The following is a 144,179-nucleotide window of genomic DNA, read 5'->3' on the forward strand; positions in this document are numbered from 1 at the left end:
GTAATGTAGTGGTGGGTATAGAGGGGTCAGTAATGTAGTGTTGGGTATAGAGGAGTCAGTAATGTAGTGGTGGGTATAGAGGGGTCAGTAATGTAGTGGTGGGTATAGAAGGATCAGTAATGTAGTGTAGGGTATAGAGGGGTTAGTAATGTAGTGTAGGGTATAGAGGGGTCAGTAATGTAGTGTTGGGTATAGAGGGGTCAGTAATGTAATGGCCGGTATAGAGGGATCAGTAATGTAGTGGCGGGTATAGAGGAGTCAGTAATGTAGTGTAGGGTATAGAGGGGTCAGTAATGTAGTGGCGGGTATAGAGGGGTCAGTAATATATTGTAGGGTATAGAGGGGTCAGTAATGTAGTGGCGGGTATAGAGGGGTCAGTAATGTAGTGGTGGATATAGAGGGGTCAGTGATGTAGTGTAGGGTATAGAGGGGTCAGTAATGTAGTGTAGGGTATAGAGGGGTCAGTAATGTAGTGGCGGGTATAGAGGAGTCAGTAATGTAGTGGTGGGTATAGAGGGGTCAGTAATGTAGTGGTGGGTATAGAAGGATCAGTAATGTAGTGGTGGGTATAGAGGGGTTAGTAATGTAGTGGTGGGTATAGATTGGTTAGTAGTGTAGTGGTGGGTATAGAAGGATCAGTGGTGTAGTGGTGGGTATAGAGGGGTCAGTAATATAGTGTAGGGTATAGAGGGGTCAGTAATGTAATGGTGGGTATAGAGGGGTCAGTAATGTAGTGGCGGGTATAGAGGGGTCAGTAATGTAGTGGTGAGTATAGAGGGGTCAGTAATGTAGTGGTGAGTATAGAGGGGTCAGTAATGTAGTGGCAGGCATAGCAGAGTCAGTGATATAGGGCCTTATTCTAGTTCACTCTTTCTGACAAAATCCTTCTTAGATGGACAAAACCATGTGCACTGCAGGTGGGGCAGATGTAAAATGTGCAGGAAGAATTAGATTTGGGTGAGTTATTTTGTTTCTGTGCAGGGTAAATATTGGCTGCTTTATTTTTACACTGCACTATAGATCTCACTTTGAACTAAAACCCCACCCAAATCTAATTTTCTCTGCACAAGTAACATCTGCCCCACCTGCAGTGCACATGGTTTTGTCCATCTAAGAAAGAATTTGTCAGAAAGAGTGAACCAAAATAACCCCAATATTGTCGGGTATAGAGGAGTCAGTGATATAGTGTAGGTATAGAGGGGTCAGTAGTATAGTGTAGGGTATAGAGGGGTCAGTGATGTAGTGTAGGGTATAGAGGGGTCAGTGATGTAGGGTATAGAGGGGACAGCGCTGTAGTGTAGGGTATAGAGGGGTCAGTGATGTAGTGTAGGGTATAGAGGGATCAGGGATGTAGTGTAGGCTATAGAGGGGTCAGTGCTGTAGTGTAGGGTATAGAGGGGTCAGTGATGTAGTGTAGGGTATAGAGGGGTCAGTGGTGTAGTGTAGGGTATAGAGGGATCAGTGATGTATTGTAGGGTATAGAGGGGTCAGGGATGTAGTGTAGGGTATAGAGGGGTCAGTGATGTAGTGTAGGCTATAGAGGGATCAGGGATGTAGTGTAGGGTATAGAGGGATCAGGGATGTAGTGTAGGGTATAGAGGGGTCAGTGATGTACTGTAGGCTATAGAGGGATCAGGGATGTAGTGTAGGGTATAGAGGGGTCAGTGATGTAGTGTAGGATAGAGAGTGGTCAGTGATGTAGTGTAGGGTATAGAGGGGTCAGTGATGTAGTGTAGGGTATAGAGGGGTCAGTGATGTAGTGTAGGGTATAGAGGGGTCATGGATGTAGTGTAAGGTATAGAGGGGTCAGTGATGTATTGTAGGGTATAGAGTGGTCAGTGTTGTAGTGTAGGGTGTAGAGGGGTCAGGGATATAGTGTAGGGTATAGAGGAGTCAGTGATTTAGTGTAGGGTATAGAGGGATCAGTGATGTAGTGTAAGGTATAGAGGGATCAGTGGTGTAGTGTAGGGTATAGAGGGGTCAGTGATGTAGTGTAAGGTATAGAGGGTTCAGTGATGTAGTGTGTGGTATAGATGGGTCAGTGATGTAGTGTAGGGTATAGAGGGGTCAGTGATGTAGTGTAAGGTATAGAGGGATCAGTGGTGTAGTGTAGGGTATAGAGGGGTCAGTGATGTAGTGTAGGGTATAGAGGGTTCAGTGATGTAGTGTGTGGTATAGATGGGTCAGTGATGTAGTGTAGGGTATAGAGGGGTCAGTGTTGTAGTGTAGGGTGTAGAGGGGTCAGGGATATATTGTAGGGTATAGAGGAGTCAGTGATTTAGTGTGTGGTATAGAGGGGTCAGTGATGTAGTGTGTGGTATAGAGGGGTCAAGGATGTAGTGTAGGGTATAGAGGGGTCAGTGGTGTAGTGTAGGATATAGAAGGGTCAGTGATGTAGTGTAGGGTTTAGAGGGGTCAGTGATGTAGTGTGTGGTATAGAGAGGTCAATGATGTAGTGTAGGATATAGAGGGGTCAGTGATGTAGTGTACAGTAAAGAGGGGTCAGTGATGTAGAATAGGTATAGAGGGGTCAGTAGTGTAGTTGTGGGTATAGAGGGGTCAGTAGTATAGTGTAGGGTATAGAGGGGTCAGTAATGTAGTGTAGGGTATAGAGGGGTCAGTAATGTAGTGTAGTGTATAGAAGGGTCATGGATGTAGTGTAGGGTATAGATTGGTCAGGGATGTAGTGTAGAGTATAGAGGGGTCAGTGATGTAACATAGGGTATTAAGGGGTCAGTAGTATAGTGGTGGGTATAGAGGGGTCAGTAATGTAATGGTGGGTATAGAGGGGTCAGTAATGTAGTGTGTGGTACACTGCAATATAGATCTCACTTTGAAGTAAAACCCCACCCAAATCTAATTCTCTCTGCACAAGTAACATCTGCCCCACCTGCAGTGCACATGGTTTTGTCCATCTAAGAAGGAATTTGGAAGAAAGAGCGAACCAAAATAACCCCAATAGTGTAGGGTATATAGAAGTCAGTGATATAGGGTATAGAGGGGTCAGTGATGTAGTGTAGGGTATAGAGGGGTCAGTGATGTAGGGTATAGAGGGGTCAGTGATGTAGTGTAGGGTATAGAGGGGTCAGTGATGTAGTGTAGGATATAGAGGGGTCAGTGATGTAGTGTAGGGTATAGAGGGATCAGGGATGTTATGTAGGGCATAGAGGGGTCAGTGATGTAGTGTAGGGTATATAGGGATCAGTAGTGTAGTGTAGGGTATAGAGGAGTCAGTGATATAGTGTAGGGCAGTGGTGGCCAATCTTTATAGAGAGAGAGATCTATAGAGCTCTGCACTCACCACAAAAAGTCACGGTACCTGTGTGCTATAAGTAACTGTAATATAGTTGGTGGGTGCATCACAGCAGTGAACGCTACAGACTTTGTAATGTGTAAAGACATTTATTCTCAATATTTCCAAGATCGTGGCCCCATCATCAGCAGTGTATGAAACAGACAGAGAATACAGTTTACTTTAAAAACCTTTAGACGAGTCTGATTGGAGACACTCTTCTAAGGCTTTTTAAGTTAAGATGTATTCTTTGTCTATTTCATACACCCCTGACGATGGGGCCACGATCCTGGAAATATTGAGATGATGGGGGCATGGGGCCATGGGCCCCGGAACATTGAGAATACATTTCTTTTGATATTACTTAACCTGTAAAGTCGATTTGTGCGTTCACGTGCTGTGTCGGCTGCCTAATTCCCCCTTTGCTTTACAGTTGTTAGACTCTCCCCTACATCTAGAGCGTCAGTGTCTGTTGCCCACTCTACCCTTTGTTTTTTTTATTTTTCCCAATGATTTACTTATGTAGCGCACATAGGCAGTACAGTAAAGTTTACAGTGTAGTATAACTTATAAAGGGGTCAGTAATACAGGTTGAGTATCCCTTACACGAAATGCTCGGGACCACAAGTATTTTGGACTGTCCCCCGGCATCCACATTGTCACCCGGCGTCCACAGTGACCTTTAGGATCGTTTTCAGGGGTCCAAGGGGTGCATTGCGCGAGTTTACAGATGCGCCCATGCACTCCCCTGGGACCAGAGATGCCGCTGAAGAAGGTCCTGAAGCCTGCCGTGGATGCTGGGGGACGTGGTAAGTATGAAAAAAGGGGGAAGACGGTTTTTGGAATATTTTGGGTTTTGGATATACAGATACAGGATACTCAGCCTGTATAACGGTGTGTGTATGTAGAGGGGCGGTAATGTAGAGTAGGGTATAGTGGGTCAGTAGTGCATGGTATAGCATGATCAGTAATGTAGTGTAGTGCATAGAGGAGTCAGCAATGTAGAGGGGTCAGTAATATATTAGGGAGTTTAGAGGGGTCAGTAATATAAAGTAGTGTAGGGTGTAGCAGGAACAGTAATGTAGAGGCGAGTATAGCGGAATCAATGTTGTAGTGGTGGGTACAGTTGGGTCAGTAATGTAATGGTGAGTATAGAGGGGTCAGTGATGTAGTGTAGGGTATAGAGGGGTCAGTGATGTAGTGTAGGGTATAGAGGGGTCAGTGATGTAGTGTAGGGTATAGAGGGGTCAATAATACAGTGTAGGGCAGGGGTGTCCAAACTTTTTGCGATGAGGGCCAGATTTGGTGAAGTGTAAATGTGTGGGGGCCGAACATTCAGCCTGACATTCTTTGAATCATTAATCAAATCATAATGGTCCCCCACTCTGCCCCCATTCACTCTATGTCCCCCAGCATGCCCCCATTCACTGTATGTCCCCCAGCATGTCCCTCCTTCAATGTATGTCCCCCATTCACTTTATTTTCCCCACTCTACACCCATTCACTCAGTCCCCCAGCCTGCCCCCCATTTCTTAATGTTCATCAATGTCTCCATTCATTGTATGTCCCCAAGCCTGACCCTCCTTCACTGTATGACTCCCATTCACTGTATGACCCCCATTCACTATGTACCTTATTCTCCCCCCATTCACTGTATGTCCCCCAGCCTGCCCCTGGTCCCCCTTCTAAGAATGGCCAACACTGCATCTATTCACTGTATGCAAGGTAAAGGCACACTCGCTGGGGCCCCACCTGTAGTGTCCTGTGCTGTGCTTCCCATATCTGATGCTCTGCCCGCTTCCAGCGGGAGGCTGCGGGCCGCTTGAAATGACAGCAAAGAGCCGCAATTGGCCCCCAGGCCTAACGTTGGACATGCCTGGTGTAGGACATAGAGGGGTAAGTGATGTAGTGTAGGGTATAGAGGGGTCAGTGATGTAGTGTAGGGTATAGATGGGTCAGTAATGTAGTGTAGGGTTTAAAAGAGGGGTCAGTAATACAGTGTAGGGTATAGAGGGGTCAGTAATGTGGTGGGTATAGAGGGGTCAGTAGTATAGTGTAGGGTATAGAGGGGTCAGTAATGTAGTGTAGGGTATAGAGGGGTCAGTAATGTAGTGTAGGGTATAGAGGGGTCAGTAATGTAGAGGCGGGTATAGAGGGGTCAGTAATGTGATGGTGGGTATAGAGGGGTCAGTAATGTAGTGGTGGGTATAGAGGGGTCAGTAATGTAGTGGCTGGTATAGAGGGGTCAGTAATGTAGTGTGTGGTATAGAGGGGGCAGTAATGTAGTGGTGGGTATAGAGGGATCAGTAAGGTAGTGGCGGGTATAGAGGGATCAGTAATGTGATGGTGGGTATAGAGGGGTCAATAATGTAATGGTGGGTATAGAGGGGTCAGTAATGTAGTGGCGGGTATAGAGGGGTCAGTAATATATTGTAGGGTATAGAGGGGTCAGTAATGTAGTGGCGGGTATAGAGGGATCAGTAATGTGATGGTGGGTATAGAGGGGTCAGTAATGTAATGGTGGGTATAGAGGGGTCAGTAATGTAGTGGCGGGTATAGAGGGGTCAGTAATATATTGTAGGGTATAGAGGGGTCAGTAATGTAGTGGCGGGTATAGAGGGATCAGTAATGTAATGGTGGGTATAGAGGGGTCAGTAATGTAGTGTAGGGTATAGAGGGGTCAGTAATGTAGTGGCGGGTATAAAGGGGTCAGTAATGTAGTGGTGGGTATAGAGGGGTCAGTAATGTAGTGTTGGGTATAGAGGGGTCAGTGTTGTAATGGCGGGTATAGAGGGGTCAGTGATGTAGTGTAGGGTATAGAGGGGTCAGTAATGTAGTGGTGGGTATAGAGGGGTCAGTAATGTAGTGGCGGGTATAGAGGGATCAATAATGTAATGGTGTGTATAGAGGGGTCAGTAATGTAGTGTAGGGTATAGAGGGGTCAGTAATGTAGTGGCGGGTATAAAGGGGTCAGTAATGTAGTGGTGGGTATAGAGGGGTCAGTAATGTAGTGTTGGGTATAGAGGGGTCAGTGTTGTAATGGCGGGTATAGAGGGGTCAGTGATGTAGTGTAGGGTATAGAGGGGTCAGTAATGTAGTGTTGGGTATAGAGGGGTCAGTAATGTAATGGCCGGTATAGAGGGATCAGTAATGTAGTGGCGGGTATAGAGGAGTCAGTAATGTAGTGTAGGGTATAGAGGGGTCAGTAATGTAGTGGCGGGTATAGAGGGGTCAGTAATATATTGTAGGGTATAGAGGGGTCAGTAATGTAGTGGCGGGTATAGAGGGATCAGTAATGTAATGGTGTGTATAGAGGGGTCAGTAATGTAGTGGCGGGTATAAAGGGGTCAGTAATGTAGTGGTGGGTATAGAGGGGTCAGTAATGTAGTGTTGGGTATAGAGGAGTCAGTAATGTAGTGGTGGGTATAGAGGGGTCAGTAATGTAGTGGTGGGTATAGAAGGATCAGTAATGTAGTGTAGGGTATAGAGGGGTTAGTAATGTAGTGTAGGGTATAGAGGGGTCAGTAATGTAGTGTTGGGTATAGAGGGGTCAGTAATGTAATGGCCGGTATAGAGGGATCAGTAATGTAGTGGCGGGTATAGAGGAGTCAGTAATGTAGTGTAGGGTATAGAGGGGTCAGTAATGTAGTGGCGGGTATAGAGGGGTCAGTAATATATTGTAGGGTATAGAGGGGTCAGTAATGTAGTGGCGGGTATAGAGGGGTCAGTAATGTAGTGGTGGATATAGAGGGGTCAGTGATGTAGTGGCGGGTATAGAGGAGTCAGTAATGTAGTGTAGGGTATAGAGGGGTCAGTAATGTAGTGGCGGGTATAGAGGAGTCAGTAATGTAGTGGTGGGTATAGAGGGGTCAGTAATGTAGTGGTGGGTATAGAAGGATCAGTAATGTAGTGGTGGGTATAGAGGGGTTAGTAATGTAGTGGTGGGTATAGATTGGTTAGTAGTGTAGTGGTGGGTATAGAAGGATCAGTGGTGTAGTGGTGGGTATAGAGGGGTCAGTAATATAGTGTAGGGTATAGAGGGGTCAGTAATGTAATGGTGGGTATAGAGGGGTCAGTAATGTAGTGGCGGGTATAGAGGGGTCAGTAATGTAGTGGTGAGTATAGAGGGGTCAGTAATGTAGTGGTGAGTATAGAGGGGTCAGTAATGTAGTGGCAGGCATAGCAGAGTCAGTGATATAGGGCCTTATTCTAGTTCACTCTTTCTGACAAAATCCTTCTTAGATGGACAAAACCATGTGCACTGCAGGTGGGGCAGATGTAAAATGTGCAGGAAGAATTAGATTTGGGTGAGTTATTTTGTTTCTGTGCAGGGTAAATATTGGCTGCTTTATTTTTACACTGCACTATAGATCTCACTTTGAACTAAAACCCCACCCAAATCTAATTTTCTCTGCACAAGTAACATCTGCCCCACCTGCAGTGCACATGGTTTTGTCCATCTAAGAAAGAATTTGTCAGAAAGAGTGAACCAAAATAACCCCAATATTGTCGGGTATAGAGGAGTCAGTGATATAGTGTAGGTATAGAGGGGTCAGTAGTATAGTGTAGGGTATAGAGGGGTCAGTGATGTAGTGTAGGGTATAGAGGGGTCAGTGATGTAGGGTATAGAGGGGACAGCGCTGTAGTGTAGGGTATAGAGGGGTCAGTGATGTAGTGTAGGGTATAGAGGGATCAGGGATGTAGTGTAGGCTATAGAGGGGTCAGTGCTGTAGTGTAGGGTATAGAGGGGTCAGTGATGTAGTGTAGGGTATAGAGGGGTCAGTGGTGTAGTGTAGGGTATAGAGGGATCAGTGATGTATTGTAGGGTATAGAGGGGTCAGGGATGTAGTGTAGGGTATAGAGGGGTCAGTGATGTAGTGTAGGCTATAGAGGGATCAGGGATGTAGTGTAGGGTATAGAGGGATCAGGGATGTAGTGTAGGGTATAGAGGGGTCAGTGATGTACTGTAGGCTATAGAGGGATCAGGGATGTAGTGTAGGGTATAGAGGGGTCAGTGATGTAGTGTAGGATAGAGAGTGGTCAGTGATGTAGTGTAGGGTATAGAGGGGTCAGTGATGTAGTGTAGGGTATAGAGGGGTCAGTGATGTAGTGTAGGGTATAGAGGGGTCATGGATGTAGTGTAAGGTATAGAGGGGTCAGTGATGTATTGTAGGGTATAGAGTGGTCAGTGTTGTAGTGTAGGGTGTAGAGGGGTCAGGGATATAGTGTAGGGTATAGAGGAGTCAGTGATTTAGTGTAGGGTATAGAGGGATCAGTGATGTAGTGTAAGGTATAGAGGGATCAGTGGTGTAGTGTAGGGTATAGAGGGGTCAGTGATGTAGTGTAAGGTATAGAGGGTTCAGTGATGTAGTGTGTGGTATAGATGGGTCAGTGATGTAGTGTAGGGTATAGAGGGGTCAGTGATGTAGTGTAAGGTATAGAGGGATCAGTGGTGTAGTGTAGGGTATAGAGGGGTCAGTGATGTAGTGTAGGGTATAGAGGGTTCAGTGATGTAGTGTGTGGTATAGATGGGTCAGTGATGTAGTGTAGGGTATAGAGGGGTCAGTGTTGTAGTGTAGGGTGTAGAGGGGTCAGGGATATATTGTAGGGTATAGAGGAGTCAGTGATTTAGTGTGTGGTATAGAGGGGTCAGTGATGTAGTGTGTGGTATAGAGGGGTCAAGGATGTAGTGTAGGGTATAGAGGGGTCAGTGGTGTAGTGTAGGATATAGAAGGGTCAGTGATGTAGTGTAGGGTTTAGAGGGGTCAGTGATGTAGTGTGTGGTATAGAGAGGTCAATGATGTAGTGTAGGATATAGAGGGGTCAGTGATGTAGTGTACAGTAAAGAGGGGTCAGTGATGTAGAATAGGTATAGAGGGGTCAGTAGTGTAGTTGTGGGTATAGAGGGGTCAGTAGTATAGTGTAGGGTATAGAGGGGTCAGTAATGTAGTGTAGGGTATAGAGGGGTCAGTAATGTAGTGTAGTGTATAGAAGGGTCATGGATGTAGTGTAGGGTATAGATTGGTCAGGGATGTAGTGTAGAGTATAGAGGGGTCAGTGATGTAACATAGGGTATTAAGGGGTCAGTAGTATAGTGGTGGGTATAGAGGGGTCAGTAATGTAATGGTGGGTATAGAGGGGTCAGTAATGTAGTGTGTGGTACACTGCAATATAGATCTCACTTTGAAGTAAAACCCCACCCAAATCTAATTCTCTCTGCACAAGTAACATCTGCCCCACCTGCAGTGCACATGGTTTTGTCCATCTAAGAAGGAATTTGGAAGAAAGAGCGAACCAAAATAACCCCAATAGTGTAGGGTATATAGAAGTCAGTGATATAGGGTATAGAGGGGTCAGTGATGTAGTGTAGGGTATAGAGGGGTCAGTGATGTAGGGTATAGAGGGGTCAGTGATGTAGTGTAGGGTATAGAGGGGTCAGTGATGTAGTGTAGGATATAGAGGGGTCAGTGATGTAGTGTAGGGTATAGAGGGATCAGGGATGTTATGTAGGGCATAGAGGGGTCAGTGATGTAGTGTAGGGTATATAGGGATCAGTAGTGTAGTGTAGGGTATAGAGGAGTCAGTGATATAGTGTAGGGCAGTGGTGGCCAATCTGTGGCTCTTGAGCCTCATGCGGCTCTCCCCCTTGTAAAGTGCGGCTCCTGCTCCCACTGCTGCCCGCCGCCCACCGTCTGTCCCAGTCCCCCCTGCTGCCGGTTCCCTGAATCCCTTCTCCTTCTGAGGGGAGGAGAGCGCGTATCGCGCATAGGCCAGTGAGCTTCGATTGGTGGGCGGCCCAGTCACAGGGAAGTGAGGGGGAAGGAGACGCACGGTGTGCTGTGCTCTCCTCCTATCGGTGACATGACAGGAGGACTGCAGGGGGACACCAGACTGTCCTCTCCTCGCCTGGCAGCAGCAGCAACAACGGTGAGTGCTGCTGCTGCTGGGAAATTTGCACTGTGGGGGCATAGTAGTTTGTGGCACTGTGGGGGCATAGCAGTTTGTGGCACTGTGGGGGCATACCAGCTTTTTGGCACTGTGGGGGCATACCCGGCACCGTGTGGGGCATACCTGGCACCGTGGGGGGCATATGTGTATCTGGCACTATTGGAGGCATATTTGTATCACACCCACCCAAGGGGTCAAAATAGACTACGCCCCTTTTTTTGCGCATGCGCCTTCGGCGCGCGCATGATGTCGGCTCTTTAGCTTGACTACCGATATTTTTCGGCTCTTTACCCCTGACCGGTTGGCCACCCCTGGTGTAGGGTATAGAGGGGTCAGTGATGTAGTGTAGGGTATAGAGGGGTCCGTGATGTACTGTAGGATATAGAGGGGTCAGTTGTGTAATGTAGGGTATAGAGGGGTCAGGGATGTATTGTAGGGTATAGAGGGGTCAGGGATGTATTGTAGGGTATAGAGGGGTCAATGATATAGTGTAGGCTATAGAGGGGTCAGTGATGTAGTGTGTGGTATAGAGGGGTCAGTGATGTAGTGTAGGGTATAGAGTGGTCAGTGTTGTAGTGTAAAGTAGTGTGTAGAGGGGCCAGTAATGTAGTGGTGGGTATAGAGGGGTCAGTGATGTAGTGTAGGGTATAGAGGGGCCAGTAATGTAGTGGCGGGTACAGAGGGGTCAGTGATGTAGTGTAGGGTATAGAGGGGCCAGTAATGTAGTGGCGGGTACAGAGGGGTCAGTGATGTAGTGTGTGGTATAGAGGGGTCAGTGATGTAGTGTAGGGTATAGAGGGGTCAGTAATGTAGTGGCGGGTAAAGAGGGGTCAGTAATGTAGTGGCGGGTACAGAGGGGTCAGTGATGTAGTGTGTGGTATAGAGGGGTCAGTGATGTAGTGTGTGGTATAGAGGGGTCATGGATGTAGTGTGTGGTATAGAGGGGTCAGTGATGTAGTGTAGGGTATTGAGGGGTCAGTGATGTAGTGTAGGGTAGGGTGTAGAGGGGTCAGGGATATAGTGTAGGTTATAGAGGAGTCAGTAATGTAGTGGCGGGTATAGAGGGGACAGTGATGTAGTGTAGGGTGTAGAGGGATCAGGTATGTAGTGTAGGGTATAGAGGGGTCAGTAATGTAATGGTGAGTATAGATGGGTCAGTGATGTAGTGGCGGGCATAGCAGAGTTAGTAATGTTGTGTAGGGTATAGAGGGGTCAGTAATGTAGTGGTGGGTATAGAGGGGTCAGTAATGTAGTGTAGGGTATAGAGGGGGCAGTAATGTAGTGGTGGGTATAGAGGGGTCAGTGATGTAGTAGCGGGCATAGCAGAGTTAGTAATGTTGTGTAGGATATAGAGGGGTCAGTGATGTAGTGGTGTGTATAGAGGGGTCAGTGATGTAGTGGTGGGTATAGTGGGTCAGTAATGAAGTGGCGGGTATTGAGGGGTCAGTAATGTAGTGGTGGATATAGATGGGTCAGTGATGTAGTGGCAGGCATAGTAGAGTCAGTGATATAGGGCCTTATTCTAGTTCACTCTTTTTGACAAAATCCTTCTTAGATGAACAAAACCATGTGCACTGCAGGTTGGGCAGATGTAAAATGTGCAGGAAGAATTAGATTTGGGTGAGTTATTTTGTTTCTGTGCAGGGAAAATACTGGCTGCTTTATTTTTACACTGCAATAAAGATCTCACTTTGAAGTAAAACTGCAGGCTTCTAGTGTGTTGATGTCTACACACTGGGTAATTTTGATGCTGCTTGGATTTATAGGAATACAAACCAGCTTAAATTTTTGGACAAAATTTTTTATTTTATTAATGTGGATAATTTTAATATGGTGGCCACCACAATTAAAAAAAACAACAACATACATTTGAATATATAAAATAACAAATATGTGCATCAAAATATATTTTTATAAAGACTAAAAAATAATAAAAAATGCATAAATTTATCGATATATGTCGCTATTGGTTCCAATATAGATTGTTCTGCAGTATCAATCGAAAGGGCTTCTAGTTGGCAGTCTTTAATAAGCCGAATACACAGTCAGTGATTGGTACTGTAGAGCTTTAGCATATAGCTGATGGACGGGTAAGTTGCTACAAATAACCACTGCGGTATCGGGCTCTCGATACTCACAGCAGGGCTCCCGGACGAGATGTTGAACGTCTGGAAGGTGAGCACACGACCTTCCTCTTACTGCGTGTAGATGGAATCTTGATACGGGAGTGCTGACTGACGCTACACAGCATTTTTCACCCACCTGTGTCTGCCGTCTGATGTCCTGTCAGCACGTAGACCCGTGTGAGGAGGCGTTGGAGCTGTTGGTGCGTCTCTCACCTGCACCGATCAGCTCTGCTCGTAAGTCTCTGGCTGTGATGGAGACTTTTCCTTCCAGATCGTGGGGCTGGGGCTTCTCTTTTGTGGCGCCTGCTGTCCAGGTAATCAAGCAACAATGTGTCGGCTTTCAGATGTCGATATGAGCCGAAAGTTTTGCAATCAATAGTCAGGCTGCTGAATGGCCTCTAACGCGTTTCGCTCTCAAGGAGCTTTTTCAAAGAGTAATTTGAGGTAAATATGCAGCCTTTCTTATACCCGTTTTAATTGGATATGGTTTCTCATTGGTTTGTTCACATTTCTCCAGTTGTATTTTAATTAGTACCAGCGTCAACTATACTTGATTCACATCCAATCAACATAATACATTTCTTAAAGTCAGTGGGCAGTGGCAGGCAGCAGCATGTCAGTGTGTCTAGCGGGTGCTGGCGCCCACATAGACCCCACTGTGGCTTGCTTCCCCAAGCGGCAGCCGGGGCTGCCTTACAGTAGTTACACCGCTGGGAGTGGGTACAATACATATAAATGAAGATGATAAAAATTCTGCTTGTACTGTATCCAAGTCTAACATGGGCCAATATGTTACAAGCAAACAGCTGTGTACAATGTAATGGTCAGTATTATGATTTTATGTGTTTGCATCTATAGAAATCATTTTGAGTTGGTTGCAGAGACATCATTCCCAGAATCCCACATTGTTTAATATCCAAACAGGAGTAAGCGGGGGGCATGTCAGGACACCCATCTGTAACAAGCATCTTGAAGAGGACAATCAGAGGTTAATGTATGGGTGAGGATGTGCCCTTATTGCTGATGTCATCAGGAGCTTCAGCGTGTGGTAGGCATCAACAGGACACGAAGCAGATGACATGACACGTGTCACCTAACTTGGCTCCCCATTGACCAACAAGAAACGCCCAATGAAATTGCAGGGATTTGCATGCAAATTGATTCTTCCTCTGTGTGGTAATTACTCCCCTGGATGCAAAGAGAAAATATCGAGCAATCGAGTTCACCTACGTATCAGGCCCAATACATCTGCCCCGCTGCAGCGCAACATGGTTTACCAAGGTGCGGAGTTACTTGTTTTATTTTCTTTGACCTACAATATATTTTTTTCTAGTTATGAAGAGACAAATGGAGGTCAGTGAGTAATTATTTCTTCCATCGACATGTAATAATAATCAGTCCAACCAAACTGATATTAATTCCTTTATTGAGAAATATTGGTACAGAAAGTGGAGATTGTGAAATGATAGCCCAATAAGATGAAACCCGCTTGTAGTGATATTTCCCATTTAGTAACATCATTCATTTATTACCAGTTATTTATATAGCGCACACATATTCCGCATCGCTTACAGACAATGTTTGGCCATTCACATCAGTCCCTGCCCCAGTGGAGCTTACAGTCATTATTCCCTATCAGTTAGGACCACGGCCAAAACCACCAAAATCTCTTTCTACTATTCGCCTCTTCCTCACACCTCTCCCACTCCCTTCTCTCTTCCTCCTGCTTCTTATCAGCCTCATGTATACATGTCAGCAGGAATATCTTCCGCTGCAGTCGCTCTTCCCGCGGGTTCCTTGTCTGTTCCATACGGAATTTTACTTGTTCTACAGCAACATCAATGAACATCAGGAAGTCTGTGGTTCTTCTCAGTGTTTTTATACTGTTCTCCTGGGTGTAATTCTCCACGGATATCACTGTCTCAGCCCCTAGAAGCCTGAACTGCTTCTTCATCTTCATGTAATCTCCGCTGGATCTTTTGGTGAGGACAATGATGGGGGCAACTCCTGGAGAAGAGATACATGTTACAGAGTCTCCATAAATAATCATGAACTATAAATCCCTAAAAGGGTGTCATTAAATGTTTTTACTGTGATTCTGAAGAGAGTAACCAGATATGTGATGTTGGGGGTTATCCAATTGCCAGCAAACATTGATTTTAGGTACAGTAACTTCTTTGAGGGGGAAGGAGGGAGGGGCTATCCTATTAGCCTTAATAAGGTGTGTATATATATATATATATATATATATATATATAGTCGGTGGAGTCGGCCCGGCACTCTCCCTCTGGGGCAACTGCCCGGGTGCCTTCTGGAACTGAAGGATAGTGATGCAAAAGGAGACAGCAGCGGCACTCAAACGGGAACTTTTCAAACGTGTTTATCACAGCATAAAACGGACCTTATGCTGGGGTCCGTTTTATGCTGTGATAAACACGTTTGAAAAGTTCCCGTTTAAATGCCGGTGCTGTCTCCTTTTGCATCACTATATATATATATATATATATATATATATATATATATATATATATATATTCTGCAGATGGGCGGCACTCCTGAGGGCCAGATGTACTCATTTTGAAAATTGATAAAATGGAGAGTGAGAAACCACCAGCCAATCAGCTGCCATGTCACAGGCTGTGTTTGAAAAAGTATTAGCTGATTTGTTGGTGTTTTATAACTCTCCATTTTATCACTTTTAAAGGCTTAGTACATCTGGCCCAGAGAGAGAGATTGTGTAAAGGAATCATTATAAAAGAGCAAATACTGTACATATATCACATGAGATTCACAAGAACAAGCAACCAATTACCCATCGTTAATGATACTGTACATATTTAGTTAATGATACATATATTATGGATATCTTTTTAATACTAATGCTGCTCTTATATCCTATTCGCCCCATTGACGGTGCCCTTTTCCCTGATACCTGCTATTATGGGATATGACGCTTCATCTGTCACAGGCACACAAAGTATTATCCCCAATAAGCTGCCACCAGGACCTGCGATAACACCTGGGATCTGCGACTTAGTCCCAATCCTATATGTTTTTGTCGGATCAAGAGTCCATTTTTGGGTGATAAAAATGGGTGTTAATTGGATACCATGATAATGATCATCATCATCAATCCCAATATCTGGTCATTTTTTTCAGCCAAAACTGTATTAAGACCAATAGCATTGCCCCCATAGATGCATATTGTGGTATTATCTGGTGCATTGGTATCGGGTGGTTTGGCCATTTGCAGTCTACCAGGCTTCACTGGTGGGATTCAGCCCATTCTTAGGCATGGATTAGTAAATTTGCTGGTTTATAGTCAGGGGCATCAGGGGCCCATGTGCAGCCTCATCTGCCAGGCCCCCTCCTCTATCCTGGGATCAGCACCTGCAGCAGTAGGGTCTGAGCGCTGTACTGCACATGCATAAACCTCTGCTGTGCTGTGGAGTCTGAGCATTACAGGGCTCAGCGCTGGGAGCATTAGGGTCTGAGCGCTGTACTGCACATGCATGAACCTCTGCTCTGCTTTGGAGTCTGAGCATTACAGGGCTCGGCGCTGGGAGCAGTAGGATCTGAGCACTGTTCTGCACATGCATGAACCTCAGCTACACTGTGGAGTCTGAGCATTACAGGGCTTGGTGCCAGGAGAAGTAGGGTCTGAGCGCTGTACTGCACATGCATGAACCTCTGCTGTGCTGTGGAGTCTGAGCATTACAGGGTCAGCGCTGGGAGCAGTAGGGTCTGAGCGCTGTACTGCACATGCATGAACCTCAGCTACACTGTGGAGTCTAAGCATTACAGGGCTTGGTGCCAGGAGAAGTAGGGTCTGAGCACTGTACTGCACATGCATGAACCTCTGCTGTGCTGTGGAGTCTGAGCATTACAGGGATCGGCGCTGGGAGCAGTAGGGTCTGAGCACTGTACTGCACATGCATGAACCTCAGCTACACTGTGGAGTCTGAGCATTACAGGGCTTGGTGCCAGGAGAAGTAGGGTCTGAGCACTGTACTGCACATGCATGAACCTCTGCTGTGCTGTGGAGTCTGAGCATTACAGGGATCGGCGCTGGGAGCAGTAGGGTCTGAGCGCTGTACTGCACATGCATGAACCTCAGCTACACTGTGGAGTCTGAGCATTACAGAGCTCGGTGCCGGGAGCAGTATGGTCTGAGCACTGTACTGCACCTTACAAAACAATGAGATATATCAGTGCTGGAGGTCTCCTGGGGATATGATGCCGCAATTCTTTATGCTGGATGCACGTAATTACAATTGCTTCATCCCTCTCCTGCAGTGAACTCCGTGCAGAAACTCACATATAGTTTCTGAATGATGTGGATACTCTTGGTTATTCAGAAAACATGCAGCTCACAATGTAAAAAGGCAGAACTTACATTAAAGTTCAGCCCCGCATGCACTAAAAGGTTTCTTTATCCACTGCTAGACACGTAACCAGACAGCTGTAAGGTGAATCAAATCAGACACTTACATTAAATTACATTCTCGCGTTCCTCAAAAGGTTTCTATGATATGCCAGAGAGACTGTTCCTCCTTCACAAAGGATTTATTGACACAGCAAATCACAGCAAACAAAGATTAAGGGTGACATTCTATGGGAAGAGATTTGTGTTTTTTGGCGTTAATTAGTAAACAAAATGGAGATATCGCATTTTTCTGTCAAATCGCCTATTTAATAGGATGCGCTAAGGGACTGAAATCGCATATTATGTGCGTTAACGCATGCGGACCAAAAGTGCGAGATAAATTCGCATTTATATAGCATCCAGATGTTTTCGTACAGAAAAGTATACAAATCGCTTATTTAATGCAATGCGTTTTCTCAAATCGCACTTTTTAGGTGTCTAATAATCGCACTTATTTCAGACCAGGTTCTGTTTGGCGATTTTACCCAGAACTCATTTTGGTCAAGTGCACACATGGTTAATTTCAGCACAGGTGCCCTCATTTTCACGCAGAAACACCCCTACATAAACCCCAACATCATTAAGGACACCTGTGAGGGTTTGAGACATGGAGATTTTGCAGAGTGGTTTGGAGTTGCTTATCTGTGATGTGGCCCATTTGGAGGAGCTGCGCAGGAGGGAGGAAGCTGCGCGCCAGATCCAGGTAGCCCCCTGACTACTGCGTACCCCACGTATGTATCGTGCTCGGCTGTACCTGGACTCCCTCTCAGATCAACAGGTTGTGGGGATGTTTAGGCTGAACCGCATTAACCTGTTGGACTTATATGAGCAGGTGAGAGATGATTTGGACCCTTTTGGGGGAGGCAACTATGCAGTGTCTGGGCTGCACAAATTAATGTGTGCCCTCTACTATTTGGCCACAGGCTCCACTCAGTCTGTGACCTCATGGTCCTTGGGGGTATCACAGCCCACTTTCTCTAAGCATTTTACTCAAGTGTTACTTGCTTTAAAGAAGTTGTGGCGGACATACATCAGATTCCTCAGTTCTGAGTTGGAGTGGCAGGACCACAAGTTGGCTTTCTATAGACTCTCAGCATTCCCTCACGTGCTGGGAGCTATAGACTGCACACACATTGGGATTCGGGCACCGCACGTGCGGGGCCACGTCTACGTCAATAGGCGTGGGCGGCACTCCCTGAACGTGCAGGTTGTATCCAATGCTCACCTGAAAATCCTGAGTGTTGTTGCAGGCTTTCCTGGGAACTGCCATGACGCCTATATTCTGAGACACTCAGCCCTCTGGAACCGATTTACTGACCACCAAATGCCAGAGGGCTGGCTACTAGGTAAGTACCTTTTTCATATTACCCTGTCTGTCCTTATTTGTAGCTGCTCTAATGTGTGTGTTTCCTGTTTGACAAGCATATTGTTATTCTTACAGTGTGTCCTGTTTCAAAGAAACACATACCTTACCATATAAGGCAATCACTTCCTATCTGTGTTTTAGGTGACTCAGGATATGGGTGTGTTTCCTAGCTCATGACACCTTTGCGCTCCCCAGAGGGCCCTGCACAGCACCGGTATAATAAAGCCCACATTGCAACCCGCAATGTGGTGGAGCGCACATCTGGCGTTTTGAAGAGTCGATTCCGGTGTTTGGACAGGTCATCGGGTACGCTGCTTTACCACCCTGCCAAAGTAGTGATGATCATCCAGGCTTGCTGCATGTTGCACAACATAGCCCTGTCCCAACCTGCCTATGTGGAGGAGGAACATGCAGCAGTCGTGCAGGAAGCCCAACCTACCACACCTCGGGTAGTGAGGGGTACGCAGAGGGGAAATCTGGTGCGCACACACATCATCAGCCGTTACTTTACTGGTAAGCACATGTGTCCTGTACTGCAAAATGTACCTGTGCTGTAAGTGTACTCATAAACAAATTATTGACCAATACCATCTGTTTCCACCCACATTTAGCCTAATACACAGAACCCAACGGATGCAGCTGGTGGTGCTGACCTATCCCTTGCTGGTATCAAGCTTGTAAGTACATTTGATACATGTATGAATTACATTTGCTGTAAAACATGGCTCACTGGTGTTGTGGAACTACACGTGCCAGCATGCCCTGACACACTATAACCATTACAGTCCAAACCATGAGTGTCAGAGCTTGCTGGAATATGTAGTTCCACAACCTTTGACGGGCCAGGAGTTACCCCACACTACTTTAGAGCAATCCCATTGTCATATACCATTACAATATGTCATAATTCACACAATAATTGTTTTAAAAATAATACACAGACACAATGGTATGCGGTTAGACATTTTTACTGCAGTCTACTATGTCAGAAGCAATCTGCATTTTTGCAAGTGAAACATAAAAACTGTCGTGGGATGTAACAAGATGTATTGCATATTACAAAACTATCAAACATATGAGCTATCTTCTCCCAGCATCAGGCAACCCTATACCACTTCTAGAACCTGCACCCAGCCCACCACGGGTCCTAATACTCCGACGGGGTGGGGAAGTGGGGGAGCCACTTATTGGGGTGCTAGATACACTGCTGAGGGTTTATGCTGCGCCACCTCCGACATTGGCTTCCAGCTGCTGTAGTTGGGCCTGCATACCTATTAAGGCATTGGTCTGCGCTGTGCATGATTGGCTTAGTGCAGCTATACTTTGCGCAAGGCTGCCAATATGGCTATTCTGTATCCTTACAGCAGAAGTTAGATCTGCAAAACGGGTGTCAATACTATTAGCAATGCGCACATGAGTGCCTACACCTACCCGTACACTACGTGCAATTTTTCGTAATTGAAGAAACGTGTCACGCATGTACCCCTGGATGTTACCTATTTGCAGGCTTTGGGAGGCCATGAATTCTATTTGTTTGTCCTTGAAATTGACCAAGGAGTTAGCTACTTGGGAAGCAGAAGCTGCTGTATGGGGTGTGTTTGTGGGTGGGGGTGGGTTGGGAGACACCCCACTTGGGGGAAGATCACTCTGTGATGAGGTCTGTATTTCTTCCTCTGCCGCAAAGGTCTCCACCGGTTCAAGAATGATGTCCATTTCGTCCAACACCATCATTGAAGAATCGGTTTGGTCTGTCCCTAGTTGTATAGTACCTGTGGATGCAGATGAAGAGGCAAGTACTGATGCATATATAGGCCAGACTCTCTTCTGTACTGTTTTAGAAAGGGCTTGAGATGCTGGACGCACATACCTAGGGGTGTTATGTACTTACCCATGTACCCCGATACAGCATGTAACATTGACATTAATAATAAGTCACATGCCTAGCTCAGATTACAATTATTACTGTTGCAATGTAGCCGCAGGAGATGAATGTAGTGTAAGTGTGATGTGACATGGGTGTGTGTACTGTATGTGTAATGGCGTGTTTTTTGTTCATTTACCTGCTTCCACAGATTCTGCAGCAACGGGCCTTCTTTTCTTGGATGCCGCAGCACTTCGGGATGGACAATCTGTGCAAGGAAAGATGGGCAGCCATTATGGACCTTGCAATGGATAAGCATTTTCAGCAAACATGCATTCAAATGACAATAATGGACAATACTTCCTTTGGATAAGGACTACATTATTTATTCACCACCTTTTTTTTTTTCCCAAGATTATTTTGTTAGATTATTATTAAACTATTGTACACATGACAACTATTGGATAATCTGTGGTATGTAGGCATGGCAGCTAAACCACCAGTACACCTCTGTGTTTTTGGCCACATACATGTTAGGCTGCTAGAAAGAATGTTACAGTGTTGATCAATATGAGCAGTTGTGGAACTACAAGGCCCAGCATTATGAGCAATTTGAAAGTAGGAGCAGGCAATTTCTTGTGCATGACCTTGCTGGGCTATGTAGTTCCACAGCAGCACTTTATTTAGCATAACAATTCAAGTGAAGAATACAGTTAGAAAACATTGGCATGTATGTTTAAGATTGCATGTGGTCACACTTACCAGCTCTGGATGGCGTTTGCGGCCTATCGGTATCCGCCACGTGCATGCCAGGCAGGACCTCAGGGGGTATGATGCACTTCAACTTCACCTCATACGATGTGTAGCACACAGTGGTGGGGCTTCCTCCGCCAGTCTTGGTGGCCTCCTCCAACTCCATGGCCATTTTACTTTTCAGCTGCCTTTTGATGTCATTGAATCTCTTCTTGACATTTCTGACCAGGCGCTTGTGCTGACTTACAGCATTCACCGCCTGGGTGATGTCCTTCCACATAGCCCTTTTGCGCTGTGCAGTGGTCTTGTGGTGACTTTTCCCCAGTAACCGGTCAAACACTGGCATGATAGTCCGGACAAGTGCAGCATTTTCCTCATAGGAGAATCGGACCTTTCGGCCACTTTTTGTGCGGCCAGCTTCTACCTCCTCCTCGTCCTCCTCATTTTCTACTCCAGCCATGTACCCCTCCTCCTCCATGCCAGTGTCTTCCTCCTCCTCACCTCCATCTTCCTCCACCTCTGACATGTGGCCCTCCTACAGCTGCTGTGGGGTATGGTCAAGGTCTTGGCTATAGGATGGGGATGCCAGCGGATCCTCCACCTCCTCCTGCTGGGGCTGGACGGCCAGGGCCTGGTCTGGGGCTGGCCTTGCTGTGGCCATGCTGCCTGCCACACTGCTGGCTCTCCCACTTGGCTGGCTGCTGCCACTGCTCCCTCTGCCACTGCTCCCTCTGCCACTGCTCCCTCTGCCACTGGTTCCTCTGCCACTCCTCACTCTGCCACTGCTCCCTCTGCCACTCCTCACTCTGCCACCAACACCTCTTCCTCTACTCACACTGCCACTGCTCCTCTCCATGCTCCTTACTTCCTATCAAAGAGTGAAATGGCGCCAATGCCCCTTTATATAGGGGGTGTGATGCATGATGGAGGGGACAGAGGTGGGCCAATAGGTTGGGGGGTTCTTAGTCATGCGGAGACAGTTTTGTAAATCGCACTCCGGTTGGTCCAAAACTCGCACATGACCGGCGGAAGAAATCACACTTTTTTGTGACTTAAATTCGCACCACTTCGCCGCAAATCGCACCACTTCGCACTTTTCAGCCTCCAAAGCGCATCCCATTAAATATGCAAATTATTACAAAAAAATGCGATTTCAAAAAGGGCGAATAGCGGCGATGTGGTGCGCTAAAAAAACATGCGCATTTATCACAAACCATAGAATGTCACCCTAAAGTTTTAAAAGTTCAATAGCCGGGAGCCGGAGCGTGCCGCTGACGGGGATCAGGTGAGTTGTGCTGCAGACACAAACGAACCGTCCTCTCGCTGCTTTGCGGTTCTATAACAGCCAGGTCCCGGCAGAGTAGCTTCTTTTTCAATCGACGCGTTTCTGGTGCCGACTGCACCCTTTTTCAAGATACGCCACTTTCCTCTGTAGAAGATCTTTAAAGGATCACCGTGCTGTCACGTGATCATGTTTCCTCCAATAGTATTGCACCTAACCCGGCTTTAATTACCACCTAGTATTTAATTTGACTAAGTGGCAGCAGCAATTGAAACATTTTTAAAACATTTTTAAAAATACATAAATTAATGTGCATAGTATTAAAAACATTAATATAAATATACAAAAATGGTATTTATACCAAAAATACATATATGACAACCATAATAAAATATATATAACGTTACACATATTAAATAAGGTGCTCAAGTGATAAAAGCCGGGTATTGGGGAGCAAACAGAGAAAAAGAGATGTTAAAAGATATATATGTACAAAAATAGTGCAAATAGCAGCATAGTTTAGACATGTTTAATGTTGACATATTCTATATGAACCACTTATATTCATAATCAACATTGAGTCCATGTGGAATCAGAGTTTGCAAGGAGAAAATGGTTTTCATTTCCAATAGGGCTAGTCTTTTATCAAGATCATTTATCCTCCAATTGGGTTTGCAAACACCGATCCCACTAAAACTTTTAAGGCCACCAATTTTACAGTTGTGGTGGGTTTTGAAGTGCATGGACACATTGTGCAGTTCATATCCATTTTTTACATTCCTCACATGTTCGGCAAGACGCTCTTTGAGCATCCTGCTCGTCCTGCCAACATATTGCCGTCCACATTTGCACTCCAAAAGGTATATAACGCTTTAAGTTGCACAAGTGATAAAATCCCTGATTGGGTACACTTTAGATGTCACATTAGATCTGTACTCTGTAATTTTACTGTCTGTCTTGCATGCCTTACACATGGCACAGAAGCTACACCTATAAAAGCCCTTTGACAGTACTCTAGTGGCCATTCTGTTCACAGGTTGAGCACTCTTTACCAGCATATTTTGTAAATTCTGTGCCCGCCGGTAGGTAAACTTAGGACCAATGTACTTCCTAAGACCTGGATCCCTGGTGAGTACAGACCAATGCTTTTTTATCAGTTTTTCCAACTGTTTGTGTTGGCTTGTGAATATAGTGATAAATCTGATCTCTCCATATTCACCATTAACTTTTTTGGAGTTCACCTTTAAGATATCTGATCTTATTAGATTTTTACTCTTTTCTCTAGATTTCTGTACATTGTTCAGTTGGTAACCCTTTTGAATAAAATGATTCTCCATCAAGTTCGCTTGACTTTTAAATACTTTTATATCTGTGCAATTTCGACGGAGCCTTTGGAATTGGCTATTTGGAATGCTTTTAATCCAATTTGCATGATGGTTACTGTCATGATCAATATAAGCATTGCAGTCCGTCGGTTTAGTGTAGTTTTTAGTGAAAACTTTGTTTTCTTCTACATAAACTGTCAAGTCAAGGAAGTTGATGGAGGACATACTTTGTACAAATGTTAACTATATATGCAAATCATTGTTGTTTAGGTGTTGGCAAAACTGATCAAGTGACTGGTTGTCTCCGCTCCACACAAACATAATATCGTCTATGTAGCGAATCCATAGCACCAAGCTGGCACCCCAGTCATGGCCCGACCAAACCTGCAGGTCTTTCCAGTGGGCCATGAACAGGTTGGCATAACTGGGTGCCAACTTGGTGCCCATCGCTGTGCCAGCCACTTGCAAATAAAAATCACCCTCATACCAAAAGTAATTGTTATTCAAAATAAAGGCTATACCCTCTAAAATGAATTCCCTCTAAAATGACTTGACGTCGGCTGTGACCAGTTGGTATCCCTTTTGCCAGTCTAGCCTCGCCAAGTCATTGATAACCGAAATGGTATCCCGAGTGTATGATCGGGTGTTTTTAATCAACGGTTGGAGTTTAGTATTTGAAAGTTAAGCGAACTTGATGGAGAATCAGTTTATTCAAAAGGGTTACCAACTGAACAATGTACAGAAATCTAGAGAAAAGAGTAAAAATCTAATAAGATCAGATATCTTAAAGGTGAACTCCAAAAAAGTTAATGGTGAATATGGAGAGATCAGATTTATCACTAAATTCACAAGCCAACACAAACCGTTGGAAAAACTGATAAAAAAGCATTGGTCTGTACTCACCAGGGATCCAGGTCTTAGGAAGTACATTGGTCCTAAGTTTACCTACCGGCGGGCACAGAATTTACAAAATATGCTGGTAAAGAGTGCTCAACCTGTGAACAGAATGGCCACTAGAGTACTGTCAAAGGGCTTTTATAGGTGTAGCTTCTGTGCCATGTGTAAGGCATGCAAGACAGACAGTAAAATTACAGAGTACAGATCTAATGTGACATCTAAAGTGTACCCAATCAGGGATTTTATCACTTGTGCAACTTAAAGCGTTATATACCTTTTGGAGTGCAAATGTGGACGGCAATATGTTGGCAGGACGAGCAGGATGCTCAAAGAGCGTCTTGCCGAACATGTGAGGAATGTAAAAAATGGATATGAACTGCACAATGTGTCCATGCACTTCAAAACCCACCACAACTGTAAAATTGGTGGCCTTAAAAGTTTTAGTGGGATCGGTGTTTGCAAACCCAATTGGAGGATAAATGATCTTGATAAAAGACTAGCCCTATTGGAAATGAAAACCATTTTCTCCTTGCAAACTCTGATTCCACATGGACTCAATGTTGATTATGAATATAAGTGGTTCATATAGAATATGTCAACATTAAACATGTCTAAACTATGCTGCTATTTGCACTATTTTTGTACATATATATCTTTTAACATCTCTTTTTCTCTGTTTGCTCCCCAATACCCGGCTTTTATCACTTGAGCACCTTATTTAATATGTGTAACGTTATATATATTTTATTATGGTTGTCATATATTATTATTATAATTTTATTTATAAGGCGCCACAAGTGTTTCGCAGCGCCGTACAAAGGAACAATACAGGGAGACAAAACTTGGCATAACATTGAATAAATAACAAAAATACAGTACAAATAAAGAGCACCACAGTTCAATACACATTACAGCTTAAATGTAAGTAGTGAGGACCCAATCAACATACAACTAGAGGCTTGAGGCCAATGATGGAGATGAGTATGAAGATGGTCACTGAGTGTTGGAGTAAAGGAGAGCTGTGAGTGATATATGTATTTTTGGTATAAATACCATTTTTGTATATTTATATTAATGTTTTTAATACTATGCACATTAATTTATGTATTTTTAAAAATGTTTTAAAAATGTTTCAATTGCTGCTGCCACTTAGTCAAATTAAATACTAGGTGGTAATTAAAGCCGGGTTAGGTGCAATACTATTGGAGAAAACATGATCACGTGACAGCACAGTGATCCTTTAAAGATCTTCTACAGAGGAAAGTGGCTTATCTTGAAAAAGGGTGCAGTCGGCACCAGAAACGCGTTGATTGAAAAAGAAGCTACTCTGCCGGGACCTGGCTGTTATAGAACCGCAAAGCAGCGAGAGGACGGTTCGTTTGTGTCTGCAGCACAACTCACCTGATCCCCGTCAGCGGCACGCTCCGGCTCCCGGCTATTGAACTTTTAAACCTTTTATCTTTGTTTGCTGTGATTTGCTGTGTCAATAAATCCTTTGTGAAGGAGGAACAGTCTCTCTGGCGTATCAAAGAAACCTTTTGAGGAACACGAGAACATAATTTAATGTAAGTGTCTGATTTGATTCACCTTACAGCTGTCTGGTTACGTGTCTAGCATTGGATAAAGAAACCTTTTAGTGCATGCGGGGCTGAACTTTTATGTAAGTTCTGCCTTTTTACATTGTGAGCTGCATGTTTTCTGAATAACCAAGAGTATCCACATCATTCAGAAACTATATGTGAGTTTCTGAACGGAGTTCTCTGCAGGAGAGGGATGAAGCAATTGTAATTACGTGCATCCAGCATAAAGAATTGCGGCATCATATCCCCAGGAGACCTCCAGTGCTGATATATCTCATTGTTTTGTAACTTGTATTGTTAAATCCCACTTGTGAGATTTTTTTGGGTGCCCTTGGGTGGACACCCAGAGATTCTATTAGCTGCTGTATAGCGCAAGGCAGCTCACACCTGTTTTCCATTTAGACTGTACTGCACCTGCATGCACCTCTGCTGTGCTGTGGAGTCTGAGCATTACAGGGCTCGGCGCTGGGAGCATTAGGGTCTGAGCGCTGTACTGCACATGCATGAACCGCTGCTCTGCTGTGGAGTCTGAGCATTACAGGGCTCGGTGCCGGGAGCAGTAGGGTCTGAGCGCTGTACTGCACATGCATGAACCTCAGCTACACTGTGGAGTCTGAGCATTACAGAGCTCGGCGCTGGGAGCAGTAGGGTCTGAGCACTGTACTGCACATGCATGAACCTCAGCTACACTGTGGAGTCTGAGCATTACAGGGCTCGGTGCCGGGAGCAGAAGGATCTGAGCACTGTACTGCACATAAATGCACCTCTGCTCTGCTGTGGAGTATGAGCATTACAGGGCTCGGTGCCGGGAGCATTAGGGTCTGAGCACTGTACTGCACATGCATGAACCTCTGCTACACTGTGGAGTCTGAGCATTACAGGACTCAGCGCTAGAAACATAAGGGTCTGAGCACTGTACTGCACATGCATGCACCTCTGCTCTGCTTTGGAGTCTGAGCATTACAGGGCTCGGTGCTGGGAGCAGTAGGGTCTGAGCACTGTACTGCACATGCATGAACTTCAGCTACACTGTGGAGTCTGAGCATTACAGGGCTTCGTGCCGGGAGAAGTAGGGTCTGAGCGCTGTAATGCACATGCATGAACCTCTGCTGTGCTGGGAGTCTGAGCATTACAGGGTCACCGCTGGGAGCATTAGGGTCTGAGCGATGTACTGCACATGCATGAACCTCTGCTGTGGAGTCTGAGCATTACAGAGCTCAGCGCTGGGAGCAGTAGGGTCTGAGCACTGTACTGCACATGCATGAACCTCTGCTACACTGTGGTGTCTGAGCATTACAGGGCTTGGTGCCAGGAGCATTAGGGTCTGAGCGATGTACTGCACATGCATGCACCTCTGCTCTGCTGTGGAGTCTGAGCATTACAGGGCTCGGCGCTGGGAGCAGTAGGGTCTGAGCACTGTACTGCACATGCATGAACCTCAGCTACACTGTGGAGTCTGAGCATTACAGGGCTCGGTGCCAGGAGCAGTAGGGTCTGAGCGCTGTACTGCACATGCATGAACCTTTGCTCTGCTATGGAGTCTGAGCATTACAGGGCTCGGCGCTGGGAGCAGTAGGATCTGAGCACTGTACTGCACATGCATGAACCTCAGCTACACTGTGGAGTCTGAGCATTACAGGGTTTGGTGCCGGGAGAAGTAGGGTCTGAGCATTGTACTGCACATGCATGAACCTCTGCTACACTGTGAAGTCTCAGCATTACAGGGCTTGGTGCCGGGAGCAGTAGGGTCTGAGCGCTGTACTGCACATGCATGAACCTTTGCTCTGCTATGGAGTCTGAGCATTACAGGGCTCGGCGCTGGGAGCAGTAGGGTCTGAGCACTGTACTGCACATGCATGAACCTCAGCTACACTGTGGAGTCTGAGCATTACAGGGGTTGGTGCCGGGAGAAGTAGGGTCTGATCACTGTACTGCACATGCATGAACCTCTGCTGTGCTGTGGAGTCTGAGCATTACAGGGCTCGGTGCCGGGAGCAGTGGGGTCTGAGCACTGTACTGCACATGCATGAACCTCCGCTGTGCTGTGGAGTCTGAGCATTACAGGGTCATTGCTGGGAGCAGTAGGGTCTGAGCGCTGTACTGCACATGCATGAACCTCAGCTACACTGTGGAGTCTGAGCATTACAGAGCTCGGCGCTGGGAGCAGTAGGGTCTGAGCACTGTACTGCACATGCATGAACCTCAGCTACACTGTGGAGTCTGAGCATTACAGGGCTCGGTGCCGGGAGCAGAAGGATCTGAGCACTGTACTGCACATAAATGCACCTCTGCTCTGCTGTGGAGTATGAGCATTACAGGGCTCGGTGCCGGGAGCATTAGGGTCTGAGCACTGTACTGCACATGCATGAACCTCTGCTACACTGTGGTGTCTGAGCATTACAGGGCTCGGTGCCGGGAGCATTAGGGTCTGAGCGATGTACTGCACATGCATGCACCTCTGCTCTGCTGTGGAGTCTGAGCATTACAGGGCTCGGCGCTTGGAGCAGTAGGGTCTGAGCACTGTACTGCACATGCATGAACCTCAGCTACACTGTGGAGTCTGAGCATTACAGGGCTCGGTGCCGGGAGCAGTAGGGTCTGAGCGCTGTACTGCACATGCATGAACCTTTGCTCTGCTATGGAGTCTGAGCATTACAGGGCTCGGCGCTGGGAGCAGTAGGATCTGAGCACTGTACTGCACATGCATGAACCTCAGCTACACTGTGGAGTCTGAGCATTACAGGGCTTGGTGCCGGGAGAAGTAGGGTCTGAGCATTGTACTGCACATGCATGAACCTCTGCTACACTGTGGAGTCTCAGCATTACAGGGCTTGGTGCCGGGAGCAGTAGGGTCTGAGCGCTGTACTGCACATGCATGAACCTTTGCTCTGCTATGGAGTCTAAGCATTACAGGGCTCGGCGCTGGGAGAAGTAGGGTCTGAGCATTGTACTGCACATGCATGAACCTCTGCTACACTGTGGAGTCTCAGCATTACAGGGCTTGGTGCCGGGAGCAGTAGGGTCTGAGCGCTGTACTGCACATGCATGAACCTTTGCTCTGCTATGGAGTCTGAGCATTACAGGGCTTGGTGCCGGGAGAAGTAGGGTCTGAGCATTGTACTGCACATGCATGAACCTCTGCTACACTGTGGAGTCTCAGCATTACAGGGCTTGGTGCCGGGAGCAGTAGGGTCTGAGCACTGTACTGCACATGCATGAACCTCAGCTACACTGTGGAGTCTGAGCATTACAGGGGTTGGTGCCGGGAGAAGTAGGGTCTGAGCACTGTACTGCACATGCATGAACCTCTGCTGTGCTGTGGAGTCTGAGCATTACAGGGCTCGGTGCCGGGAGCAGTGGGGTCTGAGCACTGTACTGCACATGCATGAACCTCCGCTGTGCTGTGGAGTCTGAGCATTACAGGGTCATTGCTGGGAGCAGTGGGGTCTGAGCGCTGTACTGCACATGCATGAACCTCAGCTACACTGTGGAGTCTGAGCATTACAGAGCTCGGCGCTGGGAGCAGTAGGGTCTGAGCACTGTACTGCACATGCATGAACCTCAGCTACACTGTGGAGTCTGAGCATTACAGGGCTCGGTGCCGTGAGCAGAAGGATCTGAGCGCTGTACTGCACATAAATGCACCTCTGCTCTGCTGTGGAGTCTGAGCATTACAGGGCTCAGCGCTTGGAGCAGTAGGGTCTGAGCACTGTACTGCACATGCATGAACCTCAGCTACACTGTGGAGTCTGAGCATTACAGGGCTCGGTGCCGGGAGCAGTAGGGTCTGAGCGCTGTACTGCACATGCATGAACCTTTGCTCTGCTATGGAGTCTGAGCATTACAGGGCTCGGCGCTGGGAGCAGTAGGATCTGAGCACTGTACTGCACATGCATGAACCTCAGCTACACTGTGGAGTCTGAGCATTACAGGGCTTGGTGCCGGGAGAAGTAGGGTCTGAGCATTGTACTGCACATGCATGAACCTCTGCTACACTGTGGAGTCTCAGCATTACAGGGCTTGGTGCCGGGAGCAGTAGGGTCTGAGCGCTGTACTGCACATGCATGAACCTTTGCTCTGCTATGGAGTCTGAGCATTACAGGGCTCGGCGCTGGGAGCAGTAGGGTCTGAGCACTGTACTGCACATGCATGAACCTCTGCTCTGCTGTGGAGTCTGAGCATTACAGAGCTCGGCGCTGGGAGCAGTAGGGTCTGAGCACTGTACTGCACATGCATGAACCTCAGCTGCGCTGTGGAGTCTGAGCATTACAGGGCTCGGTGCCGGGAGCAGTGGGGTCTGAGCACTGTACTGCACATGCATGAATCTCCGCTGCTCTGTGGAGTCTGAGCATTACAGGGCTCGGTGCCGGGAGCAGTGGGGTCTGAGCACTGTACTGCACATGCATGAATCTCCGCTGCGCTGTGGAGTCTGAGCATTACAGGGCTACTGCTGCGGGACCCTGGAGGGTAAGTATTTCCAAAATGGGTGCAGCGTGCACGGAGTGGGCCCATGTGCACCGCGCCCAATGCACCCATTATAGATATGCCACTGTTTGTAATTGAAAACCACCAGGCAGCAAGTTGGAAACGCCACCACCTTAGTGTTCTGACAATATAGGGTACATTTACTAAGGGTTTTATTGAAGGTGGGATGTTGCCTATAGCAACCAATCAGATTATACTTATTTTAGAAGTGCAACATCCTATCTTCAATAGAACACCCATCTCTGTAAATTTGAGGTTACAGGAATTATACAATAGATGATAACTCACGGGGAGATCTACCAAGACTTAGTAGATACCTGCAGATCTGTACTGGACTTCCTGTCCCAGATAGAATCGGTGCCAGTACCAGTAAGAGGAAATGGGCGGAGCCTGATCCTTCCTCTGATGCTGGATTGGGCATTTTCTATACAATCTTTATATTTTATACAGTTACCTGTCATTTTTATACAGTTATTGATAAATGTCTTCATCTCCAGCTTTTCCCGTTCTGGAAGTCTGGACTGGGCACTACAAAATTAAGAAAAACACTAATTGTGGACATATAACAGTGTATGAGTGTATGGGGTGATATATTGAATTGCTTTTCGCCTACAGTATATTGTGTTCATGTACCTTTCATTATTATATGATTATATATATCATGTACTTTTTTAGGAAGAGTGCTGACACTTGTGTAGTAGCCGGGTGCCCAATTAGCATACATACGGCACCGTCGGAAAATCGCATGCGGTTGCATGCGTGCGATGCGATCACATGCGATGTGAACGCATGCGATGCGATTTGCTTATGTAATTTATTCATTGCAATCGCATGCGATTTTATAGGGTACGATGCCATTGACTTTGCTATACATTTGTATGAGATGCAATGAGATTTAGGAACACCCCCACTATCCACATCGGCGTGGAGTTGATTTTATATAGTGTGGCGAGCGCAGTGAGCCACCGTGCCAGAACTGTGGCGAGCGGACGCAGAATATATGTAAGGTAATCCACGTCTCCTCGCGGGGCTCGCTGCGCTCACCACGCTTCGGGCTCGGTGGCTCGCTGCGCTCGCCACACTATAGAACCTCAACTCCCCGCCAACGTGGATAGTGGGAGTATGAAAAGGTCGGGAGGACGTGTTCCGCTGCCCTTGTCAAGCTTTGGGGTGGCGTGGATAGTGGTGGGGGGGGGGGGAGTGCCTAAATCTCATTGCATCTCATACAAATGTATAGCAAAGTCAATGGCATCACACCCTATAAAATCGCATGCGATTGCATGCGATTTTGTGGTGCAATGCGATCGCATGCTATGCGATTTTCTTACGCAGAATCGCCCGCTAATCTATTTGCTTAGTGGGCGCACGGCTACTACATAAGTACCAGAGTGCTTTGCAGAGAGCTATAAAACCAGAGGTTTGCAGACAACAAGTCATTTCCAAGGGTGTGGTATGTTTCACCGACAGTCGGGATCCCGACAGTCATTATCCCGACGTCGGGATCCCGACTGCCCGGCCTCAGACAGCGTGGCCAGCACAACTAAGCCCCTTGCGGGCACTGTGGAGAGCTACGCCACCTATTCTCCCTCTATGGGTGTCCCCCACGAGGGAAAATAGCCGTCAGGAACCCAGACGTCGGTGTTTTAACAGTTGGGATCCCGACGTCAGGTTAATGACTGTCGGGACCCCGTCCGGCACCCATTTCCAATTGGATCTATTTTGTCTGCAGCAGAATTAGTTTTCCTACAGCAAACCCTCTTCAGCTTAATAACTCAGACGTTAACTGGAAGACGACTAAATTTGATTATTTGAACAACTTATAATATCCGCTGATCATCTGGGACCGATTTTTGAAACATCTTTATTCAGTAAGTATAATCTTTCAAGATATAAATGAGTATAACTTTTTCTTACTTATACTTATAGGTTATTATTTATATGTTATTACATAAATGTTATTTTTTATACATTATTACTTATATATCATTACTTATGTTATTACTTCGACGTCATTACTACTGATTTTATTTATATGTTATTCCTTCTATGTTATTATTTATGTTATTATTTGTATGTTATTATTTATGTTATTACTTATACATTATTACTTATACGTTATTACTTATACAGTTTGTTATTACTTATGCGTTATTACTTATACGTTATTACTTATGCGTTATTACTTATACGTTATTACTTATACAATATTACTTATACAATATTACTTATACATTATTACTTATACAGTATTACCTATACGTTAATATTTATACATTATTACTTATACGTTATTACTTATACAGTTTGTTATTACTTATGCGTTATTACTTATACATTATTACTTATGCGTTATTACTTATACGTTATTACTTATGCGTTATTACTTATGCGTTATTACTTATACAGTATTACTTATACAGTATTACCTATACGTTATTATACATACATTATTACTTATACATTATTACTTATACAGTTTGTTATTACTTATGCGTTATTACTTATACGTTATTACTTATACAGTATTACTTATACAGTATTACTTATACATTTTTACTTATACAGTATTACTTATACAGTATTACTTATACGTTATTACTTATACGTTATTACTTATACAGTATTACTTATACAGTATTACTTATACAGTATTACTTATACATTATTACATATACGTTATTAGATATACAATATTATTTATACGTTATTACTTATACAGTATTACATATTCGTTATTACTTATACAGTATTACTTATACATTATTACATATACGTTATTACTTATACAATATTACTTATACGTTATTACTTATACAGTATTACTTATACATTATTACTTATACGTTATTACTTATACATTATTAGATATACGTTATTACATATACAATATTACTTATACGTTATAACTTATACAGTATTACATATACGTTATTACTTATACAGTATTACTTATACATTATTACATATACGTTATTACTTATACAATATTACTTATACGTTATTACTTATACAGTATTACTTATACATTATTACTTATACGTTATTACTTATACGTTATTATTTATACGTTATTACATATACGTTATTACTTATACAATATTACTTATACAGTATTACTTATACATTATTACTTATACGTTATTACTTATACATTATTACTTATACGTTATTACCTATACAGTTTGATATTACTTATGCGTTATTACTTATACGTTATTACTTATGCGTTATTACTTATACGTTATTACTTATACGTTATTACTTATACATTATTACATATACTTTATTACTTATGCATTATTACTTATGCGTTATTACTTATACAATCTTACTTATACGTTATTACTTATACAGTATTACTTATACATTATTACATATACGTTATTACTTATACGTTATTACTTATACAGTTTGTTATTACTTATGCGTTATTACTTATACGTTATTACTTATGCGTTATTACTTATGCATTATTACTTATGCGTTATTACTTATACGTTATTACTTATACGTTATTACTTATACGTTATTACTTATACATTATTACATATACTTTATTACTTATGCGTTATTACTTATACGTTATTACTTATACAGCTTGTTATTACTTATACGTTATTACTAATACATTATTACATATACTTTATTACTTATACGTTATTACATATACGTTATTACTTATACAATATTACTTATACGTTATTACATATACGTTATTACTTATACAATATTACTTATACAGTATTACTTATACATTATTACTTATACGTTATTACTTATACATTATTACTTATACGTTATTACCTATACAGTTTGTTATTACTTATGCGTTATTACTTATACATTATTACTTATGCGTTATTACTTATACGTTATTACTTATACGTTATTACTTATACATTATTACATATACTTTATTACTTCTGCATTATTACTTATGCGTTATTACTTATACAATCTTACTTATACGTTATTACTTATACAGTATTACTTATACATTATTACATATACGTTATTACTTATACGTTATTACTTATACAGTTTGTTATTACTTATGCGTTATTACTTATACGTTATTACTTATGTGTTATTACTTATGCATTATTACTTATGCGTTATTACTTATACGTTATTACTTATACGTTATTACTTATACATTATTACATATACTTTATTACTTATGCGTTATTACTTATACGTTATTACTTATACAGCTTGTTATTACTTATACGTTATTACTAATACATTATTACATATACTTTATTACTTATACGTTATTACATATACGTTATTACTTATACAATATTACTTATACAGTATTACTTATACATTATTACTTATACGTAATTACTTATACATTATTACATATACGTTATTACTTATACAGTATTACTTAAACATTATTACATATACGTTATTACTTATACGTTATTACTTATGTGTTATTACTTATACGTTATTACTTATACATTATTACATATACGTTATTACTTATACGTTATTACTTATACAGTTTGTTATTACTTATACATTATTGCTTATACATTATTACATATACGTTATTACTTATACATTATTACATATACGTTATTACTTATACGTTATTACTTATGCGTTATTACTTATACATTATTACTTATACGTTATTACTTATACATTATTACATATACGTTATTACTTATACAGTTTGTTATTACTTATGCGTTATTACTTATACGTTATTACTTATGCATTATAACTTATACGTTATTACTTATACGTTATTACATATACAATATTAATTATATGTTATTACTTATACAGTATTACTTATACATTATTACTTATTCGTTATTACTTATACAGTATTACTTATACAGTATTACTTATACGTTATTACTTATACGGTATTACTTATACAGTATTACTTATACATTATTACATATACGTTATTACTTATACAGTATGTTATTACTTATACAGTATTACTTATACATTATTACATATACATTATTACATATATATTATTACTTATACAATATTACTTATACGTTATTACTTATACAGTATTACTTATACATTATTACTTATACGTTATTACTTATACATTATTACATATACGTTATTACTTATACAGTATTACTTAAACATTATTACATATACGTTATTACTTATACGTTATTACTTATACGTTATTACTTATACATTATTACATATACGTTATAACTTATACGTTATTACTTATACAGTTTGTTATTACTTATACGTTATTACTTATACATTGTTACATATACGTTATTATTTATACGTTATTACTTATACATTATTACATATACGTTATTACTTATACGTTATTACTTATACATTATTACATATACGTTATTACTTATACAGTTTGTTATTACTTATGCGTTATTACTTATACGTTATTACTTATGCATTATTACTTATATGTTATTACTTATACGTTATTACATATACAATATTAATTATATGTTATTACTTATACAGTATTACTTATACATTATTACTTATTCGTTATTACTTATACAGTATTACTTATACATTATTACTTATACGTTATTACTTATACGGTATTACTTATACAATATTACTTATACATTATTACATATACGTTATTACTTATACAGTATTACTTATACATTATTACATATACGTTATTACTTATACGTTATTACTTATACAGTATTACTTATACATTATTACATATACGTTATTACTTATACAGTATGTTATTACTTATACAGTATTACTTATACATTATTACATATACGTTATTACTTATACAGTTTGTTATTACTTATACGTTATTAATTATATGTTATTACTTCTATGCATTTTGTTGAGCCTTATGGTGTGTACACACGGTGAAATTCCCTTGCTATTCGACTTAAGATTCGAGTGCTATGCAATCTTTGCTAACTCTGTCCTATTTACATACAATCCATACAATCTACATTAGATTTGCACTATATAGTCATTGCTGACCTGTCTATCTAGTTTTCGATTTGTGCTGTCATGGGAGCGTGCATCGGGATCGCAAGGTAAAAACCTGTGCGATCTGCTTACGATCTGCACGTGATCCCGATGCGATTTTGACTATGTAGTCAAAATCTCATGCTGATTGTACCGTGTGTACACAGCATTAGATTAATAAATGCTTATGTTTGTTTGCAATGTCCTGTGTTGGTCTCTGTATATAGGTTCGGAGCTGTGTACGCGCAGCCTACTGTACAGGTCAGCACCACCTGCTGCTCTGATGTTTTGTATAAAAAAAATCCTCTAATATAGGGGAACAAGATGGCTGACATGGATCCATGCTTGCATTGCTTTTTATGTGTCAGCATTAGAGATATATAAATCATTTGTACCACAGGGGGATTTGTCCTAAGGTTCATATTCTCACCAAAGATTACTAGTGTATGTACCTATTGTTTGCAGTAGCAGTTATATACAATACAGTAGCAGATATATACAATACAGTAGCAGATATATACAATACAGTAGCAGATATATACAATACAGTAGCAGTTATATACAATACAGTAGCAGTTATATACATTTGTAGCAACAGTTCAGTAAATATTGCTCTCTGCACATGTTTGTGGAAGGTACACAGTAAAAGTCACTGGTGCACACTGGCACACAGGGCATAGGCATGGCATAGATACATGATGACATATGCGATTAGTAACACCAAGCACAGCTCTTCCCATAACTGCCCTTTACTGTGGAGGATGCTGGCTGGGATTGGTTACATCCCTCACACAGTGCTGTGGGATAGGGGGCCATCAGTGGCGTAAGTTTGTCCCAGTTTCCCGGAGGCAAGATGAATATTGGTGCCCCCCCCCCCCCCCACACGCACACAACATTATTCAAAATATAGTCTGTTATGAAATATATATTATATACTGTATGTATATACAGAAAGAGAGGGAGAACACATATATATTTCAGAACTCAGCCACAGAAGCGATTTTGATGGCTTTCAATTAATGGATTTAGGGGCCCATTTATCAAAACTCTCAAATAAATTGTAATCAGAAGGTGATAATAACGATTAAATTCGCATTGCGATTTCACTCAAAATCGCATGAATTTATCATTATTCACCTGGCAGGACAGGGCTTGCGAAAAAGCCCTGTCCCTGCGAATCCAGATGCCTGCTTTCCCCTTGTTTTTATCGCATTGCGATGTCCCAGGATCCTACTGCGCATGTCTGACAATTTACTTTCACTTTCCCCCGTATGTTATCTTGCTTCCTGCAGTGCTAAGAAGCAGAGCTGTCACTAGGGGTACGTACTATTCGTAGCATAGGGGCCAGGTTCTCCTTACATATATTTTATAAACAAGTGCAACACATACATTTACAGCAGGCTAGCTCCGTCTCTCCCTCCGTCCCCTCTTCCTCCCCTGCGCTGCTGCCGTGTATGTTATGTACAGCAGTCAGCAGGACTCGGTGCTCAGACAGAGAGTCCCCGTTTAGTGTACAATCACAGTGGGCTCTTCTGCCTGTACTCCCGAGTCCTGCTGTGTACTGTACACATTGCAGGCTCCGGCAGCAGCAAGTGGGAGGGAGGGGGAACGGGGAAAGATGCGGCTGAAACTAAAGTATCTCTCCCCCGTACTGTGTGCCTGAAATCAGAGAGCTACTGCAGCTTACAGACAGTAGTCTCTGCACGGAGGAGTGCTGGACGCTGGTGCCTAAACACAGGGGATAGAGAGGGGAGCTGCTCCATCAGGGGTACGTACTAAAAGGAATGACAGTGGATTGACAGTCTGGTCTGCTGAAAAGGAATGCCAATTTGACTATAATGGGAGAGTTTGGCATTCCTTTTCAGCAGACCAGACTGTCAATCCACTGTCATTCCTTTTAGTAGGTCCCTCTATCAGGCTGGTAGGACAGCCTTATCACAAATTTATACTCAAAACCCTGCATTACGCCTCTTAGAAGTGGCGATATTATCACTAGGGACCCTTGCGAAATAATTTAACAAATGAAGTTTGATAAATATGAGTAGATCACATTTCACATTATAATTATGTGAAATGCGATCTGCTTACTAAAAAATTGCGATAATTAGGTTTGTGGGGATAAACTTGTGAAAAGGCTTACAATTCATAGTTAATACATTTAGGTGATACTAAAATAATGTGAAAAGGGTGCGAAAACACCCTTTATCACATTATTTTAGTAAAAATAATATTGATAAATCGGCCCCTTAAACTGGCAGTGGTGGAGAGGTGCCCCCTTAAGAGCAGGAGCCCGGCGGCAGATGACTCCATTGCCTCCCAGGGGCCATAGGGTTGACACTTTGAAGGTCCACATACATCCGTCAACCATTAAAGGTGGACAGGGCTTAGGTTGACACATGAAATAGGTCAACAGGGTCAAAAGGTAGACACAAGCATTAGGTCAACAATGGGAATGTCAACAGCCAATAGGTAGACATGAGTTTTTTTAAATTTTGTGTCCCTTCCCAGAGTTGACCTAATGCTTGTGTTGACCTTAGCCATGATGACCTATTTCAGGTGTCGACGCAAGCCCTGTCGAGTTTCCGTGGTCAATCTAATGTATAGTGTCGATCATATTCTGCGCTGTGGAGAGAAGCCCATAGGCTGGTGTTACCCTCCCCACCGAAGGCCTGACGTGCAGGGTTCAGAGTATTTACTACATTTCTGCTGTAGTGCATACCGCTATCTATGAGCAGAAAGCTCTGCCGAACAATCCAGAAACCAGCAGATATTTCATTCAGCGATGCTGCCCCCTGCTGCCAGAGGACTAATACAGGGGGTACTGTAGGGAGATTATCTTACTTTGTGCCGTGCCCACCATACAGGGTATGACAAGGCTTTTACGGGGGCTCTCACATGAGGAGAGTGTAGCTGCGTGTCTCCCATCCAAAATTCTAGCCTGTTGCCAGGATCCGGCAGCGGTGCAGGAGACTGGTCTATAGAGTACATGGTTACAACCAAAGATATTAATGGGACCTCAGATTGTTGAAAGAGTTGTTATGGTCCATTTAATTTAAAGCAAAATGGTGCACCCTGCCCTAGAACCATACAACATGTAACCAGCGGCAAACACCCCTAATATATTCCCCTAGGTCAGTCACTTCTCATCTCCCAGCTCTGGAATTAGAAATCAAGTGGTCAGAGAAAGACCTGATAGTCACTATCTCCAGTCAGTGTATGAGAAGAATGACTCTGATGGTCAGTCGTAGTCTCGTCAGTCACCAACCAATCAGAACCTGGATAACTGTGATAGACAGAGAGAAGGGAATGTATCACACCTGGTGGCTAATGATAAGGTCACTTAATGTTATGTTAGTGTCTCCCCGGGCACCTTGTGCTGTCTCCTAGAGGTGTGCGGGGAACGTGCAATGTACAGACAGCTCACTGTAATACGGTGTGTTCATATATTACATTGACCCTAAAAAGTCCAAAGGTCACAAATGACTTACCTGTAAACCAACACAGGAACAATGAGGTCTGTGTAATTTGGGTCCATTTCCGATCTCTCCACCTTTGTCATCATATCAGTGAAATTATCTTCCCAATCCACTCGCTCATTTAGAGGGAAGAAGTTTCCTGGCAAAAGAAAAAAATGAGGTGGCGTTTACCTGTAAGACCAAAACCCACCTGGTCATATTAATCAAGTTGTAATTTAGAAACATCTGTTCACCTCACCCCACCCCTAGAGCAATCATTGCAGTGGTGCAAAGTGGGGGTGCACCATAACTACCAAACCCTGGGAAGGTCCATGAGTACACCTACTACTGGAAGTCTCGCACTACAATCCCTGGCACTATAGGTAGAGGTAAATACAACACAATAATATGACAATTGCGCCATTTTGCCCCACCCCATCTTGATTATTGTATGAATCTATGCAGTGTTGTAACTACAAAAGGTGCAGGGGATGCAGCTGCAATGGGGCTCGGCATCTCTGGAGGCCCCAAGGTCCAGCAGGTAATACCCTGGCCTACACTTTTTTGATTTTTGTTTTAAAATTCTGTCCCCCGTCAGTGGCTGTGGGTTGCACAATGAAGAAGGATGAGGGCCAGCTGACCCAGGCTCTTCCCTTCCCTTTCCTACCCTCTCTCTGATGGTGTTGTTGCTGGGGCTTGACATCATGATCTAGTGACCAGACCTGGTGCTAAAAAACAGAACTAACCTGCTGCCAGCGCTGTGACCACAGAAGATCCACTGCTGCAACCATATCCAGGCTTTAGATAGACAATTGCTATGTCGACAACTATAGGTCAAATGGTCGACATGGCCTAAAAGTCGACAATCAAAGGGTCAAAAGGTTTGACCCATGACTGTTGACCTTTTGACCTAGCCGAACATTATTTGTCAACCTTTTGATTGCAGACCTAGACAATGTAGATCTAAAATACCATAACCGCTGTGAACGCGGGACCCGGTGGTGTATCTGCAGGAGACTCGGGGCTGTATCTGCGGGAGATTCGGGGCTGTATCTGCAGGAGACTCGGGGCTGTATCTGCAGGAGACTCGGGGCTGTATCTGCGGGAGATGTGCATCTGCTCAAAGTACTGTAGTTGAACTGAACAGGAAGCGGGGAGAGGAGTGGGCAGAGCAAAGTTATTCAGTGCCCCCAAGAGATGCCTGTCAGGCTGTCACAAGCCTTTCAAACCTCTCCTCCTCTCTCACTCCCTCATCTCTCTTCCTTCTATCTCTCTCCCTACTCTCTCTCCCCCTGACCCCCTCCCTCCTGTCAGTGATGCCTGTCATGCTGTCACTTCCCTTTCAAACCCCTAACTTCCTTCAACTTCTCTCCCTGCTCCTCTCCTCTCCTCTACCCTCTCTCTCTCTCTCTCTCTCTCTCTCTCTCTCTCTCGCCTCTCTCTTCATCTCATTTGCCCTGCATTCCTCTACCTCTCACCCTCCTTCCTGGTTGTATATGCCCGATTCCCGTACGAATGGGTAAGAGCGGGATTGATCAAATATGACCCAAAAATATGAATGGAGAATATGACATTCATATTTTCTGATGTGATAGTAATTTGTATCCATTCGTAAATATGGCCACCAAATACGTACGAAGCAGCAGCATCGCACGGATCATTCTGATCCATTCGATGGTTGCCTGTGGAAAAAGAAAAATAAATAATTCTTAAAAATGGCATGAGGTACCCTTCCCCCCACAGCTATAATCAGCCCCAGGCTCCTTGAACCAGTTCTGGTTTTAGAAATTCAGGGGCACAAAAACCAGGGTTCCCCAGGATTTCCAAAACCAGCAGTAGGCTCATGGGCAGGTTCTATTTACTGAAATATGGGGACAAAATTAATAGGAGTCTCCTGTATTTTGACAACCAGCCCTGGGCCCAAACAGCCAGCAGGGTAAGGGCACCACTGGGGGAAACTTTTTAAAAAAAGTTCCTCTGTCCAAAGCATTAACTCCCTGCCTGATCAGCCCAAACTGGGACCATGGGGGATTAAGGACCGCCAATAAAAAGGTCCCCCACTCCAGGATAACTCCAGCCCAGCCTGAAGCTTGGGGCTGTCCCTGATGCTTAAGGGGTTTGGGCACTGGCAGGGGAGGGCTGGGCTGGGGGGCAGGGTACCACATGCCCCCCAGGCCGGTATTACTATGTACTGGCTGGGCCAGCTGTGTGCATCTTGCACACGCTGCCACAGCTGTCACCGCCGCAGTCGCCGGGCGCCTCATCCCAGAACACCCGGCTTCCTGGCCACACAAATGTAAAGAGACGGCCTCTCCAAAAATGGCCGCCACCTTAGAGGAGACAGACACCAGAGCTACTGCCATACCTCTAGTGTATGTCAGAAGAGAACAGCGCGGCCAGCGCTACCCGGAAGTGCGGATTTGGGTAGCACTGGCGTGCTATTTAAATGGAACCCCTTTTTGGTGACAAGCATGTACCCTGGCTCCCCCCTGGCAAAAAATACATCACTCCCCATGGCAACAAGAATGAAACCCCTGGCAAGAAGCATGTAACCCTGGCAACAAGCGATATTCCTCTGACAATGAGTATGTAGGTAAGCAGCAGTTATATGGTATAATATGTAATAGGCATTATAATGTTTAATGGGCATTACGGTATTGGCATTATGTGTAATGGGCATTATGGCATGTGGCATTATGTTTTATGGGCATTATGTTGTTGGTATTATGTGTAATGGGCATTACGGTGATGGCATTATGTGTAATGGGCATTACGGTGTGTAGCATTATATTTAATTGACATTACGGTGTGTGGCATTATGTGTAATGGGCATTACAGTGTTGGCATTATGTATAATGGGCATTACGGTGTGTGGCATTATATTTAATTGGCATTATGGTGTGTGGCATTATGTGTAATGGGCATTTTGGTGTGTGGCATTATATTTAATTGGCATGGATCGTGTTGGATCAAATGGTTTAGAAAGAGCCAAAAGTTGTTTGAGGGAATCCCTGCTTTCATGTGGTGATTTAGTAGAAGGAGGAGATGATTGCGGTCTGAAGAAATTAACTTTGGAAGTTTCAGGTGTATCCTTTTTAGATTTAGGCATGTCGGGGTTATTAGTGTTGTAGTACTTCAGGAGTTATATAATATTAGAAGAGTTAACTTAATCCAACCAGACCAGACTCTAGTAGACTTTGTGTAGAGCGGTGGTGGGGTAGGTGAGGGATCACCCCAACATTTTGTCGAGAGGCGAGATTTTGTCGCAGATGACGTAGTGAACCAGGCTATCCTGGTATTGCCAGATGGGGACTCCCCGGGTTCAAATGCAATTAGTCGTCTAGGGCCCCTTTAGCGCTTATACTGGAGGTGCATGGGCTGTGATAATGTCAGGTAAAGGCTGAATTCCAGTTGAGTGATGTCAGGCGACTCACCGCTAGACCCAGGCCCGCCCAAGGTCCAATAAATGTACCCACGGTTCAGCATCTATCTTCCGTGACCCCTCCGTATATCTGTGCGGGTGCTTCTGTCAAGTATAGTGTTCAGAACCAGGTTTCGATCAGCCAACCATCCTGGACCAATCCACAACCTGGATACAACCTGGATACTATCCGCTTCTTATCTGTCGTCCGCCATCATGGTCAGGCCACGCCCCCCGATTCCTGCCCCCCCCCCCCCTCTGATGCCTTAGTGTGCAGTATAAGCCGCACTGACTGGGAACCGTGGCTAGTACAGTCCCAGCATGTCCCCATCATTAGCCCCTGGCTACGCATTCACAGAGTGGAAGCCGCGGAGAGAGATTAGAGGGGAAGCCACTCCTCCTCCTCACCTCAGCCTAGAACGCATCCACAAAATCCAAGTCACCACACCCGGAACAGATGGGCATCCAATTGTGTGTCCTCTGCCAAACTGGCACTGCTCTGCGTGGCAGTGTGAGGGCTGTCAGTAGTACTAGGGTCCATAAAATAATAAGTAGCAGTGACTGTATGTTAAATCCAGCTGGCTGTACAGACTGACTGTATAAGACAAACATAACATGAAATATTGTTTAAAACTTTATTCCATGCTACTTTTAATACAGTATTGACATAATAAATCCACTTTGGTTTCCTAGCATATTTAAACATAATCTATTATGTCTATTTTCCCAAGGAGTGGGTGGAGAGACATAGGGATCAAGGGAGAGATAAACAGGGATCAGAGGGAGAGAGATCTGCTGTATCTGCTGCAAGGATTGATCTGGCAGCTGTAGTGTGTAGACACAAGCCATCAGCCCTAAGGTTTGTACAAGGCTAATCCACCCCCCAGCAACCAAGGCAGTGTGTTAGAAGGTTTCAAGCCAGTGCAGCCACAGTCCATCACTGCGGGTGTCAGTTTTGTGAGTGGGGAGCGGGCAGCCAATTAGGCTGCACTGTGGATCAGGCGCCCCTGCTAATAAATGCATCGCGCTGGGGCAGGGGGTGGGGGTGGCATGGCGTGCAGGGGGAAGGGGGAGCAGTGGCCATGGGGAATGGAGGCATGCAGGCTGCTGGAGCGCACTCAAGGCTCCTGCCTCCTGCTTTATGAGAGTGCTGTGACCCTGCACCCCCGTCACGCTGGCTCCCCCCCCCCCCGCCACCGCTAGGGCTGCGGAGCACCAGTTACACCACTGCGTATGTGGCAGTATGTGATACAGTATACAAGGCTTTGGGAATATATGACAACACATAGAACACACGTTTATATAACAGCAGGGACTATTTCCGCCAGGGGCACACAGTGTCAGCATAGTGGAATAACCTGTTTGGATTATTCAGCATAACATCCTATTATCCTCTCTACAGTCCTGTTATGTCGGCTGTATACAGTAGTATGGGGTATACAGCTCACATGTGAATACAGGCAGTGTAATGTATAAGTGATAACATTCTGTTATCTCCGGCATTCTGCACCTGCAGGAACGGGCTATAAAAAAGGGGTATGGGTAAAAACTGGAACCAGACAGTACCCCGGAACGCCGGATCGGACAGGCTTCATTCGTCAATTTCTGTCATTCCAGAGCTTTTAGTGTCCGGTCCGGGGGGGGGGCTGTCTGGGGGGGGGGGGGGGGGGCTGCCTGTGACAGCCGTCACCAGGGAAAGGAAGGGGAAGAGAAAAATGGTCCGCACCACATGGGGAGGCTCTAATCTCCCCTTCCCGATGACCATGGTGACATCTATCACAGGCTTTCCACGGAGACACCCCCCAGACAGGACACTCCTCAGACCAGACACTACAAGCTCCGGACTGCAGAGTTTGATGTCTGGCCCGGCGTTCCGAGGTCTTGTCCTGTTCCATTTTTTAATTAGTCTTGGCAAAAAATACAGAACGCCAGCATGGCTACATTCTGTCACAGTCACCGCTCTCACTTACCCAGTTGGGCATAAACGCCAGCCCCTTGGAAGTTGACCAGTGAAGTGTATCCTCTGTTGTCCACCATGGTGATGTTTCTGGTGATCTTATGGGCTTTTCTTATCATAGTCTTTCCTCCATCTTGATCTCCGGCATCAGCAGGTTCAATAAATTCAATGTCATCTTCCATGGAGTATACACAGGAGTTGATAAGAGAGGATTTACCATGTCCTGTGTAACCAAACAGCTGCAGGAGAACCCGGTTATATCCCTGATTCCCCCGAGGGCAGTCATCCAGGCTGAAGCTATGGATGTTCTCTCTCAGCTGTGTGTAATCCATGTCTTTCCTTCTGTCTGTCTCTCCGTCTGTGTGTCTTACATATCCTGTGCTTGGAGCTATAATCCTATAATTGCTGTTTACCCTACGTATAATTGCCTCTGTATCCTTTTTACTTTCATTTCTCCAAAGTGCAGCTCTAGGAATGTCCAGAGTCAGATACATAACTGCAGCACGGATGGTGTAGTGGTTAGCATTACTGTCTCACAGTACTGAGGTCATGGGATCGATTCCCACCATGTCTCTAACTGTGCAGGGTTTGTATATTCTCCCCGTTCTTGCGTGGGTACTCCTGTTTTCTCCCACAATCCCCAAAGAAATTAAACGAAAAAGTGAAAGTGTGTGCGTGTACATGTGGTAGGGAATATAGTTCATAAGATTAACTGGGGCAGGGACTGTTCGCATATTAAAGCGCTTCGGAATATTTGTGTGCTATTATTGTTAATAAATAATATTATTCATCTTTATAGAATTTGTATTCATAGAATTGCTATTAAATTATCTTATGTTAAACAACAATGGAATAATAATGACAGTAGCTATAGGAGCTTGGTGGGGGCCTGTGGTGTAACATACAGGAGGTATTAGTTACATGTGTGCAGAGCTGGATTAAGCCTTCTGGGGGCCTGGGGCACTTTATACCGGGATGCCCCCTCCTACTTGTTATTACTGGGGGGGGGGGGGGTGTTTAACATATATGTATATATATATATATATATATATATATATATATATATATATATATATATATATAGATACTGACGGACTGGCTGACCGTTTCCAGGACAACAATTGGCCGGGGTGCAATCACCAAATGGGGATGAGATAGACAGCAGGATAGCGGCACTCCACGGGCTTCACTCAAGTCGGAAAAAATACCAGCACACCAGGTATTTAAATCAAAGCGACGTTTCGGATTTTACTCCTTAATCATGCACGGTTGGTGTTCTTTGCATGATTAAGGAGTAAAATCCGAAACGTCGCTTTGATTTAAATACCTGGTGTGCTGGTATTTTTTCCGACTTGAGTGAAGCCCGTGGAGTGCCGCTATCCTGCTGTCTATATATATATATATACTAGGTGATTCATCGCGCCCTACGGGCGCTCTTCACACCGACGTAAGGGGCTACGCCCCTTAATTTGTGAACATTTGTATTGTGAGAAATATGGTTAGAATTGTATGAAAGATGCCCTGTATTGCAGCTTCTGGCAGTGGGTGAGGGTCCAGCGTGGCAGCACAGGAGTACAGGATGGTGGCCCTGAGTCAGTGTCTCCTCCTACTGGGTGGGAGTTAGGGTGCATGAGAGCAGGAGGCTGGGATATGAGGCATGATAGGGGTATGTGGGCAACACAGCGTCAGCGATTACCCAGTGGTGGAAGTTACGGTTCAGGAGAACAGGAAGCTGGGTAGTGATAGGGGTGTGTGGGCATACGGGGGACTAAAGAGGGTGGTGGACACTGTGCAGCTTCTGCCAGTGGGTGAGGGTCCAGCGTGGCAGCACAGAAATACAGGAGTCAGTGTCCCCTCCCGACTGGGTGGGAGTTAGGGTGCATGAGAGCAGGAGGCTGGGCGGTAAAGCATGATAGGGGAATGTGGGCAACACAGGGTGAGTGGGTCTCCACTGGCGGAATTTACGGGGCAGGAGAACAGGAGGCAGGGCAGTGTCCTCCCACATTGATGGCAAAAGTATTCAACATCGGCCATAAACCATCGATTATTTGAAAATCATTGATGGTCGACGGGCATCCCTAGAACTGGAGGAGGGTGGGGAACAATATGCAGCTCCCGGCAGTGGGTGAGCGTCTCCTCCCACTGGGAGGGAGTGAGCGTGCATGAGAGCAGGAGGCTGTATAATAGTGGTATGTGGGCAAGACATTGATAAAAGTTGTGGCGCTGGTGCAGAGGGCAGTGGGGAAACCTGCAGTGCGGCAGCCAGGGCCGGATTTCCCACCTAGGGGCGGTACCTGCTTGTGGTGGTACAGGATCCCCCATTGTCACGGGGGTACGTGAAATGCGGGAGCGGTGGTCCGCTGGGGGGTGGAATTGCCGGAAGGGGGTCTGGGGGGTCTGCAAATTGCGGGAGGGGGGGTGGTGTGTGGGGATCCGCGGTTAGCGGGAGGGGGCGGGGGTCCGCAAATCGTGGGCGGGGGCGCGGGGGGGCTTGAATCGTGGGAAGGGGGGTCCGCAAATTGCGGGAGGGGGGTTGTCGGGGTTAGTGAATTGCGGGAGGGGGGGTTGCGGAGGTCCGTGAATTGCGGGAGGGGCGCGTGGGGTGCCGTGAGTCAAGGGGGGGTGGTGCGGGGGTCCGTGAATCATGGGAGGGGTCATGAATCGCAGGAGGCGGGGGTCGTGGGGGGGCTGCGAATCGCAGGAGGGGGGGTGTGGGGGGTTGCCGTGAATTGCATGAGGGGGGCGTGAATCAAGGGAGGGTGGGCGCGGGGGTCCGTGAATTGCGGGAGGGGGCATGAATCGCGGGAGGGGGGGTCGTGGGGGGTTCCGAATCGCAGGAAGGGGGGTATGGGGGGTGCCGTGAATTGCGTGAGGGGGGCATGAATCGCGGGAGGGGGGGTCCCCGAATGTGTGAATTACGGGGCGGTCGCAAATCGCGAGGGGGCCCGCAAATCGCGGGAGGGGGGCGCTACGGGGGGTTTCGTGAATCGCGGGAGGGGGGGTCGTGAGGGGTTGCGAATCGCAGGAAGGGGGGTGTGGGGGGTGCCGTGAATTGCGTGAGGGGGGCATGAATCGCGGGAGGTGGGGTCCCCGAATGTTTGAATTAGGGGGCGGTCGCAAATCGCGAGAAGTGCCGAGGGGGCCCGCAAATCGCGGGAAGGGGGCGCTACGGGGGGTTCCGTGAATCGCGGGAGGGGGCGGCGCGAATTGCGGGAGGGGGGTCGCAAGTCATAGTAGGCGGGGGGGTGCCGTGAATCGCGGGAGGGGGGGTCGAGGGGGGCCCTTTTAATGCTGGGAGGGGGGGTCGCAGGGGTCCCGCGAATCTCGGGCGGGGAGGATGCAGGGGTCCTGCGAATCGCGGGAGGGAGGGGTCGCTGGGGTCCCGCGATTTGCGGGAGGGTCGCGGGGGTCCCGCGTTTCGCGGGAGGGGGTGGTCGCGGAGGTCCAGCGAATCGCGGGAGGGGGTGGTCGGGTCTGGGACGGATATTAGACAGCACTTACATTCGACAGCCATTACATCGACACCATTAGTTCGACAGCTCAATAGGTCGACATGGTTTTAGGTCGAAATACCATTAGGTCGACATGTCATTATGTCGACAGCTCATTAGGTCGACAGATCATTAGGTCGACATGTTTTTAGGTCGACACTGCCATTAGGTCGACAGAGTCTATGTCGACAGTCAAAAGGTCGACATGGATTTTTTCACTGTTTTTTGGCCTAAATGTCGACACAGTCGACATGGACACAGTTTGAAGTGTACCGCAGCCGCTCGCTGTGCTCGGCACACTATTTTATTCTCCCACCACGCCCTAGTGGATAGTAGGGCATGAAATACCGCCTGTCGGCACATGTCGGCTCAATAAACAGTGAAAAAACCCATGTCGACCTTTTGACTGTCGACATAGACACTGTCGACCTAATGGCAGTGTCGACCTAAAAACATGTCGACCTAATGAGCTGTCGACATAATGACATGTCGACCTAATGGTATGTCGACCTAAAACCATGTCGACCTATTGAGGTGTCGAACTAATGGAATCGATGTAATGGCTGTCGATGTAAGTGCTGTCTAACAATAGTCCGGATACCGGGGTGGTCGCGGGGGTCCCGCGAATCGAGGGAGGGGGGTCGCCGGGGTCCCGTGAATCGCGGGAGGGGGGGTTCGCGGGGGTCCCGCGACTTGCGGGAGGGGGGGTGCGGGGTCCTGCGAATTGCGGGAGGGGGGGGGTCACGGGGGTCGCGCGAATCGCGGGAGGGGGGGTCGCGCGAATCGCGGGAGGGGGGGTCCCGTGATTCGCGGGAGGGGGGGGTCCCGCGAATCGCGGGAGGGGGGGTCGCGGGGGTCCTGGCAGAGGGTAGGGATGTGCAGGAGTAATGGTGGATGGTGGCTGTGGAGTAATGGTGGATGGTGGGCGTGTACTGTAGCCCTGGCTGGGCGGGGGGAGGTGATGTCAAGGGGGTGGAACGTCAGACACATGAAAGTGAAACTGTTCTACACAGGAATGTTCTCCACAGGGGTTGAGTGACAGATCTGGCTAAATATATAAGAGATATATATATATGTGTGTGTGCAAAAGGCGGCCCTTTAGTCGACCCCATACAAGAAGAGCGAGACAGAATGTCCGCATTGCAAAGGCAGAGAGCAATGGCCAAAGGGAAAAAGTGATCTAGAATCTTTCTAATTTTACACTTAGTGATGACACACTATCTGTACTTAAACGTGGATTAGGGTTCGTCCCAACTAATAAACATGACACTTTTCAAAGTAGAATTGATCTATGTCGGTTCAATCGACAATTAAAACTAAAAGATTACTTTGGTAACCAGGAGATACCAACCATTCTGGTTGAAGATTCATCTATGCCGATACTTAAATCTAAAACCTTATTTGACCCTCCCTCTATGAGCCCCTCCATTAAAGCATTCAACAATTCGATGATTAATACCATCGAAGGTATGACAAAAACTAAATTGAATACATGTTACAATCTCAGCTTTAAAGAAAGTCAAGCTTTGAGAGCCCTATTTAAACGGGATGAAATCACTATCCGCCCTGCCGATAAGGGGGGGTGGAATAGTGATTTTGAATACTACAGATTATCTGGAGGAGGCTCATACTCAATTGATGTGGAAGTATACCGCAGATTGCCCGCTGACCCAACACAGCAATTTCTAGTGGAATTAGAATCAATCTTGCAAGATGCATTAGATAGAGGATGGGTCACAAGAAAATAATGTAAAGGTAACACTAAAGGATGGACATTTAACAACAACTCTATTCAGCAAACCCACAGATGGAAATTCATTGCTTTTAGCATCAAGTTTTCACCCTGAACCTCTTACGGAAGCTCTGACATTCTCCCAAATGTGCAGGGTATGGAGGATTTGCAGTGACCCTGAGGAAGAAGACAGACAACTGAAGAAAATGTCCGATAGATTCTTGGAACGTGGCTACAGCCCTAGTACGGTCAAGAGAGCGATTGATCGGGTTAAACAAATTCCAAAACCCTGACTTGCGGCTCACTAAACCTAAAAAGAGTCTTGAACAGAGCACTACTTTTGTTACAGAATTCTCTACGGCCAGTAAACAGATTGTGAACAATGCTAAAAAATGGCCGATAATTAATTTGGATCTGGTTTTACGATTGTTAAAAGACAATACACTGATCCCATGTTTCAAAAGGAGTAAAAGCATTAGAGATTGCCTACGTAGGCAAGACCACATGCAAATATAAGGAGAGGATGGCACAGGATCGCAGTGCCATCCACCTTGCATTGATGGGCAGTGATATGGAGCAGCCAGTTGCCCGTCACTTTAAATTAATGAAACATGGTGAGTCGACAATCAGGTACAAAATTATTGACACTGTTCCAGCAAATATCTGTGGAGGAGACCGAGCAAAAGCCCTTCTACAAAAGGAGGCTTGCTGGATATATATGCTTAACACAGTGAGCCCTCAAGGGCTTAATGAACAGCTTAACCTTAATTGTTTTCTATAATAGCTATTCTCTGCTTTATGCATATTTTCTGTACTTTATTTATATTCGTTCATTCTATAATAAGTATTGGATGCCTTACTGCTGTTATCATAATGTTTTCACTTTATTTGTATAGATGTTGTGGTTTCCCTGGCAACCGGCAGACACCACTGACGTCACCGGAGCAGTATGAACCTCCTGACTTTCTACAACCCGGCGCGGAAGCCGGAAGACGTGTGAGCTATTTTGGGGTATGGCATCGCTGTGTCTCCAGGGCAACCGGCGTTGAGGGATGATGTCAGAGGAGGAGCGACACAATGGGACGACGCAAGGTAGCAGTGCAGAAGCGGGAGCCGGGGACGCCGCACGCACGCTGCACCGGGTGAGGTGAAGGTATTTAAGTCATTTGTTTTGTATGAGTAACTGCTTCTGATGAAAATTCATTAAGTGAATTGAAACGTTAAGCGCAGAATCTGTGTCAGCATCTTTTTTCCCGCAGCTTTCTATATATACTGTATAACCATATGAAAAGCCTGTGTATGTCAGTGCTGCCTCTGATCAAAAACCCTCCCATGACAAGGCAGTTGCTGCTGCAATCCCTCATGGGCCTGAGAAGCATATGATGAGCTCCACCATGCAGAGCTCAGCACAAGCCTTTCAGCCTCTGATCTCTTGTGAAAAGTGTTATGGGACTTAGTTATCTCCCAGTAATGCACTGCACACTTGTGCAGACAGTGTGCCTTGATTCCTGATGCTCAGCATCATTAATCATTGTTACATTGGCAGATAGGTGAAGCTGCAGCACTACCCCATTAGCTAAAAAAAAAAAAATATATATATATATATATATATATAAAAAAAATACATGCCAACCACAGGGGGCCCCTAGATAGAGGGGGGCCCAGGGGTACTGACCCCCTGTGCCCCCATTATAACACAGCCCTGCATGTGTGTGAATTAGAGTCTGGTGAATGTTACACAATGCAGGTACCAAGTAACAAAGGTCATAGGTAAATGCAGTACTATTTTTCTGGAAAAATAGGTCCAGTAACTCTGGTTCTGGGGGTGGGTCGAATAAATAAAAATAGAGAGAGAGAGAGAGAGAGAGAGAGAGAGAGAGAGAGAGAGAGAGAGAGAGAGAGAGAGAGAGAGAGAGAGAGAATATTGTATTTAGAAACAAAGGCACTCACAGGTGACTTTAAATAAAACTTCTCTTATGGAAAGTACATTTTGTCCCAGAACAGGTTCAGGAACCCAGTTCCTGATGATGTCATATTTAATTATAGGTTCAGGAACTGAGTTCCTGCTAGTTCCTGCTGAAAAATAGCACTGGGTATATGGGAATAGACACCAGAACAAGTGGGTGGTTATTACTGTATGTGGGATGGGATCCCCATAACATTAGAGGAAGCGCATGGTAGATAACAGGGTTACACTGCAACATTCGAGGAAGCACACTGTGGATAACAGGGTTATACTGTAATATAACAGAAAGCGCACTGTAGATAACAGGGTTATACTGTAACATTACAGTAAGCGCACTGTGGATAACAGGGTTACACTGTAACATTACAGGAAGCACACTGTGGATAACAGGGTTACACTGTAACATTAGAGGAAGCGCACTGTGGATAACAGGGTTACACTGTAACATTACAGTAAGCGCACTGTGGATAACAGGGTTACACAGTAACATTACAGGAAGCGCACTGTAGATGACATGGTTACACAGTAACATTACAGGAAGCGCACTGTGGATAACAGGGTTATACTGTAACATTAGAGGAAGCACACTGTGGATAACAGGGTTATACTGTAACATTACAGGAAGCGCACTGTAGATAACAGGGTTACACAGTAACATTAGAGGAAGCACACTGTGGATAACAGGGTTACACAGTAACATTACAGGAAGCACTCTGTGGATAACAGGGTTACACTGTAACATTACAGTAAGCGCACTGTGGATAACAGGGTTACACTGTAACATTACAGGAAGCACACTGTGGATAACAGGGTTACACTGTAACATTAGAGGAAGCGCACTGTGGATAACAGGGTTACACTGTAACATTACAGTAAGCGCACTGTGGATAACAGGGTTACACAGTAACATTACAGTAAGCGCACTGTGGATAACAGGGTTACACTGTAACATTACAGGAAGCGCACTGTAGATGACATGGTTACACAGTAACATTACAGAAAGCGCACTGTAGATGACATGGTTACACTGTAACATTACAGGAAGCACACTGTGGATAACAGGGTTACACTGTAACATTACAGGAAGCACACTGTAGATAACAGGGTTACACAGTAACATTACAGGAAGCGCACTGTGGATAACAGGGTTACACTGTAACATTAGAGGAAGCGCACTGTGGATAACAGGGTTACACTGTAACATTACAGGAAGCGCACTGTGGATAACAGGGTTACACTGTAACATTACAGTAAGCGCACTGTGGATAACAGGGTTACACTGTAACATTACAGGAAGTGCACTGTGGATAACAGGGTTATACTGTAACATTACAGGAAGTGCACTGTGGATAACAGGGTTACACTGTAACATTACAGGAAGCACACTGTGGATAACAGGGTTATACTGTAACATTACAGGAAGCGCACTGTGGATAACAGGGTTACACTGTAACATTACAGGAAGCGCACTGTGGATAACAGGGTTACACTGTAACATTACAGGAAGCACACTGTGGATAACAGGGTTACACTGTAACATTACAGGAAGCACACTGTGGATAACAGGGTTACACTGTAACATTAGAGGAAGCGCACTGTGGATAACAGGGTTACACTGTAACATTACAGTAAGCGCACTGTGGATAACAGGGTTACACAGTAACATTACAGTAAGCGCACTGTGGATAACAGGGTTACACTGTAACATTACAGGAAGCGCACTGTAGATGACATGGTTACACAGTAACATTACAGAAAGCGCACTGTAGATGACATGGTTACACTGTAACATTACAGGAAGCACACTGTGGATAACAGGGTTACACTGTAACATTACAGGAAGCACACTGTAGATAACAGGGTTACACAGTAACATTACAGGAAGCGCACTGTGGATAACAGGGTTACACTGTAACATTAGAGGAAGCGCACTGTGGATAACAGGGTTACACTGTAACATTACAGGAAGCGCACTGTGGATAACAGGGTTACACTGTAACATTACAGTAAGCGCACTGTGGATAACAGGGTTACACTGTAACATTACAGGAAGTGCACTGTGGATAACAGGGTTATACTGTAACATTACAGGAAGTGCACTGTGGATAACAGGGTTACACTGTAACATTACAGGAAGCACACTGTGGATAACAGGGTTATACTGTAACATTACAGGAAGCGCACTGTGGATAACAGGGTTACACTGTAACATTACAGGAAGCGCACTGTGGATAACAGGGTTACACTGTAACATTACAGGAAGCACACTGTGGATAACAGGGTTATACTGTAACATTACAGGAAGCGCACTGTGGATAACAGGGTTATACTGTAACATTAGAGGAAGCACACTGTGGATAACAGGGTTATACTGTAACATTACAGGAAGCGCACTGTAGATAACAGGGTTACACAGTAACATTAGAGGAAGCACACTGTGGATAACAGGGTTACAAAGTAACATTAGAGGAAGCACACTGTGGATAACAGGGTTACACTGTAACATTACAGGAAGCGCACTGTGGATAACAGGGTTATACTGTAACATTACAGGAAGCGCACTGTAGATAACAGGGTTACACTGTAACATTAGAGGAAGCACACTGTGGATAACAGGGTTATACTGTAACATTACAGGAAGCGCACTGTAGATGACATTGTTACACAGTAGCAGGTGCACATGAGGCAGCAGGGAGGGGGGGCAGAGCGCCAGGGATGTGGCACTACAGGACCAATATGATGGGGGGTGTGAAGGTACAGGGGAACACTGAGGTAACAGCACATGGGATTGTGACACTGGTGAACAGGAGTATTTCCTGCAGGATCCTGCCTATATACCCCTCTCCTAAACTCATGGCCTAATTCTCCCTCATAGGCTACCAGGAAAAACTACAACTGCAACCAAACTTGTTACAATTGGCAGTCATCAACTTCTACTGCAAACACAAAAATGTAATCCTCTTAACTATGCTCTGGCTTAGGCAGCCTTCACTTAATCTAACCATCATTGGGCTTCAACAGCCAGTGGTGTAATAAAGTAAAACACACACTTACCTATCTCGACACATAGTGTTCCTGTGAAAAAAAAAAAAAATTATACTCACCACCTCCATGTCCATGTAGGCATCCAAGGTTTACAAAAAGTAAACTGCATAATCCGATCCAAACAGTCTGATGAGTCACAAGTGTGTTTACACTTGCGGCTCCTCCTAGAGAATGAGGGAATTCCCAGTGATGTCAATTAGATCCAGTCCAGGTTTCCTAAACTCATGTGATCAAGGTTGGGCTTATTAGCAGCACCTGTGGCTTCCTGTTATATGTGTGTGTCCAGGGAAGGAGGTCATTGCTCCCAATGCTGAAAAGCGGCTGGGTGATAGGCCGGTAATGTAAATTGCGATAGGTGCTTTGGAGTGTAACCTGACTGTGAAATCTGTGGAAATACCTGGTTTGCTGTAACCTTGCTTGCCAAGCTGTTAACCTGGTACAAAAGAAAAAAAAAACAGACATCATCTATTGTATGTGAAGCTTTCAGAGTTTAATCCTTCATCCGAACAAGAATAAAAAGCGGTACTTGTTTCCTAGCACGGCCACAATCGCGGGCATCGTGTACCTTAAACTTAAGGTACACGATGCCCGCGATGGACCCGATTTCCTTTGAAATCAGGTCCATTTTGCCGGCAAAGGCAAAATCGGGGGCATCGCGTCGGTCGCGTGCATGAACATGTCCCCGACACGATCGACGCGATGCCCCGATTTTGCCATAGGCTTCAATGTTAAAATATATTTAACATTGAAATCGGGAGCATCGCGTCGGTCTTGAGCCATTATAATGGCACAAGATGAGATGGACTTGATTAAGTCCATTTTACATAGGAAACAATGTGAAATGTCACATTGTATATGGCCCGTCATGGAGTACGCAACCCCATTGTGAGCGTCACCCCACGATTGATGCCAACCCGATGCGTGGCGAGCGCAGCGAGCCCGCGAAGGCCGGCGGTGCGCATCCTCATACCCCTTTTCATACCCCTACTATCCACGTCGGCGTGGAGTTGAGAATATAAAGTGTGGCGAGCGCAGCGTGCCACCGAGCCCGAAGCGTGGCGAGCGCAGCGAGCCCCGCGAGGGGACGCGTATACCTGTGGCGTCAATCGTGGGGTGGCGTTGAGGGGGTAAAATTGGGGGTCTGGGGAATCTGGGGAATACTTTACATTGAATCCAATGTAAAATAGGGTCCCAGGGGCCCTATTCACATTTGACGCAATTTTTCCGACACGATCACCCCGATGCAAATCGGTGTGGCCGTGCTAGGAAACAAGTACCTAAAAAGCAAACATTTCTTAACTTTATAGTTGTATACAAACATTCATGCATGCCCCTAATGTACAGATAACAAAGTTTTTTCACCGCCCCTGATAATTTTGGGTATTTGGTCTATAGGCTTATGGGTTTTATGAATCCTTTACCCATGCCGGCACCTGTCCCATTTTTCACTGTATAGCAGCCATGTTTTGTGTGCCTGGTTTTTGAGGTTGTGTTTCAATGCAATGCTAGCTCTGTTGATACTCTGTTGACCCACATGTATCTTTACAATAAAATAAGGAGTGTGAAAATCTATAAATCTGACAGAATAATCATTGTAAATACACATGAAAAATATAAAATATTGGTTCACTGCTGCCATCTTGTGGTCAACAGGAAGACAAATGGTATTGATTATGCCCAAATTTGGCCCACGGCAATACTTCCACCCAATTATCTTGAGAGGAGGAGACATGTAAACGAAGAAAAGTCTCTATGTCTTAAATGACCATCTCCCTTTCACTATGGAACTGTGAGTGGTATGCCGTACTGAAATTGAGCTGGATGTTGAGAATTTTACCCAGGGCTCGCCAAAATTTTGCAATAATTGTATGTCCTGATCGGACACAATTTCCTCGGGTGACCCATGGATCCTAAGAATTTTTTTAATGAAGAGATCAGCCAGTTTGGGTGCTGATGGTAACCCTTGTAAAGGTATGAAATGAGCCATCTTAGAGAATCTGTCTATGATGACCCAAATGGTGGTGTAACCATCTGATGGTGGGAGGTCGGTGATAAAGTTCATTGACAGGTGGGACCAAGGTCTCTTGGGAATGGATAATGGTCTCAATGATCCTACTGGAGCAAGTTTGGAGGATTTATTTTGGGCGCAGTGAGAACAGGAAGTAACATAGTCTTGAATATCCCTCTTCAGTCCTGGCCACCAATACTGGCGTGACAGGAATTCATAGGTTGCCTGAACCCCTGGATGACCAGAAAACTTAGAGTCATGAACCCAACGAAGAAGTTGTTGTCTCGAATTAGACTTGACAAAAGTTTTACCTGGTGGTGGTGGAACTTGCATTGTTGACACGGTACAAGCGCGTGGAATGACCATAGGACTTTCTTTATGCGATTTTGCTTCCTGCTTCGACTCCCATGACCTAGACAAGGCATCTGCCTTTCGGTTCTTTGCTCCAGGAGAAGACAATCTAAAATTTAATTTTGAGAAGAACAATGCCCATCTGGTTTGACGGGGGTTAAAACATTGAGCTTTTTACAAACACAGCAAATTCTTATGAACAGTGACGATGTTAACAACATGAACTGTCCCTTCTAAAAGACACTGCCACTCCTCTAAAGCCATTTTCATCGCTAATATTTCTCGATCCTTTATAACATAGTTCTGCTCTGCCGGGGAGAACTTTTGGGAGAAAATCCACATGGGTGCAACTGTCCATCAGCTCTCACCTGGGAAAGTACTGCACCCACGCCGGAGGCAGAGGCATCAACCTCGAGAGTAAAAGACAACGAGACATCAGGTTGAATCAACACTGGTGTAGAGATGATTTTCTTTTTGAGTAACATAAAGGCATTAATGGCCTTGGTATTCCACTTGGAAGGGTTGGCATGTTTGCGAGTGAGAGCAGTTTGCGAGTGAGAGCAGTTATTGGGGCAACGATGTGTTAATGAATTTGCAGTAATGATTTGCGAATCCAAGGAATCTCCGGATGCCCTGGAGGGTCTGAGGATGAGACCATGACTGAATGGCTTGTGTTTTAGGCACAGATGAAGAGTAAGTACGACTTTGGGGAGATTTTGTCCCTGGTACTAACTTGATTGAACTGTCCCACAACCGGTGAGAAGGTACTTTATCACTGATTTGTTTAGAGAACACATCCGAGCGTTCTTGGGACTGAATGGATGATTCTTCTGGTACTTGGAGAGAGACTTGACTGATTGGTACTAAAGAGTTAAAACATGAAGTTGTACAGTGAGTGCTCCATGTTAGGAGTTGAGACGTTACCCAATTGATACTGGGATTGTGGATGCGTAACCAGGGTAGTCCCAGGACGATTGGGTAGGAGGATTTGGGAATAACAAAGAATTGTATTCTTTCTATGTGTTGCCCAATTTGCAGCGTTAAAGGTTGAGTCTTTTGTGTAACAGTCTCTCCCAGTATACGATTCCCATCCACTGCGGTGAGACACACAGGGTGGTGAAGCGGTGTAGTGGGTAGATGCCAACGCTTAACAACGTCAGCGGTGATGAAGCTTTCTGCTGCTCCTGAATCGAGAAGAGCCGGCAACTGTCTGAGCTGATTTTTAACCTGCAAGGCAACTTGGAGAATGCAATCTTGGTTGTTTAGAGAGGTGTTCACTACCCCTAACCTGCCCTCTCTTTTACAGATTAGGTTCTGGCGTTTTCCCGGCTTTTTAGGGCAGTAATCGACGGAATGCTGGGGATCAGCACAGTATAGACAAAGGCGTTCAACTTGGCGTCGATTACGCTCAGCAGGTGTAAGTTTGGAATGGTTAACCTGCATGGGTTCTGCCGCTGGTAAAGAAGATGGGTTAGAAACAAGAAAATTGGGCTTGGAATCAGATCGAGTTTTCTGTAGATTTCTCTCTCCGAGCCTTAAATCAATTCTTGTGCACAATGAGATGAGATCTTCTAGTTTGGTCGACAGATCCCTAGTGTCACCACGCGATGACAACACGGCCACATGTACCCCAGTGGAGCCAGAGACATAGCAGAGGTGAGCGCCATGGTTTCTAGTGCACCTAGAGGGTCCAGGACTGGGCACAGCACAGGGATCTTGGGCAAACTCCATGGTGGATGTGACACCTTTTACTCACTCCCATTTGCTCCACCCCCCTCAAATTTTAAATCATGCTCTTTTTCATAGTACATATGATGGCTGGTTAAGGATTAAAAAAAAAGTTAGCCAGAGATCCTCACATTACACTTTATTCCCTTATGGGGTAACCCCTCTTTCCCACCCTCATTGTCTAATGCCACATTTCTGGGATGGAAATGTTAGGGACTAGATTTGGCTACCAAACTCTTTGATCCTGGAGGAACCATGTTTTCCTTCTCAATGTTGAGAGAAACTTTCAACCTACCTAATACACAGTTCTTTATGTTCGGAAAAGCACAATACTTTGTTACCCCATAGATAAAATCTATTGCCTCTCAATCCGACCCTGACCCCCTCCTCCCCCTTTTTAAGGTACCTCATACACAGAAGTTTAAGATAGGAGATATATATATATATATATATATATATATATTCACTGTATCCCCGATTAGCCTGTACACAGGTCCAACAACAAGGCAGGCGGCACTCCAACGGTTAAATGCAACAAATTTTTTTAATTTTTTATGATGTTTGCTTTACATTTCTACGTTTCAAGACCTCAGTCTTTTCTTCAGGACGTGAATTAAAGTGCACTCCCCGCTCTCCAAAGGTGAACTGCCTGGGTGCCTTCCCAAGGTGGGTATTACCACCAATACAGTGCAGGAACAGATGGGCGTCACTCCGGGTCTCATGCATTGTAAACAGGTGATGCTTTAATGTGTTCAAATGGTCAACGCCGTTTCGGGATTACTCCCGTCGTCAGGACCAACACAACAATACAAGTGCAAACATGTGTAAAATATATAGCGAGTGACTTACAAAATGTAGGACCTGCTGTGCTGCCTCTCCTCCGACCGGGGACTGACGATGACCACTTCCGGGAGACACCCGGAAATGACCTGCCACAGGCAGGAGAGGATGCCCACACTAGGAAAAAAAAAAACTTTGTGACTAGATTAAAATGTTTCTAAAGTGTGTGTATAAAATCGCACTTTTTCCTGTGGTCTTTTTTCAAACTCACCACTAGAGGGCAGTGTAAACCAATGTTTCAGCTTTCAGTGTTAATTAGTATTTTAACATTCATTCATCATTAAGCAATTATTTATAATGGTTTTACATCTGCTGTGCATTTATTATCATACTGAAGTGCTTCTTTAACCCCTTCCCGCCGCAGCCTGTTTTTGCCTTCCTGACAGAGCCCTTTTTTTCAAATCTGACATGTATCACTTAAGTGGGGATAACTTTTTTTTGCTTTTACTTATCCCAGTGATTTTGAGATTGTTTTCTCGTGACACATTGTACTTCAAATTAGTGGTAAATTTGGGTCGATACAGTCTGTGTTTTTTTGTGAAAAATACCAAAATGTCGTAAAAAAATGGAAAATTTAGCAATTTTCAAAATGTTAAATTTTCTGCTTGTGAGACAAATAATCATACCACTCAAAATAGTTAATAACTAACATAGACCATATGTCTACTTTATGTTTCCATCATTATTTCAACTTCCTTTTAAATTTTTTGGACACTAGGAGGCTTAAAATATGAATAGCAAATTCTCAAATTTTCAAGAAAATTTCAAACACAGATTTTTTTAGGGACCAGTTCAGTTCTGATGTGACTTTGAGGGACTTGTATGTGAGACACCCCCATAAATGATGCCATTTCAAAAACTGCACCCCTCACAGTATTAAAAACAGCATTTTGGAAGTTTGTTAACCCTTTAGGTGTTTCACAGGAATTAAAACAAAGTGTAGGTGAAATTTCAAAATTTCATTTTTTTTGCAGATTTGCAATTTTAATACATTTTTCTAAGGAACACAGTATATTTTACTAGAGAAATGTGACTAAAAATTGATTCCCCCAATTCTTTTGTTTTCATAAATATCCTATATGTGGCCCTAGTGTGCACGTTGACCAAACCACAGGCTTCATAATAGAAGGAGCACCTACTTGATTTTGGAGCCTCCTTTTTATGAGATTATTTTTTAGGCACCATGTAGGTTTCTAGGCACCATAAGATGCTAAAAGTTAGGAACCCCCCCACAAGTGACCCCATTTTGCAAACTACACCCCTCAGGGAATTCATCTAGGGGTATAGTGTACATTTCAAACCCCCAGGGGTTTCACCAATTGTGGTACAACTGGGCAGTGAAAATGAAAAATTACATTTTTTACACAAAAATGCAGTTCTGGCTCAAAATTTTTCATTTTCCCAAGGAATGAAGGAGACAAAGCACCCCAAAATCTGTGCCCCAATTTCTCCCGAGTACGGCAATGCCTCACATGTGACCAAAAAATACCATTTGGGTGCATGGCAGGACTCAGAAGGGAAGGAGTGATTTTTGGATTTTGCAGCTCAGATTCTGGTGGAATGTTGGTGGGTGCTATGTCACATTAGCAAGACCCCCGAAGCACCAATACAGTGGAACCCCCCCACAAGTGACCCCATTTTGCAAACTACACCCCTCAGGGAATTCATCTAGGGCTATAGTGTACATTTCAAACCCCCAGGGGTTTCACCAATTGTGGTACAACTGGGCAGTGAAAATGAAAAATTAAACTTTTTACACAAAAATGCAGTTCTGGCTCAAAATTTTTCATTTTCACAAGGAATGAAGGAGACAAAGCACCCCAAAATCTGTGCCCCAATTTCTCCCGAGTACGGCAATGCCTCATGTGTGACCAAAAAATGGCAGGACTCAGAAGGGAAGGAGTGATATTTGGATTTTGCAGCACAGATTCTGGTGGAATGTTGGTGGGTGCTATGTCGCATTAGCAAGACCCCCGAAGCACCAATACAGTGGAACCCCCCCACAAGTGACCCCATTTTGCAAACTACACCCCTCAGGGAATTCATCTAGGGGTATAGTGTACATTTCAAACCCCCAGGGGTTTCACCAATTTTGATACAACTGGGCATTGAAAATGAAAAATTACATTTTTTTACACAAAAATGCAGTTCTGGCTCAAAATTTTTCATTTTTATAAGGTATTAAGGAGAAAAAGCACCCGAAAATCTATGCCCCAATTTCTCCCGAGTATGGCAATGCCTCATATGTGACCAAAAAATACCAGTTGGGTGCATGGCAGGACTCAGAAGGGAAGGAGTGATTTTTGGATTTTGCAGCTCAGATTCTGGTGGAATGAATGGTGGGTGCTATGTGGCATTAGCAAGACCCCCGAAGCACGGTGAAATGATGAACCTAATGATGAACCTAATAATCCATAGATGTGTGGTATATTTTAAAACACTCCTTTGTCGGGGCAAGTTTCACAGTGTAGCAAAGAAAATAACCAAGTGATTCAGTGCGCACGATACACAATTCAGCTTATAAACAGTTTAAGGTGACATTCAACAACCACCTGGTATGGAATATGTGCAACAAAAGGAAAAACTGATCAATTAGCGCTTGTGTAGTTCTCATGTAGAATAGTCAATGTGTACTCCAAGAAACACACAAAAAAGTCAAATAATGTCACCAATATGATTCCACAATGGGTAGAATTTCACAACAGATTTAAGGATCCTCCAATGGTAACGTCCTCCCAATTTAGAATATGAAATGACACAGAAGAAAACAATAGTGCATAACTTTTAAAACATGGGGTTTAATAGGGATGTGCACTTACAATTTGTAGGGATAATAAAAGCTTTGAATAAAAACGCTCAAAAGCGGGACTGGAGTGCCAGGGGAATAATCCAAGGAACAGGATACCACCAGGTCCGGAAGCTGGGGTGAGCTGAATTCTTGAATGTCCGCACAACAAGTCCTTTAATGGGTTAGGCAACCCATTAAAGGACTTGTTGTGCGGACATTCAAGAATTCAGCTCACCCCAGCTTCCGGACCTGGTGGTATCCTGTTCCTTGGATTATTCCCCTGGCACTCCAGTCCCGCTTTTGAGCGTTTTTATTCAAAGCTTTTATTATCATCCCTATTAAACCCCATGTTTTAAAAGTTATGCACTATTGTTTTCTTCTGTGTCATTTCATATTCTAAATTGGGAGGACGTTACCATTGGAGGATCCTTAAATCTGTTGTGAAATTCTACCCATTGTGGAATCATATTGGTGACATTATTTGACTTTTTTGTGTGTTTCTTGGAGTACACATTGACTATTCTACATGAGAACTACACAAGCGCTAATTGATCAGTTTTTCCTTTTGTTGCACAAGTTTCACAGTGGAAAATAGTATCCTTTCTTATTCCCTTTTTATAGCAAACTTTGCACCTTTTTTGTGTCCTGCCCTTTCTTGCAGTGGAGGGGATTTCGTTTGGAAAATGCTGCCCTGGTACAATACGGGGGCCAGTACTAGAAGTACTGGGGCCCTCTGCCTGCTGGTTCCCAAATATTAGGCCCTTTATGACTTCCTCTTGAAAGTGCATAAATGTCCCCCTCTGGCTGGTAGAATGGAATAGCACGTAAGCGTTATACAGTGCCATCTGGATGATATACACAGCCAGCATCTTGTACCAGATTTTTGTTTTCCGCAGGGCACTGTACAGCTTCAGTACCTGATCTGAAAGATCCACTCCGCCCATGTACCTATTGTAATCTAGGATACAATTAGGTTTTGAGGTGTGGGTACTGGTACCTCGTACAGGGACGGAGGTGGTACTGTCTCCATGAATTGTTGTCAGTATAAGGACATCCCTCTTGTCCTTATATTTGACCAACAACATATTTGTCACACGCAGCCGCGGCGGTGCGCGGCGGGCTTACTACTCACCCGTTCGCGCCCGCCGTCGGCTAGCGTGTAGTGGTCTCCAGGTCAGCGGCAGCAGGCAGCGGCAGTCTGGTGGGCAGCAGGCAGCGTGGGACGCCAGCAAGTGTAGCGGTATGTGCTGTAGGGGCGCCGGGAGGCCGGTGCCGCCATCTTGATTAAGGGCAAATAGCAGATTGGTCCTTGTCTGAGGTTTCCGCCCATACTGACCTGACAGCCAATGGCAGCCGCCCTCTAGGGATATAGGGGATCTGCCTAGGCCTGTTCAGTGTCAGTACAAAGAGTCTCCAGAGGCGTTCACAGCTCCCAGCTGACTCCGGCTCTCTGACTCACCTCTCCTGACTTGGTGCCTTGCTTCAGTGCTCTGTGTTGGTCTCGATTCAGCTTAACCCCATCGCTGCCAGATCTCTCCACAGTCTGGTCTCTGCCTGCATCCCTGAGCTTCCTGGCCTAAGTTCTTCAAGTCGTCTGCTTCCAAGCAACTTCCCATTCTTCTGTCATCATCCATCTTCTTTCAGTCTTCAAGGATCCCTCATTACCATCAAGTGCATTCTCTTTCCGGATTTCTTCATTTTCCAAGACCCCAACCTGCAGTCCGCAGTGCTTGAACTGTCATTGTTTAAATGAACTTTTTCTTCTTTACAAAGTGCCGTGCCGGCTCAATTCTTATTACTGCTAAACTGCCACTTAACAAAGTATTCAAGCGTGTGTTGTTCTATTTATGAATTCTATTATTAAACCTGCACGATTTAATCCTTCCTCCTCTGGTCCGTCTCCGGTTGCTACACACCACACGACTTCATCCAGCCCTTCAGTTGTGACAGTTTGTACTGACCCGATGGAGTCGGGTGAAGAACAGGCTTCCATGGCGGACGCACTTCACAGCATCATGGCTCGTCTGGAGCAAGTGGAGGCTACCCAACGTCAAGTGGCTCAATTCCTTCAGGTCTTGGCTTCGCCCCCGGCGGCTCCCTCAGTTTCTGTGGCTCCAGCTCCAGAGGTTCCAGTCCCTGTTCCTACACCTGGACCAATAGTTCCTCATCACATGCAATTACCAACCCCCAGCAAATATGATGGTTCTCCGAAAGGATGCCGTGGGTTTCTGAACCAATGCGATGTGCATTTCACCTTACAGTCTTCTCACTTTCCTACTTCCAAGGCAAAGGTGGCTTATATTGTGTCTCTCCTAGCAGGGTCAGCTTTGGACTGGGTGTCCCCTCTCTGGGAACGTGCTGATCCCCTGCTCAATGACTATGAAGCTTTTATTACCTCTTTCCGTCACATCTTCGACGAACCTGGCAGAGTGTCGTCTGCCGCTACTGAGATCCTGAGAATTCGCCAGGGTAGTCGCTCAGTGGGACAATATGCTGTGCAGTTCCAGACTCTGGCTTCGGAACTAAAGTGGAATGAAGAGGCTCTCGTCTCCGCCTTCTGGAATGGGCTGGCAGGTCGTATCAAGGACGAATTAACTACCCATGACTCTCCTGCTACTTTGGCTGAACTCATCTCCTTGTGCAACAAAGTAGATCTACGGATGCAGGAGCGTCAACTAGAGAGAAATCGCTCCGACCGTCTCCGCCCTCGTCTCACCACCAACGCTGTTCCTGTTCCTAGACCTGGGCCCTCCACAACCACACCACCAGACGAACCCATGCAGATCAACCGCTCTCGGCTTTCCTTTGAAGAAAAATCCCGTAGACGTCGTGAGAATCTTTGCATGTACTGCGGTTCTTCCGCTCATCTGTTGTCTTCCTGCCCACTGCGTCCGGGAAACGACCGCTCCTAACCTCCCCGAGGGAGGCCAGGTTAGGAGTTCTGCTTTCATCTCCCTCTTCAACTGTGCCCACCATTCCTGTTACTCTTGTGTGCCCTCAGGGAAAAATCAAGGTCCAGGCTCTACTAGATTCCGGAGCAGCCGGGAACTTCCTTTCTTCCTCTTTCGTTCTTCAACATTCCTTGACGGTGCAACCTTTGGCCCATCCGTTGGCTCTCACTGCAGTAGATGGGAGTCGCATCAGCAGCGGGCAAATCACCCTTCAGACCGATCCAGTGACAGTTCTCGTCGGTGCCTTACATCAAGAGACTCTAGAATTTTTTGTCCTTCCTCAGTCCTCACACCAGGTAGTCCTGGGCCTACCATGGCTTACTAAGCACAACCCTCATATTGATTGGACCAGTATGGAGATCACAGCCTGGGGTACGAACTGCCTAACTACTTGCATGCCTCGTGTCATTCCACTCCATCAAACTAATCCTCAAGAAGTAGGAGGTTCCAGTCTTTCATCTTCACCAGCTCCACCCTTGTCGTTACCCACACCATATCTTTCTTTTTCTGACGTCTTCAGCAAAGGAGGTGCCGATACCCTGCCGCCTCATCGTTCCTGGGACTGTCCGATAGAGTTGATACCTGGGAAGTTCCCACCGCGGGGCCGCATCTACCCCTTGTCTCTGCCAGAGACCAAAGTCATGTCTGACTACATTCGAGAGAACTTGGATAAGGGGTTCATTCGCCCGTCCACTTCGCCAGCCGGAGCGGGGTTTTTCTTTGTGAAAAAAAAAGATGGAACCCTCCGCCCGTGTATCGACTACAGGGGCCTGAACGATATCACGATCAAGAACCGCTATCCTTTGCCTCTGATCACCGAATTATTCGATAAAATCCGAGGGGCTTCCATCTTTACTAAACTGGATTTAAGAGGGGCGTACAACTTGATCCGTATACGATCTGGAGATGAGTGGAAGACGGCGTTCAACACCCGAGACGGCCACTATGAATACCTGGTGATGCCCTTTGGTCTTTGCAACGCTCCAGCCGTCTTCCAACAATTTGTAAATGACATATTTCGAGATTTATTGTATCATTCCATTGTGGTGTATCTCAATGACATTCTCATCTTCTCATCGAACCTCCATCTCCATCGGCAAACAGTAGCTGAGGTCTTGCGGCGCCTTCGCCAAAATAAATTATTCTGCAAGCTAGACAAGTGCGTCTTTGAGGTTACCTCCATTCCATTCCTTGGCCACATCCTCTCCAGCACTGGGATAGAGATGGATCCAGAGAAAGTAAGAGCCATCTTAGACTGGACAGCGCCCACCACGCTCAAAGGCATCCAGAGGTTCCTGGGCTTTTCAAATTACTATCGTCGTTTCATCCGGAACTTCTCCACCCTTGCTGCACCTCTTACTGCTCTAACCCGTAAGGGTTCTGATCCAAGTCAGTGGTCACCTGAAGCCTCTCAAGCCTTCCAACAACTAAAGGATGCTTTTGTCTCCGCCCCAATCCTTCTCCAGCCAAACCTCGACAAACCCTTTATTCTTGAGGTGGACGCATCCTCAGAGGGGGTAGGGGCAATCTTGTCACAGAGAGGGGAGGACCAGGTGCTTCATCCCTGTGCCTTCTTTTCCAAGAAGTTTCTTCCAGCGGAGAAGAATTACCCCATTGGAGAGCAGGAGTTACTGGCAGTCAAATCAGCGTTGGAGGAGTGGCGGTACCTCCTGGAGGGGGCACGACATAAAATTACGGTGTACTCCGACCATAAGAACCTCTCATTCCTCAAGCAGGCCCAATGTCTTACAGCTCGTCAAGCCCGCTGGGCCATGTTCTTCGAACGCTTTGATTTTCAAATCAAATTCAGACCCGGGACGATGAATGCCAAGGCCGATGCCCTTTCACGCTCTTTTGAAACTTCCGCTGATCTTGAGACTCCTCCTCGACCCATCCTCGATCCTCTGGTCTTTGCTCAAGTAACAGTCCAGCCTTCACCTCCACCAGGCAAGACCTTCGTTCCTCTCAATCTCCGGAAGAGAGTGCTGTCCTGGGCACACGCTTCCCGTTTCGCAGGGCATACCGGGGCACAGAAGACCTTAATGTTCCTATTGCGGTCATACTGGTGGCCTACCATCCGTCGCGATGTAAACTCCTTTGTCGCTTCCTGTGTAAAGTGCACTCAGCATAAGTCCTCCAGAACGTCCCCTGTCGGTCCTCTTCTACCTCTAGCCATACCAACAGAACCATGGTCCCACCTGTCTATGGACTTTATCTGCGAACTTCCTCCCTCCAAAGGGCATACAGTAATTTGGGTGGTGGTCGACCGCTTTTCAAAGATGGTGCACTTCTTCCCATTGAAAGGTCTTCCATCTGCTCCAGTGTTGGCTCAGCTCTTCATTTCCACCATCTTCAAACTCCATGGGTTGCCCAAAGAGATCATTTCTGACCGTGGCGTGCAGTTCGTCGCAAAGTTTTGGAGGGCTCTCTGTTCTGCTGTACAAGTCAAGCTCAAGTTCTCCACTGCTTTCCACCCACAAACCAACGGGCAGACAGAACGAGTCAACCAAGACTTGGAGGCCTTCATTCGTTTGTTCGTCTCTTCCTCTCAAGACGACTGGGTAGACCTTCTGCCTTGGGCGGAATTTGCGCACAACAATTCTTATCATTCTTCCTCCAGCACCACTCCCTTTTTCACTGTCTTTGGCAAGCATCCCCGATCTCCGGAGTTCTCAGATCTATCATTGTCCGAAGTCCCTGCAGCTGCTTCTTCCCTACAACGGTTTGCAAAGATCTGGTCAGACGTCCATACAGCTCTCCTCAAAGCATCCGCTCGATATAAAAGGATGGCGGACAGGAAAAGAAGAGCAGCTCCTAAGTTGAAGGTTGGAGATCGAGTATGGCTGTCTACCCGCCATATACGCCTTCGGTTACCGTCCATGAAGCTGGCTCCTCGGTTCATCGGGCCGTACCCGATCACTCAGGTGATTAATCCGGTGGCCTACAGACTACAGCTCCCTCCTTCCTTAAAAATATCAAATTCGTTCCATGTGTCTCTTCTGAAACCTTTGCGTTTGAACTTATATCAGAAGAAGGTGCCTAAACCGCCCAAGATTGGCTCGGAAAGAGAGACAGAGTTCGAGGTGAGGCGCATTATCGACTCACGTTGCCGCAATACCCATCTTCAGTATCTGGTAGAGTGGCTTGGATTCGGTCCTGAAGAGAATTCCTGGGTTGATGCTGCAGATCTTCATGCTCCTCGTCTGGTGAGACAGTTCTTTCAAAGAAATCCACACAAGGTGCGTAGGTGCCCTGGGGTCACCCAGAAAGGGGGGGGTACTGTCACACGCAGCCGCGGCGGTGCGCGGCGGGCTTACTACTCACCCGTTCGCGCCCGCCGTCGGCTAGCGTGTAGTGGTCTCCAGGTCAGCGGCAGCAGGCAGCGGCAGTCTGGTGGGCAGCAGGCAGCGTGGGACGCCAGCAAGTGTAGCGGTATGTGCTGTAGGGGCGCCGGGAGGCCGGTGCCGCCATCTTGATTAAGGGCAAATAGCAGATTGGTCCTTGTCTGAGGTTTCCGCCCATACTGACCTGACAGCCAATGGCAGCCGCCCTCTAGGGATATAGGGGATCTGCCTAGGCCTGTTCAGTGTCAGTACAAAGAGTCTCCAGAGGCGTTCACAGCTCCCAGCTGACTCCGGCTCTCTGACTCACCTCTCCTGACTTGGTGCCTTGCTTCAGTGCTCTGTGTTGGTCTCGATTCAGCTTAACCCCATCGCTGCCAGATCTCTCCACAGTCTGGTCTCTGCCTGCATCCCTGAGCTTCCTGGCCTAAGTTCTTCAAGTCGTCTGCTTCCAAGCAACTTCCCATTCTTCTGTCATCATCCATCTTCTTTCAGTCTTCAAGGATCCCTCATTACCATCAAGTGCATTCTCTTTCCGGATTTCTTCATTTTCCAAGACCCCAACCTGCAGTCCGCAGTGCTTGAACTGTCATTGTTTAAATGAACTTTTTCTTCTTTACAAAGTGCCGTGCCGGCTCAATTCTTATTACTGCTAAACTGCCACTTAACAAAGTATTCAAGCGTGTGTTGTTCTATTTATGAATTCTATTATTAAACCTGCACGATTTAATCCTTCCTCCTCTGGTCCGTCTCCGGTTGCTACACACCACACGACTTCATCCAGCCCTTCAGTTGTGACAATATTTTCGGTGCATATTCCCCTGCTTTCACCCCTTCTCAGTACTTGGGCAATGTGCGTTTTTGGGAGGCCTCTTTGGTTCTTGCGCACAGTACCGCAAGCTGCTGTACCTCTTGGACCAAGGGCCTTAAACAGGGGGATGCTAGTGTAAAAGTTATCCACATAGAGGTGATAACCTTTATCCAGGAAGGGGTGCACTAAATCCCAGACAATTTTTCCACTAACACCTACGAGGGAGGGGGGGCATTCTGCCGGTTCAATTGTTGAATCCTTCCCTTCATATACCCTAAACCTGTGGGTGTACCCTGAGGTGCTTTCACACAGCTTATACATTTTTATGCCATACCTTGCCCTCTTACTGGGAAGGTACTGGCGGAATTTAACCCTTCCTTTAAAATGTATAAGGGACTCGTCGATACAAATAAATTTTTCAGGGATGTACATCTCTGCAAATTTGGCACTGAAATGATCAATGACCGGCCTGACTTTGAATAGCCGGTCAAAGGTGGGATCATCTCTGGGTGGGCACTGTGCATTATCGGTGTAATGTAAAAATTTAAGGATTATCTCAAAACGAGTCCGAGTCATGGCCATACGGTAAAGTGGGGTGCTGTACAGAACATCTGTACTCCAATATTGCCTAATTTCTGGCTTTTTTACTATGCCCATATGTAACACCAGACCCCAAAACGTCATCATCTCTACTGCGTCTACAGGGGTCCACCTAGCAAATGATGACGTGGGGTTTTGAGCAATAAACTGCTGGGCATATAAATTACTTTGATCCACCATTAAATTTATAAAATCATCAGAGAAAAATAATTTGAAAAAGTCAATTTCTCTGAGACCTGTTGAATCAAATTGGATTCCTGGGATGGCCAAAAACTCAGGAACCTGGGGTTTAAAATTGTCTGGTGGTGGGGTCCATACGGGATCAATCATTTGGGGGGGGGGTCTCAGCTGCTCTACGGGGGCGTCTTTGAGGGGGTCCCTCATCACTAGAGGAGGAAGAGGAGCTTAAGACGAATCCTTCAAATTCCCCGCTTGCATCACTGGCTGTGTCAGAGTCAGAGGCAAGCATGGCATATGCCTCCTCCGCTGAATACATTCTTCTGGATGACTGGGATGACATTTGGGATGACATTTGGGATGCCATTTTTATTTTTGTATAGTGTATAGTGTAGGGGGGGTACAAACCTTATTTCAACACGGGGGGTATGTAGTGTGTAGTGTGTATGTAGTGCAGAAAAAAAAAATACTTTATACAGGAATTTGATCCCAATAAAAAAATAAAAAATTGAAGGGGTTAAAAAAAAAAAAAGGTCCTGCGCCAAAAATTGAGCACAGATGTTGGTCAGTAACGTCCGTCACTGAACAGCGCTCAAAGGCAACAGGACACCCACAAAAGCAACGTGGGTGTAAAAACAAAAAAACAATTTAAAAAAACTGCAGAAAAAAAATGATATCAACCCTGTGCCAAAAATGCTGTTCAGTGATTGTACGTCACTGATCAGCGGCCACAGGACACCCACAAAAGCAACGTGGGTGTAAAAACAATTTAAAAAAATATACCACAGCACTCTCCAAAAAAAAAAAAAAAAATTAAAAAAACTGCAGAAAAAAAATGATATCAACCCTGTGCCAAAAATGCTGTTCAGTGATTGTACGTCACTGATCAGCGCTCAGCGGCCACAGGACACCCACAAAAGCAACGTGGGTGTAAAAACAAAACCCCACTGCACTCCAAAAAAAACCCTGCAGATCTGTGATGCAGTGATGCAACACTGATTAGCAGTGAGGGGCAGCAGGCACACAACCTGACAGGGTATATATATAAAAAAAAAAAAAACCCTGGACCCCCAAAAAGTTGCTGATTAATTAATTTAAACTGATCAGCACAAAAGGGGGGGGGGGCAGCAGGGGGGTCAGATATAGTGATCAGCACAAAAGTGGGTGCAGCAGACACAAAATATAGCACTCTCTATCACTCTCTATCACTCTCTATCACTCTCTGTCACTATCTCTTACTATCTCTGACTATCTCTGACTATCTATCACTATCTGTGACTCTATGACACTGCAGCAGCAGCACACAGGAAGTCACAAGATCCAGGAAGCATCCAGCTGCTGGCAGCACGCTACCAGCGGTGATCAGCGGTGATCAGGTAAGTATCAGGCAAGGTTCAGGTATGTATAGCAGGACAGAGTGGCCGGTGACCGCTCTGCACGCAATTCCAGACCGGAATGGCGTCTGCAGCGCAGTCACCGTTAGTTTAAATGGCGTGCCTTGGCTGTGATTGGTCCGTCGGTCCGACGGACCAATCACAGCCTTGGGGGCAGGTGGGGTGAGGTGTCGTCGTCACCGATGACCCCTTCATGCCCCCTCGCACCCGGCGGTGATTGACACCTGTGTTACCGAGCGTCTGATTCGCCGGTAACACAGGAAAACGCTGCGAATGGCTGTTCACATTGAACAGCCAATCACAGCGATCGCCGACGGGGGGGCGGCATCGCCGCCCCCCCTGGGCATGCAGGGACATGTCTGCTGTCAGGGACAGCAGACATCGTCCCTCTGTCACTGCGTCTCTAGACGCAGTGACACTTTGAAGTCATGACGTATATATACGTCATGTGTCGGGAAGTACATTCCGGCCATGACGTATATATACGTCAAATGTCAGGAAGGGGTTAATGAAACTACATCCATTCATTTATATATACACATTTTTTTTTTAGAAAAACCAGCAAATATTTTTAATTAGCAGTTGGATTAATCTCATACATGTTTATTTTTAATGTATCTTATTCTAGTCCAATCAGTCCTGTATGTTATGGATATCCCAGCTTATGAAAAGCTGCCTAGATTCAGGTTTTCATTCAATCCCCCTGGCGCAAGTGGGCCCAATTTATGGATCCACTTGCTCTCCATTTGGAGGAGTTTTTTATCCGTGTCACCCCCTAGACATATCAGGAGCTTGATCTATTAGCTGGAATCTCAAATTCGCCGCTCCATGTTTGGCCTCTAAAAAATGGCGTGCCACTGTTTGTTCATTATGGCCCTTTTCAATAGCTGCTTGTATAGCAGTTCTATGATTGGCCAATCTTTCTTTTGAGAGGGGGTTGGGGGATTTCTGATGGCCTGGGATGGAGGGCTTGGGCCCCTAGGGTCTTTGGGCCCTTGGGCAACTGCCCATGAAGGCCATGCATTAAGATGGCCCTGCGCACCAGCGTATGCAAATGCATACATGTATATGGTTGAGAATGATGTACTGTTGCAGAGCAGTGTGTTTTCACAGTTTGCTGTATTTTATTATTGGTACATAGATGATTTGATATTGTTATGGACAGGTTCACAAGAAAGTTTAATAGAGATTCTGGAACAGCACAATCAATCTAACAGTCCGGTAAAACTGACATACACGATTAGAACTACTCAGTTGGACTTTTTAGATGTACGCATCACTAAAATTGGACAAAAACTTAACACCCAGCTGTTCACCAAGATCACTGATCGCAACATGTTGCTTCAATTTGACGGCTTCCATCCAAAAGCTACCACCACCAGTCTGTCATACTCACAGTTTTTGTGAGTATGCAGAATCAACAGTGACTGTATAGTTAGGGGAATCAACAGTGTGTTATGTCAGCACTGCCATTTGGCTCTTGTGTGGTCTGCAGTGCCTCTGGTTACTCAGAGGTGTTGCTGTTATTATTTGCATCCTGCAGTGCCTCTGTGTGGCCAGAGGTGCTGCTGTTTGGCCCTGCATGCGGGGTTGTGGTCTGCGGTGCCTCTGGTTACTCAGAGGTGCTGCTGTTATTATTTGCATCCTGCAGTACCTCTGTGTGGCCAGAGGTGCTGCTGTTTGGCCCTGCATGCAGGGTTGTGGTTTCTGAGGACAGTCCCAGCTGGTGTAATCAGCTGGGCTGGGCTCAGAGTGCCATCCCCAGCTGCAGCACATGTGAATAATTGTGGGTTTGTCTCTATGTGCTGCAGCCATTGGTCTGGGCTGCCTTTAAAAGAGGCATGGGCCCTGAGCTCTGGGCCTTTGATAGTTCTCTGTTAGTTCTCTGTTTGTTAGCTTGCTGAGAGCTTTCTTATGCCATGTCCTGTATCCTGAGTCCTGTATCCTGAGTCCTGTTATCATGTTTTTGTCCTGTATCCTGAGTCCTGTAATCGTGTTTTTGCATCTGTTCCTGTAATTGTATCCTGTACCGTGTACCTGTTCCTGATCTACGATAAAGCAGTGAGTTCCATCCATCCTGCCTCTGTCTGTCTGTGCCTCCAGCAATTATATCTATCGTGCTGTCCAAAGGGACTCCTAACATTATCAAAGGCCATACCGAATTGCTGGAGGGGGAACAGTGTAACTTTTGCCCTATCTTGTTATGGAGCCTGTTAACCGCAATCAAGTCCTGGCAGATCAGATCATGGCCTTGACTCGTACCCTGTTGGACTTGTATCGGAAGGTGCAGCCCCCCAAAGCGGTGTCCAATGTGCACTTCCGCAAAGCTGCATCCGATGCCTCAGCCGATGGTGTGCCCCCAGGAGAGGTGGCCGATCCCGTAGCTGATGGTGTGTTCCCAGGAGAGGTGGCCGATGTCCCGGTCTCCGCCAGAGGGTCCGATGTCCCGGTCTCCGCCAGAGGGTCCGATGTCCCGGTCTCCGCCAGAGGGTCCGATGTCCCGGTCTCCGCCAGAGGGTCCGATGTCCCGGTCTCCGCCAGAGGGTCCGATGTCCCGGTCTCCGCCAGAGGGTCCGATGTCCCGGTCTCCGCCAGAGGGTCCGATGATCCGGTCCCCGCCAAGGAGCCCGATGATCCGGTCCCCGCCAAGGAGCCCGATGATCCGGTCCCCGCCAAGGAGCCCGATGATCCGGTCCCCGTCAAGGAGCCCGATGATCCGGTCCCCGCCAAGGAGCCCGATGATCCGGTCCCCGCCAAGGAGCCAGATGATCCGGTCCCCGCCAAGGAGCCCGATGATCCGGTCCCCGCCAAGGAGCCCGATGATCCGGTCCCCGCCAAGGAGCCCGATGATCCGGTCCCAGGAGGGGGTTCCGTCTGTCTAGCCCCAGGAGGGGGTTCCCTCTGTCTAGCCCCATGAGGGGGTTCCGTCTGTCTAGCCCCAGGAGGGGGTTCCGTCTGTCTAGCCCCAGGAGGAGGTTCCGTCTGTCTAGACCCAGGAGGGGGTCCTATCCAGCCCCAGGAGGGGGTTGCTATTGCCCTGGCCTCCGGGTCAGAGGACGTTATTGCCCTGGCCTCCGGGTCAGAGGACGCTATTGCCCTGGCCTCCGGGCCTGAGGACGCTATTGCCCTGGCCTCCGGGCCTGAGGACGCTATTGCCCTGGCCTCCGGGCCTGAGGACGCTATTGCCCTGGCCTCCGGGCCTGAGGACGCTATTGCCCTGGCCTCCGGGCCTGAGGACGCTATTGCCCTGGCCTCCGGGCCTGAGGACGCTATTGCCCTGGCCTCCGGGCCTGAGGACGCTATTGCCCTGGCCTCCGGGCCTGAGGACGCTATTGCCCTGGCCTCCGGGCCTGAGGACGCTATTGCCCTGGCCTCCGGGCCTGAGGACGCTATTGCCCTGGCCTCCGGGCCTGAGGACGCTATTGCCTCCGGGCCTGAGGACGCTGTTGCCTCCGGGCCTGAGGACGCTGTTGCCTCCGGGCCTGAGGACGCTGTTGCCTCCGGGCCTGAGGACGCTGTTGCCTCCGGGCCTGAGGACGCTGTTGCCTCCGGGCCTGAGGACGCTGTTGCCTCCGGGCCTGAGGACGCTGTTGCCTCCGGGCCTGAGGAGGCTGTTGCCTCCGGGCCTGAGGAGGCTGTTGCCTCCGGGCCTGAGGACGCTGTTGCCTCCGGGCCTGAGGACGCTGTTGCCTCCGGGCCTGAGGACGCTGTTGCCTCCGGGCCTGAGGACGCTGATGCCTCCGCGGCCTCCGGGCCTGAGGACGCTGTTGCCTCCGCGGCCTACGGGCCTGAGGACGCTGTTGCCTCCGCGGCCTCCGGGCCTGAGGACGCTGCTGCCTCCGCGGCCTCCGGGCCTGAGGACGCTGTTGCCTCCGCGGCCTCCGGGCCTGAGTCTGTTGCCTCCGCGGCCTCCGGGCCTGACTCCGTTGATGCCCATGTCATTGAGCATAAGTTGAGAGCCGCCGTGTCGGCTGTCAGTCGCAATGTTCTTTCTTTTAGTGCACTAACGCCTGCCATGCCAGAGGTCCGTGAGGGTCCACCTGATGTGCCAGAGGTCCGTGATGGTCCAGCCCCAGAAGGGGGTCCTTGCATCATAGACCCAGGAGGGGTTCTTTCTGCCCTTGCCTACGGGCATGAGGTCCCGTCTGTCTGGAGAGCCGTCACGGTGGCCGTCATTCCGGGAATTTTTTTTTTCGAACGGAACAAGATCTTGCCGGTGTCTGTCATTGCGGAGGTCCTGTCTACATATGATGTCCTTGTCGTTCTCAAAGAGACTGTTGCTATTCCCATTAAAAGAGGCATCAGCGTGAACTTTCCTAAAGGCGTCTGGAATCCGGCTTCTCAAGGGGGGCATTATGTTATGTCAGCACTGCCATTTGGGTCTTGTGTGGTCTGCAGTGCCTCTGGTTACTCAGAGGTGCTGCTGTTATTATTTGCATCCTGCAGTGCCTCTGTGTGGCCAGAGGTGCTGCTGTTTGGCCCTGCATGCGGGGTTGTGGTCTGTGGTGCCTCTGGTTACTCAGAGGTGCTGCTGTTATTATTTGCATCCTGCAGTACCTCTGTGTGGCCAGAGGTGCTGCTGTTTGGCCCTGCATGCAGGGTTGTGGTTTCTGAGGACAGTCCCAGCTGGTGTAATCAGCTGGGCTGGGCTGTTCTCGGAGTGCCATCCCCAGCTGCAGCACATGTGAATAATTGTGGGTTTGTCTCTATGTGCTGCAGCCATTGGTCTGGGCTGCCTTTAAAAGAGGCATGGGCCCTGAGCTCTGGGCCTTTGATAGTTCTCTGTTAGTTCTCTGTTTGTTAGCTTGCTGAGAGCTTTCTTATGCCATGTCTTGTATCCTGAGTCCTGTATCCTGAGTCCTGTAATCATGTTTTTGTCCTGTATCCTGAGTCCTGTAATCGTGTTTTTGCATCTGTTCCTGTAATTGTATCCTGTACCGTGTACCTGTTCCTGATCTACGATAAAGCAGTGAGTTCCATCCATCCTGCCTCTGTCTGTCTGTGCCTCCAGCAATTATATCTATCGTGCTGTCCAAAGGGACTCCTAACACAGTGACCGTATAATTAGGGGAATCAACAGTGACCGTATAGTTAGGGGAATCAACAGTGACCGTATAATTAGGGGAATCAACAGTGACCGTATAGTTAGGGGAATCAACAGTGACCTTATAATTAGGGGAATAAACAGTGACCGTATAATTAGGGGAATCAACAGTGACCGTATAGTTAGGGGAATCAACAGTGACCGTATAATTAGGGGAATCAACAGTGACCGTATAGTTAGGAGAATCAACAGTGACCGTATAGTTAGGGGAATCAACAGTGACCGTATAATTAGGGGAATCAACAGTGACCGTATAGTTAGGGGAATCAACAGTGACCGTATAATTAGGGGGTCATGTTTGATACATTTCTGGAAAGGGGTTATCCCTACGATTTATTACAAAAAGCTAAATAAAGGCAAGACTGACAAGAAGACAATCCCTTCTTACTGATAAACCTGAAAAAATAAATAAAGGAACATTTACATGGCTTAACCATTTTACTGAAACAAGTCCAGAATTGGTAAAAAAGAGCGAAAAACTTATGGCCCTTAGTGTCGACAGATCCCCAAATCCCCAGTCTGCGCAAGACCAGGTTACAGACGGGCTTCATCAGAGGGAGGAGCATAGGGGATCAGATTCTCAAATCTGACATATCAGGTCTATCGAATAAACCCACCCACTTTCTGTCACGTAAAAATGGTTGCTACAAGTGTGTAGGTTGCATCACTTGCAGCTATATGACACCAGGAGCAACATTTCGACACCCTCATTCAGGAAAAACTTTCCAGATTAAATAAGTGCTGGCATGTACTTCAAGATACTGTATGTCATATACCTATTGACATGCACGTGTGGGCTCAATTACTGTATGTGGGTACGTGGCAAGCGCAGCGAGCCCGCGAGGGGCGGCGGTACGCGTCCTCCGACCTTTTCATACCCCCACTATCCACGTCGGCGTGGAGTTGAGAATACATAGTGTGGCGAGCGTAGCGAGCCACCGAGCGCACACGGATACCTTCACAGGTATCCGCGTCCCTTTGCGGGCTTCACAGGTATCCGCGTCCCCTCGCGGGGCTCGCTGCGCTCGCCACGCTTCAGGCTCGGTGGCTTGCTGCGCTCGCCACACTATCTATTCTCAACTCCACGCCGACGTGGATAGTGGGGGTATGAAAAGGTCGGAGGACGCGTACCGCCGCCCCTCGCGGGCTCGCTGCGCTCGCCACGCTTCGGGTTCACGTTGATCGTGGGGTGGCGTTAACAATTGGGGGGGCACAGGGTGGTTATTTGGGGTATGTGGGCCATTTAACATTGTTCCCAATGTTAAATCGGGTCAATTGACCCATTTAACATTGTTCCCTATGTAAAATCGCGGTAATCGCGTCGATCGCATCGCATGCGATTTTTTGGTCGCATGCGATGTGACCGACTCGATTTACATTTTAACATGGTTTTCTATGTAAAATCGCGGGCATCGCATCGGTCCCATCGCATGCCATTATAATGGCATGCGATGTACATGCGATGCCCGCGATGGGCACCCTTCTAGGTAAAGAGTACCTAAAATACTAATTAGTATTCTAGGAGTAGAATCCTGAGATTCAGGAGTAATCCTGAAATGGCGTTGACCGTTGAACACATTATAATATCACCTGTTTGCATGAGACCCAGAGTGACACCCATCTGTCCCTGCACTATATATACATATATATAAATATCCACCTAAAAAAAAAAAGACCCCACTGATGAAGTCCTATGACGAAAAGCGAGGGAAGTGGCTTGTGTCACGCATTTCGTGCCGCTGAGTACAGAGCTGTTTGGCTGCTTGCTTCTGAGATGATGAGTCGACGATGCCCGGGAATATCTCTGCCCGTGGAGCAGCCTGAAGGTCCCGTGAGTCACATAGCTTCTGTTCCTGCAGTTTTGCCAGTGGTTGTTTTTGTATCTTGTGGTAGCCAGCCCACACCAGAGGAACACCCCGGTACGGGCTCCACCATTTCATAGGGAATTTTATATTGAATTTCACGTCTTTTTAATAAACGATATTACACTATGAGGCGCCGCCTCTATTTGTTTTAGGTAGAGATGTTGTAAAGTGCCCTTGGGAATCGGGATTATTCGGTGGGGTGCTGCAGTCCGCAAATAAGGATTGGACTTGTGTGGATAGGAACACTGAGGAAAGTGTGTCCCTTTAAAAAATACGGACAGAAGGTGTCAGCGCACCTATATAATTTGCTTATATTTATATATATATATATATATATATATATATATATATATATATATATATATATATATCCCCTGATGAAGTCCCATACCACAAGATAAAGGGACGAAACCGGTTGGGCTAATACCTCTTAACCCCCCGCTGGCATCACAACCAGATAAGCTATAAAAAACTTTTTGCTAATGTACGGGTCCACCCACACTGTTTCTACTTTATATATATATTTTATGTGAATTGTATTTGTTTTAAATAAATGTCTATTTTATAAAACAATATCACACTATGGGCGGTATTCAATGAGAATACCTGCGAGGTGCAGCGAATCCTTTTTAGGATTCGCTGCACATTCGCCACGTTCCGGAGCCTCGCCGGCTCCGGTATTCAACGAGTCAGGGGCTCGCTGCCCCTGACCGGCGAATATGAGCTCCTGCGGCGAACGCCGCAGGGAGCCTGAGGACGGTGGCAGGCAGAGAGATGGAAGTCTCTCTGCCTGCCCCAGAACGTTTGTAGGGGGGAGGTGGGCTCCCCGGGTGCCAGGCAGCACAGGCTGCCCCCCGGGGGTGCCAGCAGGGGACCGCGTATATTCACTACACCCGATCGTAACGATCGGGTGCAGTGACTATATGAATATCTAATGAGCGGCTTGGCTCCGGCGCCCCCTGCTGGCTTACAGCACATGAATAAAAATAGCATGCCCCTCCTCAGAATAAAATTCCTGATTTTTTGACACCAAATGTAAAAAACAAAACACTTTATTTTAAAAGTTCACATTCCACTTCACCATAAAAAGATAGCGATTGCTACTCGGTGAATCATGGCGAAAAAAACCTTCAAATGTATTCGCCATGTGGTCATTGAATAGGGTGATTCACCGTTTTAGTCAAAAATTCGCCAAACAGCACAAATTCGCCATAAAAACATGGCGAATCAGGCTCATTAAATACCGCCCTATGAGTTTTTCCCGTGTTGGGAGACTTTTTTGGTTTTAAGGGCTGCGGATGACACCGGCCGAAAAGACCACCTGGATACATATAATCCAAGTGTGAGTTTTACATTAACAAATCTATTAATATATTTTTTTGACAAAGGTGATCACTTTGTGTAATATAACCAGTATAAACCACTAGGTGGCGCTGTTCACCAATTTATTTATTTTTTTATGCACAAGCACCTATATCATTCAGTTTTTTTGTCACAAAAGTCACATATTTACTATCTCTCGAATATATAATGACCCGCTCCCCCTGATACTTCCCCCATGTCTGATATGTTCCAATGAGATGGGCAGAGAGGAAGGAAAAGGGGAGGAGATCACTCAGGAGAGAGATACTGCTACATGCAAATTTTCAGCTATTTGCTGGTATGCCGCCGCGTGCATAGCGCTAGTTATTTTCTATTCACTGTAGGGACCCCGCCGGCCGCGGCCAGCTTATACACAATAACAGCGCTGCAGGTTCCCCCGGCGGCACGGACAACCCTGCACGCACCAGCACTCAGCAGGGACGCCGGGGACGCAAGTTTTTTCACAGGTACCACAGTTCGCTAACCCGGCCTCCATGCTGAGGGTGAGGGGCGAACTGCCGCCCTCCAGGTGCCGGCGCCCTAGGCAAATGCCTAGAGCTGCCTAGTGGTGGTGCCGGCCCTGACCAGGCATAACACACAGAGGATGATAGTAGGCACGGGCTATTGATAAATAAGTAGAACCATGCTTATTAGCATTTAGCAAGGATATGCTGCAAAGCACTCAGCCCACAAAACACCACTGTGTAATATGCCATGCTGCAATCTTTTAACCTTTTTTATCTTTTTTATTAACTAGTATTTTTATCACTTGTATGGCGATGTCATTGCCTCTTAATTGGCTGACCACAGCCTCTTATAACACTGTTTGATCACATTTACGCATGCTTTTATTAATATCTCTGTTTTGTTTATGTTTGTTCCCTCAGGTGCTATGGCAACAAGCCCCACTGCCGATTTCAGAACGAGGCCTGGCTTCTCAGCTGGCCCGCAGCGTAGTGAGACGCCCGATGACGTCAAGGGGAGTGTCTGGAAGCTAGGCAGAGTGACAGCTTCCCTAATGGCGCCGGATCGAGCGGCACACGCTGTGAGCAAGCGGAAGCGGGGATAGATGATGGAAGACGCAGGTAAGGTGGGCGGACAACCGCACAGCACAGGGGGGAGGGTTTTTGCTTTGATTGAGAGTATATATGTTTTGCACTGTCACTTTGTTATTGATCCCTGAGGACGGGCAGCACGCCCGAAACATGTTGGAGAATAAATAGCACTTCTGCACGCTTATTGAATCCAAGAGTGCCGCCTGATTCTTACATCCTATAACAGGACCGGAGGGTCCACCCTGGAAGGCACCAGGTCAGCACATATTGGGCCTACAAATTGGGAGTGCCGGCCATCACACAGTGTATATATATATATATATATACAAAAACATATGCAACTCGCACACTTAACTGGAAATCTATGGTATGGGTGCTTTGTAGGAAAACTGTGTAACCACCAGGATACAAATAGGGCAGCACTCCTTTTCAAATGAAGAAATTTATCTGTTTTATTGGAATACTAGCCACCAGCGTGACAACAGTCAATTAACAGCGTTTTCTGGAATAGTGGGACACTCAATATATTCACCCATCCATATGTAGGCTGTAGACAGCTGTGTGGCAGTGTTAGCAGTCGACGAATTCGTTTCGGCACAACTTGCCTTCCTCCAGACTGACAGAAAACGCTGTTAATTGACTGTTGTCACGCTGGTGGCTAGTATTCCAATAAAACAGATAAATTTCTTCATTTGAAAAGGAGTGCTGCCCTATTTGTATCCTGGTGGTTACACAGTTTTCATATATATATATATATATATATATATATATATATATATATATATATATATATAATATCCTTATCTCATCGATCTCCTCCCCAATGATACAGGCCTGGTCTCTAGACATTCCAGATATTTCACACCCCAACGACCTCTTTCAACATTTTATACTCACAATGAAATGTCTTCAATCTGCTTATTTGCAGAAGGTTCATTTTAAAACCACACACAGACAGTATGACCCGCACCAAGTAGTGTATTTGGGAGTATATCCCTGTGGATGGAGAATTATTCTCGAAAGAGGAAACTTTTTATATATATAGTTTCTCTTTATTTGTGGGTGCTCTCAAACTGATTTATAATTAGGACTGTACAAAAAGAGGAAAAAGAAAATCAGTTTTAACTAGGATGCACTCCTCATCCACGTTGTCATAACGCATGCCATAACATCACGAAAGAAGAACAAACAGCCCTCAAGGACATGCAAAACTGGGAGGACACAGTTTTCAAACCCTCAGACAAGGGTGGTAATATTGTCCTCTGGGACAAAGAAATGTACATAAAGGAAGCAAATCGGCAACTGTCTGATACAACAACTTATAAAAGATTGATCTTCAATCCAAGTGCAAACTTCTTAAAACAATATGAAAAGATCATTAAACGCGCATCAGAGAGAGGCATCATCTCTAAAACAGAGACAGATTACCTGGAGGTGACCAATCCCAAGACATCCACCTATTACATGCTACCCAAGATACATAAAAATAAAACGAACCCATCAGGAAGGCCGATCATATCGGGCATTTCCAACCTCACCGAAAAAGCCAGTACCTTTGTGGACCACTACCTAAGGAGATTTGTAGTGGAATTACCTTCATATGTCAGAGATTCCATGGACATCCTCAGAAAATTGGAAGATATACATGTACTGGAGAACACCTTGCTATGTACCTGCGATGTCGAATCGCTCTATACCAGTATTAATCATCAAAGAGGTATAGAAGCAACACAATACTTTCTGAAAATGAGAAAATATGAAGAGATAGATGACTTCATATTAGAGATGTTGGAATTTGTTCTGACACACAATTTCTTCACGTTCGATGACAGGTACTACCTGCAGGTCCGTGGGACCGCCATGGGTAGTACCTGTGCTCCGACGTATGCCAATTTATATCTAGGCTGGTGGGAGAAAGAATGGGTCTTCAATAATGAAAATGAGAGATTCACGGACTGTATTATAGGGTGGTACCGATTTATCGATGACATCCTGATAATATGGGAGGGGAGCACAGATCTTTTCAATGAGATGATGGAGAAACTTAACAACAACCCACTGAATCTCAGACTCACATCATGTATCAGCAACACTGAAATTGCATTCCTGGACCTTAAAATCAGAAAAACAGCAGACAATGTATTAACAACTGATATTTTTCGCAAAGAAACTGCAACTAACAGTATCCTTCATGAGACCAGCTCTCACTTTCCTGCCACTCTGAAAGGAATACCCAAAGGAGAATACATCCGCCTACGACGAAACTGCTCTGAGGACGATACATTTGAAATAAGGGCAAAAGAACTAAGACAGAGATTACTCCTGCGTGGATACAGTAAGAAACTCCTGAGAGACGCATACCATGCAGCAAAGAAAACATCCAGAACAACACTACTTGTACCAAAAACCAAGAAAAAGGAGGAATCAGCCCCCAGGTTCATTAGTACGTACTGTACAGACTGGAAAAACATCAATAAGATCATGTCTAAACACCAACACATCCTGACAATGGATGAGGACCTCAGGGCGACTATTGGTGAACATATTCCAACCAGTTGGAGAAAATCACCCAACCTCAGGAACAAATTGACACAAAGTCACTTTGTACGCAAACGGAAGAAACCACCTAATGTGATAGGCTGCTACAAGTGTGGCAAATGCAAGGCCTGTGAATTTGTGATAAACAGCAAAGAATTCACCAATAGGTATGGGAAGAGCACCAAAATAAGAGACTTCATCAATTGTGATTCAGAGGGGATCGTCTACTGTCTCACATGTCCCTGTAACTTACAATATATAGGGATGACAAAAAGACCATGGAAAAAAAGAATCCTAGAGCATGTGAACAACATCAAAAATGCACAAAAAGATCTAGACAAAATGAAGAAGATCACAAGTGTAGCTAGACATTTCTTGAGACACCACTCAAGTAACCCTAAGGGCCTAAAAGCAATGAGTCTGGAGAAAGTGACTCTGGGCATTAGAGGTGGCAATATAACAGAGGAACTTCTTAAGAAAGAATCAAAACATATATTCCTCATGAACAGTCTGAAACCCCATGGTCTCAATGAAGAGATCATATATTCAGCCTTCCTCTAAATCTGCCATGCTCCACAGCTAGTGTTTTCAAACTGGCAATTTTCACTTTTTTACGCTGATACAGAGAATTAGAGGCAACAGAAACAAGAACAAGACATAATAACCTTTTATGCTATTATATTATATGTACTATTATATTAACTTGTCACCTAATAATATGTACTGCATTTATAAATAAAACCTGGCCAGCATAATGACACATGAGGTCTTAAATTTACCCCATAACAGAGATTACCAATACCATCCATCCAGCAGGAATTGAATTAACAAATCATCTCTGTTTAGATCACTTCTCACAGATATCACGAATATCCACTGTTATATTCTCTAATAAATTTGATTTTATTTTACTTTATTATATTTATACAATTTTTAATTTCACACTATCTGCATTAAACACCATACACGATTGTTAATCACAACACCTCGATTTGGTCTCATAAATAGGAGATACTATATCAACACAGGACACCCCAACACATGAAGCCCCCATTCTATTTCGGGGCACTTCATTCCCCCGCATGTATCAGTAGATACACATGACACAATACCACCGTTCAATCCAATTCAGATACTCAGGTCACTATTTTTATCTGGCACGGAACTGCAATAAAGAGCAGCTATAACACATTCTGATTCTTTGACATAGCAATCATTTTGGTTCTACACATTCTTTCACTCACGTTTTCATTATTTGTTTACACAATTTTTTGGTTTGACACATTTGTTTGCACCAATTTATTGCACCAATTTATTGTACCAATTTCAATATTAGATTAGCTATTTTTGCGCATAACTACCTCCAAGTTGACTTAATACACAAAAGTACTCCTTGTAGGTACATAAACCGTATACTATATATAGTTTTTACAACACACTCAGTATTACAGATGGACAGGCATCCGCAATTATATGAGCTTAAGTGAAAGTAACAATATTTGAGTCAGCAGGCATAAAAGGTAACATAACATATGTCTCCGTATCCTCTTAACAACAAGCGCCCCTACATAAAATCTTATTGGTGCCCATGCACATCATAAAAATTAATGAAGAATCATCATGCAAGACAATATTTGCATTTATTCAGAACATAAAATTGTCACATCTTTAATTTCAATGGACTAAATTGGTCTGTTAATTGAATGATTGAATAGCACCACAGCTCACATCGGAGCAAGGGTTAACTAATTAACCTATTACAGTGCATATTGATTTTTGAAATCCCAAACTGGGGAATGGGATTGGTTCCAGTTAACCACTCCCTATCTGGGACTTACCCTTTAAATATAGCGAATCATGGGCGCGCTGGACACTTAGATTAAGCCTTGATAAAGCTTAAAGAGAGCGAAATGCGCATTGGCAAATCGCTGTAAACTGTATGCTTGTTTGTTAACCAGTATCTGCATGTAAATTGTATTTTGATTAGTTGCTGTGGGAGATAGCGGGGAAATAGAAAAAGCACCAGCCACTGGCAAGCGTGACCAACACGCGAGCACACGCAGGGCATTGAAGGGAATATATCCCCAGCCTGTGTAGGTGCAGCGTGTAACGGAGAATCATCATAGATCTCCGGCTGCCAACTGGCTACATACGCCGATACGCACGGCTATCACAACGGGAGAATCCCCGGATTGTGACATCTATGTAATAAACCCGCTACCTACCCGCCGTATCTCTTTGCTGCAATGTGTGTCTAGGATTTATAAAATCCACTGCGAAGGTGCACACTGGGGCACCCCAATTAACAGTATATGTACCATAATATATGTGAAATAAAGCCATCGGATTGTAGTATTTAAAACGAGCCATACCAGCATAATTAATGTTTTAAATCTGCATTAAAAATAAATACATCCAATGGCCCTATGCACACATGCTGCATGAACAGTGGTAAGACTGTCTGAAATACCAATAGCAGAGGTCCCCCTGTTAAGAGCAGCAAGAACCTTACCCGCTTTAGTGGCGACTATATACACAGAGTAAGCTGATACATATATACAATAGCTTATGTCTGTAAAGCCACAATACTTCTAACGGGATAAGAGATAAGATTGTCTGGATAAATACTGGGACTAAGTAAACACTCGATGCTTTTGTATGAAGCTAATTATCCTACTTTATACCAGTCAATTCCAAAAGTACATACTGTGTGCAATTCACGATCTATGGAATAAGTGCACACTAATGCACCCGAATTAACAAAACCTATACTGTTTCCAGACATTAAGAAGCAGCTATACTAGCACTATTGAGATTGCCAAGTTTCACTATATTTAAATACATCTAGAGGCTTTTGGCACATACCCTGCATGTATAGTGGGAACGCTGGTTAAAAAGCAGCAGCGGGTACCTGTATGCCAATTACAGTGGGAACATCACCCATCATAGCGGTAATTACATACACAGATTAAGCTGGCACATATCAATTGTGGCCAACTTCTGTAGCCGCTTAACACAGGACGGGAGATGAGACAGTATTGTCCTAATTTATACCTGGACTGATCAATACCCATGAATATACAGCAGTGACCACCTTTAGTATTAAATAAGTGCTTTCTCTTGATGGCAACAGTACCCATGATTTAAGACTGAAATATTGCAACATTTAAATAGCCATTTCAGCAACAATTAATGTTTGCGAGCAGAAACAATATAACACATTCAGCAGCTTTATACCACTGATCATTCAAGCATCTACTGGTACAATATCACTGATACTCATCTGAGAAGTATCAGAATAAACCCTGATTAAAGCTACAGTTTACAGATTTTAATCTTCTTATTTTCTTTTCTACTCTATATTCATTACTTTGTTTTTATATTTCGCCATCAGTATCCCTTATACAGGGACCTACTATACTAAGTCATGGACAATTAATACAATTGACCTACTGAAATAAATGATGGTCTTTTAACCTTAATTGCTTTTTCAATAAAGAACATTAAACTAAAAAATTTCTTTTATGTCCCAAGGGACAACGTGGATGAGGAGTGCATCCTAGTTAAAACTGATTTTCTTTTTCCTCTTTTTGTACAGTCATTTTAAAACCACCCTCAGGCTTTATATTGCCCCTGCCCATAGCAAGCATATGTCACTTGAAGCCACTGTCCGAAGTGTGGGATGAAGAGCGCCAAGTTTAAACATCCTAGCATCTGATGTGTGACCTTGTGCATGTATACATTTTCACATTTCAACACTTACTTATATAAACCTGAAATAACGACTCGGAGACTTGGGTTTGGCAGAAATTGTTAGCTGAATTTATTTAACCCCTTCCCGCCGCAGCCTGTTTTTGCCTTCCTGACAGAGCCCTTTTTTTCAAATCTGACATGTATCACTTAAGTGGGGATAACTTTTTTTTGCTTTTACTTATCCCAGTGATTTTGAGAATGTTTTCTCGTGACACATTGTACTTCAAGTTAGTGGTAAACTTTGGTCGATACAGTCTGTGTTTTTTTGTGAAAAATACCAAAATGTCGTAAAAAAATAGAAAATTTAGCAATTTTCAAAATGTTAAATTTTCTGCTTGTGAGACAAATAATCATACCACTCAAAATAGTTAATAACTAACATAGACCATATGTCTACTTTATGTTTCCATCATTATTTCAACCTCCTTTTAATTTTTTTGGACACTAGGAGGCTTAAAATATGAATAGCAAATTCTCAAATTTTCAAGAAAATCTCAAACACTGTTTTTTTTAGGGACCAGTTCAGTTCTGATGTGACTTTGAGGGACTTGTATGTGAGACACCCCCATAAATGATGCCATTTCAAAAACTGCACCCCTCACAGTATTCAAAACAGCATTTTGGAAGTTTGTTAACCCTTTAGGTGTTTCACAGGAATTAAAACAAAGTGTAGGTGAAATTTCAAAATTTCATTTTTTTTGCAGATTTTCAATTTTAATACATTTTTCTAAGGAACACAGTAGATTTTACTAGAGAAATGTGACTAAAAATTGATTCCCCCAATTCTTTTGTTTTCATAAATATCCTATATGTGGCCCTAGTGTGCACGTTGACCAAACCACAGGCTTCAAAATAGAAGGAGCACCTACTTGATTTTGGAGCCTCCTTTTTATGAGATTATTTTTTAGGCACCATGTAGGTTTCTAGGCACCATAAGATGCTAAAAGTTAGGAACCCCCCCACAAGTGACCCCATTTTGCAAACTACACCCCTCAGGGAATTCATCTAGGGGTATAGTGTACATTTCAAACCCCCAGGGGTTTCACCAATTGTGGTACAACTGGGCAGTGAAAATGAAAAATTACATTTTTTACACAAAAATGCAGTTCTGGCTCAAAATTTTTCATTTTCCCAAGGAATGAAGGAGACAAAGCACCCCAAAATCTGTGCCCCAATTTCTCCCGAGTACGGCAATGCCTCACATGTGACCAAAAAATAACATTTGGGTGCATGGCAGGACTCAGAAGGGAAGGAGTGATATTTGGATTTTGCAGCACAGATTCTGGTGGAATGTTGGTGGGTGCTATGTCGCATTAGCAAGACCCCTGAAGCACAAATACAGTGGAACCCCCCCACAAGTGACCCCATTTTGCAAACTACACCCCTCAGGGAATTCAACTAGGGGTATAGTGTACATTTCAAACCCCCAGGGGTTTCACCAATTGTGGTACAACTGGGCAGTGAAAATGAAAAATTAAATTTTTTACACAAAAATGCAGTTCTGGCTCAAAATTTTTCATTTTCACAAGGAATGAAGGAGACAAAGCACCCCAAAATCTGTGCCCCAATTTCTCCCGAGTACGGCAATGCCTCACATGTGACCAAAAAATACCATTTGGGTGCATGGCTGGACTCAGAAGGGAAGGAGTGATATTTGGATTTTGCAGCACAGATTCTGGTGGAATGTTGGTGGGTGCTATGTCGCATTAGCAAGACCCCCGAAGCACCAATACAGTGGAACCCCCCCACAAGTGACCCCATTTTGCAAACTACACCCCTCAGGGAATTCAACTAGGGGTATAGTGTACATTTCAAACCCCCAGGGGTTTCACCAATTGTGGTACAACTGGGCAGTGAAAATGAAAAATTAAATTTTTTACACAAAAATGCAGTTCTGGCTCAAAATTTTTCATTTTCACAAGGAATGAAGGAGACAAAGCACCCCAAAATCTGTGCCCCAAATTCTCCCGAGTACGGCAATGCCTCACATGTGACCAAAAAATACCATTTGGGTGCATGGCAGGACTCAGAAGGGAAGGAGTGATATTTGGATTTTGCAGCACAGATTCTGGTGGAATGTTGGTGGGTGCTATGTCGCATTAGCAAGACCCCCGAAGCACCAATACAGTGGAACCCCCCCACAAGTGACCCCATTTTGCAAACTACACCCCTCAGGGAATTCAACTAGGGGTATAGTGTACATTTCAAACCCCCAGGGGTTTCACCAATTGTGGTAAAACTGGGCAGTGAAAATGAAAAATTAAATTTTTCACACAAAAATGCAGTTCTGGCTCAAAATTTTTCATTTTCACAAGGAATGAAGGAGACAAAGCACCCAAAAATCTGTGCCCCAATTTCTCCCGAGTACGGCAATGCCTCACATGTGACCAAAAAATACCATTTGGGTGCATGGCAGGACTCAGAAGGGAAGGAGTGATATTTGGATTTTGCAGCACAGATTCTGGTGGAATGTTGGTGGGTGCTATGTCGCATTAGCAAGACCCCCGAAGCACCAATACAGTGGAACCCCCCCCACAAGTGACCCCATTTTGCAAACTACACCCCTCAGGGAATTCAACTAGGGGTATAGTGTACATTTCAAACCCCCAGGGGTTTCACCAATTGTGGTACAACTGGGCAGTGAAAATGAAAAATTAAATTTTTTACACAAAAATGCAGTTCTGGCTCAAAATTTTTCATTTTCACAAGGAATGAAGGGGACAAAGCACCCCAAAATCTGTGCCCCAATTTCTCCCGAGTACGGCAATGCCTCACATGTGACCAAAATATACCATTTGGGTGCATGGCAGGACTCAGAAGGGAAGGAGTGATATTTGGATTTTGCAGCACAGATTCTGGTGGAATGTTGGTGGGTGCTATGTCGCATTAGCAAGACCCCCGAAGCACCAATACAGTGGAACCCCCCCACAAGTGACCCCATTTTGCAAACTACACCCCTCATGGAATTCAACTAGGGGTATAGTGTACATTTCAAACCCCCAGGGGTTTCACCAATTGTGGTACAACTGGGCAGTGAAAATGAAAAATTAAATTTTTTACACAAAAATGCAGTTCTGGCTCAAAATTTTTCATTTTCACAAGGAATGAAGGAGACAAAGCACCCCAAAATCTGGGCACCAATTTCTCCCGAGTACGGCAATGCCTCACATGTGACCAAAAAATACCATTTGGGTGCATGGCAGGACTCAGAAGGGAAGGAGTGATATTTGGATTTTGCAGCACAGATTCTGGTGGAATGTTGGTGGGTGCTATGTCGCATTAGCAAGACCCCCGAAGCACCAATACAGTGGAACCCCCCCACAAGTGACCCCATTTTGCAAACTACACCCCTCAGGGAATTCAACTAGGGGTATAGTGTACATTTCAAACCCCCAGGGGTTTTACCAATTGTGGTACAACTGGGCAGTGAAAATGAAAAATTAAATTTTTTACACAAAAATGCAGTTCTGGCTCAAAATTTTTCATTTTCACAAGGAATGAAGGAGACAAAGCACCCCAAAATCTGTGCCCCAATTTCTCCCGAGTACGGAAATGCCTCACATGTGACCAAAAAATACCATTTGGGTGCATGGCAGGACTCAGAAGGGAAGGAGTGATATTTGGATTTTGCAGCACAGATTCTGGTGGAATGTTGGTGGGTGCTATGTCGCATTAGCAAGACCCCCGAAGCACCAATACAGTGGAACCCCCCCACAAGTGACCCCATTTTGCAAACTACACCCCTCAGGGAATTCATCTAGGGGTATAGTGTACATTTCAAACCCCCAGGGGTTTCACCAATTGTGGTACAACTGGGCAGTGAAAATGAAAAATTTAATTTTTTACACAAAAATGCAGTTCTGGCTCAAAATTTTTCATTTTCACAAGGAATGAAGGAGACAAAGCACCCCAAAATCTGTGTCCCAATTTCTCCCGAGTACGGCAATGCCTCATGTGTGACCAAAAAATGGCAGGACTCAGAAGGGAAGGAGTGATATTTGGATTTTGCAGCACAGGTTCTGGTGGAATGTTGGTGGGTGCTATGTCGCATTAGCAAGACCCCCAAAGCACCAATACAGTGGAACCCCCCCACAAGTGACCCCATTTTGCAAACTACACCCCTCAGGGAATTCATCTAGGGGTATAGTGTACATTTCAAACCCCCAGGGGTTTCACCAATTTTGATACAACTGGGCTGTGAAAATGAAAAATTACATTTTTTTACACAAAAATGCAGTTCTGGCTCAAAATTTTTCATTTTCATAAGGTATGAAGGAGAAAAAGCACCCCAAAATCTGTGCCCCAATTTCTCCCGAGTATGGCAATGCCTCATATGTGACCAAAAAATACCAGTTGGGTGCATGGCAGGACTCAGAAGGGAAGGAGTGATTTTTGGATTTTGCAGCTCAGATTCTGGTGGAATGAATGGTGGGTGCTATGTGGCATTAGCAAGACCCCCGAAGCACGGTGAAATGATGAACCTAATAATCCATAGATGTGTGGTATATTTTAAACCACTCCTTTATACATAGGCCGGGTTTGTCGGGGCAAGTTTCACAGTGGAAAATAGTATCCTTTCTTATTCCCTTTTTAAAGCAAACTTTGCACCTTTTTTGTGTCCTGCCCTTTTTTGCAGTGGAGGGGATTTCGTTAGGAAAATGCTGCCCTGGTACAATACGGGGGCCAGTACTAGAAGTACTGGGGCCCTCTGCCTGCTGGTTCCCAAATATTAGGCCCTTTATGACTTCCTCTTGAAAGTGCATAAATGTCCCCCTCTGGCTGGTAGAACGGAATAGCACGTAAGCGTTATACAGTGCCATCTGGATGATATACACGGCCAGCTTCTTGTACCAGATTTTTGTTTTCCGCAGGGCACTGTACGGCTTCAGTACCTGATCTGAAAGATCCACTCCGCCCATGTACTTATTGTAATCTAGGATACAATTAGGTTTTGAGGTGTGGGTACTGGTACCTCGTACAGGGACGGAGGTGGTACTGTCTCCATGAATTGTTGTCAGTATAAGGACATCCCTCTTGTCCTTATATTTGACCAACAACATATTTTCGGTGCATATTCCCCTGCTTTCACCCCTTCTCAGTACTTGGGCAATGTGCGTTTTTGGGAGGCCTCTTTGGTTCTTGCGCACAGTACCGCAAGCTGCTGTACCTCTTGAACCAAGGGCCTTAAACAGGGGGATGCTAGTGTAAAAGTTATCCACATAGAGGTGATAACCTTTATCCAGGAAGGGGTGCACTAAATCCCAGACAATTTTTCCACTAACACCTACGAGGGAGGGGGGGCATTCTGGCGGTTCAATTCTTGAATCCTTCCCTTCATATACCCTAAACCTGTGGGTGTACCCTGAGGTGCTTTCACACAGTTTATACATTTTTATGCCATACCTTGCCCTCTTACTGGGAAGGTACTGGCGGAATTTAACCCTTCCTTTAAAATGTATAAGGGACTCGTCGATACAAATAAATTTTTCAGGGATGTACATCTCTGCAAATTTGGCACTGAAATGATCAATGACCGGCCTGACTTTGAATAGCCGGTCAAAGGTGGGATCATCTCTGGTTGGGCACTGTGCATTATCGGTGTAATGTAAAAATTTAAGGATTGTCTCAAAACGAGTCCGAGGCATGGCCATACGGTAAAGTGGGGTGCTGTACAGAACATCTGTACTCCAATATTGCCTAATTTCTGGCTTTTTTACTATGCCCATATGTAACACCAGACCCCAAAACATCATCATCTCTACTGCATCTACAGGGGTCCACCTAGCAAATGATGACGTGGGGTTTTGAGCAATAAACTGCTGGGCATATAAATTACTTTGGTCCACCATTAAATTTATAAAATCATCAGAGAAAAATAATTTGAAAAAGTCAATTTCTCTGGAGCCTGTTGAATCAAATTGGATTCCTGGGGTGGCCAAAAACTCAGGAACCTGGGGCTCAAAATTGTCTGGTGGTGGGGTCCATACGGGATCAATCATTTGGGGGGGGGTCTCAGCTGCTCTACGGGGGCGTCTTTGAGGGGGTCCCTCATCACTAGAGGAGGAAGATGAGGTTAAGACGAATCCTTCAAATTCCCCGCTTGCATCACTGGCTGTGTCAGAGGCAAGCATGGCATATGCCTCCTCCGCTGAATACATTCTTCTGGATGACTGGGATGACATTTGGGATGACATTTGGGATGCCATTTTTATTTTTGTGTTTCTGTAAGTGTAATGTTTCAACACGTGTATAATGTAGGGGGGGTACAAACTTTATTTCAACACGGGGGGTATGTAGTGTGTAGTGTGTATGTAGTGCAGAAAAAAAAAATACTTTATACAGGAATTTGATCCCAATAAAAAAAAAAAAAAATTAGATCAACCCTGTGGCAAAAATGCTGATCTGTGATGTACGTCACTCAGCAACTTCAAGGCAGCTTTTGGTACAACCTTGAAGGGGTAAAAAAAAAAAAAAAAAAAAAAGGTCCTGCGCCAAAAATTGAGCACAGATGTTGGTCAGTAACGTCCGTCACTGAACAGCGCTTAAAGGCAACAGGAATTTGATCCAAAAAAAATAAAAAATAGATCAACCCTGTGCCGAAAATTCTGTTCAGTGATGTATGTCACTGATCAGCGCTCAGCGGCCACAGGACACCCACAAAAGCAATGTGGGTGTAAAAACAATTTAAAAAAAATAAACCACAGCACTCTCCAAAAAAAAAACAATTTAAAAAAACTGCAGAAAAAAAATTATATCAACCCTGTGCCAAAAATGCTGTTCAGTGATGTACGTCACTGATCAGCGCTCAGCGGCCACAGGGCACCCACAAACGCAACGTGGGTGTAAAAACAGAACCCCACTGCACTCTTCCAAAAAAAAAAAACTGCAGATCAGTGATGCAGTGATGCAACACTGATTAGCAGTGAGGGGCAGCAGGCACACAACTGTGGGTGCAACCTGACAGGGTATATATAAAAAAAAAACCTGCACCCCCAAAAAGTTGCTGATCAGTTAATTTATACTGATCAGCACAAAAGGGGGGGCAGCAGGGGGTGCAGCAGTCAGTTGCACAGGCAGCACAACCTTTGGTGCAACTGACAGGTATATATATAAAAAAAAAAAAAACCCTGCACCCCCAAAAAGTTGCTGATCAGCACAGATATACTGATCAGCACAAAAGGGGGGGCAGCAGACACAAATTATAGCACTCTCTATCACTCTCTGTCACTATCTCTTACTATCTCTCACTATCTATCACTCTATGACACTGCAGCAGCAGCACACAGGAAGTCACAAGATCCAGGAAGCATCCAGCTGCTGGCAGCATGCTACCAGCGGTGATCAGGTAAGTATCAGGCAAGGATCAGGTCAGTATATCACGACAGATTGGCACGGTGACCGCTCTGCATGCAATTCCAGACCGGAATGGCGTCTGCAGCGCAGTCACCGTTAGTTTAAATCACGCGCCATGGCTGTGATTGGTCCGTCGGTCCGACGGACCAATCACAGCCTTGGGGGCAGGTGGGGTGAGGTGTGGTCATCACCGGTGACCAACGGTGACCCCCTCACGCCCCCTCACACCCGGTGGTGATTAATCCCTGTGTTACCGAGCGTCTGATTCGCCGGTAACACAGGAAAACGCTGCAATTGGCTGTTCACATTAAACAGCCAATTGCAGCGATCACCGACGGGGGGGAGGCATCGCCGCCCCCCCTGGGCATGCTGGGACATGTCTGCTGTCAGGCACAGCAGACATCGTCCCTCTGTCACCGTGTCCCTAGACGCGGTGACAGTTTAAAGTCATGACGTATATATACGTCATGTGTCGGGAAGTACATCCCGGCCATGACGTATATATACGTCAAATGTCGGGAAGGGGTTAAAACACTTTAAGCTAATTGCTTGTATTATAATTCCTTAATTAAATAGTGGCCCAGAAAGAACGGCTAGTGATCTAAGCTCCACCCCACTACTGATGTATGTAATGACGTATTCCCTAAACAAGCGGTATGGCTCCACCTACTCCATTGACTGCCAACCCGTCCGGGTGGTCTCGCTGTCCCCGAGCGGGTGATCCAGCGCAGGCCTATAGTCAATGAAGGTGAGCGCACCGAAAACAACCGATGTGATGTATAATCATCGCTTAATGAAGACCTAAATCAATTAATCTGCCGTTCTTTCCAGCCAAAGTGGGGGTCCTGGTCCCAGGACACCCCCGCCCCGCCACCAGACTAGAGCACCAAAAAGGACGCTCCTAGGAATAGATCCTCCACCAATCTAAGCCTCCCTTTCCTTACATAGGGGATTCTAACAGGAAGAAACAGATGGTGGCCACAAAACTTAATTTGCCCATGTGTGGCGACTGCACCTTAGGCAGCCAGACCCACCGTGCCACCTTGCCCTACCAATAATCTCTCTAACACAAACAGGGGCATGATGCAAGTCCAAATTACGATACGGGCAAGTCATGATGCGCTAATCGCCATCAGACTACTAAAGGTCGGGGCCCGCAGTTCCTATGCTGTGCTAATGGCCATCAGACCACTCGAGGTCAGGGCCTGCAGTTCCCATGCTGTGCCAATGGCCCTTAGACCGCTCAAGGTCAGGGCTCACGGTCTCTATGCCGTGCTAATGGCCATCAGACCACTCAAGGTCAGGGCCCACAGCTTCCCTGCTGCGCTAGTGTGCATCAGACCACTCGAGGTCGGGCCTGCAGCTTCCCTGCTGTGCCCATGGCCAACTGACCACTTCTAGGTCAGGGCCCGCAGCTTCCCTGCTGCGCTAGTGTGCATCAGACCACTCGAGGTCGGGCCTGCAGCTTCCCTGCTGTGCCCATGGCCAACTGACCACTTCTAGGTCAGGGCCCGCAGCTTCCCTGCTGCGCGAGTATGCATCAGACCACTCAAGGTCGGGGCCCGCAGCTTCCATGCTGTGCCCATGGCCAACTGACCACTTACAGGTCAGAGCCCGCAGCATCCCTGCTGCGCTAGTATGCATCAGACCACTCAAGGTCGGGGCCCGTAGCTTCCATGCTGTGCCCATGGCCAACTGACCACTTCAAGGTCAGGGCCTGCGGTTGCCATCCTGCGCTAGATGCCAACAGAGCACTTGACACCGCTTCCCTTTGGACTAAGGTGTTACCTGCCATCCATACCCTGATACTATCTCTTCCCGACCCCTTATGGGTGGGCGCAAGAATTGTGCACTGGTTTGTAAGGCTATGATATGTTAGCGTATTTTAGGAGGATCTACTAAAGAAAAGAAAAAAATTTTGATGCCCAATTTTGGTTGCATATATTTTGGTAAAGTACCAATAGAACGCCCATATCTGACACAAAGGGGGAAGGAAAAACGTCTGGACCTGCTGAGGGACTATTGACTATAGAATTCAGTCCGTCAGTTCAGGTAAAAAAGCGTGAAAACTCCGGACGCTCTGCCCAACAACAGAGCGTAGTTAATCCCCGAGTAGGATGGGCACAAATGACATACAAACATCCACCCAAGCGCTAGCGCAATCTGGCTGGCGCACTGCCCTCATGGCAGTAGATGCGGGCGGATGTACTTCTTGTAATTAGTGGAACGCCGCCGGCCCAAGGCCCTATATTCTTCTGCCGTACGGCCTGCCCTTGCCGTGGTTGCAGCCGCCCCTATTCTGCGAAAGTGTGTGCTGAATTGCCTTGGGGATAGGCCTAACCCTTCAAGGCATCTACGCAACATCCAGCTGAATTAGAACCTGGTCAGTGGTGACCCTGGTCTGTTTTTGATCTCCCTATCTTGCACCATAGGGACCTTCTGGTCCCTATGGTGCAAGACAAGGAGAGGCGCCCCAGCTCTCCCTGTCGGCTATTCTAGAGAAGTGTTTCGGCCGCAGTATGTCCCTTTTTAGCCCCACTTACTCCCTTTACTGTAGTTAAGTAAGTGGTGTTGCAATACTGCGCCACTGAGAGCTGCTGTAACCCTTATGAAGGTTGCCCTGTAGCAATGGCCGTGGCCCCCTTGATCTGTGAGCTTCCAAATTAAGCTTTGTTTCATTTCGAAAGAAAGGGCCATGATGTCTAGCTGTAATTGGCTGGCGTGCCTGCGGCTCTCTTTCAAGGCTTGCGGATCTGCGGTGTAGTCACATTGGACTGCCCCTGACCATGCCACCCTCCTGCACTTATTGCTGTGCCCTTGCTTGCTCGCCTGCCTACTGGCATACCTGGCTGGCTGTGCGCTTGGGAGCCCTGGCCGTGCTACTTCCTCCCGGCCCCTTCCTATAAAGAGTGGCTGGCGTGAGACCCAGCATGGGCAGAAAAGGAAGAACACCAAAAAACCTTGTCTTACCACTGGAAGGACTGTCACCTGCTTGCTCTGCCTCGGCTGTCCGCTCCTCATCAACCTCCTTGTTCGATTTGGATTCGATTTTCAATTCCTTCCACGTTTTCTCGAGCAATTTGTCATCTGTGGAGACATGTGACTGGGCCCTGTCCTACTGCCCTCACACTTCCCTAATGCTGGGGTTATGTTAATGCCTATATACAGTAGTGCGACCCATGGAGGGGGGGTCACGGGGGTGGGATCAATCTTTCCGCCATGGCTAGCGAATAACAGGCAAAAGGATGCTATAATCCGATGTATGCATTCCTGCAATTGCTACTATCTAAGTGTTAGCGGTGATTCATATTGTTCCCATATTACGGAGTGCGTTCCAGGGAACCTTTTACCCCTAGCTCCCTGCCCTGGATCTGAAATCCCATATTTCCTTCCATCTGGACGCATATGCCCATTAAAACTCATTTTGTTGTCCGCACCCAATGAATGTACAAGTATGAGTGTGGAATATTATAATTGGGACTATTGGTTATTAACGTAATGCTAGAGGTTTTAGCTTTACTTATGTTGCTGCTTGCGACATAGTCGGGAAGCCATAGTGAATATTTGAGCGGAAAACTAACTATGTCCATGCACATAACTTCTGTGTTTTGCTGCAAAACATGCCATCATTTTTCCATTGCTCTTAATAATTATAGATTTGAGAAGCAGATGGCATGTCTTCTAACCTAGAATATAGCTAATCTGACCCTTCAAGGCTGTTGCTCTTAATTAACTCATTATGCGGTGCCCTGTGCTTCTACCGTCATAGTATGTAATCTATTTATCATGCCGTTATTAGGACGCAACTTCCAGACCAATTTGTGGAGAATGGTGATCCCTGAGGCCAACACCTTTTACTGTATACCTAGGGATTGCGGCTGATCTTATAGTGACATAAAACACAAAGGGCAAACATGTCCATTATAGAAAGCGATTGCTGATAGTGGGCAATATGACAGAATATCTATAAATTGTAAGCTTGCAGCGGGGCATCTGTTGCGCCATATAAGAAACTGTAAATAAATCAATATGCAAACGTGGCAATTATAGAAGGAAATTGCTGTTAGTGGGCCATGTGCCAGCATATGTGCAGTACATAGGCGAATCTAGAATTATGGTAATGGGTGGTCTCAGATCCAGAGCCGAATTTTCCATTAGGCACGTGAGGCACCGGCCTAGGGGCGGCACATGTTTGGGGGCGGCACTTGGATGCCTGTGATAGTTTTGTCAGCCCAAAATGTACCAATAACTGCAAAATATCCACTGTACTGTACTATGTTCCATCTTAAATAGAGTGTAAATGGATAGGACATGCAGATACTGCCCCTATAAACTGTCCTACTTAGTAAACATTATTGTTGTGCCTAGGGGCGCCCTCATCCCTAAATCCGCCCCTGCCCAGCACCAGACATAATAGCAGGGGGACCTTTGCGCGGCGTAGCCGCACGGCAAAAAGGGGGCCTGGCCTCATGAGGAGGAGGCGTGGCATCACAAAAAGGGGTGTGGTATTACACTTTAGACCATGCACAGTAATGCCCATTACACATTTTAGCAAACTCCGTAATACCCATTACACATAAAGCCACACGCCGTAATGCCAATTACACATTGTGCCACACATCATGATGCCCATTACACATTGTGCCACACATCATGATGCCCATTACATACTATATAACAAACCAGAATGCCCATTACATATTTGCCACGTAAGTGCTGCTTACCTATGTGCTCATTGCTAGGGGGTTCTTGCTTGATGGCACCATAGTACCCATTACACATGATGCCGCACACCATAGTACCCATTACACATGATACCGCACACCTTAGTACCCATTACACATGATGCCGCGCACCATAGTACCCATTACACATGATGCTGCACACATAATGCCCCTTACACATGATGCTGCACACATAATGCTGCTTACACATGATGCTGCACACCGTAATGCCCCTTACACATTAAGCCACACATTATGCCTAATGCCCCCACATACCGCCACTTGTAGCATCCCTTAAGCAATGCCCCCAAAAGTGCCACTTACTGCAAATTTTTATATAAGCCTTCGCTGCTGCTGCAGGGAGAGATGGAGAGCGGTGCAGCTGCTTCTATGGGGAGAGGAGCAGAGCGCAGCAAAGAGCACGCTCCCACTCCCATCCTGGTGTCCCCTCTAGCCGAGTGGACATTTGAAATATTGTGCGCGCTGTTGTTGTGCATGACGTCGGGGGGAAACATGCCGGGCGCCGGCACCACGTGATTAAAGGGGGGGGGGGGCTGAGGTGAAAGCGGGGAGAAGAATTGGAGCGGAAGCTGCAGGGGTGACAGTCATTGACAGCTGGGCAGAGAGCAGGAGGCTGCCCGGCTGTATTCAGAGCACTGCAGGTCACGGCTGTTTGAAATAATACCCCTTTCACAACAGAAAATGCAGGGATTTACCCGGGAATATGGTCCCAGGATCATGCAGGGACATTCCCATGCTGACCCCTTATACACCAGCCTAGTCCCTGCATTTTCTGGTGTTAGGGGGAGAGACAACCACTCCCCTCTCCCAACCCCCCTTTAACCAACCAGCTATATCTTCGGAACCAACTGACCCATTTACATGAGACCAGTATCATATTGAAGAACTTTTGAGTTGGCTTCGAATGATTTTGGTCCCGTGAAACTGGGCTGTTTGGTTCCAGAGAAATCTGCCCACAAAGAACATAAACAGTCATGAAATTACATTTAAGAAATGAAAAAAACAAACGGTTTAACCTCAATATCCCTGGAACCAATTAACCCATATGGATCCAGCCTGGTATCAGATTGAAGGCCCAGCGATTTGGGTTCGACTGAGATCAACCTCGAGCTTCAGTGATGCCGAAGGGGGAACTGGCAGCCGTTGAACTGGGTGGGGGTTGGAATTAGCGGGTCCCATGTTATCCTATAGGGAAAACGTTCCAGGTTTGCCTGGCCGTATCTCTGGTTCCCAGGGGGCTAGGGACACGGGCCTGGGCTCGTTGGAAAGCCCCATCCCTCAGCTACAAAATGGGCTAATGGGTGGTCCTGTGCACCCCCGGACCACCCCCTAGATTCGCCTATGGTGCAGTATGGTGGTGCAGTGGTAAACCTCACTGCTACTAGCAGGGCCATTGAATAGCTGCCATACCTTGTCCACCCCTTTAACACCTACTGTATCAGCATGTTTTCCTGTTTTATAATTGGAAAAGTATATAAATCTAAGGCCAGCTGTCTTGTAGGTGGGCTATTAACCTTGGAGCCCCCTGTCTGCATATACATCTATGTGGCCCCCGGATCCTAACCAGCGGTGACCCTCTTGCGATTGGTATTCTGGGACAACTAGGCTACTTTTGAGAACTAGTTTCAGGGAGATGATAGTTGGTAGTAGAATTTTGCACCGTGCCCCCTGAGGCGGCGTGTCATGCCCCATCCAAAAAGGGGCGTGTGTCGTTCCATATGCGGAGAGATTGTGCACATGGCACCTAGAAGCGTGGGTGTGTACTGCTACATCTGAGAGGAATCTTTTAAAATGCCTTATATCCAAATGTAGGTGAGCCCCAAAGCAGTTATTTTGAGGCAAAATGTAACAGTGTAATGTGCGCACCCCCTAAGGTGAAATTGAGGGAGATTGCTGGTGTATAATTCAGCAATGGCTTTAAATAATGCCTTCTCCTTGTACTGTGGTGTTGTTCACCTCCAGGGGCTGCTATGTGTCATTTCCCTGACCATGGAGAAGTAAAACCCCCCTTGTAATAGCTAATATAACTGCGTGGTCTTATTATTACCAGTGTGGGCATAGCTACCTTAAGGTAGATGTGCAGAATATGTTTGCCATGTAGACCTATTTACACCTCTCTTGTCACACCCTTGGTTGTTGTTATATACTCCACCAATTTATTTTAATATGCCACCCCTGGCATTTTAGCGGGGTATTTTCCCCATGTATCGTATTATGCATTGTATTAATCTTGGCCCTTCAAGGGGTTAAAGACTAACTGATGCTGTTACATGTCTACTTAGATGCCCCGTAGCTCCTAGCTTCCCTGCTAAGTGCAGGTAAACTGGAGTTCGCTGATCTTTTCCCATGTGGACCTCTGGATGCTGCCCCGTTTTCCTCCCCCACACCCGCCTTTAACCCGGCTGCACTCCCGGGCTAGAAGCAGGCAGCTGCCCCGGAGCTGATGATGCGCTGCAGGCAGTGGTTTTTGTTTTGTAAGGGCAAATGCATTGGGGCATTGGAGACTATATTGGTAGCGCACATGGCCCTCTGCCTCTTCTGACTAGGAATGAGAGGCTCTTATGGTGTCCCTGACGTCAGACGCCCTATACGGTGCAAGGGCCCCTACCATGGAGATAGGAAGTGTAAAATGTGCTAAACTTGCTGGGGACCTGTAATGGGCCCAGACGGCGGCTGTCCGCTGACTCCTCTCTCTAGGCTTCCTTGGTCTCCCCCTTTTCGCGCTGGACTTCCCCTCTGGGTCTGCTCTGTTCTTAATGCTTTTATCCTTTTTCACCTGGCTGACAAAAACACCCCCTCCTTACCTCCGCTGCCCCGGGTCGCGGCCTAGCAGCCGGAAGCCGCATCAGAGCCTTACTGGCTCCGTTACCTCCTGTGCTTCTGGTGCCTCCGTGAGCAGCTATCAGGGTGAGAATCTGCCCCGCTGGCTGAGAAGGAGTGTCCCTGTTGTGGGCCGCCTGCATCAGCTCTGCTCCTCTTCGCCGCCGACCGATGGCAGGCGAGCAACCGCCAATGGAGCATCGGAAGATTGTGCACCCACGTGGCGGATACGGTAAGGGAAGCCATCGGTTGATGCAGCGCTGCTGCTCTGGCGTCCAATCCCCCCCGCCTGCTGAAAGCATGCGGGTGAGCGGACGGAGCATTGCGGCCGGGACTCCCTTCCCAGCAGGGCAGTAAGTCCGCGGGCACGGGTAGCTGAACCCACTGTAAAGATCATGCTATGCAATGCATGATAAATTCCCCCGTAGCTCAGCCATGCAGTGTCTGCTGATGCATATCTGCCGTATGTAATTTTAAGTGCTATTCCTTAACTAGTTCATACCTAATGCAAATGTACAGATCTAAAAGCTGTTTTAAGCACAAAAGCTAATTACACTCGGGCCTCAAATCAGATTCCACAGGGAAAAGAGTAAGACTCCTCCTTCCCTGTCCCTATTATCCCAGCTAACTCTGCCCTCCCCTGCTTTCCTATTGGCTCCGAGTCACATGCTCCATTGTGTACACACAGCCTTGGATGTTTAATTCACTCCTTTCCTATGGAAGTCATTACGTAATTTTTTTCACTGCATGTGGTTTTGTAGCAAGATAAATGATTCTAGTGTAAAATAATGGCCTACCTAAATAAATTACTAGCCATTTCATATCCCCCAGACCCTTTAGCATGCTTATGCATACATTTTAAATATTGGATTCAGCCCTTCTGTTATTCCTATCCATCATTTGCACTCTGGCGAAAAAAGATTATTTTAATACATTGGACAGCCCGAACTGCCCCAACTATGTGCAAATAGAAAGACAGACTACCCCACGCCTGCTCTTCGACAAACGCACCCTGCTAATCTCTCCAAATGCCTCAGTGGACAAACTGATCCAGAAATGGGGTATTGTCATTGATTCGCTATCCCCAACACAACGTTCGCAGCAGTGACGTGCGGTGAGGTTAGTGTCAGGTGAGGCAAAAAAAAAAAAAATAGGGTATTCACATGTGTCAAATGCACACATACATAGTTTGCTGTTCACTGTTATGTGGACAGACCACATATAAGCTAACCAATATATATATATATATATATATATATATATATATATATATATATATATATATATATATATATATATATATATATACTCAGGGCCATCTTAAGAGCATTAGGGGCCCCCGGGCAAAGCAGTGCAGTGGGGCCCCTAACATTATATACATATACATATATATATATATATATATATATACAGCGTCTAGGCTCCGGCACTCCTGCTGCCCGCCCCCCTCGGGGGTATCGTGCTCCCGTGCCTTCCCAGGGACCGCAGTCCAGACATACACCAAACGAGAAAAAGGGTTAAATGAGTCTCTAGGTTTGATCAATTTCATATGATTTATATCAGTACAGTTGCAGGCAATTGATTTATCAATGCCAGTTCATCACTTAGACACAGATCGCATTTAGTCAGAGAGAATAGTATGGGTCCAACGCATTAAAATATTTCCAGCTTGAAAGGGGGACTTATACAGATAGAAATCCATCTGGTGTTGGGGATTCAGTCCTGGTTTTTAATATGTTTAACATAGAAACATAGAATTTGATGGCAGATAAGAACCACTTGGCCCATCTAGTCTGCCCCTTTTTTTAAACATGTTACCTCAAACCATATTTGATCCTTATTTTTTTGTAAGGATATCAATATGCTTATCCCAAGCATGTTTAAATTGTACTACTATATTTGCGTCTACCACCTCTGTTGGGAGGCTATTCCACTTATCTACTACTCTTTCTGTGAAAAAATTCTTCCTCGCATTTCCCCTGAATCTTCCTCCCCCTAGTGTCAGTACATGTCCTCGTGTTCTGTTGCTCCTCTTCCTGTGACTAATGTCTCCCCAGTGGCAAACGCAGGATTTTCAGAAGGGGGTTTCCAAAGGGGCGGAGCAAAGCACGGAGATGGACACTTATGCTGCTTTCAGACCGCATAACTGGCTTTGACCCTGTATTTGGAAACGTTTCCAAAAACGGGTCTGCCAGATAAAACCCCTTTCACACCGCAGCACTTAAACGGTATATTACCGTTTAAGTGCCGATTTTTTGACACTGGCAGACCCGTTTTTGGAAACTTTCCAAATACAGGGTCAAAGCCAGTGCAGCCTTCAGCCCTCCCCTTCGTGCAGCTCCCCCCCCCCCCTCGCGTGTCGACCGAGAGCATGTCGACGCCCCCCCCCGCGCATGTCGACGCCCCCCGCGCATGTCGACGCCCCCCGCGCGTGTCGACGCCCCCCCACCCCACCCCGCGTGTCGGCGCCCCCCCCCCCGTGTCGACTTACCCCGTGCCGGTACCTCCATTGTGGACTGCAGCTCAGTATGCTCGGAAAGCACTTATGAAAAAAGTGTCTTCCAGAAAATGGCTGCCCCATAGGAAACCCAGTTTAAAAAAACTGTCTTCCGTATGGGGGGCAGCCATTTTCTGAAAGACACTTTTTTCATAAGTGCTTTCCGAGCATACTGAGCTGCAGTGCCGGGAACCACAACGGAGATACCGGCACGGGGTAAGTCGACACGGGGGGGCGCCGACACGCGCGGGGGGGTCGACACGCGGGGGGGCCGTCGACACGCGCGGGGGGGCGTCGACACGCGCGCGGGGGGTGTCGACACGCGCGGGGGGGGGCTCCAGTGCTGTGAATACTTAATGAGCGCTCATTAAGTATTCACTGTGCTGAATTTAGGACCCAGCTCATTGGCTGGGTCCTAAATACCGTTTCTAAACCGATTTTTGCGCTAAAATACCGGTTCAGAAACGGGTAGGACCCTGCATTTTAACCGGTTAGAAAAAACGGCATTTTCTAACCGGTTAAGTGGGACTGGACCTTTCAGACCGCACACATTACCGTTTTAAAACGGTAAAAAAACGCCAATTTACCGTTTTAAAAGTGCGGTCTGAAAGGGGCATAAACACTTAGGTGACCCAGTATATGCCGGGTCAGTTAAAGTATTATAGATAGACCAAATGTATATAAATAATAATAATAATAATAATAATAAAAAAAAAAATATATATATATATATATATATATATATACATATACATATACTTTGTCACCTACACCTTGACAAAGGGGCATCTGCCCCGAAACATTGGTTGTTGTACTTTTGAATACAAAATTTAAGCACAAGTCCCAGGAGTGCCAGTTTCTTTCTTCCATTTATTGTTCATATACATACATACATATATATATACATACAAGGGCATCAACAACAGTGTAGGCCCCTGGGAATAGCAATGTATTGGGGCCCCTACTGATCCTCCAGCGGTAGGGGTGGGGGAAGCTTTGATGTCCCGCGGGTGGTAGGGGGTATTATATCAGCCGCTCAGCATGTAGGGCCTGGATCAGTAATTTCCACTAATTACCCCTTTACTGCACAGATGCTGGGAGATGGGGGCATTGGGCTGAAGGAAGGGGCCCTGATACATAACTTCCAGGGTGGTAGAGGATGTTTAATATGCAGAGGAGGGGTGTATAGTGGAGTGGGCTTATTATTCATAATTTTCTGGTGGGAGGACAGCTTGCTTGACTGCAGATATCTCCAGTTCCCGGAAATAGATTTCTTAGATTTTAATGGAATTAAAAACTAGAGAATTCCACCTACCAAATGGTAAAATAGACTAGAGCAGGGGTGGCCAACCGGTCAGAGGTAAAGAGCCAAAAAATATCGGTAGTCAAGCTAAAGAGCCGACATCATGCACGCGCCGAAGGTGCATGCGCCAAAAAAAGGGGCGTAGTCTATTTTGACCCCTTGGGTGGGTGTGATACAAATATGCCTCCAATAGTGCAGTGCCATATATACATATGCCCCCAATAGTGCCAGATACACATATGCCCCCCACGGTGCCAGGTATACACCACACGGTGCCGGGTATGCCCCTACGGTGCCAGAAAGCTGGTATGCCCCTACGGTGCAAGAAAGCTGGTATGCCCCTACGGTGCAAGAAAGCTGGTATGCCCCCACAGTGCCACAAACTGCTATGCCCCCACAGTGCCACAAACTGCTATGCCCCCACAGTGCCACAAACTGCTATGCCCCCACAGTGCAAATTCCCCAGCAGCAGCACTCACCATTGTTGCTGCTGCCGGGCGGGGAGAGGACAGTCTGGTGTCCCCCTGCAGTCCTCCTGTCATGTCACCGATGGGAGGAGAGCACAGCACAGCACAGCACGCATCTCCTTCCCCCTTACTTCCCTGTGACTGGGCCGTCCACCATTCAAAGCTCGCTGGCCGGCTCCTGATTGGCTGCTGGCCACCAAGCTCTGATTGGCAGACGGCCCAGTCACAAGGATGCACAGTAAGGGGTAGGAGAGATGCGCGATGCGCGCTCTCCTCCCCTCAGAAGGAGAAGGGATTCAGGGATCCGGCAGCAGGGGGGACTGGGACAGACGGTGGGCAGCAGTGGGAGCAGGAGCCGCACTTTACAAGGGGGAGAGCCGCATGAGGCTCAAGAGCCACGGGTTGGCCACCACTGGACTAGAGGATCAGACTTCAGAGCAATCTGCCAATGAGTGTATAAAACTACATACCAGGTGTGTGGAGCTGGAGCAGTAACCATCTGCTAGAAGGCTGACATCTATGGTTCTGGGAACAGAAGAGACAAGCTACTAGTGTCCTTCAAAGGGGGAGAATCCCAGCTTTTGGAGTATACCCTCAGAAAAACTCTAAGTGAGACAGAACCTGAAATATCTGACTGGGAAGAGCAATTAACAGGCTTGGATGGGGACCACTGCTTTGAAGTCCGATATCTCCGGTTCCCAAGGGCCGATTTTTAAAATTCTTGTACCCATGGAAAGAGGAGACCCTCAGCTTTCAGCCTAGGGCCCTTAGACTCCTGGGGGGGTTTCTGGGTACCCAGAAACCCCCCCTGCGTGCGCTACTGTGTCTCCCACCTGTACTTTCCTCCCTCTAGTGTCAGTGCCTGTCCTCGTGTTCTGCTGCTCCTCTTCCTGTGAAGAATGTCTCCCACCTGTACCTTCCTCCCCCTAGTGTCAGTGCATGTACTCGTGTTCTGTTGCTCCTCTTCCTGTGAAGAATGTCTCCCACCTGTACCTTGTTAAAGCCCTTGATATATTTGAAAGTTTCTATCATGTCCCCCCTTTCCCTTCTCTGCTCTAAAGTATACATATTAAGATCTTTTAGTCTTTCCTGGTACGTTTTGTGATGTAGGCCATGCACCATTTTAGTTGCTCTTCTTTGTACAGTCTCTAATGTATTTATATCCTTCTGGAGATAGAGATGTTTGGTTTATGTCTGTCATTGTCATATCGATCTATATTTGTCCAGTTTTGCACTTGCTTTTTAATCTTGGTACAGCAACAAAATGTTTACATGCACTATGCACTTTTATACCCTTGACCTGTTATCGGGGGTTCTGATGATTGCACTACGATGTTTTTTGCACAGTTTTTTTTTTCACTCGCTCTATGTTGTTGTTACAGGGTTGCCAAGGCAACGCCGCCGGGCGCGCCGACGTCAGCTGCACCGGAAGTGGAAGGCCAACGCCGGTCACAGACGTGACGGGGCCACGGGCGGCGAGGCTCTGGACCTGATGTCCTTCACGTGTGGTAAGACACACTATATAAGTCATACTGTTTATTATGTCTGTATCCTGATGACGGGGAGTGCGTTCCCCTAAACGTAGATGCACTTTTTTGTTTGAAATACAATACTTCAACCATCTTACAAAGTCTCCAAGTGCCGCCTTATTTTCTCGTTTGGTATATATATATATATATATATATATATATATATATATATATATATATATATATATATATATATATATATATATATATATATACAAGTACCCTATCCACACAGAAATATATATACATTTATTACCATCAGGGATGTAACTAGAACTTCACAGGCCCCATAGGAAAATATTAAAAAGGCCCCCTGCTACAATGCCCCATAAGGGAGCAACAGAGAGAATGAGGGGAGTGAGAGAGGATTAGAGTAGGTGTCATGTAAAGAGAGATGGGTTGTCAGGTAAAAAATTAGAGGGACAGTGTCAGGAAAAGAGCCAGTGTCAGATAAAAAGAGAGAGACAGAGTGAGGGAAAGGCAGTGTCAGTAAAAGAGGTAGAGACAGTGTCAGAGAGGGTAAGAGAGAGACAATGTCAGTCAGGTAAAGAGAGAGTGCATCAGAGCGAAGGAGAAAAAGTGTCAGGAACAGAAAGGGAGAGACAGCATGAGAGGGAGAGAGGCAGAGAAAGTGTCAAAGAGAGAGGGGGGGCAGACAGTGTCACACAGCACTAAGCAAAATATGTTTACATAAAATGTTTGATTAAAGGTGAAATACTGTTATAAAATGCCTATTTCCCCCAATATATCTGCTCCACATAATAACAGCACCCCCTACCCCCAGACTGTCGCTCGCTGTTAACATCACCAAAACACACACACCCTCCCCCCCCCCCCCCCCCTGCACGTTCAGACAGAAAGCCACCACTACCAATCACACAACCATCTCTCTCTTCCCCACTTTCTTACCTGTCCCAAATCAGCTCACCTGGGCAGCACCGCATGATGGACCTCTCTCCAAATGTGGCACGTCAAGTGCAGCACACTGTTACAGTGTACATGGGGCACGGGGGGGGGGGGGATCCATACAGCGCCAGCACAGGTAATAGTGAGAATTTATGCAGCAGACCAACTGTAGCGGAAACCATGAGCCTGGCATGGCCGACAGGGTTATTATTTAATAGAGCCTATCAGCAGTGAGCCCGGCACGTATTTGCTCTGCTGCAAATACGCTTCTGCACATCTGTGCTATCAGGGGGATCTGCGGCCATTGCAGGCAGACTAATGAGGGTGCAGGGCAACCGGTGCGACTGTTTACCAGTCCGATTCCCCCCCCCCCCATGTTGGACGCCAGAGCCTGCCTCTGATCACTGAAAGTCCGGCACCCGAACTTCCGGTTTTCAGTAGCGCGCAAGGCCGGGAGCGGAGCCATACTGAAATGCCGGGGCTCCAGCAGCAGCAAGAGGAGGGAGGGGAGCTGGGTGCAGGACAGCGGGTGGAGCGGAGGATGAAGGTGAGCCTGACATGCGTAAGCCGGGGCTCCAGCAGCGGCGGGCGGAGAAAGGGGAGCCAGGCCACCCAGCAGGTCCGCGGCAGCGGGAGGAGGGTGAGTCAGGCCTCCCTGAAATGCCAATGCTGGGGCTCCACTGATGGCGGGAGGAGGAATGGGAGCCAGGCCTCCTAGTGGGGTCTCGGGGGACAACGCAGCCACCACAGCTTTGCATGACAGCGGACATAGGCTGTCAGTGCGTGACAGCCTGATCCGCTGTCCTATCACATCTGCCTCAGTGACAGGGTCGTGCATCCCTGTCACTGAGGCAGATGTGTAGATGCCGCTTTCACATTGATTTTTAATGGGCTTTTCATATGCTTTTCTCCCCGCGGCTTAGCCCCGCCCCCCGCTGCTGCCATTTTTCAATTGTCAGCGGGAGGTACAGCTCCCATTGCCTCCTACACTCTCCCATTGTCCTACCTCATAAATAATAAAAAGAATTAAGACATTTATAGCGCAGTATATGTGTTATAAATATTTTTGTTATTTTTTTTTGGTACTTATGTAATATCTGGGCTCCCGGTTTTCTTATGAGACCGTGTCCCCTCGCGGGGCTCACTGCGCTCGCCACGCTTCGGGCACGGTGGCTCGCTGTGCTCGACACACTATATAAAATCAACTCCATGCGTAGTTGGATAGTAGGGGTATGAAAAAATGGGGTGCATTTAACATGGGAGCCCAGATAATACATAAGTACCTTTTTTTTTTTAATCATTTATGACAGGGGAGGCACTGCCTCCCCTGCCTGCACGTCCCTGGTTCGCAGGTGCTTAAACAAATAACTGTCGTTTGATAGACATGACTCTATGAAACCAGTGATTGTGCCTGTGGCATTTTAATTCTCTCTGTTTCATACCTCATGCCCTACTGTTGATTATGATTTCCTGTTTATACGCTGCCTTTCTCCGCTTTCAGCACAGATATGGTACACCACAAGTGAAGTTTTGTAATTTTACAGGATCTATGTACATTGTTAGTACCTAGAATTAGGCCTAGTAGATAAGTCACAACTTTATTTTGATTACACCCTGTCCCATCCTCCCTCAACCCCCTTTTTCCTCCCCCAGTATTGTCTGGTCTGTCATACGTGAGTTGAAATTTCAGAATTGGTTTTTAAAAGTTTTATATACGTCATGCCTGATCTATTTCATATTTGATACTTCTCAGATTTATTGTTATTACATAAATTGTTTTTTTACTGAGAAAGATTTGTTGAACTAATTTCACCAAGACTCATGGTGGATGTTATTCTATGTTACACATTTTGCACTCATGTGCCTTATGTTTACGTCCCATTTCTTTTTTCTGTTCCAAAACTTTTCGAAAACTAATAAAAAAAACCTTGAAATCAAAACTTTAAAATAAACACTTAAAAACATAAAGAGAAAAAAGTTTAAAATAAACACTTGAAAAGGTAAAACAAATTATTATAGTAAATGTGTGTGCTGTTGTGCTGCTGGGTATACTCATGCCTCACTGTGTCTCTCAGCCTCATGCCTCACTGTGTCTCTCAGCCTCACTGTGCGTCGCTCTTTTAAATAGTACCAAAAACTAACTTTATTACACCGATGTGTTCTGGGTTTCTGGTACCACCTGTATTGTTATGGGATGTTGTTTCGAACCAAGTATCTCTTCCTCAAATTAGAGGTTGTTTACCACTTTCCGATCAGGCAGTTTAGCGTCCAAAGCAGCTTGGGGTCATTCTGTACTGTATAGTAACAGTGTAAACATAGCATGAGTACAGTACAGTAGTGTATAATAACAGTGTAAGCAGTGTAAAACAAGACTTGGGCACATGAAAGGGGGTGGGACAGCATGGGGATATGAGTGGGGTAGGAGGGTATGAGGGAACACAGGACATGAGGGAATGACACAGGACCTCGGCACATGAGGAGGGTAGGGTATGCCACAGGAACACAACACCTAGGGGCATGAGAAGGGGGCACAGGACCTGGTGACAAGGGGGGGGGGCAGGACCTGGAGAAAATGGGGGAAATGGGAGAGGAGGGGGGTGTTGACGACTATATCAGAGAGGAGGGGGAGAAAGGACACAGGGCCTGGGGAAATGAGGAGGCGAGAGGAGGGACACAGGTCCTGGGCACAGGATAGGGGAGAGAGGGAGAGAAGGGACACAGGACCAGGGGATGAGTTGGTGGATTGGTGGAACACAGGACCTGGAGACATGGGGGGGGGGAGAAGAAAAGGAGTGACACAGGACCTGGGAATATGGGGGGAGGGAGATGAGTGGCACAGTAACTGGGGACAAGAGGGGAAAGAGGGGGAACACAGGATCTGGAGACATGAGGGGGGAGGGACACATGACCTAGGGACAGTACAGGGAGGGGGGATGAGGGACACAGGACATGGGAATATGGGGGGAGGGAGATGAGTGGCACAGGAACTGGGGACAGGAGGGGAAAGAGGGGGAACACAGTATCTGGAGACATGAGGGTGGAGGGACACATGACCTAGGGACAGTACAGGGAGGGGGGATGAGGGACACAGGACCTAGGGATAGGAGGGTAGAGGAGATGATGGACACAGAACATGAGGACAGGAGGGGGAAGTAGATGAGGGACACAAGATCTGGGGACAGAATAGATGGACACAGGACCTGGGGACATGATGGGGGAGGGAGGAGAGGTACATAGGATTTGGGGATGATAGGGGGGGAGGGCCAGAGGACCTGAAGACATGAGGGGGGAGAGGGAGTTGAGGGCCACATGACCTGGAGACTTGAGGGTGGTATGAGGGACACAGGACCTGGAGGCAGAAGGGACAGGAGCTGGGGACATGAAATGGTGGGAGAGGAGGGACACATGGCCTGGGGATATGAAGGGGAGGAGGAGATGATGGACACATGATCTTAGGACTGGAGGGGGGTGTACTGTACTGAACAAACAAGAAAACAAGAAAAAGAAGAAAGTCCCAAGGCGCAATCTTAGAATCCTTGCAGCCTCAATATTGATGGAGAGTCACTGGAGTGCCTCCTTTGTAGAATTTGAAGAAAGAGGAACAATATCGATGGCGCTTGACTCCTTGGGGCATAGGACGTGTTGCAGTGATGGTGTCACAGCCTCCCAGACCGCGGGTGCCACTTACCGGGTCCGGGGGCGTGTGTGGTGCAGGCAGTGGTGGCAGGGGATCAGCAGGCGGCGGGTGGTCCAGGGCGATGCAGGGAGGGCATCCGGCCTGGATTGCTTTCTCCCCGCCGGCAGCAGCACACAGGCTGCAGCGCCAACGGGAGTTACAGCCCGGCGTCTTCCGGCCAGGCGCACGCGCGCTCACTAGGGGGCACGCGCCGCTCTCCTGTAGATTTAAAGGAACAGGCAGGAAATGCAGGGGTTGCATGCAGGGATATAAGGAGGTCCCTGACAGGTAAACCTTGCCAGAGTATAGGCTCACATTAGCTTGCTCCAGCGTTTCTCTTACTGTCTGATTACTGTGCATTGACCCGTGCTATTCCCGACCACTCTCTGCTTTATCCTTGTGTACCGTCACCGTGATCCTTGTGTATTGACCCGGCCTGACCCTGACCATCCGTTTGCCTGGCCTCTGATACCGTTGCTCCGAATGTTATCGACCCGGCTTGTCTTGACCACTCTTGGCGGCATTCCTTGGTACCGCATTGCCCATCTGGTTCCGACCTGACTAGACGACCACGTCCATATTCACCCAACACTTACGCTCACAAGGGAAACCTATCCAGGGGGCTGCGACCGACGTGTCGGGAGCCGCAGAAGCCCAAATCCCAATTGGAGGGGTCACTGGCAGAAAACCCCCGGCACGGTTAGACTCCGCGCCCCTGTTATAGGTCAAGCCAATTCCCGAGCGGAAGTGTAACCAGCACCGTGACAGATGGTCACAATTTCAAAAGGAAGGTGAAATAAAACAATGTGTCAATTTCCACAATAAATGTGATTCAAACAAAGGGGGAATGGAAAATGTGGGTTGCGTACCAAACTCACCGGGAAGTAACGTTTGTTCATGGTCTTCCAAGGACAAACAAAGTCTCCCAAAAGGAGTCAATCAGCGGACTGTACTGCTATTCCTATTGGCTCCCGTCATATCACGTCACAGGAAGCGGGTTTCTATGAAAGGAATGACACGGTACCAGGAATGACACGGTACCAGGAGCAGTACAGTCCGCTGATTGACTCCTTTTGGGAGAATTTGTATGTCCTTGGAAGACCATGAACAAACGTTACTTCCCGGGCATCCTTATTACAGTACCTGTACTTTGTTTTTATAGCGAATGGAATATGCTCTGAGGACCGTCTGTTAAAAGATATCATTATAGGAGTACCACCATCTGACGTACTGTAAATACGGCACAAATCTATTTTAGATCACAGAACCCCGCACCTTGGGTGATCCTTGTAAAGAAACCTTTCTACACATGGTTATGCATGCTTTTTAGTGAGTTTTGTACGATATACCGGTTCCCTCTGATGTCGTGTCCCATTTGAAATTGGAAGTTTTTTACAAATACCATTTTTCTGTTTCCCTTTAATACTTCAACGAGATATTTCCCACTTGAACCACCAATAAGGGGACGCTTTAAAGAAATCCAGATAGGAGTCAATAAATCCATTTCCCCTGTGAGTATGGTACGCAACTTGATTACCTCCCAAGTTCAAAATCTTCACTGAAGGTGTGACCACTTAAGATACCTTTACGCGTTTGTTCTCACCCACTCCCATTAATTCGGTACGCAACCCACATTTTCCATTCCCCTTTTGTTTGAATCACATTTATTGTGGAAATTGACACATTGTTTTATTTCACCTTCCTTTTGAAATTGTGACCATCACTGCAACACGTCCTATGCCCCAAGGAGTCAAGCGCCATCGATATTGTTCCTCTTTCTTCAGGATACTGTACTGGGCTCATACAGGATACTGCACTTGTCCAGCCTTTTTACATGCCGGTTGAAAGTCTCTCCTCACCTGTAATTACTTTCACCTATGTGCCTCGACTCCTGCACTGCGTGGACGGCTCTGGTCAGGTGCACTTTGCCTGGCAGTATCCAGGCCGCTGGCGGCGGAAAAAACTTGGGGCCAACATCGCCGGCTGGGTACAGCTCCTGCACATGCGCAATGACAACTGCAGGGCACTTGGATGTGTGGATGATGCTCTGTTCCTCTCACTTGATGGTGCCTGTGTGACAGCGCTGCATCCTCATGCTACCCACGGTCACACGCTGTGGTTTTCCTACTACACATGAGGGTGCAATCTGCGGCTGCTATCCTATTATCAGGGGCCGGTTGCAACCAGCGAATGCTATCCTACTAGAGGGGTAGGGGGTTCTACCAGTTTCCACTATATGACTAAGCAGGGGGTCTGCCAGAGGCCACTATCACACTACACGCGCTTATTTTTCACTGATGGTATTGGTAGTGGCTTGTGCTGGCTGGAATGGTTAATGGGCAGGCAGCTGTTTCTTTCCTGCTCCTAGTCGCTTCCAAAGAGCTCAACTCTATGCCACCCTCCAATGGCCAGCTCCCATAGGAAAATGCTTAAAGCTGCCTAGTGATGGCAGAGCCGGCCCTAGCCTAAATGACGCCCGAGGCAAGATATTGGCTGGTGCCCCTAGCAACGCCACTAGTTACGCCTCTGACCCCGCTCCCCTTCCCCGGCACCATCAACCCTCATCATAGCAGTCATCATTTTGGTGCTCCTATCCGCAATTTTTTAAATAAAAACAGTGCACACATTTGTTGCGCAGCCCAAACAGGGGTGTGTTCTTGCTGGGAAGGGGCATGGCCACACAATAGTACCCCCAATTCAAATTATGCCACACAGTAGTGCAACTTTATTCACATTATATCATGCGATGGTGTCCATTATTCATGTTACATCACACAGTAGTACCATTTTACCTTATGTACATTACTCCTCACATTATTCACATTATACCCTTAGAAAAAAATCCTGAGAAAATAATCTATTTTAAGCACCTCCATGGCCACACTGCAACCCAGCACAAAGCAGTGTGTGCTGGGCAGAGGAGAAGAGCTGCAGCTGCTGCTGTCACTTAAGGGGAGGGGGCCCGGGGCCCCCACTGGGCCCTTCTATCAGACTTTGGCCTGGGTAATTTGTACCCCCTACCCTTTTCTCTCTGCACCCCTGATAATACCACAGTCATTATTAATGTCCTTATAAACATAATGCCCCTTACACATTATGCCAACCTTTATTAATGTGCTTCATACACATAATAACACACATAATGCTCCTTGCACATATGTTGCACATTATTAATGCCCTTATACACATGACACACATAATGCCCATTACACATATGTTGCACATTATTAATACCCTTATACACATGACAAACATAATGCCCTTTACACATATGTTGCACATTAATGCGACACACATAATGCCTGTTACACATACAGTATGTTGCACATTATTAATGAATTTATACATGACACACATAATGCCCCTTACACATATTCCTTACACTATTGCACAACCAACCCACCCGCAGACAGCACTCGCACAGCCGCTAACACTGTGACCTCTGCCTCTGCTTGGATACAGATGTTTCCTCATGCATCTTGCCTCAATAGGCCATGCTGCTCCTGGCCAGTTCTGCTAACGTTGGGTGCCTTTTTTGCTGAAAATTCATCTTATTTGCATTGTATACACTATTTCATATGTAGGTACAGCCTCACTCACACACAGAATATAGGCATGCTGCATATCATTTTAATCAGCAGAAGCTGCTGGTGCCCCATAGGCATTCCAAACACCCTAGGCATTTGCCTAGTTTGCCTATGCCTAGGGCCGGCTCTGAGTGATGGTGCTGGCCCTGAGTATAATCATAGCATGAGTACAGTACAGCAGCGTATAGTAACAGTGGAAATCATAGCATGAGTACAGTACAGCAGCGTATAGTAACAGTGGAAAACATAGCATGAGTACAGTACAGCAGCGTATAGTAACAGTGGAAATCATAGCATGAGTACAGTACAGCAGCGTATAGTAACAGTGGAAATCATAGCATGAGTACAGTACAGCAGCGTATAGTAACAGTGGAAAACATAGCATGAGTACAGTACAGCAGCGTATAGTAACAGTGGAAATCATAGCATGAGTACAGTACAGCAGCGTATAGTAACAGTGGAAATCATAGAATGAGTACAGTACAGCAGCGTATAGTAACAGTGGAAATCATGGCATGAGTACAGTACAGCAGCGTATAGTAACAGTGGAAATCATAGCATGAGTACAATACAGCAGCGTATAGTAACAGTGGAAATCATAGCATGAGTACAGTACAGCAGCGTATAGTAACAGTGGAAATCATAGCATGAGTACAGTACAGCAGCGTATAGTAACAGTGGAAATCATAGCATGAGTACAGTACAGCAGCGTATAGTAACAGTGGAAAACATAGCATGAGTACAGTACAGCAGCGTATAGTAACAGTGGAAATCATAGCATGAGTACAGTACAGCAGCGTATAGTAACAGTGGAAATCATAGCATGAGTACAGTACAGCAGCGTATAGTAACAGTGGAAATCATAGCATGAGTACAGTACAGCAGCGTATAGTAACAGTGGAAAACATAGCATGAGTACAGTACAGCAGCGTATAGTAACAGTGGAAATCATAGCATGAGTACAGTACAGCAGCGTATAGTAACAGTGGAAATCATAGCATGAGTACAGTACAGCAGCGTATAGTAACAGTGGAAAACATAGCATGAGTACAGTATAGTAGCCTAAAGTAAAAGCATAAATTAAAGCAGTTGTGTATGAGTGATACGATCCGTGTGAATTTACAGTACTGTAACTTGCATGATATCTATGTGGAAGGCAGACATTACTGTGTTGTATGTTTACATTTCTAGTTACTGTGTGTGATCTGTATTTAGCAATCCTGTTCCCCAGTGCTCTTCTGTAAAAAAAATATTATCACTTTGTCTGCCGCCACACTTGTATACAGCATTTAGCATACAGTAAATTAGTTCTTGCACCTTATTACTGTACTGTATTTCATTGGAGACCATGGGGGTCAAGCTGATTGACTTGGTAAGCTGCCATTATGTGATGCCACACTGCTGAATACCCTATCAACCATGTGAGGGGATGTGTTAGCAATACAGCAGTGCTGACCAATGAATGATTTCCCCTCGCAAATATAAGTCAGTGACATCAGCTTCCCACCCCGACAGGTATCGGCCTGTCCACGTACCCATGGGAACAACCAGCGTTTTCATGGGGCCCAGTGCCACCACCAACCCCCCTGACAGCCCCCGTCCTTCCCTCCCCACTGCTAACAGCCCAGCGATTGTGTAATTTGCAGAGGCCATTTTCTTTCAGGGTTAGGACAAATGCAGAAATGCGCATGTGCAAACAACAGGGCAGGGGCTGAATTCGGTTTCGAATGTGAACCAGAACCAGCCCCCATGTGCAATGGGGATATTCAAAAGCGACACCTGGTGGATGAATGTAAGCATTACACTGACCGGCAACTCCTTATGCACAGGATCTCAAACCTGGTCCCATGTTTCCAGTCACCTGTGGATTTTTAAAATGTGACATGCCACGCACCTACCGGATGACCTAGTAATTACAGATATATACACGCGTCCCGCTACATTAGCATGCATGTATGAAAGTAGGAGCTTACTGTAGTAGTACAAATGCAGCATGGCGTGTCACACTCATTTGCATCACTGTCAGCTTACAGTTCAGTAGCAAAGCCGGAGTGTGCAAACGCACAACTATGCTGTCACCGGAATCCTGAATGCCAGGATCCTAATTGGTGAGCGCTAGCATTAGGCATGGGATGGGGGGTTAGGTTTAGGCACTTGTGGGGGACTAAGGGTTAGGCTGTGGATGGGATAGGAGGTTTAGGTGGTGGGTATGAGGATCAGGTTTAGTCACTAGTGTGGAGGGTTGGTAATAGTCTGCTGCAAGGTACGGTTATGGTTAGGAGGGGTAGAGGGAGGGTAAGTATACTTTTGTGGCCCCTTTCAGGATCCCAGCATCAGTATTTTAACTGCCAGCATCCTGACATCCAGTCATCCGTATGTCTCCTAATAGTTATAGGAATAAGAATAATATAACAGTCATTATTTAGTAACGCTTTAAGAATGAATAGCTACTTAGCATAAGATACTTATATGTTGTTGCACTAGCAGCATTTTATGAACCTTTTACATTGCTAAGAGAACAATGTGATTTGTCATAAATCACTTTTGGTAAAAGCACATCACAGGATGTGACATGTGGTTAGATACATTTCCTCTATAAACTTACTTTGAGATGAATAGAAACAGTTTATAAAACGTAAAAAAAAAGTATTGTATAATGCATTTAAATATGGCTACATCTATGCAGATCTGTAACTAGAGATTGAAAGTGTCACCCCCCACCCACCCCACCCATTGTATAGTATTTTCTTTTCTTTTCATTTTTACTGTTAATTTTATGTGTTTTTTTTTTTTTTTACTGTGGGGTGCATTGTATTTTTATTTTAGTTGTAGCCATTATGTTTAACCCTTTGAGTGCCAACAGCTCTGTGATAGATGTGCAAAGTATCGGCTAAAACTGCCAGCGTCGTTCACATTTGTTATATAAATTCAAATAAAAAATGTGTATACAATTTCCTATATAAGTTGACATTACCGGTCATTGTGGTGAGAAAAAAATAGTTTTCTTGCCAATTTTCACACCAATTTTGACAAATTCACTTGGCACTCAAAGGGTTAAATATTTTATTGTGGGAGGCCATTGTAATTTTTGAGGAGATACTGGCCGGTATGTAATGACATTCAATTTTAGCTGCCAGGAAAAAGTCAACCTAAAGGTGCCCCTAGACGGTCCGTTCCCGGTCCGTCCGTTTTGTACTTTGAGATGCTCGCTCCCGCGCATCTCATCGTACAGTACAAAAAGTATGCACATACTTTTTGTACTAGCTTTACATCGCATCACATAGCATTACATGCACAATACATGCACAAGGCATGCGATGCGATGTGTACTATATCAGTGCCGAACGGATCCGATGAACGGACCTTTAAGGTGACCATACAAGGTGCGATGATTGTATACAATTTGCATTAGATCGCATCGCATCACTTAGGTTTTGCAATACAATGAGATGCAATGAGATGAGATCTAGTACAGATGGCGCCGGCCTTATTATTGCCGCCTGGACGCCATGGCGGAGGTTCTGGCGCATCGATATTTTTATGGCGCTGGCGTCCGCCAAGCGACATGGTTGCTCGCCATGTAATACAATCTGCCACCACTGGGTGGCTAATGCTCCATCAAGATACAGTCGGAGTGATTCCTCCATTCGCCGTATTACTATACTGTATGAGAAGCTCGTGCGCGATTAGACGCTCATGCACGATGAGGTGCTCGTGGGAAATGATAAAGTACAGTACAGTACAGTAAAGTAAATTAAAATGAGACACTAGTGAACGTACAATACAGTACAAGTGAGCAAATGGAGGAGGCGCTGAAGTCAAAGTGCCTCCTGCCTTTCCAGAGTTGGACGGTATCGACTTGCGCTAAAATAAAGTACAGTACTACAGTACATGACAGCACTAATCTATGAAAGGACAAACTCAGACAATCCATGAAAGAACTACAGGTATCAGACGCTGGCGGGCCGTCCTCGGGGTTCTCGCAAGGGGGGCGTCTCAGAGGCTGCAGGGGTACTGGTTTTGCCATCACATCCTGCCACGGATTACATGACAGTACAGTAGTCTAGTGGTTAGCTGCGCGGCAAACCAAGCAGGAGGCCCGAGTTCGATTACGGAGGGGAGGGGGTTGTAAGATAATTTTGATGTTTATTTATTTATTTATTCATTTATTTATTTATTTATTTATTTATAAATGCACAGTAATCAATAAAGCTAGCGTAGACCACTAAATGTGTACTGAAGGATTCACAAGCCGAGTCCTGACAGACCAGACTTCACGGAGGTTCAGGCGCATCTGCGGCCGAATCTAGATAGTACACTCGGGAGATTTAGCCGCTAATGCGACTGAACCTCCGCGAGGACCAAGAGTTACAGTATGAGTTGAAGCGTCCAGTGCGAGGTTTGCCGGGGGTGACTGGTTTAAGAAAGCCCTATTTCACACGCTGCAATACTGTATTGTCTCTTGCAAGGAGTAATGAAGTCAAGCGCCTCCTCCCCTCCCCCCAGGGGTGGAGGGGGTCGGCTAATACAGGTCATTACACTTCAACATCTCCTGCAGAGCAAAGAATCCACGAAGGGGCGGGCCGTGCCGTCCTCGGGGTTCTCGCCAGGGGGGCGTCTCAGAGGCTGCAGGGGTACTGGTTTTGCCATCACAACTGCTGCTCCTCCTCCTCCTGCCACGGGTTACATGACCGTGCAGTAGTCTAGTGGTTAGCTGCGCGGCAATCCAAGCAGGAGGCCCGAGTTCGATTACGGAGGGGAGGGGGTTGTAAGATAATTTTGATGTTTATTTATTTATTCATTCATTCATTTATTTATTTATAAATGCACAGTAATCAATAAAGCTAGCGTAGACCACTAAATGTGTACTGAAGGATTCACAAGCCGAGTCCTGACAGACCAGACTTCACGGAGGTTCAGGCGCATCTGCGGCCGAATCTAGATAGTACACTCGGGAGATTTAGCCGCTAATGCGACTGAACCTCCGCGAGGACCAAGAGTTACAGTATGAGTTGAAGCGTCCAGTGCGAGGTTTGCCGGGGGTGACTGGTTTAAGAAAGCCCTATTTCACACGCTGCAATACTGTATTGTCTCTTGCAAGGAGTAATGAAGTCAAGCGCCTCCTCCCCTCCCCCCAGGGGTGGAGGGGGTCGGCTAATACAGGTCATTACACTTCAACATCTCCTGCAGAGCAAAGAATCCACGAAGGGGCGGGCCGTGCCGTCCTCGGGGTTCTCGCCAGGGGGGCGTCTCAGAGGCTGCAGGGGTACTGGTTTTGCCATCACAACTGCTGCTCCTCCTCCTCCTGCCACGGGTTACATGACCGTGCAGTAGTCTAGTGGTTAGCTGCGCGGCAATCCAAGCAGGAGGCCCGAGTTCGATTACGGAGGGGAGGGGGTTGTAAGATAATTTTGATGTTTATTTATTTATTCATTCATTCATTTATTTATTTATAAATGCACAGTAATCAATAAAGCTAGCGTAGACCACTAAATGTGTACTGAAGGATTCACAAGCCGAGTCCTGACAGACCAGACTTCACGGAGGTTCAGGCGCATCTGCGGCCGAATCTAGATAGTACACTCGGGAGATTTAGCCGCTAATGCGACTGAACCTCCGCGAGGACCAAGAGTTACAGTATGAGTTGAAGCGTCCAGTGCGAGGTTTGCCGGGGGTGACTGGTTTAAGAAAGCCCTATTTCACACGCTGCAATACTGTATTGTCTCTTGCAAGGAGTAATGAAGTCAAGCGCCTCCTCCCCTCCCCCCAGGGGTGGAGGGGGTCGGCTAATACAGGTCATTACACTTCAACATCTCCTGCAGAGCAAAGAATCCACGAAGGGGCGGGCCGTGCCAGACGTGCTTCCAGAGCTGGCGGGCCATCCTCAGGGTTTTTTCTATTGGAATACAGTGTGTACAGTATTTTGTAGAATGATATTTAATAAAACTATACAGTACAGTATGTCCTAGCGATTTAGTATCTCCAAACTCTTTTAAATAAAGTTTTGGGCGCATGATGAAAGTCATGTGTCTAGGACCCCCGCGCCGAAATTTTGCGTCACCTGTGCTTTATTGTACTGTATGCTGTGCACCACTGCATTGTACAGTACAATGGCGGAGCGCAGAGAGGGCCCGTACAGCACCCGGGAGCTGAGGCACCTTGTGCGCTGGAGAGACAGGACTCTCTCCAGCAACAAGGAGAAAATGAAGGCCTACAGAAAGACCCGCAGGGCTATCCTTAGGGACACTGGCCGTCAGCGGTCTATCCGCTCCTTAGAGCGGCGCTGGAGTGACCTGGTCAGGAGGGATCCTGAGAGACTTCAGGCCATCAGGCGCTGTAAGCACAGTACTGTACCGAGGGGGGTACAGGGAGGGGGGGTTGGCGGCTCTAGAGAGCACCGTCGATATGGTCTGTGTGGGCCCTGGGCAGCAGACCATATCAACGGCGCACTTTCACAGTACGGGATGCGGTCATAATGTCGAATGACATAATGTCGAATGTCAAAATGTCGACACCACAATGTCAAATGTGTAAAAATGCCCTAAGCATCGCGAGCGAAGCGAGCGATGCGAGGGTCCGATTCACTATGTCAACAGTGTCCATGTCGACACTGTTGACATTTCGGGCCAAAAAAAACCCAAAAGAGCAATTCGACATAACCCCAGTCAACATTATGGCAGTCGACATTTTTGAAATGTCGACATTAACCCATGTCGACATTTTTACACATTTGACATTGTGGTGTCGACATTTTGACATTCGACATTATGTCATACGACATTTCAATCCACACCCTACAGTACATGTACTGTACAGTACACCATAAACAATTGGGGCTGTGTGTGAATAGGGATCAACAATGCGGTGTACTGTAGGAAGGAAGAGGAGGATGAGGTGGAGCAGCAGGAGGACCAGGAGCCAGGCAGTGAGTACAGTGGTCCGGTGGAGGGGGTGCTTTGTGGGATGCGGAGGTGGGGGTTGGCTGTTGAAGTGGTTGGAAGTGCAGGTGGTTCTGGAGGAACTGAAGATGCCGTTCAGCGAAGGCATTCACTTTGGGGTGCACTGCATTGAGTGTCACGCAGCCTTTGGGCCTTTGCTGGTTGTACAGTACATATGTACACATCCCAGCATGCCACTTTTTGTATACAGTACAGTATGATGGATTGTTAAAACTGTGGCATGGCATGCTGGGTGGGATGTGTACAGTACTTCCACAACAATTGGAGGGCCATGACTTTGACACAACCGTTCTATGGAGTTCTAAAAGTAGAAGGGAATTTACTGTACAGTACAGTACGTTTACAATGTTTTTTTTTTTTTTTTTAATGCAGCATTACTAGGCCACACCCGGGAAGAAGAGGCGGTTCCCCTCGACACCGAGGAGGAAGAGGAGGATGAGGTGGAGCAGCAGGAGGACCAGGAGCCAGGCAGTGAGTACAGTGGTCCGGTGGAGGGGGTGCTTTGTGGGATGCGGAGGTGGGGGTTGGCTGTTGAAGTGGTTGGAAGTGCAGGTGGTTCTGGAGGAACTGAAGATGCCGTTCAGCGAAGGCATTCACTTTGGGGTGCACTGCATTGAGTGTCACGCAGCCTTTGGGCCTTTGCTGGTTGTACAGTACATATGTACACATCCCAGCATGCCACTTTTTGTATACAGTACAGTATGATGGATTGTTAAAACTGTGGCATGGCATGCTGGGTGGGATGTGTACAGTACTTCCACAACAATTGGAGGGCCATGACTTTGACACAACCGTTCTATGGAGTTCTAAAAGTAGAAGGGAATTTACTGTACAGTACAGTACGTTTACAATGTTTTTTTTTTTTTTTTTTAATGCAGCATTACTAGGCCACACCCGGGAAGAAGAGGCGGTTCCCCTCGACACCGAGGAGGAAGAGGAGGATGAGGTGGAGCAGCAGGAGGACCAGGAGCCAGGCAGTGAGTACAGTGGTCCGGTGGAGGGGGTGCTTTGTGGGATGCGGAGGTGGGGGTTGGCTGTTGAAGTGGTTGGAAGTGCAGGTGGTTCTGGAGGAACTGAAGATGCCGTTCAGCGAAGGCATTCACTTTGGGGTGCACTGCATTGAGTGTCACGCAGCCTTTGGGCCTTTGCTGGTTGTACAGTACATATGTACACATCCCAGCATGCCACTTTTTGTATACAGTACAGTATGATGGATTGTTAAAACTGTGGCATGGCATGCTGGGTGGGATGTGTACAGTACTTCCACAACAATTGGAGGGCCATGACTTTGACACAACCGTTCTATGGAGTTCTAAAAGTAGAAGGGAATTTACTGTACAGTACAGTACGTTTACAATGTTTTTTTTTTTTTTTTTTAATGCAGCATTACTAGGCCACACCCGGGAAGAAGAGGCGGTTCCCCTCGACACCGAGGAGGAAGAGGAGGATGAGGTGGAGCAGCAGGAGGACCAGGAGCCAGGCAGTGAGTACAGTGGTCCGGTGGAGGGGGTGCTTTGTGGGATGCGGAGGTGGGGGTTGGCTGTTGAAGTGGTTGGAAGTGCAGGTGGTTCTGGAGGAACTGAAGATGCCGTTCAGCGAAGGCATTCACTTTGGGGTGCACTGCATTGAGTGTCACGCAGCCTTTGGGCCTTTGCTGGTTGTACAGTACATATGTACACATCCCAGCATGCCACTTTTTGTATACAGTACAGTATGATGGATTGTTAAAACTGTGGCATGGCATGCTGGGTGGGATGTGTACAGTACTTCCACAACAATTGGAGGGCCATGACTTTGACACAACCGTTCTATGGAGTTCTAAAAGTAGAAGGGAATTTACTTTACAGTACAGTACGTTTACAATGTTTTTATTTTTTTTTATTTTTAATGCAGCATCACTAGGCCACACCCGGGAAGAAGAGGCGGTTCTCCTCGACACCGAGGAGGAAGAGGAGGAGGAGGTGGAGCAGCAGGAGGACCAGGAGCCAGGCAGTGAGTACAGTGGTCCGGTGGAGGGGGTGCTTTGTGGGATGCGGAGGTGGGGGTTGGCTGTTGAAGTGGTTGGAAGTGCAGGTGGTTCTGGAGGAACTGAAGATGCCGTTCAGCGAAGGCATTCACTTTGGGGTGCACTGCATTGAGTGTCACGCAGCCTTTGGGCCTTTGCTGGTTGTACAGTACATATGTACACATCCCAGCATGCCACTTTTTGTATACAGTACAGTATGATGGATTGTTAAAACTGTGGCATGGCATGCTGGGTGGGATGTGTACAGTACTTCCACAACAATTGGAGGGCCATGACTTTGACACAACCGTTCTATGGAGTTCTAAAAGTAGAAGGGAATTTACTGTACAGTACAGTACGTTTACAATGTTTTTTTTTTTTTTTTTAATGCAGCATCACTAGGCCACACCCGGGAAGAAGAGGCGGTTCTCCTCGACACCGAGGAGGAAGAGGAGGATGAGGTGGAGCAGCAGGAGGACCAGGAGCCAGGCAGTGAGTACAGTGGTCCGGTGGAGGGGGTGCTTTGTGGGATGCGGAGCCCTGGTGTTATACTGTACAATACTTACCAACCGCGCTCAGAGACTCCTCCTCCAGCTGGGTGGGGGCAGAGGTGGCCCTCTCCTCCTGGGTGGCGGCAGGGAGGCTTTCTGGAGCTGCAAATGTCAAAAAAAAAAGGACAAAATAAAGAGGGTGTACAGTATCGTGCAAGCAGGGGTATTTTTGAACAGGCTCCAGCAGGAACTGATGCCCTTACTCTGCTTCACTCTCTGACAAAATCCTCCCCACAGTAGATGGACAAACCCATGTGCACAGCAGGCGAGGCAGTGCAAAATGACACACCCAAATCTACTGTACAGTAGATACTGTAATTCTCTCTGCGCAAGTCCAGTAACACCTGCCTCACCTGCAGTGCACATGGGTTTGTCCATCCAAGAAGGATTTTGTCAGAGAGTGAAGAAGAACAAGGGCCTCAGTACTGTACATGCTGGAGCCTGTTCAAAAATACTTTTCTGGTACAGATGGTGAGAGCCCTGGTGTTATACTGTACAATACTTACCAACCGCGCTCAGAGACTCCTCCTCCAGCTGGGTGGGGGCAGAGGTGGCCCTCTCCTCCTGGGTGGCGGCAGGGAGGCTTTCTGGAGCTGCGACATCCACTGGGACTGCGGAAAAGCACACAAAAAAACTACTGTGCTGTACAGTACTGTATATTCTCTAACACGAACATACTGTACTATAAAGTACAATGTGTTAAGGTACTGTATCAACACTACAGTACATACTGTACTGTGCAGTACATAACAGTACAGTACAGTACAGTACCTGCCAAAATGACCCATTCCAGGAGGGATGAAATGCTGTGGTCCTGTACAGTATCCCACATGTTTGAAAGTCAATATGCAATGTTCCGCTCTGTACTGTATACAGTATACTGTACTGTACTTACAGTGGCGGTGCTGTCTCTCCCGCAGCGTCATCCTGCTGATACCTGGAAAAATAAGAAATACAGTGCGTAAGGCATACTGTAATTACTGCAGATACAGTATTTGTAGGCACCATATCAAAAGTTTGTAAGGGCCCACAATTTACTGTACAGTACTGTACAGTATGTCATGAAAACCAATGCTGTAGGAAATCACCCATGGCAACAAGCATGTACTGTACAGCATACAGTAGTTGCCTTCCCTCTTCAGCAGGAGACTCCCTGAAATACTGCACAGTACTGTAGCAGCAATCTCCATCTCTCTCTCATTAGTCCTACACATTATGCCATACTGTACACCAAAATACTGTACAGTACCTACTGTATTACAGTACAGTATGTACAGTATTTTACCACATTCCATAATGTCCATTACCCATTACTACACACACTATAATGCTCATTGCATATTAGGGGGTTAACATGCTCGTTGCCATGGGATGAACCTGGTCTTCCAGGTGTTGCACACTCTGGAAGGGATTAACATGCTCATTGCAAAGAATTTACTGTACAGTACATGATCTGCCATGGATTCCGGGGGTTAATATGTTGACATCACCCCAACCATGGGCTGGAAACCAGGTCTGGTGGCTGCAGGAATGGGAATGTAAGAAGTGGGGTCCAGGCCCTGGAGTTGGAGAGCGGAACAATGCTCAGAAGGACCTGTCTAATACTGCTCCCCCCAAATCTGTATCAATACCACTGCTGAACAGCTGACTCTGGCGCTCTCAGACCCGGTCCAAAAAACCTCTCTGTCCAGGTCAGCGCCCCCCCCCCCACACACAATACAGTATCTCCATGTACAGTACAGTAGTGTACTGTATGGAAGTACTGTAGACACACCCTTCAGGTGGAGAATGACACACCCCCTAATTCTAAATTCTAATTCTAATAGCAAGTTCTGTAAAATCTACCTGAACAGTTGTACAGCAATCAGCACATTCAAAAAAAATACAGGTACAGTATACTGTAAAATCCCCCATGGCAACAAGTAAAAAAATACTGTATACAATAGCACTCAACATTGTACAGGTACAGTATGTACAGTACTTACTTTGCCTGAGGGAGTCCAGCAGTTGAGGGTCCCGACGGACCAGGTCGGACCATCTCCTCTGGAGGCTCCTAACTGGCCTGTCTCTATGGAACCTCACCCTGATGGCTTGACGGGCCCCCTGGTAGGCCTCCACAATCTCCCGATTAGAGACCAGGAGCCTGTCCCGCCAAGCCACCAGGGTGAGGAGCTCCCCTCTGCCAAAGGGCCTTGCCCTCCTGACTCTGCCAGTGTCCGACATACTGAACAGGTCCAGGTACAGTACTAGCGATACTGATAATGGCGCCTACAGTATACTGCATTAGCGTGTGCGCCGTGCGTCCTATGCGCCGTGCGTGCTATGCGCCGTGCGTCCTATGCGCCGTGCGTCCTGTGCGGAACAGCGTCCCATTCTGTGCGCCCGCCGCTGAGTAGTGGGTACAGTAGTTTATCAGTAGTTTATCAGTAGTTTTTATATACTGTAATAAATTACTTATACAATATACTGTAAAATGTAATACTATACTGTAAATATAAATAATTATATTTTAATCACACAGTATATTGTCAATAATTATATCTTAGTTAAAACTGTAAAATTTGATACTATAATATTAAAGGTTTAACGCCGTAATCGAACACGGGTCTCCGGCGTGAAACACCATGCAGATAACCACTACACTACAGCCAAGAACTGTACAGTGTAATGACTACTATACTACCATGACTGATTCTACACCCAGCCTGTAGCTTAACAGTCAGGAGCTGATTGGACGGCATTTTCCACTTCTCCCTTATCACCGCTTCATACTGTAAATCTACCCATCAGTAACTTACCGCACAATACTGTGAATGTAATGCTGCAAAACCATATTGTGACCAAGTTTCCAATATTGTGACCGCCTTTAGAACAATACTGTACTGTATACTGAGACGCATAGCGTCCGTGTCGTACAACCTTTAGAACTACAGTACGGTGTTTGATGTTACGCATTAGCGTCTGTGCGGCTACATCTCCTAACTGTCACTGCGTCTATAGACGCAGTGACAGTTAGAAGCCATGACGTACATGTACGTCATGTGTCGGGAAGTACCTCCCGGCCATGACGTACATGTACGACACTCTCTGTCCGCATCAGCATGATGCACTCTCGGCTGAAGAGACTGGATCACGCTCGTGCCAGCGGCATTAGAGAGGTGCTCATCGTATAATAAAGTTCATGTAATTCCTGCGCATCATGCACGCGCTGAAGCACAAATCTTACGCATGCGCAAATGAGGTTTTTAAAAGTGACATCTGGTGGTTGGTCTGTGATATTGCACTCGTCGTGAAGCGCCACGGCGATTCGCTACATGTATGCGCCATGGCGTGTGTCGGAAACATCGCCATAGGCGGCAATAATAAGGCCGGCGCCATCTGTACATAAAGTTGGTGCAGCACATACTTTTTGAGCTGTGCGATGAGATGTGTGATGGGAGCGCGCATCTCATCGCACCCAGCAATTGTACCGCGTATGGGCACCTTTAGCAAGATGGTAGAATGTCTGACTCATTTCTGGAACTTGGCCATTGTAATGGCTTGGGTCTTTAATGCTCCAAATGCAAATTGGATCAGTCTTTTTAGACCAAGTGGAATGCATCATATACAATAAATGCAAAAATGTGACCATGTAGGTTGTGCTCTCAGGAACAGGTCAGTGGTAAACCTTTACAAGGAGTTCCTTTCCCCTTCACCAAATATGCAAACAAGAAATGAAGGTACAGTAACTACTTAACCGCGCTGAAAGCTTTCAAAGGAACTTCTGAACTTATTCTACCATACAATCTACAGTATGTATGCCAAAAGACACAAAGGGGGAAATTTACTAAAGGAAATTCATAAAAAAGAGGTGTATTTGTATCCAGAAATACACCTATTCTTACACATTCGTTTTTTCAGGATTTACTATCACGAAAATATGGCAATTCATATTCGTATTGATGTGACATTCGTATTTGTAGTTACAAATACGGATGCATACACCATAGATAGAATACGCTAGGAATCACCATTTAAAAGAATAGTGATACCTAATTTACTAAGCGGCCGTATTAAAATACGGCCATTAATTAGCAGTAAACTGCCACTAATTGCAGGCCAAATATGCCAGGAAAATACATTTCATTTTCCTGGCGTATTTGGCAGAAGCCTGCATGGAAAAAAACGGTTTTCGGTCCCCCCCCCCCCCCCCCCCCACGGCTGTAACCAGCCCAAGGCTCACAGAGCCGGGCCTGGTTTTAAAAAATCAGAAAACCATTTAAATAGGGCTCCGCTGATTTTATAAAACCAGCACCAGGGCCGGGCCTGGTTCCCAAAAGGGAGACATAGGTTTTGCAGAAATTGTTAGCTGATTTATTTAAATAGTTAAGCTAAACTATTTGATTAATATTAATTAATTAATGGTGGCTAAGCAAGAACGGCTATGTCACTAGACTCCACCCCTCAGCTGCATACGTAATAAATCCTACCCTATATATCCAACCACCTACATCAACTACCCCACCCCTACGGTCCCCGAGCGTGTGATCCAGCGAAAGGCCTAAGTCAATGAGAGGTAAACGCACCGACACAAACCATCTACGTTGCATGATCATTCCAAAAGGACTAAATCCATAAACCTGCCGTTCTTTCCCGCCGATCAGCTAACGCGCTTAAACACCCACTCAACAATCACTACCCAAGGGGAGGTAGGGTGGAAAATTCCGCAGGAAATAGAGGAAGACTCTGCCTTTGGATGGGATAGGAGGTTTAGGTGGTGGGTATGAGGATTAGGTTTAGTCACTAGTGTGGAGGGTTGGTAATAGTCTGCTGCAAGGTACGGTTATGGTTAGGAGGGGTAGAGGGAGGGTAAGTTTACTTTCGTGGCCCCTTTCAGGATCCCAGCATCAGTATTTTAACTGCCGGCATCCTGACATCCAGTCATCCGTATGTCTCCTAATAGTTATAGGAATAAGAATAATATAACAGTCATTATTTAGTAACGCTTTAAGAATGAATAGCTACTTAGCATAAGATACTTATATGTTGTTGCACTAGTAGCATTTTATGAACCTTTTACATTGCTAAGAGAACAATGTGTTTTGTCATAAATCACTTTTGGTAAAAGCACATCACAGGATGTGACATGTGGTTAGATACATTTCCTCTATAAACTTACTTTGAGATGAATAGAAACAGTTTATAAAACGTAAAAAAAAAGTATTGTATAATGCATTTAAATATGGCTACCTCTATGCAGATCTGTAACTAGAGATTGTAGTGCTCTAACTGGGACATTTTCCCAAGGTCATTGCCACCTAGATGAAGCACCAGGACTTTGGGCAACCCATACAGGCGGACGTTCACCATAAGGAACGCTTTAAGCTCCCGCCATCTCATACCACGGATACCCAGCCACCTGACTGACCTGGAGCAGACAGAGTGGGGCCCGTTACCTGACATTGCTAGCCTAGCAGCCCAAAATAATTCCCTACTACCCACACCTTGAATCTATCCATACCCCCACCTATAAAGGGAAAAAATTGTAAGAGAAGATTAATATTGTTCGTAAGTTAGGGCACATATTTAACATTAAGAGCATCTACCAAAAATAAAAAATTTTTAAAAATAATAAAAATTTGTAATTGAAAGCACAATTGGTGCCAGGGACAAATGCTTCAATACCAATTGAAGCCATACCGAAAAACACATGGGGAAGGTAGACAAAACAAGGGAAACAGGGAATTGGACAGGGAAGGAAAACAGGGTGTACTCGGCCGGAGAAAAAACGACTGGACCTGCTGAGGGACTCTTAATTGGACTATAGCCAAATTGAAACCAGATTCAGTCCGTCAGGTCAGGCAAAAAGCGAGAAAACTCTGGATGCTGGCCCAACAGCAGAGCGTAGCTAATCCCCGAGTAGGATGGACAATAGGGAGGGGTAACAAATGAGCTCAGCCACTCTCCACACCTCGCAACGGAACCATCAGGGCAGCAGATGAGGTCTAATGTACTTACGATAACTAGCTAAGCGCCACCTCCCTAGAGACTTAATCTCCTCAACAGGACGGCCAACTGCCGCAGCCGCGGTAGCAGCTCCTATCCTAAAAGAATGGGTGCCGAACTTCCGGGGAGAACAACCATGAACCACAGTGCACCGGCCTAACAAATGCATAGGGTCTAGCCAGCACCACCGGGCACACTGCCTCTGGCGCCACTGTGGCCAGAGATAGCCATTTACCCCGGGCCAACTGATCTGTCTTTGACCTAATCCTCACCCATAGAGCCCCGCTGTCTATGCGAACATCAGAGTCACCAGCTCGGATACCATTAAGACCCCGTGAAAAGCCACCGAGAAAGCTAGGCTGAAAAGGAGAGCTTCATAGACCGAATCGGTCACATTCTGTATGCTGCGCAACAGGGGAGGAAGCATGCTAGCATCTATGGGGCGCAGTGTGTCTGGTGTGGAAGGAGAAGCTCTTGACCACCCCTTCATGGCCCTACGTATCAGAAACCATTTGGTGAAATCGAGAAATCCTTTCATGTTAGCGTAAAAGGATACACCTGCTAAATAGTGAACCGCCACTGTCCTTGATTTTCCAGCACTATACAAGCCCCACAAAAAGGATAGCATGAGTTTCTGACCCCACCTACCTGACTGCGCAGCCCGACCGGCAAAAGCCTCCCATTCTGTCCAAGCTTGACAATAAAGCCTAGCTGTAGCCTGAGCTACCGAGAGCTCCGCTAGCCCCTCCAGTCCAGCTCGATCACCTGCCAAACATAAGAAGGGCAAGGGGCCCTGACAGCATCAGCCGCAGGAACCAGCTCACGGAAATGCTCCCATTGAAAAAGGGACAGCGCATCCGCTATCCCGTTTTCAACGCACGGGACATGCTGTGCTCTGAACCGAATGTTAAAACGCAAACACTGCAGTGACAACTGAGCAAGAACCAGCAAAACCAGCAGGGATTTTGTCCTTTGGTTATTAATAGCATGCACTGCGCTGTAGTTGTCGCACCAAAAAAGGAGGCTCCTGTTGGCTAGTCTGCTCCCCCATATCTCCATAGAGACCATGATAGGAAACAGTTCAAGGAGCAACAGATTCTTTGTGAGTCCCGCGGCCCCCCAGCTTGGGGGCCAAGCCTGTGCACACCAGCTACCTCTAAGAAAACAGCCGAAGCCCATGGAACCGGGCGTGTCTGTGTACAACTGCAAAGTCACGTTATCAACAACCGGGGATAACCAGATACGTACCCCGTTGAAATCTTCCAAAAAGGAAGACCAAACAGCCAAGTCCCACTGTATTTCACCGGATAAACGGACCAGGTGATTTTTCACTTTTTTAGAGAATTCTCTAAATGTTGTTGTATGTACTACATTGAATGTATTAAATGTTTTTATTTAGCCTATTGTAGGTAATCATTTTTCAGGATAAATCCAAGCGCTGTATTCCTTTGTTTTTCAGGTGATGTGATCTGGCTACCCTGGCGGTAGCCCGCTCTAGCCTCGTACAAAACAAACTGCCCATCGGAATAACCTACAAGCAAAATTGAGAAGGCTTAGCACAGACTGCGCCTGGCGCAGAGTGACTTTGCGTGCACCCACGCATTGCACTAACATCTCCCTAAGCTTCCCCACCTTCTCAGGCGGCAGACACGAAAGCCCCCGGTCCGTGTCGATCTGAATCCCTAAGAAGGAAATGCATGTGACGGGACCCTCCGTTTTATCTTCCGCAATCGGCACGTCGAAAGAACGGAAGAGGGAACAGATATGTTGAAATAGGGAAGAGCAGCGATCTGAGCAGGCGGGGCCCACACAAAGGAAGTCATCCAAGTAGTGAGCGATCCCGCTCTCGCCGGATGACTCCTCAATACACCAGTGTAAACAGGTACTAAACCTTTCAAAGAAAGCACATGACACAGAACATCCCATCAGGAAACATTTATTGATTAAATATTCTCTGCCTATCCAGAAACCTACTGTATGTACCAGAACGCATCTGGGTGTAAAGGAAGTAACCGGAAGGCCGATTGTATATCCACCTTTGCCATGAGCGCCCCGCTGCCAAACGAGCGCACCATCGCCAGAGCATCGTCAAACGACTGATATGCCACAGAACAATACTCTGCCGGAATGGCGTCGTTAACCGGGAACTCCACGGGTATGACAGATGTTGAATAAGCCGGTACTTCCCCGGAGCTTACTTAGGGACAACCCCCACCGGTGAAATAACCAGATTCACCACTTGAGGATGTCCGAAAAGGCCCTGCCATACAACCTTGCTGTACCTCCTTGTCCACTTTTTCGCGCAACACTGCCGGAAGGGTACGTGCGGATTGCAGGTTCTGGAAGGAGACCCCACCCACTATAGGAAGCTTAAAGCCCTTGCTGAAACCCATCAAGGCAGGGGCAGGGGTGTAGGATGGTCAGTCGCACAGGATTATGAAGATTTAATTTTCTGAATGGACTCTTAATGGAATTTGTTTGAATATTCCATATCTGGTATTGGGAGGGTGTGCTGGACATGCAGAAATTGAATACCAAGGAAAAGAGAAGAATGTCACTATGTGGTGCACCAAAGAGAACAAAATTTATAAAAAATAACCTTTATTTGTTACATTTAAAATAAGTAGTGAAATATTGACACACAGTGACAAACATGAAACACAGACAGTGTAATAAAAAGGATACATATCCTTGCTCAGTGTGGTCCGACCCTGTATTATCCCCTATTATATATTATTATATTCCATTGAAAAAAAAACCTTACGGTTTCACATGTCCCATTAAGGCTTCATACACATGATCTGGCATTCCTGAAACCTCTTGTAACTCTTCCATTCAAACGCCAAAAAGCAATGAAATTCCGATCATTAATGCTGACGCCTTAATGGACGTGTTCCTTGCGCAATACAGATATGGTACGCCATCACAGCCTGTGGGTAAGTGCAGATTCAGCACTCTCACAGAGTGAGATTGCTGTCACTCACACAATGGTGGAGCTGCTAATTCACAGATTTGTGTGCTCATTGGAATACACACATGCAGTGTATGTAAGTGCCGTTGAGCAACAAATCAATTAACCACCATGGCATTTATAGCCATCAATTTTGTCTAGTGGTTACCACTCTAATAAATTACAGTGCCATATGCTTGTGATCATCTAGATATTTGTGCTGATACCTGTACCGCTGGTCCACCATGTAACAGCCAACTGTTTAACAGGCATTTCCATGTATGAAAAGTGTTTTTGCAACCTGAGATACCATTGAGTAGCTTGTCATATAAAACAGAAAACTCTTTTTGTACCGTATGTGTCGTGTATATGGGGATTCATAGTTTGCCATTGAGCAACCAGATTCCTGCCCACCCAGGGCTACAGCCCACACCTCACTGTATGTACCCATCAGAATAAGATATATTTATTAATTCACTTGTTATCGTTTTCATAAGAACGTACCTTGTACTTATGTCTATTTGAATACGTAGCAGATTCAATATAATTCGTGGTAGTGTTTAATAAACTCACGTGCCTCACTTGCAAATCTTAAGCATCTTACCAATAGATACTCACCCACATTTCAATTTCCATGCATTCTTGCTTGAAAAATATCTTCCCTTGGGTGTAATCTGGTACTCAGCGACACCAGTACTGAGATCAGATACATTACTCCATTTTGGAGACTTGGGTACATTCCTAAAAACTATTTGGGTACTCTTTACCTAGAAGGGCGCCAGCGATTGAAATCGCGGTCGTCGGGGGTAAAAATCGCGGTCATCGCGGGCATCGCCGGTAAATCGGGATGGCCGCGATGCCCGCGATGACCGCGATTACCGCGATTTTCCCATAGGGAACAATGTTAAAAAGGGTGATTGACCGCGATTTGACTGTTAAATGCCTCAATGGACCCGATTTGGCCCTAGGAATCAATGTTAAATGGGCCACAGACCCCAAATAAGCACAATTAACCCTTAAATGTCCCCCCCAATTTTTAACGGCACCCCACGATCCACGCGAACCCGAAGCGTGGCGAGCGCAGCGAGCCCGCGAGGGGCGGCGGTACGCGTCCTCCGACCTTTTCATGCCCTACTATCCACTAGGGCGTGGAGTGAGAATATAATAGTGTGGCGAGCGCAGCGAGCCACCGAGCCCGAAGCGTGGCGAGCGCAGCGAGCCCCGCGAGGGGACGCGGATACCTTCACAGGTAGACGGGTCCCCTCGCGGGCTTCACAGGTGTCGGCGTCGCCACGGACACCTGTGAAGCCCGCGAGGGGACGCGTATAACTGTGAAGGTATCCGCGTCCCCTCGCGGGGCTCGCTGCGCTCGCCATGCTTCAGGCTCGGTGGCTCGCTGCGCTCGCCACACTATTATATTCTCACTCCACGCCCTAGTGGATAGTAGGGCATGAAAAGGTCGGAGGACGCGTACCGCCGCCCCTTGCGGGCTCGCTGCGCTCGCCACGCTTCGGGTTCGCGTGGATCGTGGGGTGCCGTTAAAAATTGGGGGGGACATTTAAGGGTTAATGGGCTCTGTGGCCCATTTAACATTGATTTCTATGGCCAAATCGGGTGCATTGAGCCATTTGACAGTAAAATCGGGTCCATCACGCCTTTAACATTGATTCCTATGGGAAATCGGGAGCATCGCGTCGCGGGCATCGCGGGTACATTTATGGCCGGCCGCGACGCGACCGACACGATTTCCATGTTTAACATGGGTTTCAATGGGAAATCGCGGGCATCGCGTCGGTCGCGTCGCGGCCAGACATAAATGTACCCGCGATGCCCGCGACGGGCGCCCTTCTAGGTAAAGAGTACCAATATTTGTCCCCTCATTCTGATGGGGTTACCGTTGAGGTAAGTTAAATGGTTCGGACAAATTTCCCGACCAAGTTTCTCACTGAGGTGTACTTTGACTCGTGACACTCAACCCCTGTGTCGGTGTCCTTTGCGGTATGATGTTTCTGTAATTTAAAGCTTATAGTATTTTAAATGTAGGAAGAAGACAGGCAAGGTATAAAGAGATGATTTGCTTCCTATCACTCTCAATCGCCATTCGATGTATATTGACACATGGTGAATAGCAGAAGAGGGATTCTACAACACCCACATCCTAATCTCAATCTCTTCTGTCTACGCTGCTCTCTCATTTGTTGCAGGTATCCCCGATCTTTCTGCAATGCCATTGGCAACAGAAGATTAGGTGTTATTTTACAGCAAAAAGCAGAAGCACATACAATCCTTCTCATGGCCTAAGTATGATCCCATCCATTGGTGCATTTACTGCCATACATCACTGGTACGCCTGATTCCCATTCCGAACTCTGAAGCTAAGCAGTGATTGGCCTGGTTAGTACTCAGAAGGGTGACCGACGGGGAATACCAGAAGCTGTAACACACCGGATTGCAGAAACCACTTGGTCAAGGAGCAAATCATCTCTTTATACCTTGCCTGCCTTCTTCCTACATTTAAAATACTATAAGCTTTAAATTATAGAAAAATCATACCACAAAGGCCACCCACCCCGGGGATTGAGTGTCACGAGTCAAAGTACACCTCAGTGAGAAACTTGGTCGGGAAATTTGTCCGTACCATTTAACTTACCTCAATGGTTTCCACTTATTATCTCACATAGGCCCTTATTCTGCTTGGTGCGGCCAGATCCGAATATGCGGCCAGGACCGTGCGTGCGAAACCCCGCCTTCCATACGGATCGCCAACTTCGTCCGTACGCGGTAAGAAGCTGGCCGAACGGACCGCACGTGTATTTTTCACGGAATACGCCTCCTCCATCTCAGGGAACCTCCCCCATCATTCGATGGTCGCAGACCATCGAATGCTAGACCAAGTGTTCCACCAGCTCCCGCAACCTCAGACCACACGGACATTTTTCCGTGCAAAAGCAGTGATCTGGGCGGGCAGCTGACATCCGGCGATGTCATATGTCCGCCCCCAACACGTGCGTCACGACTGCATTACCATACATACGCCCAGCGTTTGCATGGGAACGCCCATGAAACGCGGGGCGTATGCATATGGTAATGAGCCCAAATAGCCCTTCACGCCCCTCTCCACCCCCTGTTCGTAGTGTCCACATTTCATGCGGGATTTGGCCGTACGCCCCGCTCGCACATGCGCAGAGACGCCTCTGCACATGCGCAGACACAAAACATCGGCGGCACGAACGCACGCGGATATTACCGCACCAAGCAGAATAAGGGCCATAGTGTACTCAATTGAATCATTTGTGACTATTATTCTATATGTATCATGGTCATTATGTATATTGTTATTGTTATTACTATGTGTCACGCGTACTGATATCTCTTATATATTTGGCTACATCTGTCACTCAAAGTGTGTCTGGAGCTGTAACGCTGGGTTGTGGACTTCCATCTTAATTTATGATTGTCATCACCTGTTTTAAACAGGGTAATTGATAAGAAAGGTGTTTAAGCACAGGTGATGGTAATCCATAAATTAAGAAGAAAGTCCAGAAACAGAGCAATGTGTCCTGGAGAGGTAGGGAGGGTATGCACCTCCCTCCCTCCCCCCCCCATTCACGGCATCCCCACGATTAAATGGCACATGCAAAACACTGACATGGCTATGGTCGACAATGAAAAAGGTTAACAAGATTTATTTTTCACTTTTTCAATGTTTTCATATTCATTCTCATGTGTCGAAATGGACACCAATGAAGTGCCAGACTTATGTCAACATTTACATGTGTTGACCTTTCTGTGTTGATTTTTTCTTGTGGCGATTCGCGGCACCTCCCGCGATTTGCAGCACACCCCCCGCAATTCGCGGCACCCCCGGTGACTCCCGCGATTCGCGGCCCCACCCCGTGACACACCCCCCCCTCCTGCGATTCGCGGCACCCCGCGACCCCCCCTCCCACGATTAGCGCCAACCCCCCGGGCCCCGCCTCCCGCGGTTCACGGTGCCCCCCACGACCCCCCCTACCGCGATTCCCCACCCCTGACCTCCACTCCTGTCATTGCGGCAACCCCCCGCCCCCGCGACCCACCCTCCCGCGATTCACTGCAACCCCCCGCCCCCCCCTTCCACAATTCGCGGCACCCACACCCCCCCCCGCGACCCCCCCTCCCGCAATTCACGGCATCCACCCATGACTCCTCCTCCCGTGATTCGCGGACACCCCTCACCTCCTCCCTCCCCCTTCACCCCCGCGCGCGATTCACGGCAACCCCAGGATTAAATGGCACATGCAAAACACTGGCACGGCTATGGTCGACAACGAAAAAGGTTGACATGAGTTTTTGAAGATTTATTTTTCTTTTTTTTAATGTTTTCATATTCATTCTCATGTGTCGACATGGACACTTATGTCAACATTTACATGTGTTGAACTTTCTGTGTTGATTTTTTCTTGTGGCGATTCGCGGCACCCCCCGCGACCCCCCTCCCGCGATTTGCAGAACACCCCCCGCAATTCGCGGCACCCCCCGGTGACTCCCGCGATTCGCGGCCCCACCCCGTGACACCCCCCCTCCTGCGATTCGCGGCACCCCGCGACCCCCCCTCCCACGATTCACTGCAACCCCCCGCGCCCCCCCCTCCCACAATTCGCGGCACCCACACACCCCCCCCGCGACCCCCCCTCCCACAATTCACGGCATCCACCCACGACCCCTCCTCCCGTGATTCGCGGACACCCCTCACCTCCTCCCTCCCCCCGCGCGCGATTCACGGCAACCCCAGGATTAAATGGCACATGCAAAACACTGGCACGGCTATGGTCGACAATGAAAAAGGTTGACATGAGTTTTTGAAGATTTATTTTTCTTTTTTGGAATGTTTTCATATTCATTCTCATGTGTCGACATGGACACCGATGAAGTGCCACACTTATGTCAACATTTACATGTGTTGAACTTTCTGTGTTGATTTTTTCTTGTAGCAATTTTTTTCCAGTGACAACTATGAACTATGTGCACGTCAACCTACACATCATCAACCAATTCTTTGTATAATATATAACACCTGTTCTGTTTTACTGTAGGTGTTTTAAGTCAGACCTTTTACTTCTACTATTACTGTTTATGTAAATGCATTCTGAATGACAGCAACATCCTACCATCCTTCTACAAGAATATATAACCAACTAGGTGATTCATCACGCCCCGTGCCCCCCCTCCCGCAATTCATGGACCCCCCGCGCATGCCCCTCCCGCGATTCGCAACCCCCCCTCGCGCGATTCATGCCCCCATCCACGCTTTGCGGACCCCCGCCCTCTCCCGCGATTCGCCGACACATGCGCCCCCCTCCCTTGATTCACGGCACCCCCCGCGCCCCTCCCGCAATTCACGGCACCCCTAAGCCCCTCTTTAGTCCCCCGTATACTCACACACCCCTATCACTACCCAGCTTCCTGCTCTCCTGAACCGTAACTTCCACCACTGGGGAGTCGCTGACGCTGTTTTGCCCACATGCCCCTATCATGCCTCATAGCCCAGCCTCCTGCTCTCATGCACCCGAACTCCCACCCAGTAGGAGGAGACACTGACTAAGGGCCACCATCCTGTACTGCCACGCAGGACCCTCACCCACTGGCAGAAGCTGCACAGTATCTCCCACCCTCCTCTTTAGTCCCCCTTATGCCCACACACCCCTATCACTACCCAGCCTCCTGTTTTCCTGTGTCGTGACCTCCGCCACTGGGGAGCCGCTGACTCAGAAACACCCTACTATACTATTGCACACACACACCTAAACAACATGCACACACAGCCCCCCCCCACACCCACAAATGTCACTGTATCATCCACACTATCAATGTACATCTTACTCTGTAACCGTTTTTTAATTAAACAAAACAATACACACCCCCTTCCACATCATATGCTCTCTATTTAACACATTTCACCTATAACTCAAGTTGCAATACAGGCCATCTTTCATACAATTCTAACCATCTTTCTCATATGCAAATGTTCACAAATTAAGGGGGCGCAGCCCCTTACGACGGTGTGAAGAGCGCCCGTAGGGCGCGATGAATCACCTAGTTTAAGCATAAGTTCTTTAATAAAAGTTAAATTTTAAAACATCCAATCCATTTCATTGTATAAGTGTGCCCCAAAAACCTTTTTGTTCTCCCTTTGTCACCCTTGTGACAAAATATTTTTTTTGTTGCTAAACTTTTCTTGGGAGCACCACCAACCTTACACCGCCTTTCATTTTACTTCTGAGCGGTAAGAACGTTGATTCAATATATAGATGTACGTATATAATTATTAATCGAAAAATTGCATATTTGCCAGTGCCGACCCACACCCATATTGTAACTAAGTAGCCACACTACACAGGGTAAGAAGCCCCTTAGGTTAATAGACTGGCCATTGCCCCCAGCCTCCCTGGTGGTCGGACAGCCCCCATACATAGTGCTAGTGGGTGCTTACCTTCTGTGCGATGGTCCCTATGGCCAGCTCCAGGTAGTAGCCTCTCACTGAGTCCCCCTCCAATTTATCCACTATCACCATGAAGTTGATCCGGCCGTTGGGGTATGAGACAGGCGAGAGCCCCACTATATCCTTGGGCGCAGCCGGGGACATGGGCCGGGCTGGCTGACCTGAGCTGGGGAGATCCTGGCATAGCAGCAACAGGGCTCCCAGCATCGTGCCGCATTCCGGGGCTCACAGAGACTGGCTGACCGGGGAACACATGCCTGCTATGGGCGCACCGCTGAAGATCCAGCACGCTCCTGTTACTGGGTCCACCATGCAGCAGCCAATACCCAGGGCCGGAGTCCTGACAGGCGGTTACAGCGGGGAGGACAGGGAGAGGCCATGCCCCCACCGCCACTTACATATGCGCGCATGCGCAGTGCCGCTTCGGGGGGTATTTGGTATGGCGGTACGGGGTACAGGCACAATATTTTTTACCGGTACGCCGTACCACCCCGTACCACCATACTTACACCCCTGCATGTTATTGACATGATTACCAGCGTGTGAGGTGGGGATGTTAATGGCGGTCGCAGAAGAGGGTGTGTTGGCAGGCCAGCAGATGTAAGTTGTTTCTTTAATTATTTGCACTATAAATATCCGGCCCTAACTGGAGGTCACTTATGACGGTGAGGAAACGGCCGTTGGGAATCACTGACCTAGCAGTGGACCACCATGTCATTTTGTCAGGCTGTGGTAACTTCCAATTTTGGACTGCATTTTTGTATACCTTGATGCTTGGTGTGTCCAGCTTGAATTTACAAATGGGGCAGATCCCATCTTGGCAGGGGATGGCGTTGGCGACGATGGCGAGAAGGGGACGCGCACGCACGAGAGGCGCGCGCGTCCCCTTCCGACGGCGCTTTCATCCGCTCCTCCGGGTCCCTGCCGGCTTGTCGGCGGTAACCCAGGGTCCCCGCCGCCTGCCCGCACCCCCCCCCCCTAACCCTGTCCGTTTTCCTGAGGCGATCCGCCAGCCAGGATGAAGCCTGCCCCATCTGTATGTTTTCTATGATCACCTTTTGCATTATAAAATTATTTTTTGGTGTACTTGGATGTGCCGGCTTCTAATTTTTTCTACAAATTACCTTTAAGTGGCCTGGGCACTCGGACGATGCTTTTTAAGTGTGCAGTTTGCTATATCTCATATAGATAGATAGATAGATAGATAGATAGATAGATAGATAGATAGATAGATAGATAAAACTATGGTGCGGCAATCGTAGCTTGAAGAAAAACACAGGAACACAAACTTGATAGATCAACGTTTCAATTTAATTTACGAAATTTTCATCAGGATGTGAGTGCCTCACCATCCTTCTATATACTACTACTTCTGTGAAGGAACCGGTTTCAGTATTCTTTATCATTTGGAGTGCCGGTCCCCACCACCAATATATATATATAGCTATATATATATATATATATATATATATATATATATATATACTAGGTGATTCATCGCGCCCTACGGGCGCTCTTCACACCGTCGTAAGGGGCTGCGCCCCCTTAATTTGTGAACATTTGCATATGAGAAAGATGGTTAGAATTGTATGAAAGATGGCCTGTATTGCAACTTGAGTTATAGGTGAAATGTGTTAAATAGAGAGCATATGATGTGAAAGGGGGTGTGTATTGTTTTGTTTAATTAAAAAGCGGTTACAGAGTAAGATGTACATTGATAGTGTGGATGATACAGTGACATTTGTGGGTGTGGGGGGGGGCTGTGTGTGCATGTTGTTTAGGTGTGTGTGTGCAATAGTATAGTAGGGTGTTTCTGAGTCAGCGGCTCCCCAGTGGCGGAGGTCACGACACAGGAAAACAGGAGGCTGGGTAGTGATAGGGGTGTGTGGGCATAAGGGGGACTAAAGAGGAGGGTGGGAGATACTGTGCAGCTTCTGCCAGTGGGTGAGGGTCCAGCGTGGCAGTACAGGATGGTGGCCCTTAGTCAGTGTCTCCTCCTACTGGGTGGGAGTTCGGGTGCATGAGAGCAGGAGGCTGGGCTATGAGGCATGATAGGGGCATGTGGGCAAAACAGCGTCAGCGACTCCCCAGTGGTGGAAGTTACTGTTCAGGAGAGCAGGAAGCTGGGTAGTGATAGGGGTGTGTGAGTATACGGGGGACTAAAGAGGGGCTTAGGGGTGCCGTGAATTGCGGGAGGGGCGCGGGGGGTGCCGTGATTTAAGGGAGGGGGGCGCATGTGTCGGCGAATCGCGGGAGAGGGCGGGGGTCCGCAAAGCGTGGATGGGGGCATGAATCGCGCGAGGGGGGGTTGCGAA

The 144,179-nt window shown here is 46.3% G+C and overlaps 2 protein-coding genes and 2 long non-coding RNA genes across 4 annotated transcripts; 1 reads left to right on the plus strand and 3 right to left on the minus strand.

Moving 5' to 3' along the window:
• Nucleotides 1–13,775: 13,775 nt before the first annotated feature.
• Nucleotides 13,776–45,537, minus strand: LOC146021354 (uncharacterized). Its single transcript, XM_083155144.1, has 4 exons — nucleotides 45,164–45,537; nucleotides 39,806–39,932; nucleotides 30,796–30,869; nucleotides 13,776–14,373 (listed from the first exon to the last, which is right to left on the minus strand). Exons 1-4 carry the CDS (start codon nucleotides 45,480–45,482, stop codon nucleotides 14,006–14,008), a joined length of 888 nt encoding a protein of 295 aa, XP_083011270.1. The 5' UTR covers nucleotides 45,483–45,537; the 3' UTR covers nucleotides 13,776–14,005.
• LOC146021353 (uncharacterized) lies at nucleotides 19,367–21,278 on the minus strand. Its single transcript, XM_083155143.1, has 3 exons — nucleotides 20,782–21,278; nucleotides 20,219–20,287; nucleotides 19,367–19,927 (listed from the first exon to the last, which is right to left on the minus strand). The coding sequence occupies exons 1-3, from the start codon at nucleotides 21,248–21,250 to the stop codon at nucleotides 19,374–19,376; spliced, it is 1,092 nt and encodes a 363-aa protein (XP_083011269.1). The 5' UTR covers nucleotides 21,251–21,278; the 3' UTR covers nucleotides 19,367–19,373.
• Nucleotides 45,538–51,329: 5,792 nt separating the features above from the next.
• LOC146021355 (uncharacterized) lies at nucleotides 51,330–108,767 on the plus strand. The gene is made up of 3 exons (XR_014450880.1): nucleotides 51,330–51,526; nucleotides 81,592–81,789; nucleotides 108,618–108,767. It is a non-coding gene; the product is annotated as an uncharacterized LOC146021355 (long non-coding RNA).
• A 17,696-nt stretch (nucleotides 108,768–126,463) lies between these two features.
• Nucleotides 126,464–127,802, minus strand: LOC146021356 (uncharacterized). Its single transcript, XR_014450881.1, has 3 exons — nucleotides 127,344–127,802; nucleotides 126,955–127,059; nucleotides 126,464–126,550 (listed from the first exon to the last, which is right to left on the minus strand). It is a non-coding gene; the product is annotated as an uncharacterized LOC146021356 (long non-coding RNA).
• Nucleotides 127,803–144,179: the final 16,377 nt, after the last annotated feature.

This window comes from Crinia signifera, chromosome 7 (assembly GCF_055691185.1).
Source record: "Crinia signifera chromosome 7, ASM5569118v1, whole genome shotgun sequence".
Lineage (NCBI taxonomy): Eukaryota > Metazoa > Chordata > Amphibia > Anura > Myobatrachidae > Crinia > Crinia signifera.

What these genes read in the sequence shown, in the direction of transcription:
- LOC146021354 (XM_083155144.1), bottom strand. Translation starts at nt 45,482, where the DNA reads ATGGATTACACACAGCTGAGAGAGAACATCCATAGCTTCAGCCTGGAT. An exon ending in TGGCGTTTATGCCCAACTGG is followed by an intron (nt 39,933 to 45,163) that starts GTAAGTGAGAGC and finishes TTCTTTTGCCAG; the next exon opens with GAAACTTCTTCCCTCTAAAT. An exon ending in TAACTGTATAAAAATGACAG is followed by an intron (nt 14,374 to 30,795) that starts GTAACTGTATAA and finishes TCTCTTCTCCAG; the next exon opens with GAGTTGCCCCCATCATTGTC.
- LOC146021353 (XM_083155143.1), bottom strand. Translation starts at nt 21,250, where the DNA reads ATGGAGGAGGAGGGGTACATGGCTGGAGTAGAAAATGAGGAGGACGAG. An exon ending in GCAAACGCCATCCAGAGCTG is followed by an intron (nt 20,288 to 20,781) that starts GTAAGTGTGACC and finishes TTCCTTGCACAG; the next exon opens with ATTGTCCATCCCGAAGTGCT. An exon ending in TGCAGAATCTGTGGAAGCAG is followed by an intron (nt 19,928 to 20,218) that starts GTAAATGAACAA and finishes CTGCATCCACAG; the next exon opens with GTACTATACAACTAGGGACA.